Source organism: Mauremys mutica, chromosome 9 (assembly GCF_020497125.1).
Source record: "Mauremys mutica isolate MM-2020 ecotype Southern chromosome 9, ASM2049712v1, whole genome shotgun sequence".
Taxonomy (NCBI): domain Eukaryota; kingdom Metazoa; phylum Chordata; order Testudines; family Geoemydidae; genus Mauremys; species Mauremys mutica.
Genome location: NC_059080.1, coordinates 72731470 through 72853724, shown reverse-complemented (window position 1 = coordinate 72853724; position 122255 = coordinate 72731470). Strand labels below are relative to the sequence as shown.

Sequence of the window (122255 nt, the reverse complement as noted above, 5' to 3'; positions counted from 1 at the left end):
TCAAGAGGACCACCTATTTGCTTTTGCAGTATGTGTTGGGGACAAAAATATTCCTGCACAGGATCCCTAATGGGCTAGTACTGCCTCTGAAATTGTACTACTTTGATATGGAACTCTGTGCCAGACTGGCCATGGGACCCACTATGCCATTTTAATAAAATCACTTTTCTGGATCGGTCTGCACTTTAAGTGCACAGTATTGTGTTCACTAATGTTGATTTATAATTAGTGATAAAGGAATAGAGCATGGTTTGATAGTGATACCTATTTCTGTAGGTCTCAAAGTATCCCCTAATCTTTAATGTATTAAGGTTAGAGCTGGGGACCAGCACACTCGCCTTTCTGTTTAATCTGGCAGTCATGTCTATTAAGATCTTCAAAATGGATGCATATTTAGGGACCTAGAGGGCCTGACTACTGCCAGTGATGTTCAACACTACCACTTTCTCACCACTTGTTTCAGTAATTGAAAATATTAAAGACTTACTCCTTCTTTTCCTTCCTAGTTCTGCAGTCAGTAAATATGACATCACTGACTTCAGCTCAACTACCCAAACCTTCCATGGTGTTAGAGTTGAGGGGGCACAGTGGTGGCGGAGGCAATTACAACTCAAGGGAGCCACTTTCCCCTTCCCCTATTTGCTTCCCTTCACACATGCACATAGTGGACCACACTTATACCCAGCCTGTGTACGTAGATTGTATAGTTTCCAGGATTTGGTATAGGAGTGGTTAAATATTTAGAAAACAAACACATATTATACAATAAACCATCTTCCTAAAAAAGATGAACACAATCATAGTTTAAAAGAAGATTTCCATAAACTGTTTCTGTTAAACTTCTAATAGGACATGTTAATGTATGGGTTAATTTTTTTCATCCCATTTAATTTCTGTCTACGTAATTTCTATATCTATGCAAACTCAGTCTATACAATGATAATACCATTTGCACAGGAGTGAAAAATAAAATCGTGTTTCGTTCCAGGTTACTGAGAATAATGTTGTATTGCAAGCACAGGAGAAAGAAGTATTCAGGTTTCTCATCCTAGCTGAGCCACTGATTCACTGTGTGATCTTGGACAAGTCAGTTGACTTCATTGTACCCATGTCAAGCCAGCTGGAAAATTGAGAAAGAACAACAGTCCAGTGAAAACCAAATGCTGCATCTGAGCTCTGCTTTCCTGGATAAACAAACTGGGTGAGGTGGTGTCCCTCTGCCCTTGGGACTATCCCCAGGGGAGCTGGCGTTGTAAGTGCTTTTCAAAACCCAGGAGATACCATCAGGCTAGGTCTTAGTATATTAATTGGCATACTGTATTTGAATTCAATAAATTAGATCTTATATTTAACAGCAAACATTTCAATGTCTTACAACAATTTTCACATTTTTTCAAGCATATGTTAATATACGTTTGCTTCAAACATCCTACCTCTCAGATTTTATGTTTTTTACATCATCTAATGGCATCCTTAATGAATGCTTGAGAGTCATAAGTGCCTATTAATAGCTCCTGTGAGCTTGCAAAAGTTTTATTTTTCCAAATGAATTCACTACAGCTCCCAGGGCCTGATTAACTTTTTGTGGGCCTAGCTCCAAACATATTTGTGGGCCTCCCTGGGGAATGATTGTAAAAGGGGCCAGGGGCAAAAGCACAGTGGGGCAGGAACTAGGGTTGGTCCCTGGAGCCAGGGAGGGGCCAGGGGTAAACTGCAAGTGCAGCAGGCCTGGGGAGGGGGTAAACAGGATCCCCCCTCCCAGCCCTGCCCACATAGAGCAGGTACTTACCTTCTCCCTGGTTCTAGCCCATTCTCTTCATCTCTCTGCCCTAAGCTGCTCCTCCTCCAGTATGACAAAGTGGGAATGTTCTTAATGTTTTTTCTGAATACTGTGTGGGTGCCTCAGTTTCCCCCATGCATTTCTTGAGTATCTAGGTGGTACGATAAGGGTGTGTGATTGTTGCAGAGCCCTAGGCAGGTGTGATGCTGTCTGCACAGAGAATGGCTGACACCCTGTCTCCTGGCAACTGATGGCCTGGGCCCCTCCCCTGCAAGGTGCCAACTGAAGGTGTTGGAGAACAAAGATCAGGTGGCCTCCTGGCCTGGGAAAGAGACAAAGGACAGAGGAGGGGCTGGAGGCAGTTGCAGTTTGGATCTGGTTGGGGAAATGGAGGGAGGCCCAGCATTGATGTCTGGGCTCCCTACCCCACAAGACAGACCTGCCTGAGGGGTCCTGTTTTCCATAGCTACAATCTCTGCTTTGACTGTGTTTCTGTCATCTAATAAACCTGTTTTACTGGCTGGCTGAGAGTTACAGTGAATCGCAGGAAGTGGGGGACGCAGGACCTTGACTCCTCCACACTCTGACATTCCAGCCCTCTAGGGTGGGTGTTGGAAGTGGGAAGAGCAGAGAGTAATGTGCTTACTCCTATAACCGGACTTATAGTTACCAGTCAGCACTGCTAACTGGACTCCCAGGTCCCATTTTCTACTGGAGTTTCCAGTCTAAAACTGGATACCTGGCAACCGGGATGCCAGAAAAGCCTGAGGAGGGGAGAAAGAGCAAACAATCATTTTTGAAAGTGAGAGGGCTAAGCCTTAAGCAGTGGAAAGCAAGGGGTGGGTGGGCTGGCTAGGGAGTGGAGAGGTGCTAGTGGGCAGGACTATGTCTGCTGTACTGCCCAGGTAGATTGGAGACTGTGGGGATCAGCTGACACAGTATCCCCAGCCCAGGTGATGTGACAGCCAGTGATGGATTTAGAGTTAGCGGGCCCCCCGGCCCTGTGCTCAGCTTCATTTTTGCCCCCCCCCCCCTTGGGACCCAGCCAAGAAAAAGATCTCCCCCTGCCCCCATTTTTCATTCTTTTTTTCCTTCATCCTCCTCCTATAAGTAATAGGAAGTAAATTAAAATAAAGTGAGGTACCTTGATTGTTCTTGTAGTCCAACATATTTCCATAGACTACTTGAAAATTGCAGAGAGTCTCGACAGACCACTTAATGATCTTTCCAAATATTGTAAAAAAAGTTGGGGTGTGGGGTCTGGCCAGGAGCTAGAGTGAGGAAGGGGGCTCAGGGTTGGGGCAGGAGTTTAGGGTGTGGAGCGCTTACCTGGGGCAGCTTCTGTTTGGTGTGAGGTGTGCAGGTGGGAATGGTGTGTGTGTGTGTGTGAAGGAGCTCCCATTTGGTGCTCAGGATGGGGGTAGGGATGTGGGGAGGGGTTCAGGAGTCAGGGCATGGGGTGGGGGGTTGGGGAGGTGTGAGGGGGTGCAGAAGGTTGGGGGGCAGAAGTCAGGGTGGGCAGTGGCTGGGGGTGTGCAGGAGTCAGGGCAGGGGGCTGGGGGGTGCAGGGAGTGTGTGTGGGGGTCGGGTCAGGGCAGGGGCTGAGGAGGTGCGAGGGGAGTGCAGGGGGCTAGGGTCATGGGGGTGCTCATGGCAGAGGGCTGGAGGGGGTATGCCCCAATTCCTGCTTTGAGTAGGGGGTTGGACTAAATGGCCTCCTGAGGTCCCTTCCAACCCTGATATTCTATGATTCCAGCCCCTTCCCCAAGGCCCCGCGTCTGCCTCTTCTCCTCCTTGGAGCAGTGAGCATGCTGAGGCTCTGCTCTTCCCCCTCCCTCCTGCTGGCAAGCAGCTGATCAGCCGAGGGGCGGGGGGAAGGTAGGGAACCTAGCACACTGTGGAAAGATGCGGGGGAGGAGCTTGGCTATAAGGTGACCAGATGAGAGGAAGAAAATATTGCAACACTTGGGGGAGGTTGCCGGTGGAGGAAAAAAAAACACTGAGTGCAAAATATGGGGACAAATTGCATCCCAACCAACATAGGTCAGGACACGGGACAAACGCCTAAATATTAGGACGTCTGGTCACCCGGCAGCACTAAGCTTCTGCCCCCCCCCCCCCAGGGCGGGGCAGAGAAGAGCGGGCCAGGCTGGGCCCCCTTTGGACCATGGGCCCGGTGCCATGGTAATCCTGTACTAGCTCCATGGACAAGATGCTATCCTTTGGGGGAGAGGGGGAGATGGGAAATGGGGGAGAAAGTGTGTAAGCTGAAAATTTTAGCTGACCTTTACATGCATTAAGGACAGCAGCAGTTCTACCAGATGATGTCTTTTCACAATCACTAGTGTTATTCTACCATAGTGGCCACAGGGAGATTCTGCTGCTGCCCTTAATCTGAGGGAGGAGTCCTTCCCTTCACAGTCCCCAGAGAAGCCCCCCCATGCCAAGGTAGACTGTTCAAGCTTGGGACAAGGTTGGGAGATGTCCAGGTAGTCTCCACGCCGGATTTTAACATTGAAAGGGAAGAAAATGAACCAAGAAAGGATACTGTCGTGGGTAGGAGAATGGACATACGGAGGAAGGGTACTGTAGATACAATTCTAATAGGTGATACTGGTGGTAGAACGTCTGGGCCTAACTGGGTAAAGAATGTGAGTGAAGCCAAACAGCAATAATTAAGATGTTTGAACACCAATGTGAGGAGCCTAGGTAACAAAATGGAGGAACTAGAGCTGCTGGTGCAGGAAGTAAAACCAGATATTATAGGGATAACAGAAACGTGGTGGAATAGTAGTCATGACTGAGTACAGGTATTGAAGGGTATGTGCTGTTTAGGAAAGACAGAAATAAAGGCAAAGGTGGTGGAGTAGCATTGTATATCAATGATGAGGTAGACTGTAAAGAAATAAGAAGGGATGGAATGGATAAGGGAGTCTATCTGGGCAAAAAATCACATTGGGGAAGAAAGCATCTAGAGCCTCCCCTAAGATAGTGCTTGGGGTGTGCTATAGACCGCCAGGATCTGATTTGGATACAGATAGAGACCTTTTTAATGTTTTTAATAAAGTAAATACTAATGGGAATTGTGTGATCATAGGAGACTAACTTCCCAGATATAGACTGGAGGACAAGTGCTAGTAATAATAATAGGGCTCAGATTTTCCTAGATGCGATAGCTGATGGATTCCTTCACGAAGTAGTTGCTGAACCAACAAGAGGGGATGCCATTTTAGATTTGGTTTTGGTAAGTAGTGAGGACCTCATAGAAGAAATGGTTGTAGGGGACAACCTTGATTCGAGTGATCATGAGCTAAGTCAGTTTAAACTAAATGGAAGGATAAACAAAAATAAATCTGACTAGGGTTTATGATTTCAAAAGGGCTAACTTTAAAGAATTAAGGAAATTAGTTAGGGAAGTGGATTGGACTGAAGAACTTGGGGATCTAAAGGTGGAGGAAGCCTGGAATTACTTCAAGTCAAAGTTGCATAAACTATCAGAAGCCTGCATCCCAAAAAAGGGGAAAATTCATAGGCAGGAGTTGTAGACCAAGCATCTCAGAGAGGTGATTAAGAAAAAGCAAAGCCTACAAGGAATGGAAGATGGGAGTGATCAGCAAGGAAAGCTACCTTATTGAGGTCAGAACATGCAGGGATAAAGTTAGAAAGGCCAAAAGCCATGTAGAGTTTTCCCTTGCAAAGGAAATTACAAACAATAGTAAAAGGTTCTATAGCCATATAAATAAAACAAAGAAAGAAGAAGTGGGACCGCTAAACACTGAGGATGGAGTGGAGGTTAAGGATAATCTAGGCATTGCCCAATATCTAAACAAATACTCTAAAGACTGAGGCAATGAGGCTAAAGAGGAACTTGGGGATAATGGTAGGATGATAAATAGGAATGAGGATATCAAGGTAGATATTACCACATCCGAGGTAGAAGCCAAACTCAAACAGCTTAATGGGATGAAATCAAGGGGCCCAGATAATCTTCATCCAAGAATATTAAAGGAACTGGCACATGAAATTGCAAGCCCATTAGCAAGAATTTTTAATGAATCTGTAAACTCAGGGGTTGTATTGTATGACTGGAGAATTGCTAATATAGTTCCTATCTTTAAGAAAGAGGAAAAAATGATCCGGGCAACTACAGGCCTGTCAGTTTGACATCTGTAGTATGCAAGGTCTTGGAAAAATTTTTGAAGGAAAAAGTAGTCAAGGACATTGAGGTCAATGGTAATTGGGACAAAATACAATATGGTTTTACAAAAGGTAGATCGTGCCAAACCAACCTGATCTCCTTCTTTGAGAAGGTAACAGATTTCTTAGGCCTGGTCTACACTAGGAGTTTATGTCGAATTTAGCAGCGTTAATTCGATTTAACCGTGCAACCGTCCACACCAGGAAGCTAATTAGTTCGACCTAGAGGGCTCTTTAGTTCGAATTCGGTACTCCACCCCGACGAGGGGAGTAGCGCTAAATTCGACATGGCTATGTCGAGTTAGCCTATGTGTGGACGGAAATCGACCTTAGTAGCTCCGGGAGCTATCCCACAGTGCACCACTGTGTTGACACTCAGTCCGAGTTCAGATGTTCTGATCAGCCATACAGGAAAAGCCCCGGGAAAATTTGAATTCCTTTTCCTGTCTGGCCATTTTGAATCTCAATTCCTGGTTGGACATCGGGGCGAGCTCAGCAGCACCGGCAACGATGCAGAGCTCTCCAGCAGAGGGGTCCATGCAATCTCAGAGTAGAAAGAGGGCCCCAGCATGGACTGACCGGGAAGTCTTGGATCTGATTGCTGTGTGGGGCGATGAGTCTGTGCTTTCGGAGCTGCGCTCCAAAAAACAGAATGCAAAGACCTACGAGAAGGTCTCCAAAGCCTTGGCACTCAGAGGATACAGCCGGGATGCAACGCAGTGCTGCGTGAAAATCAAGGACCTGAGACAAGGCTACCAAAAAATCAAAACGGCAAACGGACGCTCCGGAGCCCAGCCCCAGACATACCGCTTCTACGAGGCACTGCATGCCATTCTCGGTGGGTCTGCCACCACTGCCCCACCAGTGACCGTGGACTCTGAGGATGGGATAGTGTCGAGGGGCAGTTTCTCGGCGATGTTCGTGGATGGGGAAGATGAGGAAGGGTTTGTGGAGGACGAGGCAGGCGACAGCGCTTACAATACTGCTTTCCCCGACAGCCAGGATCTCTTCATCAGCCTCACAGAGATCCCCTACCAACCCTCCGCGGCTGTTAACCCGGACTCTGAATCAGGGGAAGGATCAGTCGGTAAGTGCTATAAACATGTAAACATTTATTTTTTAAAAAACAGGAATAAAAACTATATGAAAAGAAGGTCATTACATATAGGGATAGAACAGAAATCCTCTTGGGAGAGTTCCACGAAGCTCTCGTAGAGGTACTCGAAAAGCCTCCGCAGGAGGTTCCTGGGGAGAGGTGCCTTACTGGGTGCTCCGTGGAAGCACACTCTTCCGTGCCAGGCTATCCTCAGGTATAGTGGGAGCATTGCCTCGACAAGCATGGCAGCATAGGGCCCTGGTCTGTGCAGGGATTCACGCAGCATGCGCTCTCTGTCTCTCTTAGTGACCCGCCTCAGGGTGATCTCGCTCGGCGACTGCTGGATCTAATTAGGGGAATTAGTGTAATGTTACTATTGGGAATGCTTCACTTTTCCTTTGCATAACAATGACCATCGTTTAACAGCCACGTGGTGGAGGCTGCAGAGGGAAAGCATACAGGAATCTTTCCCGGGGACAGCCGCGAGGGGCTGGAACAGGGTCAGACTTTATGCTTTCCAGATTGCCTGCAGCAGGAGGGCACTGCTATCCATTAACTGTTAAGCAGCCTAAAGTTTACAGCTTACCAGGCCTGGCTGCTACACGGATTCTGCTGTCCTGCCCCGCTTGTCTGATCTCCAGTGCAAGACCCCAGGCAATGAAAGCGAATGCCGAAAATTCGAACTTGTCCTGAGAGCGCATGAGATAGGTGCCGTGTATGGTCTTGTTCACAGAAACAGACTAGACTGTGTTCAGTGTTCACAAACATGTATCTTTGCAAGGAAATCACTTCCTTTTTCCCATCACACAGCTGCGGCTGTTTCCCGAACTGCCCCGGCATCCCCCTCACAGAGGCTGGCGCAGATTAGGCGGCGAAAGAAAAAGACTCGGGACGAGATGTTCGCTGAACTGATGGCCTGCTCCAGAGCCGAGGCGGCCCAGCAGAGCCAGTGGAGGGAGACCCTCTCTCAGCAGCAGCGCTCACACAGCGAACGGGAGGACAGGTGGCGGCAGGAAGACTAGCAGGCGACTCAAACGCTGCTTGGACTAATGAGGGAGCAAACGGACACGCTCCGGCGCCTTGTGGATGTTCTGCAGGACCGCAGGCAGGAGCAGAGAGCCCCCTGAACTGTATCTGCAACCGCCCTCCCCCACCACAAAGTCCTGTCCCCCCCTCACCCAAAATCACAAGAAGGAGGGGCGCTAGGGACCGTGAAAACTGTCACTCCACCCCAGCAGAGCACTCATGTACCAAACAGCTCTCATTCCCTAAAGTATGAGAATTGCTTCCCTTCCTGGCTCACCCAATCCAAAATCCCAGTTTCATCCCCCAACTGTGTAGTTGAGTATTAAAAATAGTTTGCTGTTCATTACTGTTTCCGTCATGTTTCTTTGCAGAAGATTTTTTGTGAAGGGGAGATAGGGGTTTGTTAATTGCATAGGAGAGCCACCATTACCAGGGTACAGACATGGGGGCAGGATCAACAGCAGGTCACACACAGAGTGCAGTCACTAGGCACCCGGGTCACTCTGGGAGGTGTCTGCTGCCCCAGGTCAGTCTGGGAGGTGTATGCTGCCCCAGGGTCCGAGCGCCTGGCATCCACAAATGGCAAGGCAGGCTGCCCTTACCATGCCCTTCCACCCTAGCCATGAGCCTCTCCGATGCCCTGAGCCCCAGCCAGAGCCCTCATCCCCCTACACCTACTCACCCTTCCCACACACCCCTCACCCCTTCCTGCAAAGCCACCCCTTCCTGCACACCCTCCTGTAACCGTCCTCCCCCCAGAGACTGCTGTAGGAGCAGGAGCCTGTCATTCCTTGAGTGTAGAAGCGGTCTGTACATCACTGCACACCGTACCCACCACAGTCTGCGTCCCTGTTTGAACCCTTTAACGCGAATTCGTTAGTAAAGAAAACTTTGTTAATTAAAAATGTTCCAATAACTTTATTTTTAAACGTCTGTTGGAACTGGGGAAACCTGGTGAACGGGGTATGTAACCGCTGAAAAAAGTCAATAGTAACTGAAACAGGGGCAGGTTCAGCTTCTCTGTAAAGAGACTGGACAGTCATAGGTAACCCTGCTCTCTGAGGAACCTAGCTTTCAAAGCCTCCCGGATGCACAGCGCTTCCCGCTGGGCTCTTCTAATCGCACGGGTGTCTGGCTGAGCGTAATCAGCAGCCAGGCGATTTGCCTCAACCTCCCATCCCGCCATAAAGGTCTCCCCCTTGCTCTCACAGAGATTGTGGAGCACACAGCAAGCTGCAATAACAATGGGGATATTGGTTTCGCTGAGATCTGAGCGAGTCAGTAAGCTCCTCCATCTCCCCTTGAGACGTCCGAAAGCACACTCCACCACCATTCTGCACTTGCTCAGCCGGTAGTTGAAGAGCTCCTTGTCACTGTCCAGGGCGCCTGTATAGGGCTTCATGAGCCAGGGCATTAGCGGGTAAGCTGGGTCCCCGAGGATCACTGTAGGCATCTCCACATCCCCAACAGTTATTTTGTGGTCCAGGAAGAAACTACCTTCCTGCAGGCGTCTAAACAGACAAGAGTTCCTGAAAACACGCGCGTCATGAACCTTGCCCGGCCAGCCGACGAAGATGTTGGTAAAACGTCCCCTATGGTCCACCAGTGCTTGCAGCACCATTGAAAAGTAGCCCTTTCGGTTAATATACTGGCTGGCCTGGTGGGCCGGTCCCAGGATAGGGATGTGAGTCCCATCTATAGCCCCACCGCAGTTTGGGAATCCCATCGCGGCGAAGCCATCTATGACGACCTGGACGTTTCCCAGGGTCACTACCTTTGAGAGCAGTAGGTCAACGATTGCGTGGGCTACTTGCATCACAGCAACCCCCACGATAGATTTGCCCACGCCAAAGTGGTTCGCTACTGACCGGTAGCTGTCTGGCGTTGCAAGTTTCCAGAGGGCTATGGCCACTCGCTTCTGCACACTCAGGGCTGCTCGCATCCGGGTGTCCTGGCGCTTCAGGGCAGGGGACAGCAAGTCACAGAGTTCTAGGAAAGTGCCCTTACGCATCCTGAAGTTTCGCAGCCACTGTGATTCATCCCAGACCTGCAGCACTATGCGGTCCCACCAGTCCGTGCTTGTTTCCCGGTCCCAGAATCGCCGTCCCATAGCATGAACGTGACCCATTGCCACCATGATGTCCGCGGCGCGGCGTCCCGTGCTTTGTGAGAGGTCTGTGCCAGTCTGAGACTTCATGTCCTCACCGCGCTGCCGGAGCCTCCTCGCCCGATTTCTCAGCAGCTGACTGTGGAAGAGGTGGACGATAAGGTGCGAGGAGTTGACAACGGCCATAAGTGCAGCGATGATCGCAGCGGGCTCCATGCTCGCAGTGCTGTGGCGTCCGCGCTGTCACTGACCAGAAAAGTGCGTGAACAGATTTCCCGCCGGCACTTTCAGGGAGGGAGGGCGGGAGTGACGGTTGAATGACGACAGTTACCCAAAACCACCCTCGACACATTTTTCCCCCAGCAGGCATTGGGGGGCTCTACCCAGCAATCCAATGGGAAGCGGGGACTGTGGGAACTGTGGGATAGCTGCCCAGAATGCACCGCTTCCAATGTCGACGCTTGCCCCGTTAGTGTGGACTGACAAAGTCGAATTAGTGTCCTTAGTGTGGATACACAAATTCGACTTCATAAGGTCGAATCCACAAATTCGACCTAAGTTAAATCGAACTACTCTTGTAGTGTAGACATAGGTATGTCTACAAGACTATTTCAAATCAACTTAAGTCGATCCCACAGTCCCCTCACTCCCCGCTGCCCATTGGAATTCTGGGTATAGCCCCCAATGCCTGCTGGGGGGAAAACTGTGTCGAGGGTGGTCTTGGGTAACTGTCAGCATTCAACCGTGACTCCCGCCGGTGGGAAATCAGTTCGCGCACTTTTCCTGTTATAAGTGACAGCGCGGACGCCACAGCACTCCACTGCGATCATGGAGCCCGCTGCGATCATCGCTGCACTTATGGCCATTGTCAACTCCTCGCACCTTATCGTATACCTCTTCAACAGTCAGATGCTGAGAAATCGGGCGAGGAGGCAACGGCAGCGCGGTGAGGACATGAAGTCTCAGACTGGCACAGACCTCTCAGAAAGCACGGTACACCGCGCCGTGGAGATCATGGTGGCAATGGGTCACGTTCATGCTATGGGACGGCGATTCTGGGCCCGGGAAACAAGCACGGACTGGTGGGACCGCACAGTGCTGCAGGTCTGGGATGAATCACAGTGGCTGCAAAACTCCAGGATGCGTAAGGGCACTTTCCTTGAACTGTGTGACTTGCTGTCCCCTGTCCTGAAGCGCAAGGACACCCGGATGCGAGCAGCCCTGACTGTGCAAAAGCAAGTGGCCATAGCCCTCTGGAAACTTGCCACGCCAGACAGCTACCGGTTAGTAGCGAACCACTTTGGCGTGGGCAAATCTACCGTGGGGGTTGCTGTGATGCAAGTAGCCCACGCAATCGTTGAGCTACTGCTCTCAAAGGTAGTGACCCTGGGAAACGTCCAGGTCGTCATAAATGGCTTCGCCGCGATGGGATTCCCTAACTGCGGTGGGGCTATAGATGGGATTCACATCCCTATCCTGGGACCGGCCCACCAGGCCAGCCAGTACATTAACCGAAAGGGCTACTTTTCAATGGTGCTGCAAGCACTGGTGGACCATAGGGGACGCTTTACCAACATCTACGTCGGGTGGCCGGGCAAGGTTCATGACGCGCGTGTTTTCAGGAACTCTGGTCTGTTTAAACACCTCCAGGCAGGTAGTTTCTTCCCGGACCACAAAATAACTGTTGGGGATGTGCAGATGCCTACAGTGATCCTCGGGGACCCAGCCTACCCGCTAATGCCCTGGCTCATGAAGCCCTACACAGGCGCCTTGGACAGTGAGAAGGAACTCTTCAACTACCGGCTGAGCAAGTGCAGAATGGTGGTGGAGTGTGCTTTCGGACGTCTCAAGGGGAGATGGCGGAGCTTACTGACTCGCTCGGATCTCAGCGAAAACAATATCCCCATTGTTAATGCAGCTTGCTGTGTGCTCCACAATCTCTGTGAGAGCAAGGGGGAGACCTTTATGGCGGGATGGGAGGTTGAGGCAAATCGCCTGGCTGCTGATTACGCTCAGCCAGACACCCGTGCCATTAGAGGATCCCAGCGGGAAGCGCTGTGCATCCGGGAGGCTTTGAAAGCTAGGTTCCTCAGAGAGCAGCGTAACCTATGACTGTCCAGTTGCTTTACAGAGAAGCTGAACCTGCCCCTGTTTCTTTACCCAGTTACTGTTGACTCTCCTCTGCAGTTTCATACCCCTTTCACCCCGTTTGCCCCTTTCCAACACACGTGTAAAAATAAAGTTAATGGAGCATTGTTATTTAAAAACCTTTTCTTTAATAATGATTTCGCGTTAAAGGGTTGAAACAGGGACGCGGACTGTGGTGGGTAGGGTGTGCAGTGATGTAGAGACCACTTCTAGACTCTAGGAATGATAGGCTACTGCTCCTACAGCGATCTCTGGGGGGAGGACGGTTACAGGTGGGTGTGCAGGAAGGGGTGAGGGGTGTAGGCTTTGGGACGGAGTTTGGGTGCAGCCTCTGGGCTGGGGGTGGGGACGTAGGAAGGGGTGAGGGGTGTGTGGGAAGGGGGAGGTGGCATAGGGGGTTGCGTGCTGTGGCTGGGGCTGAGGGTTTGGGGCATTGTAGAGGCTCAGGGCTACGGTAGAAGGGCAGGGTGAGGGCAACCTGCCTTGCCATTTGTGGATGGCAGGCGCTAGACCCTGGGGCAGCAGACAGCATTTCTGCCGGTAGCTGCTCTACTGTCAGGTAGGGACACAGTGCGAGGGGGGCGGGGAGAGACGACACGCCGGGGGAGGGGTGGCAGGTGGGCGCTGGGACCTGCTCCAGGCAGGGAATTGACGGGGCGGGGGGAGACCCACGTGGGCCAGGGCCCGATCCAGGCAGGGCCGGGGGAGAGACCCACCTCCAAGTATACCTGGAGCAGGGCACCTGCCGCCTATGAACAGAACATTAAAAACACCTCACAGACTGACCAGGGTGCCTAGTGACTGCACTCAGTGAGTAACCTGCTGTTGATCCTGACCCCATGTCTGTACCCTGTTCATGGTGACTGTCCTATGCAATTACCAAACCCCTCTCCCCGCTTCACAGAAAGTCTTCAGCAAACAAACATGACAGAAACAGTAATTAACAGCAAACTACTTTTAATACTCGACAACACAGTAAAGGTAAGAACTTTTCAAAATCTAGGGACTGTGAACTTTTGGGTAATTTAGCAGTCCGCTGTGGTGTAGTGACAGTTTTCACAGCCCTTGTGCCCCTCCTTCTTGTTATTCTGGGTGAGGTGGGTATTGGAGTGTGTGGCGCGGGAGGGCGGTTGCAGACACAGTGCAGGGGGGCTCTGTCCTCCTGCCTGCGGTCCTGCAGAACATCCACAAGGCGCCTGAGCGTGTCCGTTTGCTCCCTCAGTAGTCCAAGCAGCGTTTGAGTCGCCTGCTGGTCCTCCTGACACCATCTGTCCTCCCGTTCGCTGTGTGAGCGCTGCTGCTGTGTGAGGTTCTCCCTCCACTGGCTCTGCTGGTCCGCCTCTGCTCTGGAGCAGCCCATAAGTTCAGCAAACATCTCATCCCGTGTCCTTTTCTTACGCCGCCTAATCTGCGCCAGCCTCTGTGAGGGGCATGGTGGAGCAGGTCGGGATACTGTTGCAGCTGTGTGATGGGGAAAAGGGAGTGAATTGCTTACAAAGATACATTTTCTCAAAAATGAAACATAGTCTACTCATTGTCTGTGAACCAGACCACGGACAGCACCTATCTCATGCGCACTCACTCAGGGAAAGTTCGATTTCTCTGCATTCGCTTTCATTGCCTGGGGTATTGCACTGTAGACCAGACAAGCGGGGTAGGAAAGCTGAATCCGTGGAGCAGCCAGGTATGGTAAGCCAAAGGCTTTTGGCTGCTTAAAAGTCAATGTCCAGCTCTGTCCTCTTGCTGCAGGCAATCCTGAAAGCATAAACTCTGCCCCTGTTCCACCCCCTCGCGGTTTTCCCTTGGAAAAGATCCCTGTATGCTGCCACTCTGTAGCCTCCAGCACGTGGCTCTAAAGTGACGCTTCTTGTTGTTCTAAGGAACAGTGAAGCACTACCAATACTAATAGTACACAAATTACTCTACTTACATGCAGGAGTCTGCGCGTGAGATCACCCTGAGGAGGGTGTCACAGAGAGAGAGAGAGAGCGCATGCTGAATGAAAGCCAGCACAAGCCAGGGCCCTATGCTGCGATGCTCATCAAGGCACTGGTCCCGGAGTACCAGCTGAGAGCGTGGCGCGGAAAAGTGTGCTACCTCGGAGCACCCAATAAGCCAGCTCTCCCCAGGAACCTCCTCCATAGATTTTTCGACTACCTCCAGGAGAGCTTCCTGGAGATCTCCGCGGAAGATGCCTGTTCCATTCCCCTGTATATAGACCTTCTGTTCGCCTAGTCTATTTTCCTGTTCTTTTAAGAAATAAATGTTAACATGTTTTAAGCACTTACCCACTGATCCTTCTTCTGATTCTGGGTCCGTGGTAACGGCTGTGGAGGGTTGGTAGGGGATCTTAGTGAGGGTGATGAAGAGATCCTGGCTGTCGGGGAAATCAGCATTGTAAGCGCTGTCGACTGCCTCCCCCTCCTCATCTCCTTCCTCATCTTCCCCATCTGCGAACATCGACGAGGAACTGGCCGTCGACACTATCCCTTTGTCAGAGTCCACGCACACTGGTGGGGCAGTGGTGGCAGACCCACCGAGAATGGCATGCAGTGCCTCGTAGAAGCGGTATGTCTGGGGCTGGGCTCCGGAGCGTCCATTTGCCGCTTTGATTTTATGGTAGCCTTGTCTCAGCTCCTTGACTTTCACGCGGCACTGCATTGCATCCCGGCTGTATCCTCTGTCTGTCATGGCTTTGGAGACCTGCTCGTAGGTCTTCGCATTCCGTTTGTTGGAGCGCAGCTCTGAAAGCACAGACTCATCGCCCCACACACCGATCAGATCCAAGACTTCCCGGTCAGTCCATGCTGGGGACCTCTTTCTATTCTGGGATTGCCTGGACTCCTCTGCTGGAGAGCTCTGCATCGTTGCCGGTGCTGCTGAGCTCGCCCCGATGTCCAACCAGGACATGAGATTCAAAGTGCCCAGACAGGAAAAGGAATTCAAATTTTCCCGGGTCGTTTCCTGTGTGGCTGGTCAGAGCATCCAAGCTCGGACTGCTGTCCAGAGCGTCAACAGAGTGGTGCACTGTGGGATAGCTCCCGGAGCTACTAAGTTTGATTTGCATCCACACCTAGCCTAATTCGACATAGCCATGTCGAATTTAGTGCTACTCCCCTCGTCGGGGAGGAGTACAGAATTCAAACTAAAGAGCCCTCTATGTCGAATTAAATGGCTTCATGGTGTGGCCGGGTGTGCGGTTAATTCGAATTAACGCTGCTAAATTCGAATTAAAGTCCTAGTGTGGACCAGGCCTTAGACAAAGGAAATGCAGTGGATCTAATTTACCTCGATTTCAGTAAGGCATTTGATATGGTTCCACATGCGGAATTATTAGCTAAATTGGAAAAGATGGGGATCAATATGAAAATTGAAAGGTGGATAAGGAACTGGTTAAAGGGGAGACTACAACAGGTCATACTGAAAGGTGAATTGTCAGGCTGGAGGGAGGTTACTAGTGGAGTTCCTCAGGGATCAGTTTTGGGACCAAACTTTTTATTACTGACCTTGGCACAAAAAGTGGGAATGTGCTAATAAAGTTTGCGGATGACACAAAGCTGAGAGGTATTGCCAATACAGAGAAGGACCGGGATATCATACAGGAAGATTTGGATGACCTTGTAAACTGGAGTAATAGTAATAGAATGAAATTTAATAGTGAAAAGTGAAAGGTCATGCATTTAGGGATTAATAACAAGAACTATTGTTATAAGCCGAGGAGGCATCAGTTGGAAGTAACAGAGGAGGAGAAGGACCTCGGAGTATTGATTGAGCCACCAATGTGATATGGCTGTGAAAAAAAGCTAATGAGGTCTTGGGATGCATCAGGCGAGGTATTTCCAGTAGAGATAAGAAGGTGTTAGTGCTGTTATACAAGGCACTGGTAAGACCCCATCTGGAATACTGTGTGCAGTTCTGGTCTCCCATGTTTAAGAAGGATGAATTCAAACTGGAACAGGTTCAGAGGAGGGCTACTAGGATGATCCGAGGAATGGAAAATCTGTCTTATGAAAGGAGACAAAAAGAGCTTGGCTTGCTTAGCCTAACCAAAAGAAGGCTGAGGGGAGATATGATTGCGCTCTATAAATATATCCGAGGAATAAATACCAGGGAGGGAGAGGAATTATTTAAGCTCAGTACCAATGTGGACACAAGAACAAATGGATATAAACTGGCTATCAAGAAGTTTAGACTTGAAATTAGACCAAGGTTTCTAACCAGAGGAGTGAAGTTCTGGAACAGCCTTCCAAGGGTAGTAGTGGGGGCAAAAGACATATCTGGCTTCAAGACTATGCTTGATAAGCTTATGGAGGGGATGGTATAATGGGATAGCCTAAGTTTAGCAATTAATTCGTCTTTGACTACTAGCAGTAAATATGCCCAATGGCTTGTGATGGGATGTTAGATTGGTTGGGATCTGAGTTACTACAGAGAATTTTTTCCTGGGTGTCTGGCTGGGAGTCTTGTCTACATGTTCAGGGTTTAGCTGATCGCCATATTTGGGGTCAGGAAGGAATTTTCCTCCAGGGCAGATTGGCAGAGGGCCTGGGGGTTTTTCACCTTCCTCTGCAGCATGGGGCACAGGTCACTTGCTGGAAGGGTCTTGTAGATGGGCTAGACTCACCCCTGTGGCGCCTCCTGCTGGTGACTCCTGGGAATTAGCTTGGTTCCAGCTCCAGAGCACCCTCTGCAGGCAGGTGATCTGCCTGTCCTCTGGCCCCCCGTGTCCCTCCCTGGACCCGGTGCTCTTTTACATGGGGTGCTGCCCCCTGGCAGTAACCCCCTTCGTCTTAGGGTCTCCCCTCCCTGGGGAGCCCCCACCCACTATCCCCACCTCACCTCAGTATATGGCTACTGCCAATCATTGTCTAGCCCCACACCCTGGGGCAGACTGGATTATCAGCCTACTCATCACCGGCAAGGAAGGTTTGGACCTACTGCTTTGGCCTACCTGTGGGCTGCCCTCTACAACCCCCAGTACCTTTTAGCCCAATGCTAGGCCACAGGCTGGAGCTCCCCAGCTCCTCTGCCTTTCCCCAGCCCTGCTTCACTTCGGTACCTTGTGTCTAGCTCCCTGCAGCCAGGCCCTTCTCCCTCTACAGGCAGAGGGAGACACCTCTCTGCCCCTGTCTTCTCTGCCTTTATAGGGCCAGCTGAGTCTGTTTGGGGTGTGGCCCCAGCTGCAGCCACTTTCCCCAATCAGCCCAGCCTAAAAGCTGCTTTCTCCAGCCATAGCCCAATCCCAGGGCTGTTTTTAACCCTTCAGGGCAGGAGCAGGGGACCACCCTGCTACAGTTCTCTTCACCTTGAAGTCTTTAAACCATGATTTGAGGACTTCAGTGGCTCAGACACAGGTTTGATACAGGAGTAGGTGGGTGAGATTCTGTGGCCTGCATTGTGCAAGAGGTCAGACTAGATGATCATAATGGTCCCTTCTGACCTTAAAGTCTATGATTCTATGACAGAGGAAGGTTCACAGCAATAATATCAGAGAAGAGTAACTCTTACTGGCTGCGCAGCCATGGCAGAAGACTAGAGGCAGTGTCATAAACAGTTAAGGGTTAAGGTCTCTTTTACCTGTAAAGGGTTAACAAGCAGTACCTGAGGAACACCTGACCAGAGGACCAATCAGGGACAAGATAATTTCAAATCTCTGTGGAGGGAAGTTTTTTTCCTGTGTTCTTTGTTTTGAGTTGAGTCTCTCTTGGGAGTTAAGGGAGTCCAGACATCTTAATCAAGTCCTCCCAGGTTTCTGCAGTACTTTTCATCTATTCAGTCTAGTGAGTATTAGAAAGGCGTACTAGTATTATAAGTTTATTTCTACATTTGCAATTGTGTGTTTTGCTCAAGGAATATCTTTATTTCTGTTGTTGCTACTTTGCTTTTACTGAGAAAGAAAGGGGGAGGGGGAATTCTCTCCAGGTTTATAGGTTAGACTCTGTGTATTGTTCCATCCTGGTATTACAGAGATAGTGTACTTTCTTTTTGTTCTTTTAATAAATTCTTTTCTTTGGACTTGGTTAATTCCTTCTCTTGTGGAAATTCAGGGGAAGGGGAGGGGGGGAAGAGTGAGTTCCTCCTGGGTTTGATTCATGGAGTTGAATCGGTGTGTATCTCTCTGGAGTAGGCTAGGAGAGAGAGGGAGGGGGGAAGTGGGCTGCTTCCCTTTGTGCTGAGATTCAGGGAGATTGAATCTGTATTCCCAGGGGAAGTTTTTGGGGGAACAGGCAGTGTGTCAGACACTTAGAAAACTGACTGGTGGCAGCGAAAACCAGATCTAAACTAGGATTTTAGTTTAGAGGAGTCCATGCAGGTCCCCATCTTGGAACCCAACAGCTCCAAGTGGGGGAGAAGACCTATGACAGGCAGGCAGACCTAAAACAGGGTGGTATGATCTAAAAATAGGGAATGGCCAAGCACAGGAGGCAGAGAGCTCATGTCCTTACTGCTGTGTATGCTATGAAGAAGTGTTCTTAAGTCCATTATAAGCTCCAAAAACCTGTACAAGGAAATCCCTGTCTTCAACTTGATAACAAAATGCATCTATCCCCATTTGCCCCTCAAGCAATTATTAATTTGTTGAGATGGATCTTGAGGAGAGTGGAATTTTTTTTTATTGTTAATAATTAAGCAGCACTCATTGCCATTAGAGTTAAATCAGTTTCTTAGGTGAATTCCAGGTAAGGCAACTATGGTATACTCCAATTCAGTAGAGTACATTGTATTTATCATAAGAAGGTATCCAATTCATTACCCTTAAGAATTCAAATTACAGAACACTGCATAGATACGAGTCTAACTCACCTTTTCACCTTTTCCACTTTCTAAATATATAAATAAGCCCTTGAAATGGATTTAAGGAGATTCATTGGTAATTCTGTAAAGTAAAAGTAAGTGATGAATTGCTGATGATGTATAACGAACAATCAGTAATTCTGATTAGTAATTACCGGCCAGACCTTGGATCTGAAAACCTCTGTACTTTAAGAAAGTTCAGACCTGAATCTAAACTTCACCATTGGCCTCATTTCTAGAGTAGAAAGGATAACAAAACTCCAAATTAAAAACTTACCTCTGAACTTTAGGAAACATTATCTTGATCCATTCATCTCAACTTAAGTTCATCTCCGTTTCCTACATGGCATTTAACTAGAACTGCGGATACTTCCAGATAGATCATATCTATCAGGTTTCCTGGGACAATCTCCTAATAAAATTTTAGTGGGCAGATTACATTACAAGTAAAATATATAGAAAAAAATACACAGTTCCATTTCTATTGCAGTTTTTTTTTAAAGAAATGCAATATATATTATATTGCATTCCTGACAAGGAAAATTTTAATTCTTGAAATCAGTTTACCAGTTTTCTTCAGCTACATGAATACCTTTCTTTTTCTGTATTATATATACTTTTAATACTACTTATATTATAGAAATAAGAGGATTTTTAGGTACTACAGGGATAAGTGCCTAAGAGAAAAATAATTTAATTAGATTTTAAATTATCCTAAACTCTGGAAATAAACCCCAACAACAAATGTCTTGATTATTCAAATATTGTCCACCCTGTATAATAGAGAAATTTTCGTTAAGATTAGAAGACAATCTAGAATGTGTAAACACTGAAGAAAGTCAGAGTCCCTTACATTGTAGCTTTGTTTCAATAATTGGAAAAAAACAAAATCCGATTGTGACATAAGTGGTTTGCAACTTCTGGACTATTTGCTTTCCATTTCCTGAATTATACATAAGAGTCTGTTCTTAAGACTTACCAGGTTAGTTTACAATAATTATCTTAATACAAAATGGTCTTCTCATGTTACTCACCTCACCATCCCCATGTTTCTATGCAATTTGAACCAAATTATGTTTTAATCAATATACCTCTCTAATTTTTGTATTATATATTCTAGAAAGTCTTGCTGAAATCCAGGAAATAGAAAGAATTTCCTCATCTGAAGTCATGGCTGATATTTGTGCAAGAACATGTGACCCTTTTTTAGTGTGTATACAATTCTAAATAAATAAGTTTTCAAAAGACAATGATATACCTAACACATGGTTTTCTATTTCATCAGCTTTTCTCATTTCCAAGAGGGGTTTCTACTGAGAACAAATAAATAATTACAAGACTCTGACTCTGAGGCAGCAGAAATGCCTTTGAAAAAAGTCCTCAAGAGATCACTCAGAACAATACATGTAAAGGGATGAACCCATAATCATACAGGCTTTTGTGATAAAGAAGATACCAAATTCAAGATAAAGTATTTGCAATACATGTAGTTGTAGCATCTCAAAGCTGCTCATGGGAGTCAAGTAGAAATAAGGTGGCCTAGAACACCTCCAGAAAAATCTGGTGATTTTTACAGTCATGGAAAATGGTGATGAGAGATTAAATAGTTCAGGAGCATCATCATGCTACTTTCTAAATTAGAATGGGCTAAATCCTGCAGGTAAAATTCCCATTAATTTCAGAGGAAGTTGAGGACCTAACACTATTTCTTCCTGCCCACGTGGAAGGTTTTAAATGCGCTGAAATGTTACTCATCGTCCTAAGCGAGAGGGAGAAGCAGGTCACAAAAGTAGCAAAAAGAGACTGCGTAGGTGAGAAATATTACAGAGTGAGGGACTTCCCTTCCTTTCGAAGGCTTTGTCTACACTATGCAGCTTTTAGCGACATGGCTGTGCTGCTAGAGCTGTGACGCTAAAAGGCACACAGTGCAGCAGCTGTTTGTCGGCAGGAAAGCTCTGCCGCCAACAAAAAAAACTTCCACCCTCAACCAGCAGCAGCGTCTTTGTCTGCAGGAGAGCAATCCTGCCTACAAAGCACTGTTCACACTGGCCCCTTTCCTTGACAAAACTTTTATCTTTCAAGGTGTGTGGTTTTTTATCACCTCTGAATGACAACAGTTTTGTCGTTCACTTGTCAGTGTAGACAAAGCCTAAGAAACCTTATATTTGCTCTCTGTTTGGCCCCAACCAACCACATCGTGTTTAGTTTAAACTTGCAGTCACTGGGACAACTCATGCATTTAAAATTAAGCAGCTTTGCTGGATCAGGGCTATGACAGGTTCGGCCACAGAGACCCCCTTGGGACGGCCACCTGATGTGCTGAGACTATTTCTGAGCCTGTTTTATCTGCCAGCTTTGGCCTTCAGAACCCTGCCTTGTTGAACCAGGTATGCCAATCTGCTGCAACACAGACACAGGGTCTGAACCACACCCTCAAAGCAGCAGATTTAACTGAAAATGGCTTAGCAAGCGTTCCTGTCTCTAGCACCCAGACACCCAGCTCCCAATTGGATCTAAACCCCAAATGAATCCGTTTTACTCTGTATAAAGCTTATACAGGGTAAACTCATAAATTGTTCGCCCTCTATAACACTGATTGAGAGATATGCACAGCTGTTTGCTCCCCCGGGTATTACTTACTTACTCTGGGTTAAATAAGCAAAAGTGATTTTATTAAATATAAAAAGTAGGATTTAAGTGGTTCCAAGTAATAACAGTCAGAACAAAATAAGTGACCAAGCAAAATCAAACAAAACATGCAGCTCTAAGACTAATACATTAAGAAACTGATTACAGATAAAATCTCACTCTCAGGGATGTTCCAATAAGCTTCTTTCACGGACTGGACTCCTTCCTAGTCTGGGCCCAATCCTTTCCCCTGGTACGGTCCTTGTTAGCTCCAGCTCAGGTGGTAACTAGGGGATTTCTCATAACTGGATCCTCCTTTGTTCTGTTTCACCCCCTTATATAGCTTTGGCACAAGGCAGGAATCTTTTGTCTCTCTGGGTCCCCACCCCTCCTTCTAAATGGAAAAGCTCCAGGTTTAGAATGGATTCCAGTACCAGGTGACATGGTCACATGTCCTGTGAGACCCCCCCCAAGCCTCCATTCTTCCTGGCCTGACTCACAGGAAGGCTTGCAAGTAGACGGAGCCATTTACAACCAGTTGTCCTAGTTGATGGGAGCCATCAAGATTCAAAACTATTATTAATGGCCCACACTTTGCATAATTACAATAGGCCCTCAGAGTTATATTTCAGACTTCTAGTTTCAGATACAAGAATGATACATTTATACAACTAGGATGACCACACACAGTAGATTACAAGCTTTGTAATGATACCTTATAAGAAACATTTTGAATTAAGCATATTTCAGTTACATTATATTCCCACTCATTAGCATATTTTCATAAAATCATGTGGAATGCAATGTCACAAGGGGCTCTCTCTCTTTGCTGCTTTAATTTGAAATAAACATATTCTGGACTGAAAAATACATGATTTTGCCTTTGGAAAGCAAAAGATTTACACAGAAGTGCTATGGAGTGCATCTTTAATGTACACAATAAGAAAACAAGTCCACAGTATTTAAGGTCTCATCAGAAAGACAAATACATAAAGTTAATTGTACTAAATTTATTTTCCTTACCAGGATGAAGGGCTGTATTAGCCCCTGTAAGTTTTGATTTGATGGTTTCAGGGAATTTAGATGTTATTCAAACACCATGTCTATACTACCACGTATGCTGGCAAGCTTATGTCACTCAAGGGTGTGAAAAAAAACACTTATGTTAAATAAGGCAATGCAGAACTAACTGAGGACTAGTAGCAATATGCATTATAATCTGATATATAGAAAAACATAAGAGAAAAGCCTCTAAATGGTTTTCCTGGTTTGCTTTAGATGAGGGATTATTTGCAAGCTTCTTTTATTTTCTTCCTTAAACAAGTTCAATAACATTTCCTCTCTACTATTGTTAGCTTTTTCATTGTTCATTTAAAATAATAGCCTTTATAGGATGATTGCTATTTTTTCCCTTACAGGAAGATCATGGGAACAGAAGACAATTAATGGCCATTCATACAACACAATTAATGCATTTGTTGCCTTTCCCAATCATAACGGACATTTAAAGCCTCATAAATCCTGTTTAAAAATTATTTAAGAGTCATAGAATTAGGACTATGACTTGTCAGATTGACCCAGGATAGGAGTCATTTCAGAATAATGGTTTATAACATGGACAGGCTGCCACTTCATGTATCCCACAAAAAAACACTAGTTGCCATCCTACTTATCTTGGGAAGCAAGGGCCAGACTGGGGTTATTTGACAGTCTCTAGTGCAACAGCCAGGTTCTTTCAGGCAGAAGCATCTTCATCCCTCTCCCCACCCATCTGCCAGGAAGAGTGGCCAAATGTGCTGGGGGTTGGGGGCACAGGGAGAGAAGGACAGAACCCCTCTCCCTTTCCACCCCTGGTAGGCCAATCGGAGGAGGGGCATTTGACCTCCCCACCATGTTACCCTCTACGCATCGCTTATGAGGGGATGGTATGATGAGATTTCCTCCTATGGTGCATGGCCCATCTGTGACTGCTAATAGAACATATCTCCAAGGGATGGAGATATGGGACACTAGAAGGGAGGGCTCTGAATTACTACAGAGAATTCTTTCCCAGGTGTCTGGCTGGTGGGTCTTGCCCGTATGCTCAGGCTCTAACTGATCGCCCTACTTAAGGTCAGGAAGGAATTTTGCCCCGGTCAGCTTAGTAGAGACCCTGGTGGTGGTTGTTTTTTTCTGCCTTCCTCTGCAGTAGGGGGCAGGGGTCAATTGTTGTGTGAACTAGAGTAAAGGATGGATTCTCTGTAACTTGAAGTCTTTGGGCTTGTCTACACTGGCACTTTACAGTGCTGCAACTTTCTCGCTCAGGGGTGGAAAATACACCCGCCTGAGCAGTGCAAGTTTCAGCGCTGTAAAGTGCCAGTGTAGGCAGTGCACCAGCGCTGGGAGCTATTACCCTCAGGGAGGTGGTTTTTTTTTTTTGCCGTGACTACACAAGCCACGTTAAAGCGCTGCTGTGGCTGCTAGTGAAGACATAAATCAAGACTTGAGAACTACAGTCATTTAGCCAGAGGTGATGGGTATATTACAGGAGAGGATTGGTAAGGTTCTGTGGCCTGCAATGTGTAGGATGTCAGACTAGGATGATCATGATGGTTCCTGCTGGCCTTAAAGTCTAGGCATAATTTATAGAATAATCGAATCCTCACCAATCTGTGGCTGCAATGTTTCAGAAGTGATACATTGAACAAAGCTGAGTCTTTCCCCACTCACAGTAACTCCTCGCTTAACGTTGTAGTTATGTTCCTGAAAAATGTGACTTTAAGTGAAACGATGTTAAGTGAATCCAATTTCCCCATAGGAATTAATGTAAATGGGGGGGGTTAGGTTCCAGGGAAATTTGTTTTTGCCAGACAAAAAGGCATTATATACATTTTAAATAAGCAGTTTAATACAGCTATTAAACAGGCTGGCAGCCCCCATATCAGCTCCCCTATGCCCCCACCCCCAGTGCCTCCCACCCGCTGGCAGACCCTGCGGATCAACGCCTTCCCCCTGCTTCCCCCACCTCTTGCCCACGGCAATCAGCTGGTTTGTGGCGTTCAGGAGGTTGGGGGGAGGAGCCATATGCAGCATGAAGCCTCCCCCATCCCTCCCTTGCCTCCTGAATGCCGCAAACCAGCTGATTGCTGCAGGCAGGAGGGAGCAGGGGGAAGGCACTGATCCGTGGGGTCCACCGGCTGGTGGGAGGTGCTGGGGGGGGCATAGGGGAGCTGATAGGGGGGTTGCCAGCTGTGGACAAAGCAGGTGGCCAAACAACGTTATAGCGAAGCATTGCACAACTTTAAACGAGCATGTTCTGTAATGGAGAAGGGACGTAACATCGAAACAACGTTAAGTGAGAGGACGTTAAGTGGGGAGTTACTGTATATCAGAGGCAAAAGCACTCTTCACATTAGTTGCATCTAAGAAAGGGAACTAATCAGTCTTTATCTTTTAAAAATAAAAACAGAGCAAATGAAGACTTGAAAAACAGAATAATGTTTTATTCAACAGCAAAAGCAGATAAATAGCTTTTAACTGGTAAAAGAGCAACACACAAAACCAGCAGCCTTCATCTGTTTGAAGAAAATAATTATTCTTGTAGGAGCTCAGTTGTGATCCACTTCCAATGAGTCTGGGCTTCAGTCTTTGCTCAGATATACAAGAGCTAGAAGAGGGATAATCCACATGTTTAGTGGGCAGGGCTGATATTGATAATACTGCCAAATTTGCATTGCTCATTTGCCCCACCAGTGTTGGTTTGATGTTTACCACAGAAGGAGCTGTTTTGTGGCAAGAAAGCTCTTTGTTGGCAATAGTGTGATCCTGACAGACCAGGTCAGGCCAGAGTATATTCAGGCCAATTCACTTGTGTATTAGTATAGATCAAAGTGACTGATGAAAGTAAAAAAGAGTATATTTGGTGTTTAGACTTAATAAAACAAATGGGACATTACTTGCATTGTTCTGTATCCTATTATAATGTAAAAGCAAACATTTACCCCATAACCAAATAACCCATCAAAGAAGCCTTGTGAAATGCTAATGAAGGACTTTATCTGAAAAAGTACTAAATTTCAAAGCAAATGGCGACTACCCCGAAGTCAGAGAGCGTCAAAATGCATTCCTCATTCACCTCAAAGGAAAAGCCCATGTGGGTAGCAACACAGCTTGTGTGCTATCAGAAGCACTAAATATGGATTCAAGGAAAAAATCCTTCATCTCTGGATTGTTTGGACTCTTACAGGGAAGTGTACCCGATGCAAAGCAGAGATCCCCAGTGACAATCTGGGGACCCTGAGAGACTTTTGGGAAACGGATTACAAACTGTGACTCACCTGCTAATAATTCTCATTTCCTTTTCTTAGCTAATAAACCTGTAGTTAATTTACTATACAATTGGCTGCCAGGCTTGTCTTTGGAGTAAAATCTGGAGTTCGAATTGATCTGGGATAAGTGACCAGTCTCTTGCAACTGGGTCCAACCTAATGCAATGTGATTGTTGGTTTAAGTTACCATTATCACAAAATTCAGTTTGTCCGGGTGGCAAGATAGGCTAGAGAGTCTAAGGCAGAGGTGGGCAAACTACGGCCCGCAGGCCACATCTGGCCTGTGGGACCCTCCTGCCCAGCCCCTGAGCGCCTGACCTGGGAGGCTAGGCCCCGGCCTCTCCCCTGCTGTTCCCCCTCCCCCGCAGCCTCAGCTTGCCCCGCCGCCGGCACAATGCTCTGGGAGGCAGGGCTGCGAGCTCCTGGGGCAGCGCAGCTGCAGAGCTGGGGCCTGACCCGGTGCTCTGTGCTGCGCGATGGCGTGGCTGGCTCCAGCCAGGTGGTGCGGCTGTAGCGCCGCCAGGCACCAGTGCTCCAGGAAGCGCAGTAAGGGAGCAGGGGGGTTGGATAGAGGGCAAGGGAGTTTGGGGTGGTGGTTAGGAAGGTGCTGGTCAAGGGGCGGGGGTGTGGATAGGGATTGGGGTGGTCAGAGGGCAGGGAACAGAGGGGTTGAATGGGGGCAGGGCCCCTGGGGGGGCAGTCAGGAAGGAGAAGGAGGATTGGATGGGGCAGCAGGGGGCACTCAGTGGCAGGGGTTCCCGGGCAGCAGTCAGGAAGGAGTTGGGGGGTTAGATGGGGCAGCGGGGGGCAGTCAGGGGCAGGGGTTCCGGGAGTGGTCAGGGAGAAGAGGGGTTGGATGGGGCAAGGGTCATGGGGGGGGCAGTCATGAATGAGAGGAGGGATTGGATGGGGCAGGGGATGTCAGGGGACAGGGAACGGGGGTGTTGGATGGGGCAGGAGTCCTGCGGGGAGGTGTCAGGGGGCTAGAAGCAGGAGTGGTCGGATAGGGGGCAAAGCCGGGCCACGCCTGGCTGTTTGGGGGAGATACAGCTTCTCCTAGCCAGCCCTCCATACAATTCTGGAAACCTGATACAGCCCTCAGGCCAAAAAGTTTGCCCACCCCTGGTCTAAGGGGACTGTCTTTGACTTCATGGTAAGACTGGTATAGTGATCCAGGACTTCATATTTGTTATTGGCTTGGTGAAATTTAATTATAGAACATAACACCAGTTTGGGGTGTCTGCCCTGAGGTAGAGACTCATAGTTGTGAGCCACTCCAGACAGTGTAACACTCACCAGTGTTGGTGTGATGTTTACCACATGAGAAGGAGCTGTTTTGTAACAAAAAGCTCATTGTTGACAGTAAGATGAACCCTGTAGGGAGTCCAGATGTTTAGTCTTCATGGGACCATTGGGATATTGAAAAAAGTGACAAAAAATCCCGTGGCACCTTATAGACTAACAAAAGTATTGGAGCATAAGCATTTATCTGCCGAAGTGGGTATTCACCCACGAAAGCTTATGCTCCAATACTTCTGTTAGTCTATAAGGTGCCACAGGACTCTGTCGCTTTTTACAGATCCAGACTATCACAGCTACCCCTCTGATAATTGGGATATTGAAGTTTCCTTCTTTCCATGGTTTTAAAATTTGATTCACAGCTCTCTCATTCACAAAGTTCTGGACCTATTTCTTTATTCCACACCCTGTCCCACAGCTGGTGTAGCATAAGAGTTTTGAGTAGGGTAAAGGATAAAGTTACACACTGAATGGTGGGTCCTGCAGTCAGAGGGCCCCCTAGATAAGCTTGAATCTTCCCAGACTGTTCTTTTATCCAGCATCTTTCAATAATCATGTTCTTAATCACATCAAACAATAAAGTAACCATTCTGATGTAGTTCTGTTAAGGAAGGGTGTGGGGGGGGGAAATGTTGAGGTTTACATAGGACCCAGCAAAAGTGAGTTTTATTGGTTGGAGAAGTTCCCATCACTTGATTTGACAGAGAACGATTCTAGATTAGGCATGTCTCTGCCTCAGACAACAGCATGTTTTGTGGCTTGAAGTTCAACTGAGAATCAATAGCACTTTACAGATAACTCTGAGCAGCATGTATCTTCTTGCCCTGCCAGTTGCTCCACCACATGGTCAATGTGTGAAAAACAAAGATTGGGACGGGAGTCCACTGCTTGTGCTGCCTGAATATTTGGATAGATTCATAGGTGCCAACTCTGTGGGTGCTCCGGGGCTGGAGCACCCATGGGGAAAAATGGTGGGTGCAGCCCCCGCATCAAGGCATCTCCCTCCCCCAGTGCCTCCTGCCCACCTGGGGGCCCCTCCAATCAGTGCCTCTCCCTCCCTCCCGCAGATCAGCTGTTTTGTGGCATCAGGAGGCACTGGGGGGAAGGGGAGGAGCAAGGGTGCAGTACGCTTGGGGGAGGGGGCGGAACTGGATGGGTAGAGGTGGGGCAGGGGCAGAGCAGGGGTGTGAAGAAGCAGGGTGGGGATGAGGCATTGGGGAAGGAGTGGAATGAGGGTAGGACCTAGGCAGAGCCTGGGGGAGAGGGAAGCACCCCCTGGCAGATTAGAATCTCGGCGCCTATGGATGGATTCATAGATCTTTTTCTTCCCATAGAAAAATACCTTCAAAAGATCATAGAATCTCAGGGTTGGAAGGGACCTCAGGAGGTCATCTAGTCCAACCCCCTGCTCAAAGCAGGAACCCCCTGCTCAAAAGATGAGTTTGAGAGCTTAAATTCATAACTTTGCTAGACACTAAAAATCTTGGTCTTAATAAGGACACTGGATTTATGGCTTATTACAAAAATCAGTAACCTACTAACCCCCTTTTTTAGACCTATGGCTGAAAAGGTATCAACAGGGCACTTCACTTTGAATGGTCTCCTACAAGATGTGTTAAATATTTATGTTAAAAGAAGGTGTTCCACCTTGTGACACTCAAAGTCCCTTTCACAGACCTGAAGAAGAGCCCTGTGTCACTTGAAAGCTTGTCTCTCTAGCCAGCAGAACCTGGTCCAATAAAAAATATTCCCTCATCCATCTTGTCTTTCTGATATCCTGGGACAAAGATAGCAACAACTCTTCCCATAGTGATTGATTGCATGTTTTCACACTTGTCTCATACACATTTCTTGAATTATTAGGATGGAACTATAGACCCAATGCTGATGTTCTGGTCATACACAAATAACAATCTTTGAGCTCACTGTCTTGCCAAATGACCCATTTCCATGTAACCTCAATGGAGAATTTCCCCCTCTCGTTTATTGACGTTGTTCTGTGGGAAAGGCAGCAAACTTCTCTTTGGCTTAGAGATTTAAGTTTGTACAGCAGGCAGCTCTCTCCAGAGTATCACAAAGAAAGATTATTTATGCTGTCTGGACATTATGCCTCTTCATGGTGATCCTAGTGTTATTGCTGTTGCTATTATTGATAGTGAGTCTGCTCATGCTTGTCAACCTCAATTGCTTTCCTCAGCTGATGCGGACTATAACACTAAATGTGATTTTAAGTTTAAGAGAATTATTTTTGCTTCATACAGCATAAAATAAAGTACTGTTCCTTATCCTGCCTCCCCAGCTCCCTCTCCTATAGCACAGCTCTCCATGCAACTAAAGTCATGTTTACTCTTAAAGTGCTGTAGCGGCACAGCTGTACAGCTACAGCTGTGCCACTCAGGCCAACTTTAAGTTTTTTGCCACCCTAAGCAAACTGCCAAAGCAAAAAATAAAATAAAATAAAGGTGTCTGGAATGCCACCCCCAACATTGTGCTTGGTTTGCTGGTACCTAGAGCCGGCCCTGGTGCCACTGCAGCGTGTATGGTGAAGACCTCTATGCAGATGGGAGAGAGCTCTCTCGTCGGAATAAAAAAATAAAACAACCCACTCCCCCAAGTGGCATAAGCTATGTCAGCGGGAGAAGCTGTTCTGCCAACATAGTGCGGGACACTAGCGCTTATGTTGGTGTAACTTATGTCACTCAGGGGGGTGGAATACTCACACCATTGGGTGACAAGTTTTGCCGACGTAGATGGCAGTGTAGACAGAGCCTAACTCAGCATTTCCTGGAGTGGGCATTAGTCTCCTGCCAGCTTCCAGTTAGGAAAGGGGAACAGGAGGAGAGAGATAGCATCTGCTGTTTGCTATCTTCAACCCTCATTGAACAGCACAGTCCCTCCCCATTGTTAGGAGCCAGCACAGTACTTTTTATTGTGGGCTGTAGACAGCTTCCAAGAAGTTCCAGTCCTCAGTCAGCTCCACACCAGGAAACTGCACTATCAGCAGTGCCTTAGTGATTGCACCATCTGACAGTGTTTGTGCTATTTTCTCATTTGTTCTGCTTTGCTCTCTCCACCCTTGGAATCAAGAAATGTCTCCATTTCCATTAATGACTAACACTCCTGCCAATTTCTTTTAATGGTCTGAGCTCACCATGACAGCTACATTTGTTTGTCTGCTTTTGTCTCCATTTCCATCCTCATCTCGCCTACACTCTCCTCTCCCCTTCCACTCCTTCTATCATCTTATGCTTTAAAAATACCCACCCTTCATTTCTTTTGCCCCAACTGCATCAGTTTTGCACTGGTGTAATTCCATTGATTTCACTGAGTTACTCCTAATTAGCATAATTGTGAAATCAGAATCAGGCCCAAAGTCTTCAAAAGTAATCTTTGCAGTGATGGGCTCTGCACTGCCCCCTACCGAGGAGGCCAGCATACTGAAACAATTTACCCCATATAGTTAAGTAAATGTTACGTCTTTATTTCATGTTATATATGAAGAATTAAGACTATTACTGTAGTTAAAGCACAACTTTAATTCTGGTTTAAAGGGCTTTTCAGTGGCCTTTAAATTGTCTAGGCTTTCCAGATGCATAGTATATGCTCTCATGTGAGCGTGTCTGCTGGTGGGAGAGTGGGCAGGAGGGAAGGCATAAAGTAAATCTACTGTTACATATGGTGAATCTTTCACCTTAGCGACTCAGTCAGGTGACATGTCTAGCATATCTTATGTCAAGTTTGCATGCAGTCTTGCAAAGCAATTACAGGTTTCGGAGTGGTAGCCATGTTAGTCTGTATCAGCAAAAACAATGAGGAGTCCTTATGAGGTAGGTTTTAGCCCACGAAAGCTTATGGCCAAATAAATTTGTTAGTCTCTAAAGCAAATACAGTTCAACTGAACAGCTCCTTTCAATAACTGTTTTTTTAAACTGTTACACTACTATTGTTAGCTGGGCTACACGTTATGACAAGTGACAAAGCCAGAATCATCCGTTTGGCATTCATTGTAACAACATTCCATCATAAGGAATTCTCATGTTACAGGATGTGAATGTAATTAAATATGTGACTCAGCGTTGTGATATCTTTTCACTCTGTAAAGTGCAACTGTTGTAGTAGTGACTTGGTCAGGCCATATAGGCCAAAAATATAGGTTTGATAAGGAAAAATGTCTTAAAATTAATAGGAATAGAATTGGTTTTAAAATAATAATGTAGGACAATGCCGTTGTACGTGAAACACATTAACAGAGATTGGTAGTTGAAAAGTTCTAAGAGAACACAAGGCAACAGCTGTCTAAATGTGGCAAAATAAATGATGGACTAGATTATCCTCACTGTCATGCAACAGGGAAAAGATGAAATAATCACTGCCTAGTTTAAGGAAGGTAGGGGGAACTACCCCTCCTCCCCCAATTTCCATAGTGCATGGGGACCCAACATTTTTAATCCGGGCCTGATGCCTGATTCACCAAATGGAAGACCTGATTTTGCACTGCCTTACATTTTGTACAGCTGTACAGACTACACAAAGTGTAAAATCAGAGGTGAGAGTAAGCTGGTCCGGTCCGGTATGGTGTACTGGCAAGAGCTGGTATGCCGTGCCGGACTGGACTGGCTTCTCCAGCAGTGATTTAATGGGCCCAGGGCAGGAGTCCCAGGCCTTTTAAATCACTGCTGGAGTTCTGGCAGCCGGGCTCGGGTGGGGATTTAAAAGGCCCAGGGCTCCAGCTGCTGCAGGAAACCCCGGGCCCTTTAAAGCACTGCTGCCGGAGCGCCGGCAGCGTGGCTTGGGCAGTGCTTTAAAGGGCCCAGGGCTCCCCACAGTGGCCAGAGCCTCTGGCCCTTTAAATCCCCACTGGAGCCCAGCAGCCGGGCTTGGGTGGGAATTTAAAAGGCCCAGGGCTCCTGCTGCTTTGGGGAGCCCCGGTCCCTTTAAATCACCGCTGGAGCTCTGGCAGCCGGGCTCAGGCAGGAATGTAAAGGGCCTGGTGCTCTGGCCACTGCGGGGAGCCCCAGGCCCTTTAAATCACCGCTGGAGCTTCAGCAGTGGGGCTCAGGCGGCACTTTAAAGGGCCCGGAGCTCTGCGGTGGCCAGAGCCCCGGGCCCTTTATTTTGCCCCTAAGCCCAGGGGCTCCCAGCTACCTTGCAGCTAGTAGCTCTGGGGTGATTTAAAGGCCCTGGGGCTCCCAGCCACAGCCGGAGCCCCAGGGCCTTTAAACACCACCTCTTCTGGTGAGGTCATGCCCCCACTCAGGACTCTAGCATATTGGTAAGTCCTTTCAGTTACTTTCACCCCTGTGTAAAATGCTACTGAGAAAATGCTAATATTTTCACACTCATTTTGCACAGCTTTAAACAATTAAACACAATGCAAGGCAATTGAGAAACAAGCACAATTTTCCTGAGCACCTTTCAACCTCTCATTTTATTTTTTTTAAAATGAGAGATGATTAGGTCTAGATTTTTAAAGTTCTTTTCAATAATGCAAAACAATTAATAACCAAACTCATGTTTAAAAGAAGTTATTCACCTAATGTCGTTTTACTTTTTAACATGCCTATGAAATGAGCCCCTTAGAACCATCAGAGTGCAGCATTTCAAATGATGCCTATTAACTGAAGTGATCATAGATAGTCTTTAGCCATAATATTTCAGTTATGGGCCAGTTAACATTTTAGTACAAAAATGGGCCAGGAATTTCCCCCATATCTAAAGTTTCCAAATTTGGTGGAAAAAACCACTAGTTTTCTCTTTAAAATGTGGGATACAAGTTGCCCATCTACCAACAAAGCTTTTTTCAATTGGGGGGGGGTGATTTTTGTACTGTTTTTTAAAAAGTTTTAGCTATCTTAAGTCTTAATTTACCACCTGTACATTAACAAATGACTACTGTGCACAATCACAGATTAGTTTTTACAACCTTTTATTGCATCAGTGGACTCCAGCCATTGAAACATTTTGCTATGAAATTATAATGATAGCCAATAAAGATACAATAGACTTTCCTAGCTTCAGAGGAGCAGTGGCAATCTTCAAAATAAATGACAAAAGTTCAGTTACTCACCTCACTTTTACCTCTGGATATGAAAATCAGATTTGTGTGGATATTTAAACAGTAAAAGTTACATTATTTTGAAGATCACTATTAAGAATTTTGTATTCTTAAAATAGTAGTGTTCAGATGAGAAATTATTTATTATAGCTGTACTGCACAACACCCTCCTTCAGCCATAATTAGACATCCCAGGGAAATTTCATCCCACTTCCCTTTTACTTACTGTTTCTTGCTCCTGTGCTGAAATTTGTTTGACTGTAGATGGGGGGAAGATGATCCTAAGAAGAATTAGATTTACAAGGGAACTTTTGATTTTGTACTAAACTGACTGTTCTGACAAAAATATGTTCTTGATATGGAGCAAGGAAATTCCATAGGCATAGAGAATAGCAAGTTGAACTGCTTCCCCAAAGCCAGATTCTGACTGGTCAGTTGGACCTTTATACTAATACAACATTCCTTATGGTGCACAGCTGGGACTTCGTCACCACCAATAACTAATCCCTATAAATATTGATTTCATTATAGGCATCAGGTATAAAAGCAGCCTCTCCCCTTCCTCTCCCCCCTAATTGTGGCTGCCTTTCTTAAATGTAAATTGGGGTAAGTTTAGAAGACAATCTTACTTAAAAGGCTGGTTTGGGAGCTCTCACCAGCTCCCAACTCAGCTTGGTGCAGTTAAAGCTGCCCTGGCACCGTCTAGCAACTCTGAGAGTGGCAATCAGGCTGGGAAAGGGAGCATTAGTTCTCTTCTCAGGAAACACATGGAAGAATCCTGGAAGAGAAATCACTGCAGAGTGCTCAAGGCAGTTAGTAGCCCTTCACAGGTAACGTTTATTGCATTTGGGCTCTTAATTCAGTCTATATAGTTCCTAGTTGCCTGCAAAAGAGGCAGGGAAGAGAGAGGTCACTGAGCTGGCAGGGGAAAAACAGAGAGAGAGAGGTAGTTTCAAATTATACACCTTTCCTTTGCCCCATGAGCTTATATATCACTTGGAGGGCAGGTCATTCTTCTCTGAGCACTTCAAATCCCACTTTCTATTACAAAAACTGAATTGGGGAACTGGTCAATGTGATTCCTAAATTATGCCCTGATTGGGCAGATTAGGCAGGCGATTAACTTTATCCATGTGAGTAGTGTTATTGGCTTCAATGGGTACTGTTAATCACATGCATAAGTCTTTGCAGTATTGGGGCCTGGCTTTTTATAATACAAAGCAAGATGTTAAAAGTGGCCTTTAAGCCACCACCAAAATGTTGTTGAAAGTACATCAAGATTAATGGCAAAGGCAGGAGAAGGAAGAAGGGACTCAAATATTTCACTAAATCATTTTAAAAAAAGTTTAAATAAGTACATTTTACAAAGTGTATATATTAAAAATAGTAAAGAAAATGCATTTGCAAGCTTTTTTCTGTTTCTTTTCTTTCTCTTCATAATAGAAACACCTGCTGTCCAAATCCCTGCACTAACAGATTTTAGAAATTGAATTGTAAATATGCTCTCAGCAAAATGTCCTGCCAGGATATGCATCAGTAGATTATTGATGCACTCTTTTGAGTGGCTTACTTAAGGCATGCACTCATAGCCTACTAATGCACAGCCTTTAGGGATTAACTGGCATAATAGATCTTTTTAAAACAACAATCTCATAATATTGTGGACCTGTGATGAGAGAAACTTTGTCCTGAACTCTCCCATTTAGGTATTGCAGTAGATTTTGCTATACCAGGTGTTGAAGGGCTGTGTTCTGCAAAGTAATCTTAGTTGAAATGTGCTTTTACCATAGGGTCAAATTCTGGTTCTATACATACATCAGTTCCCTCCTAAGGGGAACATGTTTATACTATGAAAGTAGCATTAATGTGAGCCCATATTTTAGCTGCTTTCCACCCCCATTCTCAGCCCTTGCTGCGTATTATCCTGCTAGGAGCAGGATTAATCTACACCAGGAGTAATCTGCATGGAATGGGGTTATGAAGCTGAGTCAGAGTGGGCATGTGCCAGAGCGTTTACAACCTACTCTGCAGTGCCTCTCAGTTACTCTAGCTACAGAGGACCTCTGAAGTGCCATTTCTGTGGATCTGTCCACAAGTTTCTGCCACTCATTTCCCCTCCTAACTACATAGGTTTTTGGTGTGCACGTACAATATACTTTACAATTCTTTGAGATCCTCAGATGAAAGTTGCTAAAGTAGTTTAAAAAGATTATGATTTTAGCCTCACAACACTCCTGTGAGGTAGGCTATTTTACAGAGGTGGGAACTGAGGCAGAGAGAAATAAAAACATTGGAACACAGTGACAGAGCCACGAATAGGACACAGATCCATTCTCTCCTCATCCTGTGTTAGAACCACAAGATCATCATTCATTTCCAAGTCCATCAATTTTTCAATATCTTTTCAAGACCATCCTTCTGCCATATGAGCAGCCTAAGTCCAAATTTGGCCCATAGCAAAGTTACAATAATTTGATAGGATGGCCACCGTACTCCTTCACCCCTACAGTGAGGTGGTGGTTGTTTACTGTTTTGTTTTGATTACCTTTAAGAGATGCCCTAATAGCATTCATGAACAGAATTATCTAACCAATATTGTATAACAACTTTCATATTAACTTGCAGAACAAGAAAGAAGAGAATTGGAGAAGTATTTTTAAAAGACAAAAAAGAAACCACTCTTATATTTAATCATCTCTGTACAAAAGTTAGGAATTTATTTATTTACCTTTAATGTTAGATCATTTTTTTTAATATCTGAAACTTATGGTTTGACAACTACATTATTTGGAATGAGCAAAGCTTTGTGTATCAGATGTAGAGGTCTTATCCTATAGTTTCTACAGAGGCAAACCTTTGAGTTCAGTAGAAGATTTGCCTCTATAAGGAACGCAGGACTGGGTGCTAATGGCCCAGTGCTTTAAGGAGCTGAACACCATCAGTTTCCCTTGAAATCAGAAGAAGTTGGGGGGACAAAAGGGCCTAATCCTGCTAGAAGTTACTACGTAGTATAGTTCTTACTAACATATGAATAGTCATTAGGACTTCTCTTGGTAGTAAACATTAAATCTGGTATAGAGTTTTTGCAGAATTGATTCTCAAATGAATTAATGTCAGGGTGTTCAAAACTAGAAATAAACAGAAATATATAAAGTTTTGTTCAAGAACTGGTGAAACTATACATTTAGACCAGGGGTTGGCAACCTTTCAGAAGTGGTGTGCCCTAGTCTTCATTTATTCACTCTAATGTAAGGTTTTGCGTGCCAGTAATACATTTTAATGTTTTTAGAAGGTCTCTTTCTATAAGTCTATAATATATAACTAAACTATTGTTGTATGTAAAGTAAATAAGGTTTTTTAAATGTTTAAGAAACTTCATTTAAAATTAAATTAAAATGCAGAGCTTTCAGACCGGTGGCCAGGATCCAGGCAATGTGAGTGCCACTGAAAATCAGCTCACATGCTGCCTTCGGCACATGTGCCATAGGTTGCCTACCCTTGATTTAGACTATAATATCAACTTACATATATCATTTTTCCATATCACTTATAAAAATAGTGCAATGTATTTTATTTTTGTGACTGATTGAATTAACATTGCTATTATATTTAGAAACTTCTCTTTTTAAAGGCCAGTTACAAACTGGTGTGATCTATTTGTAGTTTAATTTAAACTACAGTTTAAACCAAATATAGACATGTATATCAGGAAACCTGATAGAAAGTTAAACTTGGTAACAAAAAAATGAATGCACATTCACAATCAAACATCAATTTCTTCATATAAGCGATAATATAACTACTCAAAAGCATAAGCTTACACAATATTAAGTAAATTTCTTTTCTCAATTTCACTAGTTCACCCTCAGTCTGATTAAGTTAAGATAGAGGAGAATTTGACCTATTCTTTCCGTCTTTGTTCCTACTGAATTTTTTACATTAATGAGAACTTGGACGTATTACTACTAAATCATTCAGTGACTAAGGTGAACTCAGAAATCTAGATAGCCAAAAGATTCTTAAGTTTGCTCTGATTCATGAAGTCCAAATTCATTGTCTAATTACTCAGAGTATTACTTCATCATTTAAAAGCCTTTATTGAAAACTATAGAACAAAGGGAAACATTTGAATTAAGAAAAGGAGAGAGAGAGAGAGATCAAGAAAGGAAATGAGTGTATTATAATGGCAGACTCATTCATTTTCAGAACAAGTGCCTCCTCACCCTGTTATTGTTTTCATATTTCACATACACAGAGTGATGGAGTGCTATCCTTCTATGTTTCCTAAAATAAACCTGATTCTTCATCTTGATAGCTTCCAGCACAATAAACAGATTATCTCTGTTGCTAGAACAAAGTAGTAGAATGTCCATTCAGCTTGCGCTCCTACTTGTCCTGTTGATGTCATATTTTAGGTTGATCGGTTCTTGTTAAACAGCTTAGCTGAGTTTTTGAAACATTGTTAGAATTTGGAAAGTTCTGTGGTGCATTTTCACCCTTTTTGTTAATTGTGTGATATTTATAACAACAAACAAACTCCTGACTTGGCTTCACCTCCGTTTGCACATCCCCCAGTAGCTATTCTGTTAGGATCATTCAGTTCTTCGAACAGTCCTGTTTCAATAATTTCTTCCTGCCATGGTATAGGGACAGCACCGGTCGCAAATTTCTTGAAGAATTGCTTATCTTTGTCATCAAACTCAATCCCCCGGATTTCAGAGAAGTCAGCAATGTCTGCAACATCTTTGGCATAGACAACTGATGGATCTGGCACAAAAGGGGGGTCTATGAGGCCTGCCTCCAGCCTGTGGAAGTTAATTGTTTTGAAGAAAGCATGTTTTCTTGGATCATCGTCACTGCTCCTGCAATAAAACAAGAGATTGTCAGTCAAAACTGTGATGTGCTAGCTAGCCAATGAGGGTGAACTATATATATAAAAAACAGAGAGAGCCCCAAAGCTGAGTAGATTTTGGGAAAGTTCAATTGCATAACTTGGGTCTATTTTAATTTTAAATGGGTTTCATTAAAGCATCCCTCTGCATGTTCTTTCAAAAGCCAAGGGTTGTTAGGTGCATAATGGGATCAAGATATTTTGTACTTTTCAGCTAGGAAAGTCAGGTTTTCAGTGGAACTGAAGCTAAGGAGCGGGAAATATTGGGACTATTGTTAACAACAAAAGCCCAGGTAACTTGCTTTATTTTAGGTAGAATAAGAATTCCAGGAAACTGTAGTAGGTGGTTCAATGGGTAATACGTTCAGCTGTCAACTCTGGAAACAGTGATTTCAGTGTGAAACTGGTGACAAGTAAAACTGATATTTGTGGTCTCATCTGAAATGAGTATTGGTCCAAAGTGCGCGCACACAAAAAATCACACAAAGCCCAATACAAAAGCCCTTATTCTCATGATTATTTCTTATTCACATAAGTAGCCCCACTTAGCTCAATGGGGCTAATCAGGTAAGGTCTACTCAAATGAGCAAGAGTTTGCAGGATCAGATCCAGAGATTGGTATGCTAGCAAAAGAATGCAAGTACATTTCCTAGCACCTTCACACCCAATGACCCTCTATAGCTAAAGCTATCTTAGTCCCTCACTACTATGAACATAAACATTAATAAAACTCACCCAAGAATTAAAAATAAAATGAATCAAACTTTTTTAGACTTCAAAATAAGTATATCTTGGAAAGAATAACTGCAGTCCATGCAATGGGCTGAATTAAGGTTTTCTTCTCTTGAAGGAGAAACAGGAACACAATGAACTATTGCAATGTGGGCCCACATTCAGATCCCAAGATGACCCCCAGGACAGGAATAATCTGAGTCTCAAGGGTACAATCAAAACATACTATGATCCTTGACCTAGGCCCCATCCTAGAATGTGCCATTTTTGCAACTTTAGCTGTAGGGAATGTGCAAAGAGTGACCTTTGAGGCCAGGTCTATACTAGGAAATTAGGTTGGTATAACTATGTCACTCAGGGGTGTGAAAAATCCACACCCATTAGTGACACAGTTAAATTGAGCTAACCCCTGCTGCAGACAGTGTTACGTTTTCCCATCTATATAGCTATGGCTTCTAGGGGAGGTGGATTAACTATAGAGAAGCCCTCCTGTTGGCGTAGGTAGCATTTTCATTGAAGCGCTACAGCAGTGCAGCTGCACCAATGCAGGGTTTAACGTGTAGACCTGCCCTGAGTTTTGGAGAAGCTATGAACAGGAAGGAAAATTGCGTTCTTCTTTTCCTGTATATATGGATGATACAGCTTGGACTGGGTCCTACATGAGGTAAAGGAGTATGAAGAACCAAGCTATCATTACAATGCCGGGGAAACAGATTTCTCTCTATTTCTTGGCCTCAGTAAATAGCAATGTTGTTAATGGGTTGCAGTTTTCTGATCACATTTTTATACAAAGTCATATACTAAATAAAGACCATGCTTTCACACATTCACAGTGCACTATGGGATAATACTGAAGAACCAAATGTTCTATGGACATGACTCCTTGCAACAAGGTTAAAAGAAAGAGATAATGCAAATTTCTGTTAAAGCCAATCATCTTCATTAATGTGCAAAAACACCATTACTTAGTGACTAGATGCAGCCTTAGGCCTATGTGACCACAGAAAGTCCTGCTCTGCCAAGGGCCTGCACCATGCACATGAAACAGACCCTCCAGCTTGAACAGCATCTTTAATTCCCTTTGCACTGCTTCCCGTTCCCTAACTGCTCACTCCTGCCCAGAAAACTGCACTTTAGCTTCACTTCCTGGCACCCTAATTCATGTAGGCAGGTCTCCAGAGGCCACAGTCTTGTAAACAAATGGGATCAGGGAGCATTGCCATAGCCTGGGAAGCATCAGAAGCAGCCAGATGGGCCTCAAAGGTACACAGAGATGGTGTTACCCATCAAGAAGTGGCAAGGGAGATGTATACTACAGCGATGAGCACAGTAGGAAAACACAGATTAGATCAACAGGGCTTATGTTATTTTTGCATAGGGTCTTGCAAAACCCAGACGGCTCAGTTAGTGACACATAAACACTGGTACAGCTATGGAGCCTGAAGTCAATTGCTGACTGTCTTTATTAGCCTGGAGTGCATTAGAGCTGCAGATCAGATAATAGGAACTCACAGATTTGTGACTCTAGCAGCTCCGTCAGTCACCCTATGGAGTTACTGGGTGATTTCATACTCAGAATAAAGTCTGCATGAATATGCTATTTTGCTTTTCTATAACATGCTATTAAAAGCATCAGAACTTAGTGTAGGTTCCACAGTGGATTACTGCAGTGTTTCCCCCTCCTGATGTAATATATTTTATTTTGATACCATCAGAAATGCATCTTTTTTTTTTTAAATATGAAGCTACAGGAATGCCATCTAAAGGCACCTACTAATACCGTGCTGCTTCTACCTAGCCATGACCCCTTCCTGTGTGAATCTGATGTTTGCATAACTGTGACAGAAAAAGTGAATGAGCTTGTCTAACTTCTCTCAAGTTAACATTCCTCAATGAACTATTTCATTGTTCCATGGGACAGCAGGGAGAGGGGTGAGCAAGTTCCCAAGGAGAGAGAGTGGAGTCAGAGAGTGGAGAGAAAGGTGTTAATCTCTCCAGAATAAGCCAACACCACCAAGTCTTGAATACAAAATTTAGAACATTTTCAAGAGGTCAGGTATGCAAATTAAAGCTGCCCTTGAGCAGCTTTAACTTATGCAACAGGCACTTATGTAGATAACCCAAGGTCTGATTGACCTTAGCAGAATTACAAGGCTAATCTTTACATAAGGATGAGCTGTTCTTGAACAATATCTCCAGTGTAATAGGCAGTGACAGGTTTTGTTTTTTTTAACATATGTACAGAAAGGCTGGACTTCTCCTTGCCCATTTCTCATTAAACTGTGTATTAAAGGGACATTGAAGGGAAGGGAAGAAAAAAATGGGACATTATGTTAATGGATTCCATTGTGTCCCTCCCTCAATACTTCAAGGTACCACTACAGATTACAGTTGCAGGCTGTTCCATGCTCATGTATTTTAATAACTTGTCCCCTTTCCTCTCCTCCACGTGTCATAAAACACAGGCTAAGTTGCTCCATCTGAAGTTCTACTTGTTGGGCTGGTAGAAATTTTGGTGGGGAAAAGTGCCCCCAAAAAATGAAGCAGCACCAAACAGCAAAGAAAGTAGAGGCAGCATATTTTGAAAAATCAAAGCGGCAGAATTAAAAACCTCAACACAAATAACTCTCTTGAGGTGCTTCTCCCACTCACCACTAAGGGCTAATGTAACATTAAGTAGGCAGATAGATGGTTTTGTGGTGAAAGCACATGACTAGGATTGTGGTTCCATTAGGAGAGCAGTCTATTCCTAGCTCTTCCACAGACTTGCTGTATGACCTTGAACAACTCACTCAGACTCTCAAAGCCTCAGTTTCCCCAACTTTTAAGTTAGGGTAATAAAGCTTACTTCACAGGGGTGTTGTGAGGCTAAATGTATGAAAAGCACACTGAGATTTCAGATGGAATGCTCTAAGTCAGTGTTTCCCAAACTTGGGACACCGCTTGCATAGGGAAAGCCCCCTGGCAGGCCAGGCCGATTTGTTTACCTGCCACGTCCGCAGGTCTGGCCGATCGCGGCTCCCACTGGCCGAGGTTTGCTGCAATGGGGGCTGCGGGAAGCGGCGCAGGCCGAGGGACATACTGGCCGCCGCTTCCCGCAGCCCCCATTGGCCTGGAGCAGCGAACCGCGGCCAGTGGAAGCCGCGATCGGCCAGACCTGCGGACGCGGCAGATAAACAAACCGGCCTGGCTTGCCTGGGGCTTTTCCTATGCAAGCGGTGTCCCAAGTTTGGGAAACACTGCTCTAAGTGAAGAGTATTACTATTATTGTGCTAAACCAGGTAATTTCTGTCATCTGTGTTGCAAGATAATTTGTTGCTGAATAGTATCTACAGTTTTCATTCAGTGTTAGAATTGTCAGCTTCCTTATAACGACAAAAAAAGGGGAATCATAGCCTCTGTTCATATTTGAAATCCGCACAGAAATACAGTATGTGGCTGATCAAACCATGACCATATCATATCGGTATGCAAAGATGTGTATTTTGGACATTCTTCTGTCAAAAAGCTGCGTAGCTATTACACTTGCCCTGCTGGAGAGAAGATTCATGTGACAAAATGATACACACATCCCTACTAAATCCTTGGAAAAATCAAATGGTCTTCACTTGTACATTAGATATAAAACACTGTTATATGATCTTCTATGCCATTCTTTAATGTGTTTTCAAATATCTCTAGGTTCTTTGTAAACTCAGTATGACAAATTAATATTAATAAATAATATTAATTATACATCTTCACATTAAGCCCCTCCCTCCATTGCAAATAGGAGTTTTATATTTATTGCAAGGATTATCAGTGTCACTACGTGGCATTCAGATTAACACTGAATACTGCATAGAGAGCAATCTGGACTATTGGCAAATAAGTTTTACAAAATAGAACCCACTAATTTATTCTAATTACCATATGTTTTACAAATTTAACTGTACTGGTTACTGAATTATACTGTATTGCTAAACAAGTGACAGTTAGAGACCATATTTCCTAGCTTCCTAAACATCATGCTGTAATAAAAGTTTTAAGGCAAAATGTGTAATCTTTGCACAGAAAAGTCTCCCAGTAATTTCAGTGGAAGATTTCCCTGTATTTTTGTGTAGTATACACATAAAATGTGAAAGGACTGTCTTAAATGAGTCTGTTCATCTACTTTTTGGTAGGTTCTCAATCACATTATATTGGAAAACTTAACTACTTGAATTGGTAGATAAGTTTACAATCATGTTTGATGAAAGTTACTATGTGTTCTAAATTTAGCTACCACCAATTTCCTTTATATCTTATTACAGTTTACTTATATGTCTTATAGATTGCCTTGCATTTATTCTGTCTTGACAGTAAGGCTATTGAATCTTTCACCATGTATCACTACAAAAGTATTTGAAAAGTTAAATACTATATTGTTTAGCTTTCCAATTACCTTATTATTTAAAGAATCTTTAGGATTGCTGACTCAGGGCCAAATCCAGCAGTCCTTTCAAAGGCAAAACTCTCATTAAGGCCTCAAATGGAATTTTTGTCTAATAAGGATGTAGGTCCAAGTGTACTCTCCCTTACAAATACCCTTGGGATGCTGGCAGGAGGCCCAGGAAACTCTGTGGGTTTCCATGAAATTGGCCTGTCAATAAGAGGGGTTAGGATACCTGTTGCAGGAAACACATGGTTCAGCTTTCCAACCCTGATACCTGCAGGCTTATTGGGGGTTATCCCTTCATGCTGCTGCTCTGGAACCCTGACAGCACAGTTCCTACAAGAGTCACACTGACATAGACCAAGCATTCTGCACTCAAGTAGCATTAACTTAGATGCAGATATACACTAGAATATTCACTGTCTAGAGAGAAGAGAATGCTATGGAGAGGGCTCCTCCCATTCCTGAAAACTCTACAAAACTCCAAAAGAGGAGCTTCTATGGATTTCTGGGGAGATAATTGGGATTGACACCACAGAGGCAACATTCCTCCATTTCCATGCTCTCCCAAGAGAGATCTGCTAGAGCAAGATCACTTCCATTCATGGAAGTGGAAAGGAAGATTGGGGTCTTTTAGAAACCTTAGGATTTGGCCTCCATTTGTATGAAATAATGATTGCATCATTGATCTAGGCTTAAACATGGGAAATAATCCATACCTGCTTCCTAAACGGTCCTCTGATTTCTTAGCCAAGAACAGCCTGCAAATATCTTTTGTTTCCGCCGTGAAGTTGGCATGCTCAAATTTCACCTCATCTTCCAAGGTTCTTTTTTTCACTTCATCCTTACTGACCTTTTCTTTGAAATCCTTGAATGGAGTTCGACCCGCAACCATCTCATAAATACTACATCCCATAGCAAACCAGTCCACGGGGTAGGAGTAATTCTCTTCCTTCAGGATTTCAGGAGCCATATAACCATTAGTCCCAGCCTATGGCAATCAAACATATATGTTTACTAGACAATGGCAATAATGAAACACATAGGAGTAAGTACATTTTAGTCTCCTACAGTTAATTACATCAAGCCACAAAATGTATCTGAAGGTATCAGTAGCAAACATGACAGAATTGTGCTTATAGAAACTACAGATGACATTCTATAGATGTGCATCTATGTAATATCCATATAACAGCTTTGGCACATGATTGAATTATTTCTGTTGGTTAAATATCTTTCTATACGGAAACCTTTAAAATATGATCTGCAAAGGAAAAATATGGATTTGTCCCATTTTTGCATGATGTATAAAGAAAGCCTGAGAGGTTTTGTTTTTTAAAAAAATATTTCTTTCTGCTTTATTTTTTTCTTTCACATTAGAAATTCAGGCCTTATCTACCTTGTTTTTCTGGAAGACTATGAAGAACTGAGGAACAGAAGGTACAGCACATCACGAGAAACCAGAGAAGTGAAAACTGATTAACTATTAACATATACACCTCTACCTCGATATAACGCTGTCCTCGGGAGCCAAAAAATCTTACTGCGTTATAAGCGAAAGCGCATTATATCGAACTTGCTTTGATCTGCCGGAGTGCGCAGCCCTCCCCCAGAGCGCTGCTTTACCACGTTATATCCAAATTCATGTTATATCAGGTTGCGTTATAATGGGGTAGAGGTGTATTTGACTTAACTATTTGGGAAAAATCCTTTCCTTAATAAGGATTTACCACCACCCAGAGGCGATGCGTGGAGGAGGGCATGAGGGGATCACGTGCTCCCCTTCAATTTCTGCCAGGGATTATATTTATATAATATAAATAATTATATATAATTATATATATATAGTTTTTGCGGGGAGTGGGTTCAAAATACACCCCCCCCCACTACCAACAGTAACACATTACCTCTGCCATTCCCATCCCTTCAATTAACAGCAGAGAATGCTCTCAACCCACATCTCTGAGTCATCTAAGTAGTTTCCTTGCAAAAACAGGAAAGAAAACATTCAATTTTCCTGATATTTTAAGGTTCAAAAAGCAACAACAAAATAATACTTTCAGGTCTTCTTTAAAATTCATTACCAAACACAAAAGAAAACAGATCCAGTTCCCCCTTCCAGGTCCCTTGTAAGCAATGCAACAGCAAGTGAGCCTTGCTTGAATATTGTGTGGTATTCTGCATTCAGATTGGGGAGAATTAAGTAGTCAGCATTAGCTAGTTGCAGCACATAACTTTGAACTAAGAACACTCCTAGATATAGGACAAACTGACCATGCCCTATGGATATAACTACAATCCTCCTATTGCCAGATCTGCATCACTCAGCCTGTAGGGCAGGCAAAGTAGGATTCCAAATGAGTTCTACTGGATTTCTGGTAAGTTGATTTCCTTGAGATGAGGAAATCACTCTTTGTCTACACTGCCAAGGTATTACCATCATTAGTGTGGGTGGAAGCCTTAGCATAGATAAGGCTCCCACAACCAGACCCATTTTTACCCCTGTATTAGTTATACCTGTTACCTAGCAGGTTTAACTAGCAGAATGGTAAAAGTGCCAAAAGTCACTTGAACTTTTTCTATGCCTTTTTGAACTGATGGGAATCTTTCTTCTTTTTCTTTTTAGTATAGACATGGTCTTGGTGCAAAATCCAATTGACAGTTGTTCAGGATTATGGTTGCTATTAGTAGCATAGTTCTACTGTTGGCTGAGGGAGTCACAATGAGCCAAAACAGAGGTGCTTCAGGAAAGGATAACTGAAATCATAGCTCATTTGGGGCACACAAAGGAATTTGTGAGTGGTACAATTAAACACATGCACAGGCAGTTTCAGTTTGAGCGGTAGAAAGACTATTACTCCTTCAGCTTTAGGCACAATTTCCTCTCTTCGTCAGTTTTTCAACCCCCTATAAACCTCAGCTCCTGCCAATGTATGTATATATATATATCTCCCACAATATGGCTAAGCCAGGCCATTGTTTACAAAAGGTAGGCAGTAGATGAAATACCCTTCTTTTTCCTTGCTAGTAACTATTCTTATTTAGAGACATGGAGCCAAATCATCCCCTTTGCTGACAGGCAGCAGGGAGATGAGAGCACAACTATCTGGCCAGTAAGCACAGAAAGGAAGAATGGAGCCAAAGTGGCACTGTCTCTCTTGTTGACTCACCAAGTCCACAGAAATTACTCTGCTTTGTAGAGTTATATGGGGTGGATGGAGCTCTCAGTCTGACATTTCCCCTTAGGCAATCTGCACTATTTGTGTTGGATTTTCCCACTGGAATTTGATTCTGCCCCAGGGAGAGTTAAAATCTTATTCATGGCTACTCCTCCATTCAGAAAGGGGGCATTGTGTAACTGTGGACCAGAAACCCAGACTCATGCTATCTGGAGGAAAGATGAGGGACCAGGGAGAAGTACAGAGAGGCTGATTTTTACACAAATACCCTAATGTGAGGGTAGAACTGGAGTTCCTGTGAATGATGGGCAGCTACGTGATCAGAAAGCATAAATGGTGTGGCTATCTGCATGTCTACAGACCCACAAGGGGTAAGAACTATGCATAGCCTCTGAGGTACTTTTTCCTTGTCTTGTTTTTTAGTGGGAGGCAATCAGCATTCTCAGTTTGATTAGGCCAGAGGTGAAGTTGATTTAGTGAGTGATACCCTGAAGAACTGGTGAGCCACTTCATCATCAAATGGAGTCACAGAGAGCAACACAATAATCACAGTGTTACATCCTGGCATTGTGTTTCTGTTAAGACATTGCTGTGCTGGAATTCAGCCTCATCACATGCTGAACAATATCAAGACACACATGACACAGCACTGTCAGAATGTCATTCCTTGATCACCAATGTGGGTCACTGCGGCTCCAATAAGCAATACCTTCTCTCTTTCACCCCTCTCTTTTCCCTTCCCCAGCACGGCTGCTTGAAGGGGTGGTTGCCAGGTGCCTTTACCTATTTGATACGCATAAATGGCATAACTGTGTTAGTCATGCAATATAGGAGGTGACTTTGACTGATGTGGCACTCATGCTCCTAGAGCTCAGGCAAAGCAAGGGGAGCTCCAGTCCTACTCATAGAACTGTCAGGGTCCAATAGGTGCATCATTGTTTCAGTGAAAATTAGGGATGGATCAGCCAGGTGATGGTTGGGGTCAGATTAGGTGAGAGATCAGGATTTGGATTAAAGGTTGAATCAGGGGTAGAGTCTGAGGTTCTAATGTAATGGAACTGTAATTCTGTGAGCTGTTATGAAAATTCAGCTCAAAGTGAGGGAAGTCTTGCATGATCTGCTATTCTCATGAGGTTTCCATCATTGCATCCAAAATCTTGAGAGCCGCTTCTCACAAAATTTCAGCAGAATTTGAACCCAAATTGAAAAGAACCCAGGTTCTAGTTCTAGACCTGGCCCAGAATCCAAAATAAAGGAATAAGTTAAAATGTCAGAGTTCAAATCCAGCTTCCCACCCCCTGAAATTCAAAGGGATTCAGATTTGACCATTCTCTGGTGGAATATATATATTACAAATGGCAATCCTATTGTTTGATATGTAGACACTGACCCATATGCCTAAGAAACCGGGGGAGGAAGAAACAGAGTAAATCTCACTACAATTTCAATCAGCACAGGAACTGGCAAGCAGAGGGACACATGGAATTTAGATTTCTCTGTCTTCTCCTATATAGCTAAATGTCTGTGCAAAAAGTTTGTATTGACGAGAAAGGGCTGGAAAACCACAAGCACTCAACTATGTAAACAAGTGAGCAGTAAATAAGGAAAACAGGAAGGGATGTGCTGAAATAAGAAGATGCAGGATGTTGTCAGGAAACACACTGACCAGAACAATTCAATGCCCTGAACTGGCAGAGCAAACATCTTTCAAGTGAAGATTTAGCTATATTTCTTGGGATAGGATTGGATTGGAGGAAACCAGCAATTTTCACAGTCTTTACTCTTATATGTACAAATCAGTACATGTCAAAAGGTGACAATTAAAAAATGACATAACTAGCACAGTAAACCTCTTGCAGCAGCACAAAAGACTGAGGCCAAAATGACTCAGGACTCTTTCCCCCAGCATAGCAAAGGTATATCGAAGCATATTCTCATCTTGAGACACTGTGTTTTTAACTGCACAACTCTTTGTAATTGTAATGGGATTTGGGTGGCTAAAAGACAGTGATTTAAGTTGAGAATATATCCGCTGATCTCCAAAGCAGGAGCCAGAGAAAGCCATTTATCTTGCTCCCGTCTAGGTCAAAGAAAACAGGAAGGTATCTTACATTGACTTAACAATATAAAAGTGAGAACAGGATGGGAAGCAAGGAAATTAAAATGCGCTGGAAGAAGGGAATGGAGGTGGTAAGTGCACATTACTGAAGGCGGTTCAATTTTCCAACATTGAGATTTTGATCCTAGTTCACTGTGGAATATTTGACTCAGTTAAACTAATGAGGATATCTCCCAATACAGATATTATTTGTGCTCTTACGTTTACTACTGCTGTTTTTCAGAAGTTAAAAATTCCTCAGAAGTCGTTGTTTCTATAATGACTTGCAGACTTTATTTTTTTCACTTGGTACAAATTGCAAACAGATTTAAAGAGATTTTTATTAATTGGAAAAATATTTTGTAGCTAAAGATTTATCAATATTAGGACAAATTCTAGTGTGTGACTGGAAACAGGTATAGTAAATGCAACCTCAAAGAGTCACATTACTGTATTGCCAAAACACTGTTAATATGCTCCAGTCTTGCCTGAGACTTGCCCTCTCTTTTGTGCCACAGAATTCCTGCTAAGAGCATATGGGCCATTGTCTAGTCAGGAAGCCCAGACCAACCCCTGCATCAGCAAGGCATGTCCCATTAGGCACGTTCATAAAAAAAATAAAATAATGGAGGACCCACAGCATATGGTGTCGCCACAGTCTTTTGGAAGAGGCAAAATCCAGGCAGTCCATGTGCCTCTTTCTCTGCCTGTAGTTCTTCTGGCATGCAGCTAGAGTCCAATGCCAACCATTCTGTGCTTCCATTCATCTCTGTCATGGAAAACTTTTATCTGAATTGTAGAGGGTGAGTAAGATGCTTTATTTTTTCTACTTTGTTCAAATGCTTGCATTAAAGTGAATTTTAATGTTATTATTTTAAGTGGGACTTTTAAAGCAATTTCTGTCTTTTTTTTATTCAAAGAGGAACAGCCAGAAATATAAAATCAAAGTCAATGACCAAATTCTGCTGTCAGACAGATGAATCACATTGATGGAAACCCCATACATAAATACCAGGGTAAAATGTGGCTCTAGAATTGATACCAAAAGGGCAAATCCAGCCACCAGACACACAAGGAATTTCAATTAAGGGCAATATGTATTTTGAGAACGGATTGACAACAAGACATAGTTGAACTGATGTAAGGAGCACGCTGAAGAGAGAAAACTCCTTTTTGAAATTTTATTTTGTGTTTTTTTAAAAAGGCCCCTTATTTTTTAATGTGTTCTCATAACACAAGACTTAACTCTGGGAGTCATCACATGCTCTCAAGTCACACTGGAACCAAAGGAGCTTAGCACATTGTGAGGGCTTTCAGCAGGACTGGGCTTAAAATGTAAATGCTTATACACTGACCATACTGTCCTGAAAAAGGTAAAGTACTAGTAATGCCCTGGGTAAAACACTGTGGCATCTGGGCTCCTAGCAAATAGGGTAGGGGAAGAAACACAATATAACTCTGCAGTTTCCATCAGCACAGGAACTGGCAAACAGAGGTGAAAAAATGGGATTTCTCTCTCTCTACCTTTCCCCGTAGATCTGTACTAAACAAATTCAGTCAACATCATAAACCAAACAGCAAAGCAAATCAGAACATCTATCTTTTGTTTGCCATGGCACAAGAACTGTTGAATGGGGGGGAAAACCAAGCTGAGTTTAGCTCTATCAGCTCTTTCCTGGGGCTCAGTTCTTCTTTCCTCCAAGGGGTGCCACTGACTGCTTTGTTCTCTTTCCCAGCTGTTCTTCTGCTCCTTCAGCAGTGACCTTACCAGACGTTGGAGGAATGTAGCATTAGACCACAGGAAGCTGTTGATAGCTCTAAATTTCAAGATATTTTTTCTGCATATGAGTTCCTGGGCCCCAGAGAGGGGAGGAGAATAGCTGATCTTTCTTTGCCATTTATTTAATAATGGTAATTTGAATGTTTTATTTTTTCCCAGAGCAAGGGAATGTGAGGAGGAATGGAGAAAAACTTAAATTGGTGATACAGAACTTCAGCTTCCCATCATCCTGTTATTTTGGCAAATATTCACATTACAGCAATAATCCACTTGATTGCTTAAATAAATGGGGTGATTATTTTTAAAGCCAAGATAAAATTAGGTTTCTGTAACAAGTGAAAACATTCCTTGTTTGTATCCTATAAAAAGACTTACAGAACCCAAAAGAATTTAGCACAGCTGCAATTACTGCTTAGCAAATACAAGGACTTCCTAGGGTTTGTCTACAATGCAGTAGAGCGATATGATTCCCAGAGTGGGGAGACAGACTTGTGCTAGCTCAGCTCAAGCTAGCTTACTAAAAATAGCAGCAGCTGTTTCCAATAGCAGTTTTTATCCAAGCTCTGGCATGGTCTTCCTTTGGAACTTTGAGCAAGTCCTTTACCTTCTCTGCCTCAGCAACTCCATTCATAACATAGGGATAATATTACTTCCTTACTAAAGAGGGGTGTTTTGAGAATTAATTACTTAATGGTTGTTGAATACCATATAAGTATTATTAGTGTAAGAGAGGAATTTCAGTCTACTCTACAGATACTTAAGGAGATCCTCTGGAAATTAATGCAAAAATAGTATTAGAGCTTTTAATAGCACTATGAGTGGGCGACTTATTCAGCAGAAGTCATCAAACAAATATTACAATCTGTGCAGGTGTTTTCCTTCTCTGTTTACTTCTCTCAGTAGCGTAGCAGGAAATATTAGCAGCCACATCTTTTATGGTGCTCGGCACCCTTAACTGCCACTAAAATCTGCGGGATTTGAGGGTGCTTGCATCTTATTGGTACCACTTAGCATCAGGACTCATGCTAGAGATACAATTAGGTTAAAGTCACTCTAAATAAAGAGCCAAATTCAGCCAACACATACATGGGTACAAGCCCAGACTTCACCTGCTCCTGTGGCTGTAGAGCAGGGATGGCCAACCTGAGCCTGAGAAGGAGCCAGAATTTACCAATGTACATTGCCAAAGAGCCACAATAATATGTCAGCAGCCCCCCATCCGCTACCGCCCCCCTGCTCCCAGTGCCTCCCACCCACTGGCAGCCCTGCTGATCAGAGACTCCCCCTCCATCCCTGCACCTCCTGATCAGCTGTTTCGTGGCATGCAGGAGGTGTGTAGGAAGGAGGAGCGAGGGCACGGCAGGCTCAAGGGAGGGGGTGGGAAGGGGTGGAGTGGGGGCAGGACCTGTGGCAGAGCAAGGGGTTGAGCAGTGAACACCCCCTGGCAGATTGGAAAGTTGTTGCCTGTAGCTCCAGCCCCTATACAAGCTGCCTATACAACAAGCCGCATATTAACTTCTGAAGAGTCGCATATTGCTCTGGAGCCACAGGTTGGCCACCCCTGCTGTAGAGTCTGTGCCTAGTTTTGCATTTTGACAACATATTATTAATGTGTTTGGGAGTGAGGAGGAGGATGACTTTTTTTTCAGTCATTTTTGGCCAGATTTTGATACCCTTAATCACACTGAGTGGAATCTTACTCTGAAAATAAAGGGACTGTTCACAATGTGATCAAGGGTACTTGGATTTTGTGAGTAGCCTACATCTACAGTACCACAGCTTATGGATTGCTCACAAAAGTATCATGTAAACCTCATTCAGCCAAAGGCAGCCAAATCAACATTTCAAAGAAAAATACGATTGGCCAAGTATTATAGGCCATATAACCCTTTCCCTGCCACATGCATGTTTCTGACAATATGCAGTAAATACACACAAAATGTATACTGTGCATTCATACCATATTGATCAACAAAGCTGTCAGGTTCCTATATTTCACAAATAATTATATGAATTTCAAACTATTATATAAACGGCTATATGGTACTTGAAGACATCACTCCAATATACTTATGCCTCATGGTTTCCATAATAGCTAATGTGCTTCAAACAACAAAGAGACTAAAATTAATAATAGTATTTATATGGTGTTTTTCATCTTCCAACAGCTTCATAAATGTTCACTAATTAATCCTCATAACAGTCCTATGCTCTAGGTAAGGAATATTATCTCTTTTTTTTACTGTTTAGCAATTATGAGTGACTGTTAGGTTGGGCTGTGCAGGATCGAGCCTTTAATGCCAAACGAAGTCCCTTTGTGCTACTCCAGTCGTGCAAGGGGCACTTAAAGCTGGCCTAAAGGGGCCCCGGGGTTCCCTTGACATTAAAGAAACCTCCTGGTGATCACCTGCTCTCCTCCACTGTGTAGGATGTGGGTCAGAAATTAGAAAGTAGGTGGCTAAAGTACTCAGCATGCTGGTGATCTTTGGCCAGTAAAAGAGCTCTTCAGCCAGGCCCAGAATGGAGGGAGGCAGAAGGCTGGACAGATTCACCTTTGCTTCCCCCACTCTGCTCAGCATGACGTTGATACCTCTAAGGATCAAGTCCTGGTAAAGTGCTGTGAGATTCATGGATAAAGAGACAAAGTATTACACTATTATACTATCACTAACAGATGCTTTATAACAGTGGTTCTCAACCTTTTTTCATTTGCGGAACCCTAACAAAATTTTAATGCACGTGCGGACCCCTTTGGAAATCTCACACTTAGTCTGCAGACCCCCAGGGGTCCATGGATCACAGGTTAAAAACTACTGTTCTATGGTAACGACAACCTTTTGTGGACCCCTTAGACATAGGTTGCAGACCCCCAGGGGTCCGCAAACAACAGGTTGAGAACTAGTGCTTTATACCATCTAGCAGGATCCATTTTTTTTTAAAAATAGCAAAATCCCACTAGTGAAAAAGAGTAAACTCAATGTATCAGAGAGCTATGATGAAATCAGTGCAGGTTTTGAAAATATTAAATAGTAGTAATATATAAAATAATCACTTTGTTGCTAATTCTGAACAAATGCTGAGCTGTCACTTTAAAAGCACAAAGGAAGAGTAACTTCTGCAGAATCTTAACCAACAGGATTGATGTGTGCTAATGAACAAAGATCAGCAGTATCAGAACTGGCTAAGTTATTTTTCATTTCAGAATTGTGACCCCCTATCCACCAGTTCTTAGCTGTCTTGAAATGAAACCGCAAGTTTCAGGAACATCTAAATAGCTTTTCTTTTGTTTTCCTAAGAAACCTAATCTTACAAAAAACAAACATACAGGAGGGCAAAGGGACATTTTGAATATGATTTTAAGCAAAACATGTTTTTCCTATTCAAATATTATGATGTCCTTCAAATATATAAAACACAGCACAGGAAAACTGTTAAGAAGCCTATATACACATCTTAAGGGTCTTTGCTTTTTATGATTACTATAATGTCAATAGAATCCCTTGAAGTGTTTGCATAACTTTATTGCTCACAGTTATCAGTGTAGCATTTTAACCTCTCTCTCTCTCTCTCTCTCTCTGGCTTGCATGTGTTGTTGCCTGCAGACTGCATGGTCCCTGCTTGTCTGGACCTGATCCTGCTTTCTTCGCAGAACCATCCCTTCCCATGAGCGTGGGTCTTGTCCCATTACCCATTTAGCAAGGAGGGTGGGCTCTGCAATTAGCCCCAACCATCCTGGTCCCCTTTCTTCATTTCCTTTCTCTCTTGTTGCTCTCAGGTGGTCATTCTGCCAAGTAGGTAGGGATCCTTTCTGACTGAAGGCACAAGTACAGAGTGTTATCTTGCAAAATTTTCTTTCCACATCTTAAGATTTGTCTGTTTCTTTGGTCACTGTTGGTGCTATTAGGGAAGAAATGCTTCTTAACAGCAGAAAGACCTTGGCCTACAAACCCGCAGAAGGCTATTCCCCGAGCCTAGGACAGGTAACGGTGGGTACTTACATTGACCAGGGTTCATCCTGAGCCAAGGACAGGTCAGGGTGGGTGCCTTACGCCCCAAGCCCAGGATGGGAAAGGATGGGGTGCCTAAATTAACCAGGTTATGCCTTGAGCCCATTGTAGGGTAAAGGTGGGGCGTCCTACATTGTGCACATACTGTTACCTGCACTAAAAGCTACATTAATGTTAACTTGTAAAATACCTGACTTACCACAACAACCACACTCAGTATGGCCCAAGCCTGCTCCCACTGAAATCAATGGCAAAATTCCACTGACTTCAATGGAACATGATCTGGCCCCCTAAGATTGGGCACACTGCATATCTTAAGGAACTGACGTTAACACCACAAGCAAAATCCTGCTCACCTTTCTTACACCAATGAATTTAGCATTATTACACATATAAATAAGACCAGCAAGACTGGGCTCCATATGCAACAATATAAGAAGTACATATGTGCAACGTGGCCGAGTTACAACTGCTGTGGAAACTCTAGCCCAGCTCATCCAGTTCAGTAGGAGGAAGACAAGGAAAGGAAAGTTATGTAAGGACTGCTTTGTGAAGATGCTCCCACAGTGTTCCATCAAGAAGATGGAGTTTGCCTCATATGCAAAAGTCTATGGTAAAGTTAATTATAAACAGTTATGTTTTTTTAAATTATTTATTTAATAAGTTTTAACAAGCTTATAAATCTTTGCCATATATAAATATCAGAAACAAAACAATCATTACAACAGTTAGATATAGTTTAAAGAGACATTATACAGGAATATAGTCAGAGATCTTTCAATTTAACAATGTGTTACTGTATTATTGAGTGAGCATCATTATAAAACTATGTTGTTTCCAATGAAGCATGTTTTTAATCATGACTCTTCTTGTTCACATGTAGAGCAAAATTGTGTTTAACACTGTCTTTGTGAAAAGACGAACCTATTATCTAACACAATGCATTTTTCCCAGTACAGATAAAGCCTAGAGATTTGCAGGAGTGCAGCTACACTGGTAGCTAGCGAGTGATAGCTGTAACTGGGGCAAATTCACTGTGTCGAAAAGGACTAATATTTAGCCTGCAAAGATGTTGATTTAGAGGTGTCTTCATTAAGATCTTGACTGCTTTATAATTATGAAGGGCTATGGGTGCCAGAGGCTCCCTTGATCCCCCAGGCATTACTATCCATCATTCACACTCTTTCCTCCCATATTTCATAGCATATGAGGGGTTCTAGGAGTCAAACACACAGGAAAGGGAGCATAAGAATGGTCATACTAGGTCAGACGAATGGTCCATCTAGTCTAGTATCCTGTCTTCCAGCAGTGGCCAATGACAAGTGCTTCAGAAGGAATGAACAGAACAGGCAATCATCAAATGATCCATCCCCTGTCATCCCAGCTTCTGGCAATCAGAGGCTAGAGACACCAGAGCATGGGGTTGCATCTCTGACCATCCTGACTAATAGCCATTGATGGACTAGCCTCCATGAACTTATCTAGTTCTTTTTTGAATCCCAGAGAAGAATCTGGGTGAAAACAAATAAAGGCAAAGGTGGCCTGTCTCTGAGACAGTCTTTTGGGATTCAGCTCTATGAGTTTGGTCTATTAGTCTGTTGCCTCTTACTGGGGCCTACCTCCTGCCCCTCCACTTGGGGTATATACATTGCTGCCAGTCAGGGCAACTTCGGGAAAGGTGCGGCCTGTGACTGACCTTCTCAGCTGACCTGTCTCTGTTGCCAGCAATCTGAGGTGGAACAGCCTTCTTCCTGTTCACCAACCCTTCCTGTGACAGGCTTACCCTTTTTAACTGCCTCCCGCTCCAGGGTGATCTAGCCTTGCAGGTGTGCCTCATTAGGACTGAACAGGCCCAGAAGAGTTTGTTGGTCTCCTCAAAGCTAGAGTGAGGGCATGTCCCTTCACAAGAGCATAAAGAAAACCAGTCAGTTCCTCCTTGTTGCCCATTCCTATTATATGAGATAAAGAGGACACTAGAAATAAAAGGGCGGTAATTTTAAAATAAATGTAACACAACCCTGCTTTACACACCATATATTCAACCTGAGTAAGCTCACATGTATGCACTTCTAGATAAAAGAATGCCTAGGCAATAGGCATAGATATATCCTGAAGACCAGCTTCAGTGCATGCTTGTTTCAATAAGGAAATTTAATGCAGTACTTATGTACTATATGCTATTTTAAATCACTCTTTACTTCTCTATTTCTAAAATGGGCATTCTTCAAACCTGGTCATTTTTATGGATTCTACCATCCTAATCATAAGGATCTGAATCCAGGAACCACCAAGCATCTCAGAAAAAACAGAGTATTTCCTTCATAGGACTAAAGTTATCTAAACTATCTAACCGTTAAAACTAATATTAGCTATTTTCATTATTTACAACTGTCTTTAAGTAGAGGCAAGAAAATATGAATGACAAGCTAGCAAGGAGAGCCAGAGGAAATGGAGGAAACTAAGGACGTGTGGGTAATGTAACTCCTTATATATCCTGGCATGAAGGATTACTTAATTCACTGATCATACAAAAATGACCAAATGAGCTTCAACAAACCATTCCATACATACAAAAAAAATCACCTTTGGGTTGGAAAAAGTACATGAGCAATTATAGGGTAATTTCACTGAAGAGTCGCAAGTGCCTAAAACAGGGACTTACGATGGAAGTGCTTCCTTAAGTAGAATGCCACTACTTTCATGCGAATAACCTAATACAGTGGTTCTCAAACTTGTTCCACAGCTTGTGCAGGGAAAGCTCCTGGTGGGTCGGGCTGGTTTGTTTACCTGCCGCATCTCAGCCTGTGCCACTTCCAGCAGCTCACATTGGCCTGCAGCAGCGAACCGCGGCCACTGGGAGCCATGATCGGCCGAACCTGCAGATGCGGCCGGTAAACAAACCAGCCCGGCCCGCCAGGGGCTCTCCCTGCACAAGCGGCAGAACAAGTTTGGAACCACTGACTTAACATGTTGATGTTGATGTGTGGGTGGGAGTCTATTTATATATGAGATGCTATGAAGTTTTTATTGCCTTGAGTTTGGGATGAATATATTATTCATGACTCATGAAACTGTGAGGGAGTTATGCAGAACTTCCAAATAGTTCTGGCAATAAAAAATTGATAGGTCCCATGTCTTCTGAAATGGGTTGCGAAGTTAAGTTTAGGGGAGTCTTTTATCACCACATATATAGTATACACTGTAGTAACTAAGGCTCCAAAGTTATGAGTTATTACTATTTAAGAATTCCCCAGACATTAAGGATATTTTACAAAAGAAAGAAGAGTTCTGAGAAAAGAAAACTCAAGGTCTAATGGCTAGTTTTCTTCAATATTCTGAGGAAACTCAGAAATACTGCAGCCTTTCATAGGAGTGTATTATTGGTGCAGCTAGAAATACTTTCCCTTTTCCCAGTGATTGAGTGAATGAATTAAAAAAATTATATCAAACATTAGATATTATAGATGCCAGATACAGTAGTGAAAAATAGGGAACTTGTTGGAATTTAATATGGGGGGGTAGCTCAGTCATTTGAGCATTGGCCTGCTAAATCCAGGGTTGTGAGTTCAATCCTTGAGGGGGCCACTTAGCAATCTGGGGTAAAATCAGTACTTGGTCCTGCTAGTGAAGGCAGGGGGCTGGACTCAATGACCCTTCAGGGTCCCTTCTAATTCTATGAGATAGGTATCTCTCTCTCTATATATATATGTATATATAAAGGGAGGTTGATTATGAATGATACAGCTTTAGGCAAAACATTGTAAACTTTAAGGACAGGGCTCATTTTATGCGCAATCCTGTTAGGGAAAAAAAGGGGTTGTGTTCGTATTGATTTATTTTCATTTACTGACAAAGTGAAGAAATAAGGCTTTCAGGGACATTGTAAATAAGAGGGCAGCATTATCTCTTGTAAATGTAAACAAACTTGTTTGTTTTAGCGATTGGCTGAACAAGAAGTAGGACTGAGTGGACTTGTAAGCTCCTGAAGTTTTACATAGGTTTGGTTTTGAATGCAGCTATGTAACAAAAAAAATCTACATTTGTAAGTTGCACTTTCACAACAAAGTGCTTGTATGAGGTGAACTGAAAAATACTATTACTTTTATCATTTTGACAGTGCAAATATTTGTAATAAAAAATATACACTGATTTCAATTACAATACAGAATACAATATATATGAAAATGTAGAAAAACATCCAAAATATTTAATAAATTTCAATTGGTATTCTATTGTTTAACTGTGCGATTAAAACTGCGATTAATCACGATTAATTTTTTTGAGTTAAATGCGATTGATAGCCCTAATTATAACCTATAATTTAAAATGACTTTCCTCAACTTTTTCTTAAATAAACCAGTATGTTTTAATCCAGGGACAAACAGATTTTTCTGGCCACTATCAAATGCAATGTGACGACTAAAATAAAGCTCCTATGCATGTTTTGTTTTCATAGTAAAATACAGTTTATGGATCAAATTAGACCATCACAAATATACACTCATATATAACATGCAAAAATGGAAAGTTTTAGACAACCTCAACTACTGGAGTTGCTGCCAGTCACCTATAATAAAAACTATATAGATAAATATAAGCTACTTTTCCACACAACAATCTCTTTAAACATAGATATTAAAGAGACTGAAAGCAAAACAAGCGTATATTATATAATATATATTGTCCCTCTCTACTCTCAGTTGCTTTAATAACAACTCCCGACCATTGGGAACCAGGGTTTTGCATGTTTTTGCTACTGTGGGTACGTCTACACTACGGGATTATTCCGAATTTACATAAACCGGTTTTGCAAAACAGATTGTATAAAATCGAGTGCGCGCGGCCACACTAAACACATTAAATCGGTGGTGTGCGTCCATGGTCCGAGGCTAGCGTCGATTTCTGGAGCGTTGCACTGTGGGTAGCTATCCCGTAGCTATCCCATAGTTCCCACAGCCTCCCCCGCCCCTTGGCATTTCCGGGTTGAGATCCCAGTGCCTGATGGGGCAAAAATCATTTTCGCGGTTGGTTCTGGGTACAGCCTCACCCCTCCCTCCCTCCCTGACAGCGGCAGACAACCGTTTCGCGCCTTTTTTGCTTGGTGAACCGTGCAGACGCCATAGCACAGCAAGCATGGACCCTGCTCAGCTCCATACCGCAATCGTGGATGTTTTAAACACCTCGCGCACTCTCGTGCAGTATATGCTGAACCAGGACCTTCGAACCGAGGCGAGTAAGAGGCGGATACGGCAGCGCGGCGATGACAGTGATGAGGACGTGGACACAGAATTATCTCAAACCGCGGGCCCCGGCGCTTTGGAGATCCTGATGGTAATGGGGCAGATTCTATCCATTGAACGCCGATTTTGGGCCCGGGAAACAAGCACTGACTGGTGGGACCGCATTGTGTTGCAGGTGTGGGACGATTCCCAGTGGCTGCGAAACTTTCGCATGCGTAAGGGCACTTTCATGGAACTTTGTGACTTGCTTGCCCCTGCCCTGAAACGCCATAATACCAAGATGAGAGCAGCCCTCACAGTAGAGAAGCGAGTGGCGATAGCCCTGTGGAAGCTTGCAACGCCAGACAGCTACCGGTCAGTCGGGAATCAATTTGGAGTTGGAAAATCTACTGTGGGGGCTGCTGTGATGCAAGTAGCCAAAGCAATCACTAAGCTGCTGCTACGAAAGGTTGTGACTCTGGGAAACGTGCAGGCCATAGTGGATGGCTTTGCTGCAATGGGATTCCCTAACTGTGGGGGGGCGATAGATGGAACCCATATCCCTATCTTGGCACCGCAGCACCAGGGCACCCAGTACGTAAACCGGAAGGGGTACTTTTCAATGGTGCTGCAAGCACTGGTGGATCACAAGGGACGTTTCACAAACATCCACGCGGGATGGCCAGGGAGGGTTCATGACGCTCGCGTATTCAGAAGCACTACTCTGTTTAAACGGCTGCAGCAAGGGACTTACTTCCCAGACCAGAAAATAACAGTTGGGGATGTTGAAATGCCTGTCGTTATCCTGGGGGACCCAGCCTACCCCTTGATGCCATGGCTCATGAAGCCATACACAGGCAGCCTGGACAGTGGTCAGGATCTGTTCAATTACAGGCTGAGCAAGTGCAGAATGGTGGTGGAATGTGCATTTGGCCGTTTAAAGGCGCGCTGGCGGACATTACTGACTCGCTCAGACCTCAGCCAAACCAATGTCCCCTATGTTATTGCTGCTTGCTGTATTCTCCACAATCTCTGTGAGAGTAAGGGGGAGACCTTTATGGCGGGGTGGGAGGCTGAGGCAAATCACCTGGCCGCTGATTACGCGCAGCCAGACACCAGGGAGATTAGAAGAGCACACCAGGAAGCGGTGCGCATCAGAGAAGCTTTGAAAACGAGCTTCATCAATGGCCAGGGTACAGTGTGACTGCTGTGTTTGTTGATGAACACCCAACCCCCTTGATTGACTCAGTCCCTGTAAGCAACTCCCCCTCCCCCTTCGAGTACAGCTTACTTATGCAAATAAAGTCACTCTCATTTAAAAAGCATGAATTCTTTATTGATTCATTATAAAAAGAGGGAGAGAAGTAAGGGTGTGCTTTGGGAGGAGGAAAGGAGGGATGGAGAAGGCCATTAAAAAAATAAAATTCAGAGTAACGACATCCTTCTGGTTGGGCTGTCCACGGGGGTGGAGTGGGCGGGTGCACGGAGCCTCCCCCCACGCGTTCTTACACGTCTGGGTGAGGAGGCTAAGGAACATGGTGAGGGGGGAGGGTGGTTATACAGGGGCTGCAGCGGCACTCTGTGATCCTGCTGCCGTTCCTGAAGCTCCACAAGACGCCGGAGCATGTCAGTTTGATCACGCAGCAGCCCCAGAGTTGCATCCCGCCACCGCTGATCTTCCTGCCGCCACCGCTGATTTTCCTGCCGGTCTTCCTGCCGCCACCTCTCATCTCGGTTGTCCCTCCTGTCCTCACGTTCATCCCTCCTGTCCTCACGTTCACTGGCCTCTTTCCTGTAATTTGAAACCACGTCCTTCCACTCATTCAGATGAGCTCTTTCATTGCGTGTAACTTCCATAATATCCGAGAACATCTCATCTCGCGTCTTCTTTTTCCTCCGCCTTATCTGTGCTAGCCTTTGGGATGGAGGAGGGACGCTTGAAATATTTGCAGCTGCATGAGGGAGATAAATATTTAGAAAGATACATTTTACAGAACAATGGTTATACTCTTTCACAGTGAAAAGCACTATTCACCTTACATAGCACATGTGATTTCCCTACAAGGTCGCATTTTTCATCTTAATAGTGCCTGCTTGCAACTCTTGGGTTACAGATCTCAGACACAGGTCCAGGCATCAGGATTCAGCTTGCATGCGGCCATGGTAAGCCACTGTCTCAGTGATTTACCCCTCCCCCCCCAACGCATGGCTAATACCACGCTAGCTCCCTGCTAATCAACAACCTTCCCCCTCCCCACCACCCACTGCTTGTCCGGTAGCTTGGGGAAGATCGCCTCGCCGGTGACCAAACAGAAAAGATCATCGGCATTTCACTCCTCCCCTCCCCCCGCTTCGCTACGTGCAGGAAAGTGTTTTTTTTAAGCTGCTGCAGTCCACGAACCCAGTAGAAAAATGGCCACCCCCCCCTTACTTAAATTCCTGATTTCTAACCAGGTTATCCTGAACGATATCACTTTGCTGAGGATAACAGAACAAGATAAAGAGTGCATGCTTCTTGAATGCCAGCAGTCACCGGGACCATACGCCGCTATGCTTTGCCACGCAATGATACCTGATTACTTGCTACATGCATGGCATGGTAAAGTGTCCTACCATGGTGGGCGGAACAAGGATGCCTTGCCCAGAAACCTTCTGCAAAGGCTTCTGGAGTACCTACAGGAGCGCTTCATCGAGATGTCCCTGGAGGATTTCCTCTCAATCCCCGGACATGTTAACAAACTTTTCTAAGTAACTATACTGTCTGCGAATGCGTCCCAAGTCCTCAGGGCAAATCAATCATTAAAAAAGGCTTGCTTAAAAAACACTGTTTGCTATTTGCAAAGGTACACTCACCAGAGCTCCCTTCCATGGCGTCATTCTCTGGAATAGTTGCTTGTGAGGGCTGGGAGCAGGGTAATTCCGTCAGGGTGATAAAAAGCTCCTGGCTGCTGGGGGTCACGGAGTGCTGTGTGCTCTCTGCGAGGTCTTCCTCTTCTTCTTCCTCTTCATCTTCCCCGTCTGACATGGCAGAGATTACAACCCCCACCTCGGAATCCACGGTCAGGGGTGGGGTACTTGTGGCGCAGCCCCCTAAAATTGCTTGCAGGTCATCATAGAAGCGGCATGTTTTTCGACCTGCCCCGGACCTTCCGTTTGCTTCTTTGGTTTTCTGGTAGGCTTGTCTGAGCTCCTTAACTTTCACTCTGCACTGCACGGAGTCCCTGCTGTGGCCTTTATCCGTCATAGACTTAGAAATTCTTTCAAATACTTTTTCATTTCGTCTTTTGGAACGCAGTTCTGTTAGCACTGAATCCTCTCCCCATATAGCGATCAATCCATTACCTCCCGAGCGGTCCATGCTGGGGCTCTTTTTCGATTCTCAGGAGACTGCATTGTTAACTGTGCTGATGAGCTGTGCGTGGTCACCTGTGATGATGAGCTCTCCACGCTGTCGAAGCAGGAAATGAATTTCAAAAGTTCGCGGGGCTTTTCCTGTCTACCTGGCCAGTGCATCCGAGTTGAGAATGCTGTTCAGAGCGGTCAGTGGTGCACTGTGGGATAGCTCCCGGAGGCCAATACCGTCGATTGCGGCCACACTAACCCTATTCCGATATGTTAATACCGATATTAGCGCTACTCCTCTCGTCGGGCAGGAGTACAGAAACCGATTTAAAGAGCCATTAAAATCGATATAAGGTGCCTCCTAGTGTGGACGGTTGTGGCGTTAAATCGGTTTTAGGCTCCTAAAACCGATTTAAACGCCTAGTGTAGACCAGGCCTGTGATAGACAAAACATGACTAGACCTAACATTGCTCTATAGCACAATTTAATAACATTATCTTATGCGGGGGGAGGGGGGAGACCCAAAACAAAAAACCACATCCATACCATTCAGGAAAACAATGCTAACAACAAAAAATAATGTGAAGTGCCTGGTCTTCAGAAGAACAGATAGTCAGCAACATTCTCATTTAAAAATAAAATCTGTCTTAACCATCACTGAAATAATACCTTCATGATACATATTTAACATTCTAACAAAACTAATTATTATTGACCACCTGACCAGCACAGTGATAGTGACGATGAAATGCTAAGGGAAATTAGAAAGGCTATCAAAATTAAGAACTCAATAATAGTGGGGGATTTCAATTATCCCCGTATTGACTGGGAACATGTCACCTCAGGATGAAATGCAGAGACAAAATTTCTCGATACTTTAAATGACTGCTTCTTGGAGCAGCTGGTATGGGAACCCACAAGGGGAGAGGCAACTCTCAATTTAGTCCTGAGTGGAGCGCAGGAGCTGGTCCTAGAGGTAACTATAACAGGACCGCTTGGAAATAGTGATCATAATATAACAACATTTAACATCCCTGTGGTGGGAAGAACACCTCAACAGCCCAACACTGTGGCATTTAATTTCAGAAAGGGGAATTATGCAAAAATGAGGGGGTTAGTTAAACAGAAATTAAAAGGTACAGTGACTAGAGTGAAATCCCTGTAAGCTGCACTTACACTTTTCAAAGATACCATAACAGAGGCCCAACTTAAATGTATACTCCAAATTAAAAAACACAGTAAAAGAATTACAAAAGAGCCACGGTGGCTTAACAACCATGTAAAAGAAGCAGTGAGAGATAAAAAGGCATCTTTTAAAAAGTGGAAGTCAAATCCTAGTGAGGTAAATAAAAAGGAACATAAACACTGCCTTATTAAGTGTAAAAATGTAATAAGAAAAGCCAAGGAGGAGTTTGAAGAACAGCTAGCCAAAAACTCAAAAGGTAATAACAAAATGTTTTTTAACTACATCAGAAGCAGGAAGCCTGCTAAACAACTAGTGGGGCCCCTGGACGACTGAGATACAAAAGGAGCGCTTAAAGATGATAAAGTCATTGCGGAGAAACTAAATGGATTCTTTGCTTCAGTCTTCACGGCTGAGGATGTTAGGGAGATTCTCAAACCTGAGCCGGCTTTTGTAGGTGACAAATCTGAGGAATTGTCACAGACTGAGGTGTAACTAGAGGAGATTTTGGAATTAAATGATAAACTTAACAGTAACAAGTCACCGGGACCAGATGGCATTCACCCAAGAGTCCTGAAAGAACTCAAATGTGAATTTGCGGAAGTATTAATTATGGTTTGTAACCTGTCCTTTAAATCAGCTTCTGTACCCAATGACTGGAGATAGCTAATGTAACGCCAATATTTTAAAAGGGCTCTAGAGGTGATCCCAGCAATTACAGACCAGTAAGACTAACGTCAGTACCGGGCAAATTAGTTGAAACAATAGTAAAGAATAAAATTGTCAGACACATAGAAGAACATAAATTGTTGGGCAAAAGTCAACATGGTTTCTGTAAAGGGAAATCGTGTCTTCCTAATCTATTACAGTTCTTTGAAGGGGTCAACAAACATGTGGACAAGGGGGATCCAGTGGACATAGTGTACTTAGATTTCCAGAAAGCCTTTGACAAGGTCCCTCACCAAAGGCTTTTACGTAAATTAAGTTGTCATGGGATAAGAGGGAAGGTCCTTTCATGGATTGAGAACTGGTTAAAAGACAGGGAACAAAGGTAGGAATAAATGGTAAATTCTCAGAATGGAAAGGGGTAACAAGTGGTGTCCCCCAAGGGTCAGTCCTAGGACTTATTCATAAATGATTTGAAGAAAGGGGTAAAAAGTGAGGTGGGAAAGTTTGCAGATGATACTAAACTGCTCAAGATAGTTAAGACCAAAGCAGATTGTGAAGAACTTCAAAAAGATCTCACAAAACTAAGTGATTGGGCAACAAAATGGCAAATGAAATTTAATGTGGATAAATGTAAAGTAATGCACATTGGAAAGAAATAACCGCAACTATACATACAATATGATGGGGGTTAATTTAGCTACAACGAATAAGGAAAAAGATCTTGGAGTCATCGTGGATAGTTCTCTGAAGATGTCCACGCAGTGTGCAGAGGTGGTCAAAAAAGCAAACAGGATGTTAGGAATCATTAAAAAGGGGATAGAAAATAAGACCGAGAGTATCTTATTGCCCTTATATAAATCCATGGTATGCCCACATCTTGAATACTGCATGCAGATATGGTCTCCTCATCTCAAAAAAGATATACGAGCATTAGAAAAGGTTCAGAGAAGGGCAACTAAAATGATTAGGGGTTTGGAGAGGGTCCCATACGAGGAGAGATTAAAGAGGCTAGGACTTTTCAGTTTGGAAAAGAGGAGACTAAGGGGGGATATGATAGAGGTATATAAAATCATGAGTGATGCAGAGAAAGTAAACAAGGAAAAGTTATTTACTTGTTCCCATAATATAAGAACTAGGGGCCACCAAATGAAATTAATGGGCAGCAGATTTAAAACAAATAAAAGAAAGTTCTTCACACAGCAGACAGTCAACTTGTGGACTCCTTGCCTGAGGAGGTTGTGAATGCTAGGGCTATAACAGTGTTTAAAAGAGAACTGGATAAATTCATGGAGGTTAAGTCCGTTAATGGATATTAGCCAGGATGGGTAAGGAAGGGTGTCCATAGCCTCTGTTTGTCAGAGGGTGGAGATGGATGGCAGGAGAGAGATCACTTGATCATTGCCTGTTGGGTTCATTCCCTCTGGGGCACTTGGCATTGGTCACTGTCGGTAGAGAGGATACTGGGCTAGATGGACCTTTGGTCTGACCCACTATGGCCATCCTTATGTTCTTATGTTAATTATGTTTGATTTCCTCTATCTACAAAACAGATTTGTATTTTTTTCTTGGGCTGAAAACTCAACAATGGACAATTAAAAATATTAATTACCAGAAAAAGGAAGTCGGTCTTCAAAATAAAAATTTCATCTCATCTGTACACAGCAAAACATTAAAAATGTGTTTATTTCAAGATTGGGGGGAGGAAGAATGATAAAGGGCCATTTCCCCTTGACTGAGACTATGCGTATCAACATTCAACTCACTGGGAGTTTGATGTGGAAATTTTAAATCCCCCAAGTACCATGTAAGTACAATGCAAACAATTATAGGCTCCAGATGTAGCATCTCTAGAAGTAACTTCATAACTGCCCTTTTGTCAAAAATATAATATATATGGAACATTCATTCACTCATTATAAATGTCTATGTGTTCTGGCCAGCAGGAGACAAATGTGCTACATTATACAGTACACCTTTCTTGTGAACCACCATGACATTATCACTTTAAACCTGGATCAATTTGTAATCACCATAGGTCAGTGGTTCCCAAACTTTAACAACATGTGAACCCCTTTCACTAAAATGTCAAGTCTCATGAACCCCCTCCTAAAAAAAAATATTTCAAGGGATTTTCTCCTTTACCTGAGTATAAGTTACAAAAGCAGTGATCTTGGAAATATTAAATTTCTTTTTATGACATGCTTATTACACACTATTTATTATTAATTATTATTTATCATTACAATATTTTTATTACATTATGAAAACGGCACCACTCTTCCAAGATCTCACTTTTGTAGCTTGTATGACTTTGAATAAGCCTGTTATAAGACAAGGCTCCTATGTTTCATCAAGGAGTATCAGATGTGACACAGCATGAAGGTATTTAAGAAGCCAACTCAAAGAGTTCCTCCTACACAAGCATTCAGATCTTGAGCAGTCCAGGCAAACATGGCACGTTACAACAAAGCTTAAACTTGTTCTTCATAATCATTTTAAAAACAGTACTAGCTGCCTATTTAATTTAAAAAACAGCAAAAAATATCCACCTCCCTTTCCATTACTTATAAGAAGTCTTGAAGTTTAAATCTCCTCAGTGGGATAGATATGCTTGCTTTGATCTGCTTAGCTCTTGGAAGTCCAGGCACTCCGGGCTGCTGGCCCCATGCTGCCCAGGGTTCCTAGGGACAACTCTGTCCACCCTTAGGGAATTTTTCCCTGAGAACCCCCCGTAACATTTCACGAACCCCAATTTGGGAACCACTGCCATAGGTAGTGCTTAATGTGCTGCACATTCTAATTGAAGCAGAAAAAATAGCCAACCATTACCCTTCTCTTACAGATATACACACTTTTATTTAAACTCTCACCTAGCTTTCACAGATCTTTAGACTGCAAACTCTATGGGGCAGGAACTTGTGTGTTTGACACAGTTCACTTATTGTGCAGCACCATGCATACTTAGCGCAATGAACCATCAATAATACTATTAAATAAACAAACAAACAAAAATCCCCAAACAGACAAGAAATGGGATAAATGCCATTCCTCTGAAATAATGGTTGGTGATTGGGGGGAGGAATCACACCTTTGATTGTCTCTGATTATACTTATGATTCACTCCTGGTTAGACCCTTGATGAGGCAACGTAGCCCATGAAAAGTATAGTGCCTCTCAAATGGCTAGTTTGAGTTAAGTGCATATCCCAATTTAAAAAAAAAAACCAGATCAGTTTGGTTCTTTTATTTCTGTTAGGAGACAAGTTGTGTTAACTGCACATAGCACCAAAGAGTTAATTAACCAAATCCTCTTACCACCTGTCACTTAGAATGAAATGACCACATAAGATCTTTAGTGAAGAACAAATCCTGAGGAATTAAGGCTTGTTCTCATAATACATTAGAAATAGAATGGCTCCCCTTCCTCCCTTCCCTGCATCATGAACACGCACTCACCCTCTGGGTGATGGTTTTCCCCTCTTTGACTTGCACTGCCAAGCCCAAATCAGACAATCTGCAGTTGCCATTATCATCTAGGAGAACATTTTCTGGCTTCATGTCCCTGTACAGGATTCTGATGGAGTGGAGATGCAGAATCCCACAGGTGATCTGAGCTGAATAAAAGATGATCCTGTTCATTTCCAAGCCCCTCTCTCCCACATTGTAGATATGGTATTTAAGATCCCCTCCATTCATGAGGCTCATAACAAGACACAGATGGCTCTTGCTCTCATAGGCATATGCCAGGGTGACTATGAAAGGACAGTTAACTTTCTCTAGGATCTGCTTCTCCAGCAGAGCCATCTTCTCCCCACCTTTCTTCTTCAGCCTCTTCTTATCCAGTTTCTTGCAGGCATACATCTTGCCAGTATTTTTCACCTGGATGGCACAAACCTAGAGGATCAAGATGGAAAGAGAAAGGAAAGGGCTTTACAAATACAGACTGGAGGTGAATAAAGAGCAGAGGTGGATAGGGTTTAAGGAAGCAAGATATCTCTTGCCATCCTTTCAGAGGGCACTGCTAGTGATCAGCCTGACAGAGCACTGGATGGGGATATAGTGGGAGTAGGGAGTTGGTCTATTCTGCTTGCGGGGGGTGGGGGAGGCTGTCTTATCCTAGTCCAAAACTCTTGAGGATCCTATGGAGTTTTCAGAAGTTCCCTTTACTGACCAGCATGTGGATGCTTTGGGGCAATAAAGTGGAGACTGGGTTACATCACACTGGTTTGCCAAGGAGGAAGTTAGTTTTTCAAGGTCTTTGATGTCTGCCTAGTCTCTTGTAGGCTCTTCTCTGCATTGCCCATACCCACCCATTAGACCAGGGAAGGGATTGATAGTATTTCTCCTACCTCTCCAAAGCCACCTTTGCCCAGCACCCGAAACTCGTAGAAGTACTTCTCATTCACTGGCTGCCTCTCAAAGACTTTCCACTGCAGGAACTTGTCATAGGAGGAGGTTCTCTGGAAGTCCTGGAAGGGTTTCTCCCGGAGGAAAGCCTTGGTCTCCTCCTTGGCCAGCTGCAAGATACTCTCATAGTCCTTCTCAGTGGCAGCCTGGCACTTGCTGGCCAGGTCTGAGCTCATGAAGGCTAGGTAGCCCTTGGAGCCAGACTTCAGGAAGTTGGTGACCAAGCTCTGCATGATGCTACTCTTGGCATTGTCCTCTGCCAGCTCCCAGTTGGACACCTCATCCAGGAAGTCCTTGGCCACCAGGTATTCAGGCACGGTCTCTAAGAAATCCCTAAAGAACCTTTTGCCAATGGGCTGCTGCTCACAGATGCTCTCATACTCAGCCGGGAGGGCCTGCCTGACCTCTGTGCACTGCTCAGGCTTGGGCAGTGAGAGGCTCTTGCGCCTCCTCTGCATCTCCCTGGTGTCTCCTTCTGTGCTCTTCCTGGCCTGCAGGTATGCTGTGTTGGCAATCAGGTTGTCCAGGCCCCCCATGTCACACATCTTGATGAGCTCTTGGGGTAGCAAAGCCTGGCTGGGGCAAAGTCACTCACTGGTCCTGGGGCTGTCTTGCACCTCTCCCTGCCTGCGTGTGTTTGTGTGGGCTTCAGAGAGACACTGAGGAGACTAGCTGCTTTAGCATTAAATACCTCTCAAGGATTTTCACTAAGTACCTTTAGGTGTATGTACCATTTGTGGAAAGTGACTGGTAAGAGGTTTCTCTCTAAGGAGCTTTGGGGTTGCTATCTATAGCCAGCGGGATGACATCCCAGGAAAACCTTCCCACTGCCGTCACTGAATAGGCACAGCTTGGCTGGTGACCCTCAGCACAGACCCTTTCCTGCCCCTTATATGTGCCAGGATTCCCACCCCACCCACTGCCCATGGCCACTGGAGTGTGCCAGAATTCCACACCCAACCACTGTCTACTGGCTCCTTCCCCTCTGCAAGTGTGCCTTGGATAGACAGATACACACACACACTCCATGGCACTTTGCCCTTTCGGGTGGGGTCAAAATCCCACACACATCCACTGTTCATGGCACCCTGACCCTGGGGGTTACACAAAATCTCCTTGACTTCTTCCCATTGCACCCTGAGCTTTGGGGTACTGGAAATTACATTAAAACATATGTAAAATAAAATAAAAGCTGTTACAAGATGTAAAAGCCACTCAAAAGTCAAAGCCGTTCCTGAAACATAAGTCAGAAGAGAGTAACAGCAGAAAAAGCGCAGGGGGTGTTTGGAGTTGTTTAATAATCACTCAGTTCTGATCGTTGAGCACCATCACATCCTTCGACACACACAACAAAATGCTTGTAAGCTGCACATATACAGTGCACAAAGTTCACTGCTGTCATATGCTGCTCCCTCTAAAAGAACAGAAATTGGATTAGATGAAGAACAGGCTAAGAACTGCTGCTGTTCTAAAAATAATGATCTGTGTGTACAACCAGAACACCACAGAATCCTGGTCTCCCTCACACATAGCGAAGTGGAAACAATCTGAACTTGTTTAAGAGACAAGTGATTCTCCATTACATTCCTAAAAATATCCTCCTTGCCCCAGCCCCCAAAACAAACAAACAAACCTCTATCCTACACTGCAAACTACTGTCCAAGCTTTTTGAATCCTGAAAATGTCACTTAGGACAAGAGAGCATCTACTTACTTCAGCTCTTGGTAATTCAAGGGACTGGAAATATACTATGAATTTAGCTGATTGGGAATATCACTTGTGGAAAAATATTCTGTTGCCCGTTGACTATTTAAAAACAATGGAATATAAAAAATGTTATTGCCTGTACATTCTTTGATCATTTTGATCACTATTCTATTAGCTATTATGCATTGTTATTTAAGGTAAAGATTAAAGTATTAAAAACTAAGTTTCTAGCAACAGCTAACCTATTCCTCTTCAACAAAAGAGAGATGTCGGTAGCCCTTGTTGCCTTCATTGTTCTATACATACTACTTATCTGAAAACAGCAATTTTAATGAAAATGGACAGAAATTGACAATAGAAGTAATTTTTGTAACTATCATCTCTAAAGGCAGTGTATTTTCTTATTGTGAATTGGTTTGCCATTCTCAGATGTTTTATATATTATGTTCTTTAATGGTACAACATGATTTTAAGAACAGTAACCGCACATTAATCTTACCAGCACTTTGCTGAAAGCCAATACAGAGCAAATTGCTTCCTGTATCTTACATCTCTTAAAGGAAACTGCTTAAATGTTCACTTGCTATTTATAAATCAACTGTATAGATAAAGTTCATTCTCATTTGTTACCAATGTAATTTATAAAGTAGTTGAATAATGAAAAATAGTCCAGGAAGAGTTCAAACATCCTCCTAAGCCAAAAGAAGCTTTCACCTGAAAATCTTGTTTTTACCCATATTGTTAAAAAAAGGTTTAAACCTTGAAATTACAGGTGTTTGATATTTTCTTCAGAAATAAGGACTGTTTGGAAGAATGTTTCAGAATGCTTAATGGGATGTGATGCCACTTACGGATTCTTCTCAGAATCTTGCCAAAAGCAAGTTTGATTTTTCTCAAATCTGAAGGAAAATCAGAGGTTTATTAGAAGTTTTATATCCTGTGTTTCCCCTCTTCCTTTAATTACTCAGCAAAGCAACAAAAAACACCCACCAATATAAAACCCCACAAGCAGTACATTATAATTCCTCCACCATAGTCCTGTGGCCCATAGTTATCGTCATGTGCCCACCCCATAAAAGTGTATAATGTGGAAACTCCCTCCAGCCTTCTAATACTGTACAAGTACAAACTTACTGACTACATAACTCTAGAACATAAAGTGACTGGAAAATACTCCAGCTAGAATATTAAGCATCCATCTCCCATATGGCAGGAGCTAGACAACAATAATTACATATAAAGGCATATATTTGGGTTTGTATACAGTATCTTTCCTGTCTTTAATTTCAAAACAGAACCAATAAATCCCCTATTTTTCCTAACAAGTTTGACTGTGCGTAAAGCACACAATTTTAAGTCAAGATATGGAAGTTCTGTCTCCAGTGACAACTTAAAAGCTGCTTTAATGATTATAGAAATGGCTTAAGTCATAGAAAGTATATAAAAAGCAGAAATGCAAGATCAATTAGCCATCTTAAGGATTTCCTCTGTTAAATGAACATCCAAAAGAGGCATCTTTGCTGCATCAAGGACTTCTCACTACAAATAAGAAGGCATTGATACCTGTCTGGAAGAGGCTCCATTTGACCCTAATAGCAATAATGAATGTAGACATATGCAGATGATGTTTCACAAAAGACAGGAATAAGCACGAACGTAGTGGTAATTGTAGGAAAGCAGACTGACTTCCTGAATCCTGTAAACAATGAACAACAAAAAGACACGGTTCAAAATGAAAGATGGATAAAACGAAGAAGGAAATTAGCATGTGTCTATTAAGACCAAAAAGTATATCTTCTAATAAAAATACCTGAACTTTTTTAACAGAAAAATCTCATAGAGATGTTATGAAGAAATATAGCTAGTTTTAAGAAAGATGGAGCCATTGCCTCCTTAACTTTGGAAAAGACCTAATTCATATCTACTACCTTACACTTAGGTTGGGGAGAGAAGGGAATGAATTATGAAGACCCTTTAGTGATTCCTGTTACTAAAGGTTGATGTTCTACTTATTTCCCTTCAGTGTGGATTTGACTGGTTTAACTGGCAGTAATATATAAATATTAAGGGTGGGTTTTTCAGAACTGCACACATGAAGTTACATGCCTAAAGTGGTATGCAATTATCACAACAGCATATGGAAGCTGGGTATTTTGCCATGCAATTTACGTACAGAATCATGGCGTTTTGGAAGTACAAATTAGGCACATATGCAGTTTTGAAAATCAGGCCCACATGGACCTAAACCATTGATCCCGTTCACATAATAAAAAGAAAACTCCATCATAGGTTGTCACCTGCCTGGCTGGGATACAGATGTTTTTGCAGCCCAAAGCCGACCAGACAGAGTACGTCGTCTAGCATCAGGGCCCTGTGGCTTGCAAATAAACCTAAAAAAACATTCTGAAAGTATGGAGTGCTCAAGATACACTGAAATTGGCCACATTACCAACTCCTCCTGAGCCATGCTATCCCTAAAAGACAAATGCTATGAAATTACTCTCTGTTTAGCCCCTTAGCACAACTTGTTTAAATGATCGAAGCAGAATCCCAGGATATGTTGACCCTATAACAGGTTTCAGTAATCTCTCTCTAAATTACCAATGCAAATATTTCCATTTCTGCACCAGGTACCTGAGTCAGAGCCTAATGGCAGGATGTTTCTGTTCCAGGGCAGAAGCAGATCAAGGAAATACCCATATTTTTATGGTGCTCTACTTGCCACTGGTGAGTAGGAATCTTTCTTTCTTTCTCTTTGTGAAGATAACCCTCATTGTGAAGATAACCTTCTAAACTTGTACCAAGTGTAACCAGTGCAGTCTTCCTAAAACTGCAGAGACATAGCTGCACTATTGCTGGGGAGGTTGGTCTGGGCTCTACTACTGGTAAGGCATCTGGGGTGTCTATGCCCAGTATTAATAAGAATTTTTTTTTTTGGTAGGAGGAGAAGAAAAGTGGTCCAGCATTAATTTATTCATTGCAGAATGCAACACTGATTTATTTATTTTGTGTGCATGCTGAGGGGTAGCATTAATTGATTTTATTTGTGTTTGAGGTAGGGAACAGTATTGATTAATTTGGGAGGTGGGAGGAGAATAACTCTGCCATCCGCAGAATAACATCTGCAAGGACCGGAAGAAGATCATCATGGTGGATGTCACAGTGCCCTTCGACAACAGGACCCCGGCCTTCCATGATGCCCGAGCTCGAAAGGTGGAGATATACGCCCCTCTGGCCGAAAACTTGAGAGCTAAGGATTACCAAGTTCCGACGTGCTGATCGTTGGAGCTTTGGGCATATGGGACTCCACTAACAAGCGAGTGTTGGGAGAATGTGGAATCGGTCAATGCTATGCTTGGCTGATGCGGCAACTCATGGTGTCGGATGCCATCAGATGGTCAAGGGACATCTACATAGAACACAACTCCGGACATTGGCAATACCAGGAGGGCAATACCTGGAGTGCTGACGAGAAGCGCAGTGGGGAAAGTAACTGAAATACTTTCCTCGTGGATTGTATTTTCTAAATGAACAACCTACCCTAAATTCTCAATTACTGAGGGACAATCTTCACTCACTGATATATGTGCTTTCCATAACCAACTCTTTGTATAACTTTTCATGAGTGATGTACCCGAATACTTGGATGCTAATATCTAAACTGTATTCTTAAATTTACTCACCTAAATTTGGGTTACTGCTGATTATGCACTATATGTATCTTATGACTTTAAAAACAAACTTTGCATTTGTGGATAATCAAAGCACTATACCCAGATGTACAGACACTCTTTTCTCAACCTGTGTATTATATAATTTTAACACTAGCTTTAATAAAATTTTTATTTGGAGACTGAGCAGAAGTGGGCACAGCTTGGCGGCATCAGCATATTTCATTCTGGCAAGTAGGCTTTAATTTTGGACATGGGAAATCAATGTGGCTCCACATAGGCACAGGTGTTTTGTGTAGAACTCACGACAGCCTCCAAGTCAATTTATATTTTGATGTTAATTTGAATGATACATAGACTTAATTTTATTATTGGACTCAAACTATTTCCTTTTACTCTTTTCTACAGACACTCACTAGAGTGAGGAAATTTTCCAATGAAGAAATGTACAGAAAACTGTATTCTAAAAGTTTTCCCAAATGCAGGCATACAGCCAAGACAGTAGCAAAGACCCACTCCTCCGTCAAAAAGAATAATTACAAAGTTACACCCTGACTTCAGGACAATAGGATTTGACTTTCCACCAAGTCCCACAGTCACAAAAGCAAGACCTTTGCCAGTAGTTAAGTTCACAAGTGCCTGAGATGCTTAGCTATAAAGAAGAGACAAGGCCAGGAGAAATGTTGCATTGACCCACTTCAGCATGTGACTCTAAAAGTGAAACCATCTAGTTCTGGGTAGTTGGTGGTTTTTGTGTTTAATGATTCATTTTTTCCCCCTTTTTGAGAGAAAGCAAGTTTGGAAAAGAGGTTTGATTGGAGTATGCGCTGCACAGCAAATCATTGCACAGCTCCATAAATCTCTGACATAAAAGTTAGAACTTACCTTTGCAGTTTCTTTTAAAAAGATTAAAGCAATAATGTGGCGCCTTACAGGGTGGGCCATAAGTAAATGCAGGAGATTAAGACCACATCTATGCTACAGGGACTCTATCAGCAGAGATACAGTGCTGTAGTTAGGCTAGCATCACCCAGTAGTGTAGACTCAGCCTGCAGTGAGGAAAGGGGTTTTTCCCATTGCTGTAGGAACACCCTGTCCCCACCTTATGGCAGCTAGGGTGACAGATCTGCACGCTTCTATCTGCCTAGCTGTGTCTGCCTTGGGGTGGGGGGGGTTAGGTCAGCATAGGTAGGATGCCCAAGGTGTGGATTTTTCATACTCCTGACCACTGTAGTTACGTCGATCTAAATTTTAAGAGTAGGCCAGGTCTGAAGTTCTTCACTTTGGAAAGCCTCCTCTAAAGAAAGAGAACTCCTTAACTAGGAACTAATCACATGAGAAACTGAGCACTCTCATTTTCCCCGGCCCTGCACTTCGCTGAATCTTGTCCTTAGCTGTTTGTAAATGGCTTTGAAAATGAAAAAGCTCTACAAGTGCTAAGAATTTATCATCAAGGATTGACTGGGAATTTGTGTGCATATATGGGGGGCGGCTATGAAGGGGATTTTTGTTGAGGGGGAAGAGTGGGCGTCTACATAAGCATTTAAAGTGGGTTATTTTCTTTGTTGAGGGTGGGAGAGATATTAGAATGGGGTTTAATAGCTGTGATACTTTTATTCAGTAAGGAAGAAGTTGTGCACCTTCTCTCTTTGTGTTGGGGAAGGAGATTTAATGATCATCAAACCTGCTCTCCCACCTGAGTTAATTTCTGTATGTTTGTCTAGTCCAGGGGTTGGCAAGCTTTCAGAAGTGGTGTGCCGAGTCTTCATTTATTCACTCTAATTTAAGGTTTTGCATGCCAGTAATACATTAACATTTTTAGAAGGTCTCTTTCTATAAGTCTATAATATATAACTAAACTATTGTTGTATGTAAAGTAAATAAGGTTTTTAAAATGTTTAAGAAGCTTCTTTTAAAATTAAATTTAAATGCAGAGCCCCCCCGGACCGGTGGCCAGGACGGGGGCAGCGTGCCACTGAAAATTAGCTTGCATGCCACCTTTCGCACACGTGCCATAGGTTGCCTACCCCTGGTCTAGTTGGTATAGATTGTAAACTCTTCCAGGCAAGGACTGCATCTTAACTTTTGTAATGTGCTTTGTAAATTGCCATGTACATTTATGGCCTGGTATACAAAGATATACAATGTTTGTTCTAGTAGATTCCAGCCAATCAAGATGTTCAACTTTCAGTGAGTTCACCTTTTTCCCAGCAGGTGGCATTAGCACACAGTGAAGTGAGTGATCAAGACATATAGGTAGGTTTGCTAACAGACGTCAGCATGATGCAATCAAAAAGGTAGGCCACCACCTATATGAGGGCATTCAAACAGACAAATGGATACAAAACATATTCCCAAATAGACCTACCTATACTGACAAGATGAAACAATGTGCTGCATTAGATTCTTGCTACATTTAATTAGCATATGCTTTCTTTATAACATCTATTTTGTCAATTACCGGTAGATTTTTGAAACGATTTGTAGATATGGTTCTCAATTTATCTAAAATACATCCATGATCAGTTAGTTCCAAACCAATATTTTAACATCGCCAGCTAATTAATTTCAAATATGGTTATTAAAATGGCCCAATGCTGGATTAAAGACATCCCCCATTGCTTTTACTAGAAATTACAATAAAAATCCTAACATAGTAAAAGTTTAAAATTGTATGTTGGAGAAACCACGTATATATCATTATAAAAGAACAGGCTATTAAAATCCAATGAACTATAGAGTCAGATTTCTTAAGCCATGACAAAAACAAGCCTGTACTAAAACCTAAATAAGAGGTTGCTACCATACTGGGGACCGGGGGAGGTGAGGGGAGGAAGGGAGGGAAAGAACAACAACAAAAATGTTTCACACACTATTTATTTTAGTCAAAAACTCACTATCGGGCAAAATTATTTATGGTGGGTTTGGTGTGGATGCAGTATTATTTGAATGGCAAGAATTTCTTTTTTTCAATCAATTATACAGCATATCAGGCATAAACAAGGCCTTTTTGAATGGATTGGTTTCTTACATTTCCTTACCAAAAACATAAGGTAGATTGTAATTGTGTATTTTCGGCACCACAGCATTTCTAAGCAGTTGATACAATTTACACCAGAACACTGTCAGAGAGACAGACTCTAAGGTAGTGTTCCTATGGTCCTTAGCTGTGGAAGGATGTTGAAATAAGATCAGAGAAAATGGCACACCAACACATTAGAGCATGTTCAAGCACAACAAAACCATAGTATTCTTTTAACATAGATATAAATTGAATGAATCACGAGTGTTCCTCTCTTTCATATTGATATATGGCATCAGACATATATTGCTTGAAACAAGTTCAACAGAAAAACTGCCAACGTTTTCATTTGCCTATTCTCTGGACCACCCAGTCCTGTTGACAGAGGGGACAGCGATTGTTCTGTTTCACCCATAGTGACATGCAGCAATTGTGGAAGGAATGATTACATTCTCCCCAGACAACTGAAAGAAAAGAAAATACTTGATATGTTCCAGTTATACTGTTTAATATAGACATACAAACTACATTCACAATAAAGAGTACTAACAATCTAACTCAGATTTTTAGAGCAAATAGAGGGTTATATGATATTTGGGGCAATAATACATTATAATGATTTATTGATTTAGACTAGATTAGTGTTACTGGTTTGACAGTATTTTCCATAAATAGAATATTGTGTTCTACAGGGTTATGTCTCACACATTAGCCACTTAAAACATGTCTACCAATTTATTTCTAATTCAAGAGACATATACACGTACTTTCATATTCTTACACATCTGTAGAATGCTTAACACAGTGCTGTGCACTATATAAATAATACATAATACTATAAACATTACTGAGGGAGAAGGGAAGCCTGTGAGTGGTTTGGAAACTTCCACAGCCTGGCTAAATTCTATCTTACTTTTTACTGGTTCATTAATTAGGTATAGTTAGTGTATTGTTTCAGTGTTGATTTTCCATCATGTGCCAAAGGTTTAAGGGCATATGAACAAATTCTAATTAACATTTTATTTGAATTTTTAAAGTTCAAAGTTGCGATACACGATAAATAAAATAATATAGGACACTAGTACATAAGCATTTAAAATGGGCTCTTAGCTACATCAGAGGTTGTTCAAAGGCTATAATCATTTAAATATACTAAACTGGACTAATTCTGCATTGTACTAGTTGCTTTTTTTTCCTTCTAGTTTTCATTTAGCAGTGATTGTAGACGAGGGCACTATTCACAGGACTGTTGTAAGTTTTGTATTTTTTCTCTTTCATATCTGTCTTTAAATGGGAGACCTAACAGGACAACCATGGAATGTGGAAGTGGTAATTTCTTTTATAGACAATAAGCTGATCAACTAAAATAATACTACTGAATTAACTGAGATTATGTGTTTTATAAAGGAAACAGCAAAGAGGTGGAAATGTCCATAATTGATTTTACAAGTTCAATTAAAAGAGTAATACTTCCAAGTTAAAAAAATGTTTGAATGTCTACATATCACATAAAAAATCTAATATAATGCTTAGGGCTACACTTTTCCAACTGAAAAGCAGATTAACAAAACAATAACAAATAAGATCTTTGAAACCTCAAAAATCTTGGATGAGGAAAAGACAATCAAATATATATTCCATGGCTTCATAACCTAGACAAAATTTTATTCCACACTTGCAGGTTTCAGTGAAGTTCTTCTGTTATATCTTCTAGTATCTATCTTAAAGGAAGAGATAGTAGGTATTTCCTATCTAACTCAAAAGTCTACAGTAGTCTGTCCTGAATTATATAACTAGTTCTTCCCAGTCACAAACACATACATAAATGACTAGTTGCAGGTTTGCTCAGTCAAGCACTTTTCTATGACAGTGTGACTTTTTACATTAGTATTGCTGTAGTTAATTTTTGCGCATTAATAAAATTAGTATTATCTTCAAACTTAAAAAAGCACCCCACTGAGAAAAAGCCTTTGCTGAAAAACATGAGAATGAAATCACTACATACCAACACAATCTTCTTGTTTGTTTTCAGCTTGACATCTAAGGCAGGCATCTAAAAGTAAACATGAACAAAACTCAATTTGATGCTCAGAATGCAATTCTTAAAACTGGCTTTTCTAATGGAAATATAAACCGTGGAACATATTTATAAAGGTAAAAGCTTGAATTCTGCCATCTAGTTCAACTGTATTTATTGGATAAAAAGGAAATTAAAATACAAGCACTATGCATACCAAAAGAAAAATATATCTTTTCAGGAGGTAAAAAGAACTGGAAACTGTAAGACAAACTCCTCACACCCTCCATTTTGTTTGGACATTTTCATGAGCTCTCCTGCTGCAAAAAAAAAAAAATGAAAAAAAAAATCTCCTTTTTGTATATGGGACCATTGGGAGACTTCTGCCAAATCCACTCAAGCAGATTAAAAATTAAATAAGAGCACTCACATGCAACCTGCAACTTCAGGAATTTGTTTTTCAGATGTCAACATCTCCTTTTAAGGAAATCATTCACAATTTTATTGTTTTTCAGCCTCCCATCAAACCCTGTCCCACACCACCTTTTTTACACAGCAATTTTACTTGATGAGTACCTTAAACTTCACCAGAATATAAAACACACACCCACATCCTATAGTTTTAGATCATTTATTAGTTGTGCAATGTAAGTAAAGAGATCAATGGGGACATATAATACATATTTTTTAAATGGTGTCTAATCTTGTAGGGGACAGAAAGGAATAAGGATATGGGACTCTCGGTTGGAGTAATACATCAGCGGCTGCTCCACACTATGTAAGCGCTTACTGCTGCTCCCACTTCAGATTCCTCACCTAGTCAGTCATCAAACAGCAAAGAGAATGGGAATGCTGAGGCAGCAACGTTTCCCCAAATGAGGCAGAGAAGAGCAGCTCTTCCTTTAGTAGACAATCAGGAGTTTCACTCATTTATTTATTCTTTTATTATTTCCTGCCTAAGACAGGAAATACAACAAACAGGCAGGGGAAGGACACAATGACACAGGGCCACATCTGGGTAAGGAAATTGTATGATGGGCCATGAATACTTACGAAATTAGGGGTTGGGGTGTCAGAGGGGGTGAGGGCTTCAGCTGGGGTGCGGGTTCTGGGGTGGGGCTGGTACTGAGGGGTTTGGAGGGCAGGAAAGGGATCAGGGCTGGGGGTTGAGGGGCAGGCGGGGAACGGGGGTGCAGTCTCTGGGTGGTGTGTGCCTCAAGCAGCTTCCAGAAGCAGCGGCATGTCCTTTCTCCGGCTCCTATGCGGAGTCGCGGCCAGGCGGCTCTGCTCGCTGCCATGGTTGCCAGCCAATGGAAGCTGTGGGGGTATATGTGGAGCCCCCTGGCTGCCTCTATGCATACCTCAGTGGTTTGAGCAATGGCCTGCTAAACCCAGGGTTGTGAGTTCAATCCTTGAGGGGGCCATTTGGGGATTGGTCCTGCTTTGAGCAGGGGGTTGGACTTAGATGATCTCCTGAGGTCCCTTCCAACCCTAATAATCTATGATTCTATGATATGAGGCAGAGGGGGGATGTGCCACTGCTTCCGGGAGCTGCATGGAGCCCCAGCATGTCAGAGTGGAGCAAGCCCTTGACCCCGCTCCTCAGCTGGAGCTCAAGGGCTGGATTAAAATGTCTAGAGGGCCGGATGCAGCCCCCAGGCCATAGTTTGCACACCTCTGCAGTAACAGGTGGGATGACTGTAATCATCATGACCATCAGTGGCCACTATTAAATTTTTGGAAGGCGTCATAATAGAGGAGTGTTTTAAGGAGGGATCTGAAGAAGGACAATGTTGTGGCTTTACAGATTTTTACAAGGAGCTATTCCATGCATAAGGAACACCATGGGAGAAGGTGCTTGTTGGAAAATTTGACAAATGGGCAATGAAGTCTTGGCATATTTGGTGGGGCAGAAGCAGGAGTAGATATCTCAATAGTGTATAAGATATAACAGGTAGGGGACCCTTCAAACACTTCAATCCCTGTTGCCAGCATCTGGGTCGTCAGTCAATCACTTTCAGAAATATCAAATTTACTAATAATCCTATCATTTTTTTTAAACTGAAATATAAAGACAATCAGAGTTCCATATTTAGCTCCACAGAAAACATTTATTCCTTTGGTATAAATATAAGAGGAATTTTAATTTAATCTAAGCCTTTTTTCCCTTTAATTCTGTGATCTAACATAATTGGCATGAGTAGAGATATGAACTCAGATCTATTCTCCACAGTGCTTTTGTGCTATTTCTACTTCCTCATAAATCAGGTTCAGTAAAATCCATTATTGGATATAACTAAAAACTGTATTTTTAAGAAAATGTTATTCTATTGCAGATAATTTCTCAGTCCTGATGAGAGCTTTGTTTACCAGCCCAACTAAGACCACGTGTGAACTGTCTTCAAACCATGTTAAAACTCCTTGTATAAAGTCAAGCTAAATAAGACACTGAAGATATTTTTCACTACTTCATTCTGCGCTATAGTCTTTTTTCCTCTAGCACAGGGGTCCCCAACGCGGTGCCCGCGGGGGCATCTTAATGCACCCGCGTCGTGGCCCCCGGGAGAGCACCCGCTGAAATGCCGCAGCGGCATTTTGGCGGGGACGCCTCTCGCTGACGCCGCTTGCCGTCGACAAGTGACGTCATCAAGAGGCGTCGCCCCCAAATTTTGGCAGCGACGCCTCTCGCTGACACCGCTTGCCATCGACAAGTGACGTCATCGAGAGGCGTCGCCCCCGAATTTCGGCAGCGACGCCTCTCGCTGACGCCACTTGCCATCGACAAGTGACATCATCGAGAGGCGTCACTCCCAAATTTTGGCGGGGACGCCTCTCGATGACGTCATTTGTCGACAGCAAGCGACATCATTGAGAGGCATCGCCGCCGAAATTAGGCAGCATTTTGGCGGGTGCTCCACCGCCGCAGTGGTCCTTCGGCTGGCGCCCGCCAGCCAAAATGGTTGGGGAGCACTGCTCTAGCATGCTCATAAATTCTCCCAGCTCAAAAGACTGTTCTAGACACAAACAAAAATATATGAGAAATGGCGGGGCTAGTTATGTCCAATATTGCCATGATGGGCACTCAGATTGGATTCTCAATCTTTCGCTTCCCAGAAAAACAGTGGAAGAATGATTTTGGGCAAGTCACTTAACCTCAGTATCCCATTAAAGGGGTTTCTTATCCATTTTTGTAAAACACTTTGAAATTCATAGATGAAAAGCACTATATAAAAGTGTTAAATATTTTCTTTATTTTCTGGCGATTCTGTCTCTACAACACAAAAAACAGTTCAGTTTCCCTATTCATTCTGTCCTTGGCCAGTCTACTGAAACTGCCAGTGTGTGCCAACTGCCGTGGCTTTTGTAATTTGAATACCCACCTACTGGGAATTGGACAGAAACCATATTTGTATTATGCAGAACACTGACTAGACATAAAATGGTAACTTAGATTACTCCTTACCCAAGCTGCATTTGTATGGTGACCTAGAGATGAAAAGGCTCTGTGTGTCTCCAATTATTAACTCCCTGAGCTATCCAATCTCAAACAGCAAAAAAAATTCACACTTTTTAATGTATTTAGGTCATCATAATTATATGTAATTGCTATGCTATCAATGTCTTAATCGGTACAATTTAAGCTACTTTTAAACATTGTTTTCAGCCAAAGTACAGCTGCAGCAATATTACTGGGAAGGAGATACTCCAGTAACATCTGACAAATGGGTATAAGAACCTTTTTTTGGATAAGTGTTAATATTTGTAATCAGTTGGGGAGATTTGTACAAATATAGTGATAATAAATTTTAGCTAATGCAATAATGCGACCTTTCATTTATGCAAGAGTGGTTTGCAAGACATAATTAACAGATAACACAAAGAATACACTAGACATCACCTCTGAAGAGCAACCATTTCCTGGTGAAATGTAGTGAGACGAGCAGACCACAGACAAGGTTTCAGCATGGTGAAGTAGTTGCACAGAGATGAAGGACTCCAGTAAGTGATCCAATTTAAGCCATTAAGTTTCTGTTTGGCTAGTTAAGGAGGATCACCTGTTAGGACCCACCACCACTTCAATGGCACCATAGGCCATGCTCAGCCACCAAATGGCAGCCTACAGAGTCTGGTTTATTCAGTGTCCCCTCATTACATGAGAGCTGCTGGGCTAGGTCAACCAACTAGAGTTTATTTCAAGGTAAAGCTGACTGCTTAGGTGAAGCCTCTGATTATGTATTTCTGGTACAGACACACCTAGAGCTACATCACCCATTGGTACCAGCACAGGATCCTTCGTGCAATTACTGCTAGGACGTGGGACAAACACAGACGTAGGGCATTAGGCACTACATAAATGGCCTTGGTATCGTCTCAGCAAACAGGTCCGTGTGGGAAAGAAGGAACCCAGTATGTACAAGCAACAAAGAATCCTGTGGCACCTTATAGACTAACAGACATTTTGCAGCATGAGCTTTCGTGGGTGAATACCCACTTCTTCAGATGCACCCACGAAAGCTCATGCTGCAAAACGTCTGTTAGTCTATAAGGTGCCACAGGATTCTTTGTTGCTTTTACAGATCCAGACTAACACGGCTACCCCTCTGATACTTGACAGTATGTACAAGCTCCATCAGAAACCCCGGGTTTTCCTGGGGAGGGAGGCAGGCAGAGAGGAGATTCAAGCCCCCAGGATGGGGGGGGGCGCTCTGGCCGCGGGGGGGCGGCAGTGAGGAGATACAGGGCCCCCTGCTCTCCCCGCGGGGGGAGCGAGGTGCTACAGGCCCCTCCCCCCAGCATGTGGGGCTCTCCCCGCGGGGGGGGGCAGTGAGCAGATACAGGCCCCTCCCCCAGACTGTGAGGCCTGGCCGCGGTAGGGGGAGGGGCAGTGAGGGGGTGGGGGCTCCGCCCAGGGCGGGGGGAGGCCGTGGCCCGCCGGCGCTTACCCATGACCTGGACCCGGCAGATGGCGCAGGTGTCGCACTCCACGTCCCAGCTCCACATGGCCACCGCGTTCCACTTCTTCAGCGAGAACATCTTGTCGGCAGCGCCCGCCTTGGCGCCCGAGGAGCCCGGGTGAGCGTGGGGGGCGCCCGGCTCGTCTCCGTCCTCCACGTCGGCCATGGCGGGGGGCGGAGACGCTGCGGAGGAATCGCTCTGGCTCCTCGGAGAGAGCCGGGAGAGCGGGGCTGCAGCGCCACCCAGTGTCGGGAGCGACGCTACCCGCCCGGCCCAGCCTGCAGGACGGGGGCAACGGGGAGGCCCGCGGGACCCGACCCCTGGCCCCACCGCTCCGGGAGCAGAGGGGGTGGGCGGCCAGCTGCAGGCTCTGCGCAGAGCTCAGGGCCCCTCTCGGCCACGGAAGCCCGGCTCCTGCTGGCGGCTGCCTGTAGCTTGCGCTGATGCTGTGGGAAGGGCCAGGGGCAGTGGGGGATTTAGAGTTACTGGTGCCTTGTGCTCAGCTTCATTTTTGGGGCCCCTCACTGGGGTTTATCATAAGTATCCTTTTTATGTCGCTTTTTATCACTATCGGTTCAATTAGATTTTTATATGATTTAGGTGACACAATAACTTCTGTCACTTCCTTAACTTGATATAAACTAGTGGTCAACCATTTGCCTGTATCATTTACATTAACATCAACATTAACGTTTCTATCACATTTGACATGAAAGGTCACATTTTCTTTGTTTCAAAACTGATTTACAGTTCGATAGCTGACAAAACAATTTTCAGTGCAGTTAGAATACATCAAGATAAAATTATGTTGACTAGTGGGAGTATACAAATTAACCCTAATGGAATTAGTTAGATATTGTAATCCATTACAACACTGATGGTAGAGATTCCTTCCTTTACCCATTGTGTTAGATTAGATCTCATGTCTGAACATTTGGAGGACCCTGTTACTTTCATTACATCTGAACAACTAGTCAGGAAGTCGTCACTATAAAGCCATGCACATGTGACATTAAGCTTTTGCATGAGAGAGAGTTGCTCTTCCTCTGAATCATAAAATGTTACTTCCTGTGTATTACTGTTCGTTGTGGAGGTGGTTATGGTCTTACCACTAACCTCTTCCTTCCAAACTGTAACAGTCCTCTGCTTCATTCACATAAATTATAATTGTTCCTTTTAATGAAGTGGGCAGGATAGATTTATAGATTCTAGGGCTGGAAGGGACCTCAAGAGGTCATCGAGTCCAGTCCCCTGCCTTCATGGCAGGACCAAATACTGTCTAGACCATCCCTGATAGACATTTATCTAACCTACTCTTAAATATCTCCAGAGATGGAGATTCCACAATCTCCCTAGGCAGTTTATTCCAGTGTTTAACCACCCTGACAGTTAGGAACTTTTTCCTAATGTCCAACCTAAACCTCTCTTGCTGTAGTTTAAGCCCATTGCTTCTTGTTCTATCCTTAGAGGTTAAGATGAACAAGTTTTCTCCCTCCTTCTTATGACATCCTTTTAGATACCTGAAAACTGCTATCATGTCCCCTCTCGGTCTTCGCTTTTCCAAACTAAACAAACCCAATTCTTTCAGCCTTCCTTCATAGGTCATGGTCTCTAGACCTTTAATCATTCTTGTTGCTCTTCTCTGTACTCTCTCCAATTTCTCCACATCTTTCTTGAAATGCGGTGTCCAGTACTGGACACAGGATAGTATCATACTTTGTTCAGCCCTATCCCACTCATAATTATAACTTTTGTTTACTTGACAATAACAGTGTTCCCCATTTTTAATAATCATTAAACTTGACACGTATATCAATGTACAAAAACAAATTATTGAAAACATGGTGTGAAGGTTTTCCTGACGGAAAGAAAAGAAAAGAGAAAAGGATTTATTGACATCACTTAACAAATCCCTTCCAATCTTTTAACTGTGATGAGTGAAACCATTTAAGGGTTCATTTCTTTTTCCCTTTTATGTCCACCTGGTAAACCATTGGGCAAGCCTTGTTCACTATCACTACTGGACCTAGACATTTGGGACTTAAGGCATGGTTCTTCTCCAAATAGAATCTATATAAAACCCCGTCAACTACATCCCATTCCTTAAGATTTAATATACTGCCCAATCTTTTGTCCATTTGCTTTATATTGCTTCTTAACCTAATAGCAACCTGCTTCTTAATGCTGCTAGTAGTGTTTAGCAGCTTGCTCATAAACTGATTCATGAGTGAGAATACATAGTTGATAGTCATCCAGCAGCATCCCGCCTAGCCACCATTGCTCAGGTGTCCTCATTATTCTACATGTATTACTTCCTGGGGGTATACCCATGTGAAACAATTGTAGATCTCATAGCCATAAGTATTATTGGGAGTTTTCTATCCCAGTCCTTTCTTGACTCTGTCACTATTTTTCTCAGAGCAGTTTTTAAAGTCCAATTAGTACATTCCACTAACCCAGAGCTTTGTGGGTGACTGGCAACATGGAATTTCTGTTTTATTCCAAATGCTTAGCACATGCATTTCATTATGTTACCTACAAAATGAGGTCCTTGGTCTGAATCTAACCTCCCACCACCCCCACCCACTCTTTCTCCTCTCCTGAGCGTGCCACGTCCCTGCTCCTCCCCATCCCAGTGCTACCTGCCTGCCACCTACCAACTCTTTGGCGGTACTTAGGACTTTCTGGGAGGGATGGGGAGGAGTGGGGACGCAGCGCGCTCGGGGGAGGAGGCGGTAAAGAGGCGGGGCGGGGACTTGGGGGAAGGAGGTGGAATTGGAGCAGGGCGAGGGTGGTGCAGGGGCGGCTGGGGCGGGGGTATGTCAGCCATCCACGGGGCAGAGGGGAAGTCAGTACCTATGCCCCACACCCAGCTATATTGCATGAATACTCTCAGAGCCACTCATTAAGCACACTGGGAAAAGCACCAGCCAGAACCCCCCAGCACTGTACCTCAGGAATATGCCATCTTGCACTGCTCATCTTGAGCAGTGCAAATTTATTAATTGGTTCACCACTTCATCAATGGAAAGTTGATATACACCAGCCTTTGCAAACCTGATCAGTTTTGCCAAATACTTCATACAAACTCACTGGTAATGATAAACAATTAAACAAATTTATTGACTACACAAATAGATTTTAAGTGATATTAAGTGATAGGCAAAAAGTCAGAATTGGTTACCAAAATAAAATAAAATAAAATATAAGCATTCAGTCTAAACTCTCAACCTTATTAGACTGGGCAACATCTAGATTAAGCAATTTTTCTCACCCACCTGGATATTGAAGTTCATAGTACACAGATTTCATCCTTGAAAATCTGGGCCCCCTGTGTTCGGTTTTATATCTTCAGTCCATTTGCTTGGAAAACACAAGTCCAGGCATGTCTGGGTGCATTGCTGAGTCTCCCGGCAAGGTTAAGCAATTCCCCTGGTGTGGCCTCATGCAGGTGAGTCATTGCATTGTAGCTCCCTTGCTGGACAATGATTGTTGATGGATTGATTGACACCCTGCCCAGGTGTTGGCTTCTTTCCTTGCTGTTGCCTCTAGGGAGCTAATATCTTACTGATTCCCCAACTTACAGCATGTTTTAGTGACCACCATACAACATAATTCTCATAACTTCAGATGCATTAATGATATACATATATAGATAGAGAAATGACTTTCAGCAGATCATAACCTCTCCCCTGATACCTTACAAGGCATGCTTTATATGCAAGATCATGGGAATATGGGGGTTCCAGGACGCCCCCCGCATCTCAAGGTATAGGATGTCACAATCTTACTCCAAATGAATACATAATTGGTGTATCTGAAATAAGTTATGCTGAGATCTCGATCTTGAAAATGGTTATGCATATACACATAAGTAGCACACAAGTAGTCCTGTTGACTTCAATGGCACTACTTATGTGCCTGAAGTGTTTGAAATAGGCCCTAAAAATATTAATGAGAAAGGGACAACAGTTAGCAGTTTCTGTATTTTTATTTTCAAAGTATGATGCCTTTTTTCTTCAAATTGTTTTAAAACAAACTTTAATAAGACACTGTCAGGTTCAAAATGATTTTTTAAAAATTAAGTTTCTTTAATGGCACTTTCAGTGATTAAATTTAAAATAATTTTAAAAGTCAGTTTTACTTGCTACCATTTAGACACTGATCTTGCATTTAGATCCATGTGAACAGATTCCTGAGTTATGAAGATCTCCACTGATTTCAGTGGGTCCCTGCATCAGTGGAATGTAGGACTAGGGCCAAGAATCATAGAATATTAGGGTTGGAAGGGACCTCAGGTGGTCATCTAGTCCAACCCCCTGCTCAAAGCAGGACCAATCTCCAACTAAATCATCCATCAGAGCATGTCAAGAATTGGAAATTTACTGGAATAGCTATCCCAGAATAATTAAATTATTCTAAACCAAACTATTTCTAGAGTTAAATTAAAAAAAGGCATTCTTATTCTGGGCCATTATATTGAAATAATTATTCCTGAAGAATTATTCAGGATAGCTATTTCAGTAAATTTCCAAGTATAGAAAGCCCTATTACAGTTGACTACTTGAACTTCACGCTGCTTAGACAAGGCAAATAAAAATTATCTAGGCTCTTTCTGGTTCTCATGCACTGGCACAGTGCTGCAGTATTTGGACTGCAAACAGTGGAGTATATTTAAATCCCAACAAAAACTGATTTTATTTTTAAAAAATAACCATTTTTATTACTGTTATTATATGTGAAATTTTTTAGAAAATAAAACCTGAATTTGGAGCATGACATGTCGTCTTTGTAATCTGGGCATTAAATTTTGGCTCTACATTTTTCATGTCAGAAACAGAAACTAGTACAACTATATAGTTGAGTGGATTTACTCTTTTCCTCCAGCATTGTTCCTTTTCCATGGCATTCCTTTTCAGAGTGCTCCCACTATGTGGTCCAGTTTCTCAAGGCAGGACCCTTACAGATGAATTCAAACAAGAGAATAGCCTACCAAGTGTCTTCTAGGTGATTTGTAGGCAGCTGGACTACTGTAACATTTTCCCTCTCTTAGTTCAGGGCTCCATATCTAGTCCTCAATTTACACAGCTCTCTGGGTCAGTTAAGACCCAGGATAGGAAGATTTGTGCAGTGCATGTGGTGGTGGGTAGGAGGGAACAATCTCCACTGTGTGGGAGGGAACAGCAGGCATTCTGATAAAGGATTACTTACTAACAATAGCTCTTGTGCTCCAAATATGCAGCTTACACAGCTGCCCTCCCCCTCACCGTAGGAATCATGTGGCTAGGCAAACAACTACTACAGTGGGACTCTGAGGCAAAATCATGAAGGAGATCAATAGCTCTGAGGATGTGAACTGCACTTGTTTCTGAATGAGGTGTTGATTCTGAATCCTAATAACAACAATTTAAATATCAGCACCTAATTATTTCTCTGCTGATCATTTTAGCAGAAACATCCAGCTCTTGCGGAATTGTGAATAGAACATGGGGCTTACGACTTTTTTTCACTTAAAAGGCTGCCGCGGCTCAACTGTACTGATACAGCTGCACCACTGTAGCGCTTCAGTGAAGATGCTACCTACGCTGACAGGAGGCCGCTGTAGCCGTTTAAGTGTAGACAAGCCTTAAGTGAAGTAAAACCTTCATATCTGAATCTGTTTATGTGATTTTTTTTTTCATTAAGAACAAGAATCATGGTGAAACTTTTCTATTAATGTAAAGGCTGGAAAAGCAGCAAGTACATACCTTTTTCATTCTCTTTTTAGTTGATTTGAGCTTCTTGCTGTTCTTGAAAATTGACTTGAAAGTATTTGAGGAAATCTGTGGTGTAACCTTAATATTTAAGCCTGGCATCTTGTCTATTGAGACAATGAAGAACATATTTTTCTATTTTCGACTATCAAAAATTAAATATACTTTTTTTTCAACCCCCTCTACCTCACAGAAATATTCACTGATGTAATAATGAAGTGTTCCCCACAATGGAATTCCACTGTGATTTCTATTTTTCGTCACTGTTTTCTATTGACCTGCCAGCAGAATAGCATTTCTCCCTCCACATATTTTCCTCTCACACAGAACATCACATCTATTTGATTTGAAAAGGTCCTGAAGTTTGCAGTTCTCTTCTGATTGACAAATGATTGCCAGTAATTCTTGAGAGCAAAAATATTTGAACTACAGGCAGAATAGCACTTTTTTTACTTTGCCAAGTACTAAATCACAATTCCATGGGATGTGGGAGAGCCAGCAAATGGGAAGGAGCAGATGGGAAAAACAGCCACCAGGGTTGGGGAGGGAGCTGGAGTGTGTGTGAAAGTTCACGATTGGTGAGGGAATGGGAAAAATGAGGTGCAACAGCAAGGAACTGTTAGGAGTGATGCAGCACTGGGGAGGGTTAGAAAGGAGGTAGATACAGCAGTTGAAAATGGCTGCTGATTTTTCTATAAAAGATCATTAATACATCAATACATATGATATGGTTATTACAGCATCACTAAAGTATAAATTAGAACAAGTCTCTCTCTCTCTCTCATACATAGCCATTTTCAGGATTTGAATCCTTTTTCTGACTTTTACCTTGCATTCACCCAAATATAAGAACACAAAGCTCAATTTTTCATAACAGAGTCCTTTCCCCTGACATCTGTTACACTGAAAATTCTCTAAGATACTCAAGGTTGTATTGTATTTTAAATAGTACTGAATTTGTATTGAAATTTAACTTACATATAACATTCCTTATATCCTTTGTATAAACACCCTGATGAACACCTAAATAAAAAGTAAAATAATTTTTAAAGCTTATGGGCTGAAGTTGGAGACACTCCACCTTTTTTTCTCTCCTTAAGAGCTTCCAGGATGTCTGCTGCACAAAGTTCTCCTATAGCGTTGCCATGTAGATCAAGTTCTATCAAGTGTTCAGAGTGTTTGATTAGGCTGCATTTAAGAACAACAACAAAAAACAAACACGTGAAATCTGCTGTAAGTAAAAAACAATGTTATACATTAGTAAATAAAATACAAGTATTTTAATGTAGAATGTAATTAATACCAAAGATCTAATGTTAAACAACTGAAACAAAAGCCACCATTCTTTGATGATTCTTCTGTCTAGTGACCTGATCCAAAGCCATTACTCTCATTGATTTCAGTGGGCTTTGGATCAGCCCCCAAATGAGTACATGGCTCTTCTTATAGGTTTCCTTTTAGAAAATGTGTGCATTTCTTCACTGTGATTCTTTTTCAGCTAATAATTTGAATAGAAATCCTCAGCAATAAACACAAATAACACTGCCTGATTCCACATATTGGATTCCCATTGAGTTCAGAGCATGTGAGCTGTCAGTTCCATAATATTATTTCAGGGAAGAAAATGAGTGCATTATAATGGCCAGTGCTGTTTGTGTAGCTGTAAATAAAGACCTATCAGCATTTTCACAATAAATTTCTATTTCAGAAAGTTATGACTTGGCTTTAAAAAACTGATTATAACAAAAATTTATAGTTTTTAAGACCAGAAGAGACCATTATGACCATCTTGACCTGCATAACACAGCCTGTAGAATTTCACCCAGTAAAATTTATCCAACCCCCGTCTTCTACTTGCTCAGAACCAAGAGGGTGCTGGAATAAAGTTAAAGCCAGTATTCATTATTATTATTGTTCTTCAGCTATTCCAAGAACATAAATATTGATAAAATTCCATTAGTAAATTAAAATTTTTAATGGGACTTTGAAACTGCCTCATCAATTTGGTATTTGAGCAGCTGTACTGATATTAACAATTCTGGGCACAAGAGTGATAGACTTTCTTATATATTACAATAAAAATTAAAAGTGGATTCCACAGCTGATTAATCACTTTTCTTCATTTAAAGCTATTACAACCTTAGGGTCACATCTTGCTTGCCCAACTCACATGAGTATTACTGTTTGCATTACTAAGGAGGGCAGCAGTTGGATCTTTGTTATTTATTGTAAAAGCACTATAAAGTCTTCCAAATTTTCTCCTGCTTCTTGTATAATCTCTTTGTTTTGTTTCCCAGAATTCTCTGATTTCATGCACTTTGCTTTGGACTGTAGTAGAACTGTTTCTAACATTTAATTAGGACAACTGAAGTTGATAACATATATTTTATTATTTCCTGAATTTTGGACGCTGTTTTCTTCTCACCTGGTATACACTTAGCTAATGATATTAATACAAAGTGTTAGCTTATCATCTGTTTTTTAAATTAAAAGTTATCCTTGTGTAGAAGACTGAATGGTCAGTCTTGAGTTAAGGCTGACAATCAACATCAGATTCACGCCACTGAGCCAGATACGACCCTTAGATATGTATATGTGGCTCCCACTGCACTGGCAGTTGTATATCTGCATCTGAGTGTAGAACAGGCATCTCTGTGGGAGAAAGTTAGATCTCTAATTTTATTTAAATCTATGGTCTTGGTCTTTAATTTCCTTGGGCCAAAACTTCTGGTCTAATAAAGGGCCCCAGGAGGCTCTGAATTCATAACAAGTACAGTTCTACTGTGCAATGCGAGCCACAATGCAGAGACTTCACAGATCTGTATTTCCTGTGTGCTGCAGAACACTGCTCCACAGGGTCTCTATCTGCTGATAGGAGCAGATGGAGAGTCTGGGGTTGATATAGTGGATTGACAAACAGGGGCGGCTCTATGTATTTTGCCGCCCCAAGCATGGCAGTCAGGCGGCTTTCGGTGGCGCGCCTGCGGGAGGTCCGCTGGTAACGTGGATTCGGCGGCATGCCTGTGGGAGGTCCGCTGGTAACGCGGATTCGGCGGCATCCCTGCGGGAGGTCCATTGGTCCCGTGGCTTCGGCGTACCCACTGCTGAATTACCGCCAAAGCCGTGGGACCAGCAGACCTCCCGCAGGCATGCCACCGAAAGCTGCCTGACTGTCGCCCTCACAGTGACCAGCAGGCCGCCACCCCAAGCACACGCTTTCTGCGCTGGTGCCTGGAGCCGCCCCTGTTGACAAAGATATAGGGTGGTAGCCAGTGAATCTGTACTAGATAAATCCGCCAACCTAACCTTCTCCTCCCTGACTCCCCCAAGTGTGGGGAGTGGTTTTTTGACTGCTCCAAAGCTGGGGGAAAAGGAACACGGGGAGGTGGCAAGATGGATTGATTTAAATCAAAGCAATTTAAATCAGCAAGCAGGAGACCTTGATTTAAATAATCAATTTTAATCATGTTTTGCATTTGTACTTTTTAGTTATTCCTAAAGAAAGGTTGATTTCAATTGGTTGGAAACCATTAAAACATGTTGATTTGCTACTGAAATAGCCTTTACATTAAGTTTGGTACTTTTTTTTGCTAACCAGCAGGATATTCTATATATATATGCCCACTTACTTCAGCAGTTATATGATATACATTTATTCAGGTTCTTAATTTTTATTACATTAGAAAATGAATGATGCCTTTATTATTTACTAGATAATAATTAATTGTTTACTTGTGATTTGTGTCAAGTTGTATTTGGACAGAAATTGGAATTCAATAAAAAGTGCATAAAACTGTGTTTTAATTTTTTTACATTAAGTTAAATGAGTAAGAGAGAAAAAAGGTTATCAAAATCTGTTCTACACTGAAAACTTACTGATTTATTAAGCAAAGGAAGTAGCTTTAGTTTATTTCTGGTCACTGTGTCCTTCAAGATTTTAGAACTATATCTCATCCTCTCACACCTAGTTTGTATTCACAGACTGGAAAACAAGCTTTCCTGCTTTTTCAACTCCCAATAGGTTTCTTAACTTTGAATAAAATAGTCATTGAATTGAAGTAGTTGAATAAACTGAAATGAAGAAAATATCCTCTGTACCTGCAGAAGAGGCTACTGCTGTAAAAAGCTGATTGAGCATTTCAACAAACTGATTCCAGTGCTTAGCCAGTGACTTCCACCAGTTCAATGCAACCCTACCCTACTGTTTACCCAGGGTTGGGCCTCAGTGGATGATCTAGCCTATATGACAGTCAAGGAGGCCTTTTTCAAACTGGAAAGCAGTACCCTCTGGGAAGGTTTTCCATTACCATATTCTGGGGTGGCATCTGGTTCCCCAGTCCAAGAATGCAATCATGTCTTTTGCAAGTGAGGGTAGCAGAAAGGAGCTCTGTGTCTCCTCCCCCTGTTCTGCCCTTAATATCTATTTTAATGAGGTCTAACTTGAAACCTGTGGAATCATTTTCTTCAAGTTATTTTTTTAAATGCTTGTGATAGCAGTCAGAAGGGAAAAGAAACAGAACAGACTGGGGACAGTGGCAGTTTGTCTCAGAGTGAAGTTGACATGCCTGTCTCTCAAATGGCCAAAAATCTTTGAGAGCTAGGGAGCGGAGACTGAAGAGTTAGTATCCAGTCAATATGGTATTTTACAGAATAAACATCTCTGTTCTTTGTCTTTTTTCACCTCTTAATTAAAACTGAAACATCATCCTGTTGAGGTGAAATCACTTGACACTCTAGGAACTTTGATAGCAAAACTGAATCTGGGGAGAGCTTAGATGTATGTATTTCTAAGATCCTTCCAGATAGAGTCAGAGCTCTCACACTGTACTCTACGCCATACCTACACACTTCAGAGATGTGGCATGCAGAATATTTGAGGAGCAAAGCCAATGGTTACTAGTACTCATTTTGGAAAAAAAACAGACATTCTCCAAACACATTTTTGAATCTAGTAAAAGAAAAAAAGGCACCCCCACCTTTCTTACTTATAACTTACTAAGTTAAAAACTGAGTGAACTCCAAGACCATCTTTTCTCCTCCCTTTCCTCTTCCATCTATGCCATTATCAGCCAAATGCAATTTAACTAACCATGGGCCAACTTCAGTTTTCTTTTCTTTATATTTAGTTCCTGCAAGAAAAAAACCGAGGATTATTTTGGGAACATCCTGTATTAGGGGTGTGACTCTAATAGCAACAGGAGCTGTATGAAAAATTCTGCGTGTGCTATGCTCATAGTAGGGGACACATTTTAAAATAAATAGCTCTAGCAAACATTCATGCTTATCAATTGCACAGGCAAAATCCACGGGCAGAGGGGGGTCCTGGAGCTCCAGCAGCCATGAGTTGTGGGGCACACAGAGTTCCTAGCCGCCACAAGTGGCGGGAGGCACCAGAGCCGTCAGCTGCCACAGGCAGTAGGGACCCCGGAGTTCTGAGCCGCTCGGGCTGCAGCAAGGGCCCCAGAGCTGTCAGCTGCGGCGGCAGTGAGTGCTCAACTCCTCTGCCCTTGCAGCAGGACGTGGGTTCTCTTACCTCTCATGGGGCTTGGGCTTCAGTCCTCCCCCTCATTATTTTTAGTAAAAGTCACCAACAGGCCACAGGCAATAAACAAAAATTCACAGAAGCACATGACCTATTGGTTATTTATAGTAAAAAATAACTAACAAAATCTTAACCTTATTATTGATCACACAATATTGTGGTTCATGTTAAGCTGCAAAACAATTGGAGAAGTATGGTTTGGAGACTTACTTATACCAGCGAAGCAATTCACTGGATAATTTCCATATAGCTGATAAAGATATTAGACCAAATGTAGCCTACAGTATGTAGTTGCATGTTTTTGATTAAGAACAATGGTGACAAACAGCAGTGTGAGTTATAAGTCCAGTGTAAACTAGTTCTAAGCCATGTGTAACTGGCAGTGTAGTGTAACTTTCACCGGTTTAAATAAGAACAGCCATAATAGGTCAGACCCATGGTCCACCCTGTCTTCCAACAGTGGCCAATGCCAGATGTTTCAGAGGAAATGAACAGAACAGGTAATTATCAAATGATACATCCTCAGTCATCCACTCATAGTTTCTGGCAAAGAGCGGCCAGGGACACTCAGCATGGTGTTGTATCCTTGTCCATCTGGTTAGTAGCCATTGATGGACTTATCCTCCATGAATTTATCTACTCCTTTTTTGAACCCTGTTATAATTTTGGCCTTCACAACATCTCCTGGCAAAGATTTCCACACAGTGCACAATGTGAAGAAGTACTTCCTTATGTTTTTTTAAACCTCCCGCCCAGGGGTGGCCAAATGAACCACATATGGCTCTTTTATCGTTAAAGTGCGGCTCACACGACCCTCCCCCCCATTCTCCGCCTACCAGACTGGGGGGGGGAGGGAACCCCCCCCCACACCACCTTTGTGTCATCTGCAAACTTGATGAATATGCTCTCTATACCAACATCCAGGTCATTAATAAAGATGTTAAACAACACCGGACCCAGAACTGATTTCTGTGGAACCCCACTTGAGACTTCCCTCTAATCCGACATCATTCCATTATTAGTCACTTTTTATTTGTGGCTGTTTAACCAATTATGTATCCACTTAATGATAGTTCTGTCGAGCCCACATTTCTTCAGCTTACTTATCAGAATGTCATGTGGAACTGTCAAAAGCCCTGCTGAAGTCCAGGTATATTCCCATTACCCACCAAATCAGTTACCCCATTAAAGAAGGAAATCAAGCTGGTCTGGCATGATTTGTTCTTGGTAAATCCATGCTGGCTGCAAGTGATTATCGCTTCATCCCCCAGGTATTCACAAATTGAATGTTTTATATATTGCTTTAGTAGCTTCCCAGGTATTGAAGTTAGGCTGACTGGTCTGTAGTTTCCTGGCTCCTCCTTTTTAAAGATAGGCACTATCTTAGCCCTTCTCCAGGCTTCCGGGACCTCTCCTGTCATCCATGAGTTTATTGCCAGTGGCTCCGAGATTTCTTCAGCTAATTCCTTCAGCATCCTCCGGTGAATAGATCTGTCTGGCCCTGCTGATTTGAATTCATTCGAACTGATCAGAAGATCTGACATGTTCTTTACTTATCCTGGAGAGGTGTAACTAGTGGTGTTCCCCAAGGGTCAGTCCTCGGACCAATCCTATTCAATTTATTCATAAATGATCTGGAGAAAGGGGTAAACAGTGAGGTGGCCAAGTTTGCAGATGATACTAAACTTCTCAAGATAGTTAAGACCAAAGCAGATTGTGAAGAACTTCAAAAAGATCTCACAAAACTAAGTGATTGGGCAACAAAATGGCAAATGAAATTTAATGTGGATAAATGTAAAGTAATGCACATTGGAAAAAATAACCCCAACTATACATACAACATGATGGGGGCTAACTTAGCTACAACGAGTCAGGAAAAAGATCTTGGCGTCATCGTGGATAGTTCTCTGAAGATGTCCACGCAGTGTGCAGAGGCAGTCAAAAAAGCAAATAGGATGTTAGGAATCATTAAAAAGGGGATAGAGAATAAGACTGAGAATATATTATTGCCCTTATATAAATCCATTGTACGCCCACATCTCGAATACTGTGTACAGATGTGGTCTCCTCACCTCAAAAAAGATATTCTAGCACTAGAAAAGGTTCAGAAAAGGGCAACTAAAATGATTAGGGGTTTAGAGAGGGTCCCATACGAGGAAAGATTAAAGAGGCTAGGACTCTTCAGCTTGGAAAAGAGAAGACTAAGGGGGGACATGATAGAGGTATATAAAATCATGAGTGATGTTGAGAAAGTGGATAAGGAAAAGTTATTTACTTGTTCCCATAATATAAGAACTAGGGGTCACCAAATGAAATTAATAGGCAGCAGGTTTAAAACAAATAAAAGGAAGTTCTTCTTCACGCAGCGCACAGTCAACTTGTGGAACTCCTTACCTGAGGAGGTTGTGAAGGCTAGGACTATAACAATGTTTAAAAGGGGACTGGATAAATTCATGGTGGCTAAGTCCATAAATGACTATTAGCTAGGATGGGTAAGAATGGTGTCCCTAGCCTCTGTTCGTCAGAGGATGGAGATGGATGGCAGGAGAGAGATCACTTGATCATTGCCTGTTAGATTCACTCCCTCTGGGGCACCTGGCACTGGCCACTGTCGGTAGACAGATACTGGGCTAGATGGACCTTTGGTCTGACCCGGTACGGCCTCTCTTATGTTCTTATGTTCTTATGATCTACATCCCTTCCCCTTTGTTGTCTACGGTAACTTCACAGTCATCCAGTCACATGTTATTTTTTGTAAGAAGACTGAAGCAAGGTAGGCATTGAAAAGCTCTGCCTCCCTATCATCTTCCCTTACCAGCTCACCTTCTCCATTGAACAGCGGACCCACACTGTCCTTGATCTTTTTTGTTTGACATATTTGAAGAATTCCTTCCCATTGGTCTTTAACAATTTTTGCCAGCTGTAACTCATTCTTTGCCTTGGCTTTCCTGACTTTGTCCCTATACGCTCATGCACCCAGGTATACTTCCTTGGGTGACATGCCCCCCCCCCCTTCCATTTCCTGTATGTGTCCCTTTTGGTTTTTAGATCGCTAAAAGATCCTTGTGCACCCATATTGGCCTCTGATGGCTCTTCTTATCTTTCCTCTGTATCAGAATAGCCTGGTGTTGAGCCTCTAGTATTACATCTCTTAAGAACTGCCAGCCCTTTTTGACTTCTTTTCTTCCTAATTGGTCTTTCCATGGGACCTTGCCTACTATTTCTGAGAGTCGGTTTAAATCTGCCTTTCTGAAGTTCAGTGTCCTTGTTTTGTTGTTCTCATGTCCTCCTTTCCATAGGCTCTTGAAATCTATCAGATAATAATCACTTCTTCCCAAGTTCCCAACCACCTTCATGTTCACAAGTAATTCATCCCTGTTGTTCAAAACCAGATCCAAAATGGATGAGTCCCTAGTTGTTTCCTCAATTTTCTGAATCAGAAAGCTGCCCCCTACACATGCTAAGAATTTGCAGGACTGTAGTGGGGTGGTCACCCTGCTCATGCCCTAAAGAGCTTAACACAGCCCTGGGAGAGGCTGGGGTAGGGGAAAAGCTAGGAGGATTGGGGGAAGCAGCCACAGGTGGGGCCACACCCCAATCAGGCCACGGCTGGCCCTTTAAGAGGGCTGAGGGCCAGAGACTGGGAGATAATCTCTCTCTAGCTTTTTGAGAGAGAAGGACCTGGCTGCCTGGGAGCTGAGAAAGGTACCTAGGGTGGAGCAGTGCTGGGGAAGGGCAGAGGGATCTGGGAGCTCCAGCCTAGCAAAACCCCAGGCTGCAGGCCTATTTAAAGGCCTACAAAAGGCTGCTGGGGCTGCAGAGGGGCAGCCAAGAGATAAGCAAAGGCAGCAGGTCCTAACCCCTAACCCCCTTGCTGATGATGAGTAGTTTACAGACTGCAGTCCGCTCCAGGGAGCAGGGGCTAGATGAGCCACTGAGGCAAGGTGGGGATAGAGGGTTGGGGGTTCCCCTGGGTGGGGAGACCCAGATTGAGGGTTACCGCTGGGGGCAGAACCCTGATGTAAAAGGCACTGGGGTCCGGGAGGGACACGGGGGCCAGCGGCAGGTGAGACACCGGCCTGCAGAGGGCGCTCCAGGCTGGAAGAGCTAATTCCCGAGACGACAAGCAGGAGGTGCCAAGCCGGTGAGTTGTCACCCCGCCACAAGGACGTATTATGTTTTTCTGCAATAGTCTTCCAATGGATATCAGGGAAGTTAAAATCCCCCATTAACACTAGCTCGTATGTTAACTAATCTTGTTAACTGCTTATAGAATGACTCATCCACTTCCTCTTCTTGATGTGGTGGTTAATGTCTTCTCGCTTAACGTTGTTTCAATCTTATGTCCCTGCTCAATTACAGAACATGATCTGTTTAAAGTTGTGCAATGCTCCGCTATAACATCGTTTGGCTGCCTGCTTTGTCCACAGCTGGCAGCCTCCCTATCAGCTCCCCTACGTCCTCCCCCACAGCACCTCCTGCCTGCTGGTGGACCCTGCGGATTAGTGTCTTTCCCCTGCTCCCCCCGCCGCCTGCCTGCGGCAGTTAGCTGGTTTGTGGCATTCAGGAGGCAAGAGGGAGAGGGGAGGAGCAAGGGCTTGGCACGCAGGCTCCCCCTTCCTCCCTTGCCTCCTCAACGCCGCAGGCCAGCTGATTGCCATGGGCGGGAGGCAGGGGAGGGAGGGGGGAACCTGCGTGCTATGTCCTCGCTCTTCCCTCCTCCCTCCTGCCCCCTGAACGCCACAAACCAGCTAATTGCCGTGGGCAGGGGAGGGAGGGGATAGGAGTGAGGATGCGGCGTGCGGAGTAAAGGGAGAGGAGTGGGGGAGAAGAGGCGGGTTAAGGATGGGGCAAGGGGTGGAGTTGGCGGGCGAGAGTTGAGCCCCCACCCCTGGTGCTAGCAGAGTAGGGGAAGCTGCCGCTGCTGCTGCGCAACGTGCTTCTTCTAGCCTACAGCACCTTCAGCCTCCTTGCCTGCCTCATTGTCTCCAGTGCCAGTGGGCTATGCCTGTGTGGGGTAAGGAGTGGGCACCTCCCGACTATAGTACTGTACTGTATGTACAGTATGTTTGTGAACACACAGCACGTGCACAGTACACCCCCCCCCCCCAGCGGTTTACTGTTGCTTTATGGCCCAACGGCCCTGCTCGGGAATAGGGCTCTACACCAAGTGCTTGCAAGGCCACCAGCTGCCTGCAAAGCAGCTGTGGGTGGTGCACAGCAGAGGCCCTGCCTTGCTGTCTCGCTACAGAATAAACAATGTTTTATCTGCTCCCCACTCTTTGCTGGAGGGAGGTAAGAACACAGGGGGGCGGCAGCCTGCCCAAAGCAAGTTACAGTAATAGCGTTCCAGCGCCTGCTTCACCGTAGCAAGGGGGAAAGTGGCGTAGAGATGCACAGAACCTGGCTCTGCTCCCATGAAAGTCTGTGAAATGCACAGATTTGCCAATCACTTTAATGCTAGCTGCATCTCTCTGCCCCTGCATGCACACAGCAGAGAGGGGCACAGCCCTGCAGCAAACGTTATTTTCCTCTTCTTACTACATTGGCTGCAATGCTGCCCGGGTGCTGAGTGCATGGTTACTAGGTACAGCGGGGCCATTTTTCCAGGGCACCCTGGAAGAGAGGCCTTTGGTCCTCCAACAGGGCTCCTGTGAAAGTAAGAACCTGCAAGAAAGTAAGAACCTCCATAACTAGTCCTAGCCTAAACCCACAGGGCTTCCAGTAGGGGAGCAGATTACCATGCAGAATGACATGGGTTTTCCAAATTCTTTCCCTTGCAATAGTTGATTGATGCTGCATGACCCCGGCCACTCCAGGCTAAAGGGAGTGAAGAGTAGCTCGTGCATGTGCGTCCGGAGGAGCATCATCTGGCATCATGAGTCAAAAGCATCCAGCAAGTGATAGTGGAGTGCCTAGCAGTAGCAGTACCACTAGCAGCAAGAAAAACCAGGAAAACCATTAGTTTGGGTTACTAAATTAGACATTTTAAAGCATTTTGATGCAGGCGAGCGTGCAGTAACATTGGCATCGCTCTAGGTCTTACTCCAACCACTATGAGAACAATTCGGAATAATGCCGAAAAGATCAGGGCTAGTGCTTGGCGTGTAACACCACTCAGTGCTACTACAATAAGTTGATCAAGAAGTAGTTTGCTGGAAAACATGGAGACTCTTCTCTCACTGTGGATAGAGGACCAAAACTAGAAGAACATACCTCTAAGTTTGTTAGTGATACAAGTTAAGGCAAAAAGTTTGTATGACAATTTGAAGAAACCAAGGTGAAGGATCACAGACAGAACTTTCATAGCAAGTCGGGGATGGTTTGATCAGTGCAAGAGGCACTTCTACCTGCATAACATCACGATGTCCGGTGATGCAGCTAGTGCTGATACTGCAGCAGCTAAAAAATTCCCCAACTATTTCAAGAAAATAATTGTGGAAGGTGGCTATTCCCCTAAACAAGTCTTCAATGCTGATGAAACGGACCTGTACTGGAAGAGGATGCCTGAGCGTACTTACATTTCCCGAGAGGAGAAGACAGCACCCGGATTTAAAGCAGCTAAAGACGGTCTAACCTTGCTTTTAGGTGATAATGCTGGCGGAGACATGAAGATGAAACCACTGACAGTGTACCAATCTGAAACACCACACACACTCAAGGGATTTTCAAAGGAACAACTTCCGGTCATGTGGAGATCCAAAAAGAAGGCATGGATAACTGGAGCTATTTTTTCAGAATGGATGACTCTCTATGCTGTCCCTGCATGGAAGGAATACTGTGCCAAAGAAAATCTTGATTTCAAGATTTTATTACTTATTGATAATGCACCGGCTCATTGAATCAACCTAGATGACCTGTGCAAAAACGTCAAAGTTGTCTTTCTGCCACCTAACACCACATCACTCATCCAACCCATGGGCCAAGGAGCCATCGCTGCATTTAAGACGTATTACTTATGCCATACTTTCGACCAGCTCATCAGAGGCACTGATGGGGAAGGCAAACCTGCTATTCAGCAATTTTGGCGTGACTACAACATCCTGAAGTTCATCAATAACATTGGTGAGTCCTTGGCTGAAGTTACTCAGGTATACATGAATGTTGTGTGGGGGAAGCTGTGGCCTGAATGTGTCAATGACTTAAAAGTATTTAAAGATGTCCCCGCTATGAAGAAAGATATCCTTGGCTTGGCCTAGAAAGCAGGTTTTGATGAGGTGGAAGAAGCCAATGTTACACAACTTCTTCAATCACACAGAGAAGAGCTAACCAATGAAGATTTGATGCAACTAGAGGTGACAAAAGCAATGGAAGAAGAGGGCAAAGAAGTAGAAGAAGAACCAACCCATCGAAATCTGACTGCCAAACATCTTTCTGAAGCTTTCCAAATGATTGGAGCTGGCTTGCAAATCCTGAGTAATGACGATCCTGACAGGGAACGCAGCTCCAAAGTGATTAGGGGAGTTGGTCATCTAATGATTTGCAATAAAGAAATTTACCAAGAAAAAAAAGGGAAAGCAAAACAACAATCTCCAGATGTGTTTTTCCGAGTTCAGAAAGTTCAGCAAGAGGAGCAGCCGGACAATCCACCCTCTTCTACTCTCTGACTCCATCACCTCAACCAAGCTTTATACTCAGCAATGATGACTGTAGTATTAAATTGTTTCTTTAAAATTGTTTAAAATTTATACCTGTATTAAATTGCTTGTTTAAAATTGTTTAAAATGTATATAATGCCTTTTGTCTGGGAAAAATTTTTTTCCCTGTAACCTAATCCCCCCATTTACATTAATTCTTATGGGGAAATTGGATTCGCTTAACATCGTTTCACTTAAAGTTGCATTTTTCAAGAACATAACTACAACGTTAAGTGAGGGGTTACTGTACTGTTCTTTCCCCTTGTTACCCTCATCCAGAGACTCTCAGTAGGTCTGTTGCTCACTTCCTCTTGGACCTCTGAGCACGTGTATACATTCTTGACATATAGTGCAACACCTCTTCCTTTTTCTCCATTCCTATTCTTTTGGAACAAGCTATATCCCTCAATGCTGGTACTCCAATCATGGGTGTTGTCCCACCAAGTCTCTGTGATGCCAATTAAGTCATAATTTTCTTCATACAACATGAGTTCCAGTTCATCCTGCTTGTTTCCCATACTCCTAGCATTTGTATACAGGCATCGAAGATTCAATAGCTCATATTTCATATTTAAATTATCAGGTTTTCTGTAGGTTTAAAGAAAAAAGTATGTTTCCAAATTATCAAACTTGATAATGTTTGATTGTTCCTGCTCAAGCCAAGAACATTCTTGAGTAGCAGGAAGCTATTTTCATACAAAGCAAATTCTTAATTTCTAAGCTTCATCCAGGTCCTCATTTTCTATACAGGAAACATTTTGCAGGTTGAAACACTTGAGAATATATTGTTATGGCCACTTTTCCTTGGTTTAAGATATCACATGTCTGGAGCTTTGGTATTTTACTTCTGTAAAGTTTTCATGAAATTGAATGGTGATGCTTAACATGAAGGCAAAAAGTGTGTGATTTTTTGTTAGCATGCTTGTCTTGCTAGTTCACATTCATTGCACCAGAATGTGATATATAGGAATTGTATAAATGAATTATTAAAAATAAAAATGAATGATTTTTAGTTTTGGTCAATAGTACATAACTATTAAAAATATTGGACCAATCATTAGCCTGCATAGCTTAAAGTGAAGTTCTTTGAAAAAATACTATACAAATGGCATAAATAGGTTCCATTTCTATTATTTCTCAATGACTCCATATTAAATTTGTTCAGTTTCTGTGTAAAAATGTGGTTTTCCAACAACCAGCCCCACAAACACACCCTGGATTGTTGACAGTGTATACTTATACAATCAGCTGGGTCTGGATTCCTGTTGGTGATGTACAGGAATGAAAAAACTCAGCTTGACTTTCAAATCCCAAGACACTTTTACAGCACTGAGAGAAAAAAATCTTTTTACTTGTAAACTGGAGTCAGAGAGAGACAATCAAAATGAAATTCCACAATGTCATTTTTACAGTTACTTTACAGAGTAAAAGTGCACATGAATGGTTCTTCTATTATAAATGTCACCTTCAAAGAGAATACCCTGCTTTTTACTTTCAAATGTAGACATAGCCACAGTGGCCCATGCTTTCGTCACCTTGAGGCTAGGTTACTGCAGTGCACTGTACCTGTGACTGACTGAAAACCTAATTTTGAAATGATCTGTACAAAAGAGGAATAATGAGAAATAGAGTTCGTCTTTGTCAGAACATCTCTGCCTGGAAGCACTAGACCACCCCAGCCCACTTGTGTGCTGTTTAATTGTGGTTTTAATAATCACAGTGCCACACTATGGGTGTGCAAGTGCACAGCCTGGTCAAGGGCATAGGGCTGTTAGGATCCTTTTCCACCCCTTTTGTTGCCTTCACAAGGACCAGTCTGGATTGCTGTCTTGGAGCTCAGGGCAGCATAGGGACTACTGTCCCTACTCCCCTGAGGTACACAGTGCTCTATAGCAGTTGAGGATGAAGTAGAGCAACAACTTTGCTGCTCTCCACATCAGCCTGCATAGAACTGGTGCAGAGCGTAGTAGCAAGCACACTTCCCGTGGTGCATTCTGCTCTTTCTAGTGCTATTTCTGGCCTAGTGCAACTCTACCCCACTGTTTACCCAGGGATGGGCCTCAGTGGATGATCTAGCCTATATGACAGTCAAGAAGGCCTTTTTCAAACTGGAAAGCAGTACCCTCTGGGAAGGTTTTCCATTACTAGCTTGTTGCGGTGACAAAAACATTGGAGGCAAGAGCAGTAGTGAGAGAGGGAGGATGATGGGGGCTTTAAATCAAGATTGGTTGTCTTTCTAAAAGACACCACACCTTGTTGTGCTAGGTGTAAAAAGCACTGGGTGAATTCTATGGCCTGTGTCATGCAGGAGGGAGGTGAGACTAGCCCCCCCCCACCCCCGGCCTTAAAAATCTAATGATGGGGAGCGGGAAGAAGAAGAACCAGCCACGCATGACAGATGGTAATCACATTGCTTAATGTGCTGTTGGAAGGTTCTCAGATACTACAATGATGAGGACTTATGTGTAATAGAATAAAACCACACAAAACTGAACTGTACCTTTTCTTTTCTTTTCCTTCCTCATACTACTTTCCACTGTGTTAGAGTTTCCTGTTTTGGAAGCAACGTTCAAGCCAGAAGCTGTTGAGTGGATACCCAAACCTTTGTCTGCTGTTTATAAATAAGAACAGCCATTCAAACAGTTGCCAATTCATGGAGTTATACACAATTTTTTGGAACGGGCAGTATTAATTATTTGATATACACTCTCCCAAGTTTACATTGTCCTGGATGCTGAGGGACATTTACCATAGAAGAATCTACATAGCTATTTAATTTTTTCCATCAGAGATAACAATTTTGTGGGCAGAAAAAAGTTGGCATATTTCAGCACAAAGTTTCTATGCTATTTTTGCTTATTTCTGATTTCTTATATCCCTTGATATAGTTTAGCTAGTATTGTCGTTTGGGAAAGTTTGAGCATCTTTTACACTGCAGTACATTCACCATTATATAGATGCTCCATTTATCTTCCTCTCTAGAGCATATAGCCAGATTCACCCTTGGAATGCAGCTTGCATCCCCCTGTGTCTGCTGGGACAGCCACACCAGTAGTTCTGCAGGGAGGAGGCATCTTAAATTCTAGCCATTCTAGCCATTTTGATGGAAGCTGCCTGAGAGAGATGCTGAATTTGGACAGCTCACATGCAGACTTCTCCTGCTATAGTTGATTGAAAAATGCAAAAACACTTTCATTAACATAAACATTACTTTTTAAATGAACATTTAAAAAAATATTTCCAGAAAATGTTCATTGCAATATAGAAAATGTCTTGACCACTCTACTTCCCCATCACCTTTAGGCTGCCATGCTTGTTTTGGGGACTGCATTTGGCCATCCCCAGATGGAGCAGGGATCCCTGGCACAGAGAATGGTGTGGACAGTTTATGCAGCTACATGTCTGCTCCAGGTACACTAATCATCATCAGGGACTTGAAGCTCAAGGAGTGAATTGACCCCAAGGACGGTAGTTTGAATTACTTTCCAAACTTAAATAGCCTCTGAAACAAATTGACGTTAATGGATGTTTTATAAGTTATTAATTTATGTGCTTCCCAAATGCAACTTTCACTACTTTTATTCATAGTGATTTTGCTTTTCAGGTATAAATACATAGCTGCTTAAATGTTTCTGGCCAAATCTTGAGGATCCTTTCTCAGTCAAGGGGATAAATATGTAAACGTTAAACAATGGGAGCAAATTAAACAGTACAGAGTATTTACAAAACAAAATTGGTCTTTTGCTCAAATGGAACTTGTTTATTCTTTCACGTTTAAATTTGAATTCTAGACACATTTTATTATTAGCACTTGCATATTTAATCCTTCAGATTAAGCACATTTTTCTGATATCTTTTTAAACATATCCTTTTAAACGCCAAACACCAAAATTCTCTGAAACAAGACATTACAAAATGCACTGTAGGGACAGTGTGAAATGACTGTACAGCATGCTTTGTCTGTCTGTCCCAGGTGCCAAGAAGAGAACACTTGTACATGAATATAATGGAAGTACAGTAAATGCTTGCATAGGCTATTACTAGTATGTGTAAGTATAATTTTCAACAAAAAAATTGAAAAATTATAATTTTCTCTAATCCAAGCACCATCCCCAGATAGTCTCACCTTCTGGTATTTGATGATCAGGATAGTTGTTGAATAGGAAGGCATTTGTTTCCTTATCTCTTCCAAGATTGTCTGCATACATAGCTATTGGTGTGATGAGCTCAAGGGCACCCAAACATTGCAAGTTGTTACCATTTAGATAAAGATTGCTGTGACGAAAATATAATTTTAAATATTTGATTGATGTTCCATCACATTTAAACTTGCATTTCATCTTTCTTTTCTATATTTGGCTTTTATAACAATGTTTTTGAAACTAAAATTATAGTAATCGTAACAGAAAAAAATTGGAGTAAATAGTCTCTTTTTAATACCAAGGAGGCTTAATTAAACTTGAATTGGACTTAAAACTTTGAATGCTGATTTCAGAAGTTCTAATTGCTGATATAAGAAAATCAAGTAAGGATAATGTTGAAGATAAAATATGGCTTTGATGACTAACTCAATCTCATAAGAATAACTATTTAAGTCTCCCAAAGTACGTGCTTAACTTTTAGGCATGTAAGCAGTGCCATTACATTAGATATGTCAGTAATTCCATCAACATCAGTGTGATTAATCATGTGCCCAAAGTTAAGAAGGTGCATAAATACTTTGTTGGATTGGGCTATTTTTCTAAATTGATTAATATTTGCTGCCTCCTTCATTTGAATTGGGGTAGGAATGTCCAGAATCCTGCATCATGCCTAGGAACATACCATTACCATTAAAGGAATACTTTCTCCAGCCAAGTCCAAGAGAGAGTAAAGATGGAACTCCTTTCCCCTTGAAAGTGACTTCCCCTTGAAAGTGAATGTCACTTGCATGAAGTATGGCTTGTTGGACTATAAACTTTCTTTTCTGGATTATAAGGCTTTAAGGAGTCAATTAAATCAACTTTAGGAACATATGCAGGGAAATTAGAAAGAACTGAGCAGAGTAACTGTAGTCAACAGCTTTGAGTCATACAAACATTACAGAGGGCTTATCAAGGCTAAGAAAAGGCTTATCAATAAAATGTATGGGGCTAGGAAAAAGACACTCCAGGATTCCCGAAGTCCCTGAAAGGCCGAGTGAAATGATGTCTTTGGTCAATGGATAGTACACATATTGCTCTTGAATAGTCCAGAAAGTTTTTTTTCTTATAATATCTGCAAGTAGACTTCCAAAGGGAAAATCATCTCTGATCATTTTAACACTCTCCTTTGTGTACATGCATTGTAAATGCTTTTTAGGATCACATTCTCTTTCTCATATTCGTTATATCAGCACGTAGTTTTCTCTAGAATCTTAGATACACATCACATCTTCTATCCTGGATATGTCAGAGTCCATTAAAAACATTGCCACAAAAGCACACACTAAAACATTCTCATAGCATATAATACAGATTAAGCATAAAAGAACAGTAGTGAAAATTTATAGACATATATCATCATGGCAGATCCCAAAGGAATGTACCCTCCTTGCAGGGCCACTGAGTACCACCCAGATTGATCTCTAGCTAGGTTTTTAAGGTGGTATGACTGGATATTCAGTTTATGTCTGCCACTGGCAATCTTATCGCATCACCAAAGCTTTTGGTGACCATTTCTTGGTAAACACAATTAATAATTCACTGGTTTTCCATCCTAATAACACGTCTACTAAAAAACCCCACCAAAATTGAACCAGTACTCATGCAAGCAGTTGGCAGGATCTGCTATGAATGTCTTCATTTCTGATCTTGTCCTGTCACTTAATGTGAAGAATCTGACAAAGACGACAAGAATCAATGACATCCATCTGCCACTCTTCAGTTTTTCTGTGCCTATGTTTCACTGCCATACAACAGAGTTGGTATATTCATGGTTCTATAGATCCACAGCTTTGTAGCAAGCGTGATGTCACAGAGCTCCCACAGAGGCTGCTGAAGGTCCCAAAATATGGCAGCAGCTGCTGCTATATGAGTGTCCACATCTTTGGAGCACCCTCCAGCACTACCTATGATGCTTTACAAGTATTTGACAGTTGCCACTTACTTGATGTCTTGATTGGACAGGTTAATATTGAGATTGTAATCTGGAGGTGGAGGCTTGATGGTAATAGCCAGGGACTTAGTTGTATCCAGATTAATAACTGGACCAAAGCGCATTGCTTGAGGCCTAACCAGATTGGCCATCAGCTTGTAGTGATTCATTGAACTAAGCCAACAAGACAATGTCATCAGGGTATTTAAAATCTCGAAGCAGAATGACATTCAGCTCAACACCACCAACAGCTGCCTCCTCAAGTCCATCAACCAGTCAATGTGGATATTGAACATTGATGGTGACAGAATGCAGCTTTGCTGAAGTCCGGTGGAAATAAGAAACCCTGCCATATATCTGCCATTGACTCGAACACAAATTTATGTCCCATTATAGAGCTCTTCTATCAATGACACTATCTTCCCAGGGATGGCAAGTTTCCTTATCCTACAAACTTGTTTGATGCACTGAATCAAAGGCCTGACAGAAGTCTCTAAAAAGTACTTAAAATAGCATATTAAATCCATCCAACTTCTCCAGAAGTTGTGTCATGGTAAAGATCTAGTTGACAGTGGAATTACCAAATCTGACAGCGCACTGAGTAGTCCCGCCTTTGCTATGAAGTGCATCATTGATTTGAGAGATTAAGACAGATGTGAAGACTTTTCCTAGGACTGACAACAGCATAATACCTCTATAGTTGCTACATTCAGCCTTATCCTTTTTAACAGGGGCAGAATAACACCTTTATTTCAGTCATCAGGAATGATATTAATGTGCTAGATGATCTGGAAGAGCCTGTGCAGCCATGGTACAATACTCTTGCTTGTCTTCAGCAATTCAGGGGTGAAGTTACAACTCCCAGATGTCTTCCCAGACTTCAATTTATGCACTGTGATCTGAATTTCTTCTAGGCTGACAGAAGGTGAGTCTGCTGAACTTCTTGTCCCACTTCAGATTGAAGAGGGATTGTAGGCAGTGGAAAATTGAGAAACATCTTGAAATGATCTTACCACTGATGCAGTTAATCTTTCCGACTTCAGCTGATGCTACCATCGATTCTTTACTGGACAAGCGGTGCCACCTTTTCCTGCAAACACTGCAAAGTTGATTAGAGGCTGTGAAGATCATGCCTGGGGGCAGCTTGTTCTAAACTAGCTGCCCGAGGTGACCACCAGGGTTCCTTATCTATCTTACACAATGACTTTGTGTTCCAAAGTTGAATCCACTTGGCCTTTGCTTTTGCTCTCAACAAATGTACATTTGAAGACTCAAATTGTAGCCTGGCTTTTTTCTTAGCTCCAACACAGTAAGCGCAGCAAAGAGTCTTGTGGCACCTTATAGACTAACAGACGTTTTGGAGCATGAGCTTTCGTGGGTGAATACCCACTTCGTCGGATGCATGTAGTAGAAATTTCCAGGTCGTAAGCGTCTCTGTTCCATGGGCTGAGGCCCCAGCAGCAGTCAGCACTGATTATTTGAAACAATGCCATTCCTCATCAGATGACAGAGAAAGCAAGACTTCAATCTAAAGTTTCGATCACCTTAAGCGGCTGAGAACTGAAAGCTATCAGAGAGTGGAGTTCTAATAAGAACTTTTGTTTGAATTGGACTAATTTTGGCCTATTAACTGGCTGCTGTTGAAGCTGGACTTTTTAATGAAATGTATACGTGTATAAAGTATAAGCCAGCTCAAATTAATTAAACCTGAAGCACAAAACAAGAAAAAGTGAGCTAGCAATAAGATCTCTCCTGGTGAAAATATAGATTTAATTTGAAAAAGAACGGGCAACTCTCTAACGTTTTTAGAAAGGAAGAGTGATATAATCATCAAGCAAAGTTAAACAATTCCAGAAAGAGTTTTAATCTTACCAAATGGCAGTTTGGGCTACAATGGGGCCTAACTTGGACCCACTTTCAGGTTCCAAACTGCAGTAGCATAAGCTGAGGGTTAGAAGTTTTCTGTTTCCCTCTAACCCAGAAACAAGTCCATTGATTCCTTTATCTCCAAACCTGTAAAAGAGAACAGATTAGTTATGTTCATCTGCTGACTAAGAATATAAATGTCACCTTCAAAGAGAATACCCTGCTTTTTACTTTCAAATGTAGACATAGCCACAGAGGCCCATGCTTTCGTCACCTTGAGGCTAGGTTACTGCAGTGCACTATACCTGTGACTGACTGTGAAGGCGTCTTGGAAGCTTCATTTCAACATACACTAGCCCAACGATTAGGGCACAAGCAGACCAACAAATATACCTTACACTTGTGCTCTAGGCTCTGCACTAGCTCTTATCCAATTCTGTATCTGCTTCAGATCATGGTTCTAATCTTTAAAATCCAAAGTGGGTTAGGGCCTACCTATGTCAGAGACTGCCTATGTCTTCACTACTCACCACGATAGCTGCATTCAACAGAGATGCTGCAGCAGACAGCCCCAGGGTAACTCTTGGAGGCTGGAAACAGGGCACACTTAGTGTAAAGATTCAACTGTAGGATTTCCTACTTCCAGAGATCAGGCTGAGCCTCAATTTTGACACACTGAGGGCTCAAAATAACTCTCTTTGTCTTTGTGCAAGCCTTCCTTCAGCAGCTGTGACTGCAGACTGACCCAGCAGTGTTGCTTCTGGAGACATAGGCAACAAGTATAATCCCATTTAACAGTGGTGTAAACAAGGGTCTTGGACAAGAGTGTGCTTTTCTATATGGCACCTCAGTACTCAGATGATGGGCACATTAAGAAATGCTTAGCTGGAAAGGAAGACCATTTCAGGGGCAAGTTTCCTGGTATTGGACATGATAACTATAGCTCATTCTTTGTAAAATCCAGTTCTTAGATGGAAATTATAATGAATTAGTACAGGGGAACTACATTGATCTGAATTATGGATTCAGATGGGGGAAAAAAAAAGACATTTTGGGTAACTGAAATTCAGCCTGGGGATTTATCCGCAATCAGAAATAGATTTTCATTACTATGGACACAAATCAGACATTAGGAATGTCAATATACAAAAACCTGTAGGAGAACACTTCAACCTCCCTGGCCACACAATAGCAGATCTTAAGGTGGCCATCCTGCAGCAAAAAAACTTTAGGACCAGACTTCAAAGAGAAACTGCTGAGCTCCAGTTCATCTGCAAATTTGACACCATCAGTTCAGGATTAAACAAAGACTGTGAATGGCTTGCCAATTACAGAACCAGTTTCTCCTCCCTTGGTTTTCACACCTCAACTGCTAGAACAGGGCCTCATCCTCCCTGATTGATCTAACCTCGTTATCTCTAGCTTGCTTCTTGCTTGCTTATATATACCTGCCCCTGGAAATTTCCACTACTTGCATCCGAAGAAGTGGGTATTCACCCACGAAAGCTCATGCTGCAAAACGTCTGTTAGTCTATAAGGTGCCACAGGATTCTTTGCTGCTTCTACAGAACCAGACTAACACGGCTACCCCTCTGATACTTGATTACTATGGGGATGAGGAACTTGGGAACCATTGTTTATAAACTTCAGCAGAGAAACTTCATATCAGAACTGTTCTGACTTTGAGGGTACCCTGAACATAAGCACTGTTCAAACTCACACTCGCTCACTGCTGTGGGTACATAGCTCCTCTCTCTTACTTGATATAATCTAGAACAATGGAGTTCAAGTTGCTGAAAGGGAAAGCTGCTCCAAGTCGCTCCAGGGACCATGCATCTATCGGAACGTGAGTTATTTCTAGAGTACAGAAGGGATAGTTGGTACGTCCATTCCGCTCTAAAAGCATTGCCTAGAAATGCAAAATATGAATAGATATCTGCTGTTATGAAACAGAACCGCACACTTCTGATAGCAAAGGCAAGTTTTTGGTTTGGTTTTTATATTTTTTAAATCTAAATTTTCCTGTGTACTTTTAGTACTTGTGGAAGGTGTCAGACTGACAATCCTGGAGACAGATGTTCTCTGTTTATCCTCCAAACACAGGTATTATGGGCAGTGGCAGTGCAAGCGTCTCCTACAATATGCCACAACTTTAATCTACAGAGACCAACTCTAGGGGAGAGGATAGTTAATTCTCCATGCACATTCATCTGTTGGCCTCTCTGCTGAGACTGCTAACCTAGCGAACAGTTAGAGTTAATTGTGGTGATGGTTTGTGTGTTATCGACACCTATCCACTGGGAACTGGACTTAGATCACAAAATAACCGATAATGTAATCACTTCAAGCATATTCATCCTAAGTGTCTTCTGTTCTTCAACCATCAACTCCAGAAAGCATTTTAATTGCCTTGCCCACTCCCCTAGGCCTGGGGGGTGGGAATCATGTGTGTTCCTGACTCTGACCTGCCAGCTCCTCTCTTGGTCCACCAGTCTCCCAGGCCCTTCTTGCATCAAGATACCTGGAGCAGTGAAGGCCTCCCTGGGACCCAAGGGAAGGATGGATGCTACTTTGAGGGCAGCTGGGCCCCTCTACTATACAAGAAGTCAGAGATCCATATAGAGAGGATTCTCCATGCACAGATCTGTGGGGCATGAAACTCCCAAACATTTTCAACCAAAACATCACACTATTGTATTAGTGCATGAACAGGACCCTACCAAATTCATGGTCCATTTTGCTCAATTTCACGGCCATAGGATTTTAATAATAGTAAATTTCACGATTTCAGCTATTTAAATCTGAAATTTCACAGTGTTGTAATTGTAGGGGTCCTGACCCAAAAAGGAGTTGGGTGTGTGTTGGGGGGTCCGCAAGGTTATTGTAGGGAGGGTTGTGGTACTGCTGGGCAGCTGGAGTGTGGTGGCTGCTGACTGGGAGCCCAGCTCTGAAGGCAGAGCTGCTGCCAGCAACAGCGCAGAAGGAGGAATGGCATGGTATGGTATTGCAACCCTTACTTCTGCGCTGCTGCCTGCAGAGCTGGGCCCTCAGTCAGCAGCCACCACTCTGTGGCCGTCCAGTTCTGAAAGGCAGCAGCGCAGAAGTAAGAGTGGCATAGTAAGGTATTGCCACCCTTATTGCTGCACTGCTACTGGTGGGGCACTGCCTTCAGAGCTGGGCTCCCAGCCAGCAGTCACCACTCTCCAGCTACCCAGCTCTGAAGGCAGCACAGAAGTAAGGGTGGCAATACTGAAGCCCCCGTAAAATAACCTTGTGATCCCCCTTCAACTCCCTTTTGAATCAGGACCCCCAATTTGTGAAACACTGGTCTCCCCCTGTGAAATCTGTATAGGGTAAAAGCACACAAAAGACCAGATTTCATGGGGGGAGACCAGATTTCACAGTCCGTGACAAGTTTTTCATGGCCATGAATTTGGTAGGGCCCTATGCATGAGAATCTGAAAGTGAAACAGACTAGAAATTGATCATAAACCAAAGTGAAACTGGCTAGTTTGTTTCATTGCACACTCTGAGAGATAGGCTGTAAATAAACTCCAGTATAAATGGGGAGAAGTAAGTTAGATTTTCAAAATTGCTTCAGTTTTTGTCAGAGCTGATGCATACATCTCACTAAGTCTGTGTGTGCTAGAAACACCTGATAGGTGTTATCAAGACCCAACATTAGAAAAGATATCTGACTGGATTTGGGCACATATGAAAGAATTAAACTCTTTGGGCATGAAATCATATTACCCCCACAATCGGAATCTTTGTCTCTCAGAATGTTTGTTCATTGTCTCAATAGGCTTTCTGGTCTACATTTGTGGAACTGTGTAAAATCCAGGATAGTTTTTAAAAAAAACTTGTTTTTGTACATCTGGTGTAATTTACATTGGCCATTTCACTACACAATTATCCTTGTCTTCCTACACTTTTTCATTTCCATATACAATCATTCTAGCTAGGTACTGGTATTTCCAATTTACCCACCACTGCATATATTACTACAAAAATAAAAGGACAAAAACCAAAATCCTTTCACTTTCAGTCAGCTTCTCTTTAAATGTCTACTTTTTATATCATATTATGTATTTTATTTTACTTACAAGGTTTGCAATGTCTTGATTGTTTAGCTGAATTCCCCAGATACAGAGTTCCTTTCCTAACATATACCGTTCATCTCTAATTGTCCTTAACAGAGGTGTGAGGAAGACTGGCTGGGACTTCTGAGAGTTTGTGAGCACAAACTAAAAAACAAAAACTTAATTACAATTTGGTGTAATCAAAACTGAAACAAATGTACATTATATTTTAGGAACCCAAACATAAAATATACCATTATCTAAATGTACTATACATTAATGGTGATCTATAAATGTAAGCAAAAGTCAAAGATCCTCTGCATATCAATATATAAAAAATTGTGCAGAATTCCTTAAATAATCAGGGCAAAAGGGACATTCAGCACATTATTTTCTATATTGGTGCAGCTCCAGTCTTTGTACCCATAATGAATAGAATAAACAAGGTGCAGGCATTTTTACCATTGTGTCATCTGACCCTGTAGATCAGCCTGGAAAGAATTATTTTATATCTTAGATTTATATCTTGTGGAACAATAAAAAAGAAATCAGGCATTTCTGGAGATAAGAGCACAAGAACATTCTAAGTTAATGTGCGCGATGCTCCTCTTAACCCGGTTATCTGGACAATGCAAGTGTGTAATAGCTAATTATGGCACATTTGGAAGGCAGGGGATGCATTTGCAGGTTTCTTTTCAGGATTATAATCAAAATTTTCAAATTGAGTGCCTACAGTTAGACAGACATTATACCTAAATCCATGTTTAGTCACCTAAAGTTAGGATTCATTGGAAGCAACAGATGCTTAGCCAGTTTTACAGGAATGGCTACATTTAGGTACCCGGTTTGGGAATATGATCTACATTCATTGGAGAGGAAACCCATGTAAATGTCTAGAACACATCCACAGTAAGAATATAGTGTAATTGTAGTCACCCTCATCCTGGGACTGGTACCTGCTGTAGCTGTGATGCAGCAGCACAGAATGCTGTCTCAGGCAGAGACTGCCAGCAAGAGGGCAGCTCGAGCTGGGGAGGGGGCTTGGAATGCACCCAAAGGGACAGTTGGAATAAAAGCTGTTAGAGAAGAAGAAGAATTGAAATGCTGAGCTAACCGATGACCTGAAGCCTTGGTAGGAGGTGACATGATAAAATAAAAGAAGACCAGGAGAATAAAAGTAGGAGACTGGCAAGTGAGAGAGAGGAGAGAAGGAAAATAGGAAAGGTTTCACGTCAGGAGAAGTAGAAAAATAGACCTGAGTATGTGAGCAGGTACTGTTAGAGAAGAAGTAGTGGGAAATAAAATCTACAGACTTACACAGAGAGAGAAAGAGAGAGAGAGAGAGAGAGAGTATCCAGGACCCCCCCCCCATCCCTGAAAGGATATATAGTTGGTGAAAAAGGAAATTGATCATAAAGCTGTGTTAGATGAAAACAGATCCTGGCATCAGTAAATGAGAAGCCCACCTGCAAAGGACCTAAAGTGAATGAACAAAGAGAATGAGTCTTTGAACATCTATTGGAGGAATACAGTTCAAAGTGTCTAATAGACAAGTGAGGGCCCAGTAGGGAAGAAACCCCACTTGTGGATAAACTAAGTGAAAAAAGGTACAGCTACAGGAGCACTTCAAGCCAAAGAGAAGCAAAAAACAGGACCGCAAGAGTGGAATTGGACTTACAGCCAAGGAGAGGAAAAGTTGATTTTTCTCTGAAGTGACACACTATATCGTTTGTTCTTATTAATAACAATGGATTTGCTACTAACTGCACAATGTGTACAAGCTCACAAAAGTTAATGAGTTGGTAACCTATAGTTTATTTTGGTACAATTTTGAGGTTTTCCCTTCTAAGTTCTAAAAATGTAAAATTATCCCTTTTGTCTTGGTTTGCCTCTGCCTCTCCTCAGAGTTAGCATAGCCCAGCCTTGCTGGGTCACTACATAATTCAATGGATATTTGTGAGTCTATGAGTCTATTTATTTCAGTCTTAAAACTCCATTCCAGAGAATGCCAACCAGAGCTCCGAGTGCTCAACATAAAACTTTAAAAGCAGTATAGAGAAAAGTTACAGAATCAAAGCTGTTCTTTTCCACCCCTTCAATCTCACCTTAAATTATTATGTAGAACATATTTACCTTTGTAAGAATAGTTTCATTTTCTATGCATTTTCTCAAGCTCCGTTTGATCGTGCCACTGACAGAGCTTTGGGAAAAGGCACAATGCCTTTCATAGGTTTTCATAAACTTTTCAAGAATGGAAATGTCAGGAAGTGAACTGGCTTTTGTTTTAATTTTCTCTTTCTTCTTTCCTTGCATGATTTTTTTTGGGAAATTTTTGTTGTCTTGTCCTTAGCTTGCTTACGCTGAAACATAAAATTCAAGCTTATTTGTATTAGTAACAAAGCTGTTATTGAAATGTTAGTTTTATGATAATCAAAGAACAATTATGTAAGGGTGTGAGGAAGGGTGTGTATCTTGGCCAACTGCTGCACATCCTGGGGAGTGTTGTAGTATTTATACACTGGTGTATTAACAGAGCAAATAATATTGGAACATTTAAGCAGAGTGTAATAATATTAATCAATCTGCCAAAGAAAATAGTTTAAAAAAACCCATCAAAAACAACGCTATATAAAAATCCAGGCAATGTTTATCAGCACAGCTCTGTGCCAGTACCACTCCTAAAGTTCTAGATCATCTGTGATGTTTTAGCAGTAGGAGTATGCTTGACAGTGCTGTTAATGGACAATTAATAGCACAGTTGTGGTTATAGTGGGGACATCTATTGTGGGGGGGACACCCACACTGGAGGACAAGCAGGGAAATGGGGCCTGAATTAGCACACCTGCATCAACTCTAACGCTAGCAGCTGTCTGGACAGTGCTAAAGCTACCTGATGCAATTGCCAAAAGTACTTTGTTTATAATTGTTTCCTGTACTAGTGTGTACAACTTCCTCCTTCTTTCGAATGGCTAGTGAACTTCAGGTGAAATTAAAATTTCACCTGAAGTTGATCAAGCCAAATGGCTACATCAGGAGTAGCAGAATTTATTGCAGTAATGCCTTCTTCATATTTATAAATTGGGCAGTAGGTAGTGATGCATTCGATGGTCTATCATGGGGAACCACACTTGCACACTGGGGAGTCCTTGATTTTGCATTTGTGCATTAGATATCCACATCTACCATGGTTGGTTTGAATTTGGTTCAGAGTTGACCAGGATGACCATGGAAGGTCAAACCCAGGAATTTATGTGTGGGATCCAGCACAAAATGCTTATTTTTTGAGTCTTGTTTAGTCCAATCTGCTTTCCAAGCCTCCTCCTGATTGTAGCCTGATTGCATGAGGCTAAACAAATGTTCCCAGAAAGGCTTGTGGGACTTAAGTCATGGAGGAGTGTAGGGAGGGTTGGAATGTTGTCAAGGTCGTGGTGGATAGGAAGATGTCTGTTTTCCTGGATTCACTGAGCTTCGTGGAATGTTGCAGCAGTTTGATGTATTGGCGGAAGAGTGATGTTAGAACTGGCAGCTATGGTGTTGGAGTCAATTTACGGATTCCCATGATGCACTGCATTACGGTATTTAGCTGGGTGTCCACAAGTCGCATGTGGCTACACCTACTCTATACCAGTGCACAATATTCAGCTACCGAATATACAAGTGCTATTGCAGATGTTTGCAGGACTGAGGCCGATGCACTCCATAATCCAGTTTCTGGATTATGTTGGCTCTTGTTTTTAATCTTTGCAGCTACCTTCTCAAAGTAATCATGGAAGGTAAGGGTGCAGTCCAGTTTCACTCCACGATATATTGAAGTATAATCATGGTGCACATTTTTACCACAGAAAGCTACTTTGTGTGTTTTTGTCACTCCAATTATCAAGATGAAATGAGCTTACTATTGTTTTTCCAGGGTTTGGTTTGAGCCTCCATTTCCAGAAGTATTGTTCTATAGTCTGGAGGCCCCCAGTTAATGCTTTCTCAATGTCATGGAGGTTTGGTGCTTGGATTGTTTTACTCTTCAAGATCCTATGCAGGTGTCAGGAAGCTGTGGAAGGTGGAACTTCAGAGGACCACAGAGCCAGTGCAGTGGCATGGTGACTTCCATCCTGGTATCTTTGGCCTCACACAGGTCTTTGGGATCTGCCTGGTTTCAGGGTAGACTCTGCAGCCTATTCTACTGGAAAGCAAATCCTGCCCTTTGGTGGGAGGATCTTCATGATGGGAGAATTTCCTCTCCCAGACCCTTCCCTTTGCACACATGATTTGTACCACAGGAAGGGTTTATCAGGGACAAAATTATTTTCTCCTTGATGTCTCATGCATGTTGTGCACAGTGATGCTTATCTAGTACAGCTGCTGCATTCAAGTTGCTGGATACATACACACAATAAGTTCAGTCACATCACAAAATACATCATGGGGTTGTGTAGTTTTGTTTACATAAGTTTGGGATGTCCTGTTATTCATAAATGGCCAAGGCACAATTGAGTTATGCAGGCCATATCAGAGACCAACGTGTGTTCTGTATATGCTGTGTATTTTTCAGAAAAAATATGTTACCAGTGTGTTACAGTTTGTAAAATGCTATTGGGACAATTTCTTGTATTTATTTAATTATTAAGAGCTCATCTGTAGAGGCCTTGTGTTATAATTTCCCTCTATTTTAAAACACCTCTAACAACCAGTCAGAATAGTATATGCAAACATCAAAGGTTTGACTGTGCTCTCATTCACACCGGTGTAAATTAATATGTCTCTGGAAAGATGAATTAGTAGGGCAGATGAGGCAGGAAAGGGTCCATGACCTGTCTCATGGTTTCACCATTTATTACATCTTCATCCCATATGCAATATACACCCCACACATCTTTTTGTTGGCCCCTGTGTGATTATGTCTAATTTTTAAGCTGTCAGTTACTTTGTCATTGTCTTTAAAAGTGTCATGCACATCTATAGCACTATACAAAAATCAGTGTATTAAATATAAGTAAAATATTTCATAAAATTAAAGTTATAGAAACTAGATAGAGGATAAAAAATTACATTGCCTTCGGATGGGAAGCTATTGAACATTTTGAGGCAGGGGACAAATAGCTCAGAGGGCTATTTCACTGTTTCCCCCTCTAATCTTGTAGAGCATAGATTTTTCCCTGGTCTTTTTCACCTGCCCTCTAGTATGTTGAATAGCAGTAATGGTGCTGATAGTGACTTCAGCTGTCTAGAACTGCAGAAGGAAGGAGCTGATTTATTCTAATACTTACCGTCCTTTGTAAACTGTGTTGAGATCTATAGATGAAAACTGCCTTATAAATGCCAGGTCTGAGTATTGCTGTAGGTGATGGCTGATTTTCACAAGTGCAGAAAGACTCCACCTTGCTGAGTTTCTCTCTAGGCTCCTTGTCAGCTTCAGACAGACTGAGTGTTCCTGTGTCACTAAGCAACCAAATCACAGGATTCAGAAAGGGAACACTGAGCAGTGGTGTTTAAAGAGCCAGAGCTCCCACCCCTTAACCTACTAGCCTGCAATTCAAATGGTAACTCCCTCAGAGCGTGCTGTAGCTCTATATTGGGATTACAATGTCTAGGGGGGAAATACAGATTCAGAGAAAAATCTGTTTTGATTTTGAGCCCCTCACTGACCCCTTGTCACCTCAATGCCAAATTCAGGACACACTGTTGAGAAATAGGGCAGATTCACCCCAAACTGGTGGTTATTCTATCATTAGGTTATACCAAGCCAGTAACAAAAGTAAACATCTGTATCACCACACTAGTTAACAAGCAATCAAAATGCAGTCTCCTTAGACAGTCCAGCCTTGGTTTTATCCTTCAGACAATGAACTATATGATAAGTGGTTACTGAAAACCAATGTAATCAATTATAGGGTCCTTCTAATCCCAAGAGATCAGCCACTTAGGTCAATATATAACTCAGCTCTTACTCAATAATCATGCTGATGCCAGTCCTTTAGTAACCAAAACATAAAAAGTTTTTTTTAAAAAAAGAAGAGCATTATTAATCGTTAATAGATCATATACATACAAGTGATTTTTCAGTGTTCATAGATCAGGATCATAGTAATGATGGAATAAACTGGTGGCTTGCAAAAGTCTCTGTGGAATTTACCCAGGAATATTGGGGGTCATCAGTCCTTTTTCAAAGCTTCCTTGTTAGAAATCCAGTCCAGAGAAATGAAGACAAAATGGAGATATCTCAGGGATCCTTTTATATCCTCTGCCATGTGCATGGAATTTTACTGTCACAGCCTCTGTTTGTGGAAAGTTACTGGCCCAAGATGGAGTCCAGGGTCACATGAGCAAATCACATGTCCCTACATGCTTTGATGACTCACAGGGGCTGCCATTGCTCATATTCTTTCTGCGGTGTCCCAGGAAGGCTTAGTGGGTAGGATGAGTTTCTTCTACGGCACATTTTTTGAGTGAAGTGTCCTTAATGGGCCATCAACACATAGCTGACTGGCCTCCATGAAAATCCTATCTGGTGGGTGTTACCCATGAACACAAACAC

General features: G+C 43.0%; 3 protein-coding genes across 4 annotated transcripts; all 3 read right to left on the bottom strand.

Moving 5' to 3' along the window:
* Window positions 1-37353: 37353 nt before the first annotated feature.
* On the bottom strand, window positions 37354-70138 carry GRK7 (G protein-coupled receptor kinase 7). Its single transcript, XM_045029032.1, has 4 exons — window positions 69302-70138; window positions 68409-68846; window positions 44195-44466; window positions 37354-38300 (listed from the first exon to the last, which is right to left on the bottom strand). The coding sequence occupies exons 1-4, from the start codon at window positions 69902-69904 to the stop codon at window positions 37958-37960; spliced, it is 1656 nt and encodes a 551-aa protein (XP_044884967.1). The 5' UTR covers window positions 69905-70138; the 3' UTR covers window positions 37354-37957.
* Window positions 70139-77598: 7460 nt separating this feature from the next.
* On the bottom strand, window positions 77599-85136 carry RNF7 (ring finger protein 7). Of its 2 annotated transcripts, none has more exons than XM_045029128.1 (3): window positions 84720-85046; window positions 79765-79812; window positions 77599-78223 (listed from the first exon to the last, which is right to left on the bottom strand). In XM_045029128.1, the coding sequence occupies exons 1-3, from the start codon at window positions 84895-84897 to the stop codon at window positions 78105-78107; spliced, it is 345 nt and encodes a 114-aa protein (XP_044885063.1). In that variant the 5' UTR covers window positions 84898-85046; the 3' UTR covers window positions 77599-78104. The 2 variants fall into 2 exon arrangements, with proteins under 2 accessions (XP_044885063.1, XP_044885064.1); XM_045029129.1 differs by having other exon boundaries at window positions 78167-78223; window positions 84727-85136.
* Window positions 85137-88371: 3235 nt separating this feature from the next.
* Window positions 88372-121132, bottom strand: LOC123377700. The gene is made up of 11 exons (XM_045030900.1): window positions 120988-121132; window positions 117860-118086; window positions 115751-115891; window positions 113405-113553; window positions 111651-111791; window positions 107791-107939; window positions 106165-106275; window positions 95482-95614; window positions 91567-91673; window positions 90480-90592; window positions 88372-88674 (listed from the first exon to the last, which is right to left on the bottom strand). Exons 2-11 carry the CDS (start codon window positions 118037-118039, stop codon window positions 88642-88644), a joined length of 1257 nt encoding a protein of 418 aa, XP_044886835.1. The 5' UTR covers window positions 118040-118086; window positions 120988-121132; the 3' UTR covers window positions 88372-88641.
* Window positions 121133-122255: the final 1123 nt, after the last annotated feature.

Excerpts from the sequence above, each read along its gene's own strand:
- GRK7 (XM_045029032.1), bottom strand. The coding sequence starts at position 69,904 with ATGTGTGACATGGGGGGCCTGGACAACCTGATTGCCAACACAGCATAC. Across the intron at positions 68,847-69,301 it reads GCAAAGGTGGCTTTGGAGAG|GTTTGTGCCATCCAGGTGAA; the intron begins GTAGGAGAAATA and ends TTGATCCTCTAG. Across the intron at positions 38,301-44,194 it reads GAGGACCGTTTAGGAAGCAG|GAGCAGTGACGATGATCCAA; the intron begins GTATGGATTATT and ends GTTTTATTGCAG.
- RNF7 (XM_045029128.1), bottom strand. The coding sequence starts at position 84,897 with ATGGCCGACGTGGAGGACGGAGACGAGCCGGGCGCCCCCCACGCTCAC. Across the intron at positions 79,813-84,719 it reads CTGCCGGGTCCAGGTCATGG|ATGCCTGCCTTAGATGTCAA; the intron begins GTAAGCGCCGGC and ends GTTTACTTTTAG. Across the intron at positions 78,224-79,764 it reads CAAACAAGAAGATTGTGTTG|TTGTCTGGGGAGAATGTAAT; the intron begins GTATGTAGTGAT and ends CTTTTCTTTCAG.
- LOC123377700 (XM_045030900.1), bottom strand. The coding sequence starts at position 118,039 with ATGCAAGGAAAGAAGAAAGAGAAAATTAAAACAAAAGCCAGTTCACTT. Across the intron at positions 115,892-117,859 it reads ATGAAACTATTCTTACAAAG|TTTGTGCTCACAAACTCTCA; the intron begins GTAAATATGTTC and ends TTTGTTTTTTAG. Across the intron at positions 106,276-107,790 it reads TGATCATCAAATACCAGAAG|CAGACAAAGGTTTGGGTATC; the intron begins GTGAGACTATCT and ends ATTTATAAACAG.